The sequence below is a fragment of the Gadus chalcogrammus genome, chromosome 19 (genome assembly GCF_026213295.1).
Source record: "Gadus chalcogrammus isolate NIFS_2021 chromosome 19, NIFS_Gcha_1.0, whole genome shotgun sequence".
Lineage (NCBI taxonomy): Eukaryota > Metazoa > Chordata > Actinopteri > Gadiformes > Gadidae > Gadus > Gadus chalcogrammus.
In genome coordinates this window covers 18,721,133-18,863,518 of record NC_079430.1, presented here as the reverse complement: position 1 = coordinate 18,863,518, position 142,386 = coordinate 18,721,133, and the positions used below count along the sequence as shown (strand labels likewise).

The following is a 142,386-nucleotide window of genomic DNA, read 5'->3' as shown; positions in this document are numbered from 1 at the left end:
TCTGCATAACGGATCACAGTATCCTGCCAAATGACTCAATGTTTATTTGTTTGGTGAATGCTCCGTTTTAACCTCTGATCAGCTGATCCATTCTTTACCGAGGAGATTTACACAATCGAACAACCCTTTCCTTCTTTTCCTCCTCGTGCGCTCTCAGACCGAAAAGGACATCTTGCTTCGGCCGGAGCTGGAGGAGATCCAGGCCAACCACCCCGACCGCTTCAAGCTGTGGTTCACCCTGGACCAGCCCCCCGCTGGTAAGCTCCTCCCCCTGACCCCTGAAGCTCCTCCCCCTGAAGCTCCTCCCCTTGAACCATAAAGCTCCTCCCCACTGACCCATAAACCTCCTGACTCCTAAAGCCCCTCCCCACAACCCCTTAGGCCCCTCCCCACCAACCCCTGAAGCCCCTCCCCCCTGAAGCCCCTCCCCACCAACCCCTGAAGCCCCTCCCCACCGACCCCTAAAGCCCCTCACCAGCGAACCCTAAAGCCCCTCCCCACCGACCCCTAAAGCCCCTCCCCCCTGAACCTCCTCCCCTCTGACCCCTGAAGCCCCTCCCCACTCATCCCACTTTAGCGATCGCTGAGGGCCGAGTTCTCGGCCTCTTTAGCGCTCCATTGGCCCTGTTCTCGTTGATCTGGAGGTGTTTCGTAACTGTCTGCGTCAACATTGCAGTTTTCTCTGTGTAAATACAGAGGTGTAACTGTTTTAACCTCTTGTATTAGGTACAGAGGTGTAACTGTTTTAACCTCTTGTATTAAGTACAGAGGTGTAACTGTTTTAACCTCTTGTATTAGGTACAGAGGTGTAACTGTTTTAACCTCTTGTATTAAGTACAGAGGTGTAACTGTTTTAACCTTTTGTATTAGGTACAGAGGTGTAACTGTTTTAACCTCTTGTATTAGGTACAGAGGTGTAACTGTTTTAACCTTTTGTATTAGGTACAGAGGTGTAACTGTTTTAACCTCTTGTATTAAGTACAGAGGTGTAACTGTTTTAACCTCTTGTATTAAGTACAGAGGTGTAACTGTTTTAACCTCTTGTATTAGGTACAGAGGTGTAACTGTTTTAACCTCTTGTATTAAGTACAGAGGTGTAACTGTTTTAACCTCTTGTATTAAGTACAGAGGTGTAACTGTTTTAACCTCTTGTATTAAGTACAGAGGTGTAACTGTTTTAACCTCTTGTATTAAGTACAGAGGTGTAACTGTTTTAACCTCTTGTATTAGGTACAGAGGTGTAACTGTTTTAACCTCTTCTATTAAGTACAGAGGTGTAACTGTTTTAACCTCTTATATTAAGTACAGAGGTGTAACTGTTTTAACCTCTTGTATTAAGTACAGAGGTGTAACTGTTTTAACCGCTTGTATTAAGTACAGAGGTGTAACTGTTTTAACCTCTTGTATTAAGTACAGAGGTGTAACTGTTTTAACCTCCTGTATTAAGTACAGAGGTGTAACTGTTTTAACCTCTTGTATTAAGTACAGAGGTGTAACTGTTTTAACCTCTTGTATTAAGTACAAAGGTGTAACTGTTTGTAATAAATACACAGGTACACCTGCACTAACCTCTTGTAATGAGTAGAGTTGTAACGGTTGTAACCTCTTGTATGATTGAGTACAGAGTTGTGACAGTTGTAACCTCTTGTATTCCAGACTGGGACTACAGTGAAGGCTTCATCAGTGAGGACATGGTCCGAGACCACCTTCCCGGCCCCAGTGAGGACGCCCTGATCCTGATGTGCGGACCCCCACCCATGGTGCAGTTCGCCTGCAACCCAAACCTGGACAAAGTGGGCCATTCCAGCAGCCAAAGGTTTATCTTCTAGAGATCCGGCCGACGACCCACTAGGGGGCGCCTATTCCCCCCTCTGTGTGTGGCTCGCTGTTGGTTATTGCAACCCCCAAAGCATTCAAAGCACTCATGCAGCTGCAGAGTTAAATATTGCACTGTGTATTTAAGTGATGATGTGAATCGTCATAGTTTGATATATATATGTTGAATACGTGTGGATTATTACGCTGTCAAATTGGTGGGGGCAAGTGATTCTGAAAATGTGGGGTGGTTCTGAGGATGGTCAATGAACGTTTATGCAGAAAAATTGCAAATTGAACCTGCCCTCAGGGTTTGACTGAGAGGTGGTTTGAGATATTAAATGTAGTTGGTAAGGGAGCGTGGACGAAAGGCATGTTTTGATGGAAGTGGGAGGTGTTTCTACATTTGTTTATTATTTTTTTTACACCCTTTCCCCGAGTGCCTTAAGAAAGCTTTGGTTCGGTAACACAACTAGATATTTTACATATAACGATCACGCATAGTATTTTATTGGGGCTCTCAAGAATGTTTGCTGAAATGTTGTACTGATTCGTTTTATACATTGAGTGGTTTGCTTCCTCCATTATCGATATTCTTTTTGATTGTTGTATCGATGTGCCTCTTGGCTTCGTCTTATAATTTGATGATTGTGTTTTGGCTATGCAAGATGCCATGAATAATAAAAGCAAATATCTTACACACTACAATTGATTGATTCTAAATCGGTTGTCACTTTCCCCTGAAATATGTAATTGAGTCTAACTCATACCTCACTCTTTGTTGTTCATACTAAATTAAGTGTAACCTGTCGCCAATGAGTAATTTTCTAGCTATTTTACCCCAAAGGTAAGAGCTTGAGTTACGTAACAATTAAATCTCAGATGGTATAAATTCAAACAGTTAATATTCGGCTAAAGCAATGGTGAGCAGAATGGTGACAGTTAACACGGTCTTTATCTATCCGTCATTTAAAAACCTAAGGGGCAACACTCTTTTTTTTATCGTTTATCTGTCGTTTTGAAGAAAGCGTAAGGTATAACATAAGGGTCATTTTTGGAAAAACTGCCGTTACGAAAAGAAACGTAAGGGGGAACACTGTCGTTTTTTATGTAATTTTGAAAAAACGTAAGGGGTAGCACAGTTTTTTATCTATAGCTTTGAAAAAAAACGTAAGGGGTAACACTGTCGTTTTAAGGGATCACACTGTCGTTTTGAAAAAACGTAAGGGGTAACACTGTCGTTTTTTACTGGCAGTTTTGAAAAAAACGTAAGGGGTAATACTGTCGTTTTGAAAAAAATGAGGGGTAACACTGTTGTTTTATATGAAATGAAAGTTAAGGGTCGGCTTAGCTCAGGAGGTAGAGCAGTTGTCTTGTAAAACACTGTCGTTTTTGAAAAAAAACGTAAGGGGTAACACGGTCGCTTTGAAAAAAACGTAAAGGGTAACACTGTCGTTTTTTCTGGCATTTTTTAAAAAAACGTAAGGGGTAACACTGTCGTTTTTGAAAAAAACGTAAGGGGTAACACTAGTTTTTTTCTGGCATTTTTGAAAAAAACGTAAGGGGTAACACTGTCGTTTTGAAAAAAACGTAAGGGGTAACACTGTCGTTTTTTTCTGACCCTTTCTATACAATTTCTATACAATGCCGTTTTGAAAAAAACATAAAAAAAACACTGTCGTAACACTGTCAGAAAAACATAAGGGGTAACACTGTCGTTTTTTTCTGGCCGTTTTGAAAAAAACATAAGGGGTAACACTGTCCTTTTTTTCTGGCCGTTTTGAAAAAAACATAAGGGGTAACACTGTCGTTTTTTTCTGGCCGTTTTGAAAAAAACATAAGGGGTAACACTGTCGTTTTTTCCTGGCCGTTTTGAAAAAAACATAAGGGGTAACACTGTCGTTTTTTTCTGGCCGTTTTGAAAAAAACATAAGGGGTAACACTGTCCTTTTTTTCTGGCCGTTTTGAAAAAAACATAAGGGGTAACACTGTCGTTTTTTTCTGGCCGTTTTGAAAAAAACATAAGGGGTAACACTGTCGTTTTTTCCTGGCCGTTTTGAAAAAAACATAAGGGGTAACACTGTCGTTTTTTCCGTTTTGAAAAACATAAGGGGTAACACTGTCGTTTTTTTCTGGCCGTTTTGAAAAAAATATAAGGGGTTACACTGTCGTTTTTTTCTGGCCGTTTTGAAAAAAACATAAGGGGTAACACTGTCGTTTTTTTCTGGCCGTTTTGAAAAAAACATAAGGGGTAACACTGTCGTTTTTTTCTGGCCGTTTTGAAAAAAACATAGGGGTAACACTGTCGTTTTTTTCTGGCCGTTTTGGAAAAAACATAAGGGGTAACACTGTCGTTTTTTCTGGCCGTTTTGAAAAAAACATAAGGGGTAACACAGTCGTTTTTTTCTGGCCGTTTTGAAAAAAACATAAGGGGTAACACTGTCGTTTTTTTCTGGCCGTTTTGAAAAAAACATAAGGGGTAACACTGTCGTTTTTTTCTGGCCGTTTTGAAAAAAACATAAGGGGTAACACTGTCGTTTTTTCCTGGCCGTTTTGAAAAAAACATAAGGGGGTAACACTGTCGTTTTTTTCTGGCCGTTTTGAAAAAAACATAAGGGGTAACACTGTCGTTTTTTTTTCTGGCCGTTTTGAAAAAAACATAAGGGGTAACACTGTCGTTTTTTTCTGGCCGTTTTGAAAAAAACATAAGGGGCAACACTGTTGTTTTTTTCTGGTCGTTTTGAAAAAAACATAAGGGGTAACACTGTCGTTTTTTTCTGGCCGTTTTTAAAAAAAAATAAGGGGTAACACTCGTTTTTTTCTGGCCGTTATGAAAAAACATAAGGGGTAACACTGTCGTTTTTTTCTGGCCGTTTTGAAAAAAACATAAGGGGTAACACTGTCGTTTTTTTCTGGCCGTTTTGAAAAAAACATAAGGGGTAACACTGTCGTTTTTTTCTGACCCTTTCTATACAATTTCTATACAATGCCGTTTTGAAAAAAACATAAGGGGTAACGCTGTCGTAACACTGTCAGAAAAACATAAGGGGTAACACTGTCGTTTTTTTCTGGCCGTTTTGTCGTTTTTTTCTGGTCGTTTTGAAAAAAACATAAGGGGTAACACTGTAGTTTTTTTCTGGCCGTTTTGAAAAAAACAAAAGGGGTAACACTGTCGTTTTTTGAAAAAAACATAAGGGGTAACACTGTCGTTTTTTTCTGGCCGTTTTGAAAAAAACATAAGGCGTAACACTGTCCTTTTTTTCTGGCCGTTTTGAAAAAAACATATGGGGTAACACTGTCGTTTTTTTCTGGCCGTTTTGAAAAAAACATAAGGGGTAACACTGTCGTTTTTTTCTGGCCGTTTTGAAAAAAACATAAGGGGTAACACTGTCGTTTTTTTCTGGCCGTTTTGAAAAAAACATAAGGGGTAACACTGTCGTTTTTTTCTGGCCGTTTTGAAAAAAACATAAGGGGTAACACTGTCGTTTTTTTCTGGCCGTTTTGAAAAAAACATAAGGGGTAACACTGTCGTTTTTTTTTCTGGCCGTTTTGAAAAAAACATAAGGGGTAACACTCGTTTTTTTCTGACCCTTTCTATACAATTTCTATACAATGCCGTTTTGAAAAAAACATAAGGGGTAACACTGTCGTAACACTGTCAGAAAAACATGAGGGGTAACACTGTCGTTTTTTTCTGGCCGTTTTGAAAAAAACATAAGGGGTAACACTGTCGTTTTTTTCTGGCCGTTTTGAAAAAAACATAAGGGGTAACACTGTCGTTTTTTTCTGGCCGTTATGAAAAAAACATAAGGGGTAACACTGTCGTTTTTTTCTGGCCGTTTTGAAAAAAACATAAGGGGTAACACTGTCGTTTTTTTCTGGCCGTTTTCAAAAAAACATAAGGGGTAACACTGTCGTTTTTTTCTGACCCTTTCTATACAATTTCTATACAATGCCGTTTTGAAAAAAACATAAGGGGTAACACTGTCGTAACACTGTCAGAAAAACATAAGGGGTAACACTGTCGTTTTTTTCTGGCCGTTTTGAAAAAAACATAAGGGGTAACACTCGTTTTTTTCTGGCCGTTTTGAAAAAAACATAAGGGGTAACACTGTCGTTTTTTTCTGGCCGTTATGAAAAAAACATAAGGGGTAACACTGTAGTTTTTTTCTGGCCGTTTTGAAAAAAACATAAGGGGTAACACTGTAGTTTTTTTCTGGCCGTTTTGAAAAAAACATAAGGGGTAACACTGTCGTTTTTTTCTGGCCGTTTTGAAAAAAACATAAGGGGTAACACTGTCGTTTTTTTCTGGCCGTTTTGAAAAAAACATTAGGGGTAACACTGTCGTTTTTTTCTGACCCTTTCTATACAATTTCTATACAGTGCCGTTTTGAAAAAAACATAAGGGGTAACACTGTCGTAACACTGTCAGAAAAACATAAGGGGTAACACTGTCGTTTTTTTCTGGCCGTTTTGTAGTTTTTTTCTGGTCGTTTTGAAAAAAACATAAGGGGTAACACTGTAGTTTTTTTCTGGCCGTTTTGAAAAAAACATAAGGGGTAACACTGTCGTTTTTTGAAAAAAACATAAGGGGTAACACTGTCGTTTTTTTCTGGCCGTTTTGAAAAAAACATAAGGGGTAACACTGTCGTTTTTTTCTGGCCGTTTTGAAAAAAACATATGGGGTAACACTGTCGTTTTTTTCTGGCCGTTTTGAAAAAAACATAAGGGGTAACACTGTCGTTATTTTCTGGCCGTTTTGAAAAAAACATAAGGGGTAACACTGTCGTTTTTTTCTGGCCGTTTTGAAAAAAACATAAGGGGTAACACTGTCGTTTTTTTCTGGCCGTTTTGAAAAAAACATAAGGGGTAACACTGTTGTTGTTTTTTGGCCGTTTTGAAAAAAACATAAGGGGTAACACTGTAGTTTTTTTCTGGCCGTTTTGAAAAAAACATAAGGGGTAACACTGTCGTTTTTTTCTGGCCGTTTTGAAAAAAACATAAGGGGTAACACTGTAGTTTTTTTCTGGCCGTTTTGAAAAAAACATAAGGGGTAACACTGTCGTTTTTTTCTGGCCGTTTTGAAAAAAACATAAGGGGTAACACTGTCGTTTTTTTCTGACCCTTTCTATACAATTTCTATACAATGCCGTTTTGAAAAAAACATAAGGGGTAACACTGTCGTAACACTGTCAGAAAAACATAAGGGGTAACACTGTCGTTTTTTTCTGGCCGTTTTGAAAAAAACATAAGGGGTAACACTGTCGTTTTTTTCTGGCCGTTTTGAAAAAAACATAAGGGGTAACACTGTCGTTTTTTTCTGGCCGTTATGAAAAAACATAAGGGGTAACACTGTCGTTTTTTTCTGGCCGTTTTGAAAAAACATAAGGGGTAACACTGTATTTTTTTTCTGGCCGTTTTGAAAAAAACATAAGGGGTAACACTGTCGTTTTTTTCTGGCCGTTTTGAAAAAAAACATAAGGGGTAACACTGTCGTTTTTTTCTGGCCGTTTTGAAAAAAACATAAGGGGTAACACTGTCGTTTTTTTCTGACCCTTTCTATACAATTTCTATACAGTGCCGTTTTGAAAAAAACATAAGGGGTAACACTGTCGTAACACTGTCAGAAAAACATAAGGGGTAACACTGTCGTTTTTTTCTGGCCGTTTTGTAGTTTTTTTCTGGTCGTTTTGAAAAAAACATAAGGGGTAACACTGTAGTTTTTTTCTGGCCGTTTTGAAAAAAACATAAGGGGTAACTGTCGTTTTTTGAAAAAAACATAAGGGGTAACACTGTCGTTTTTTTCTGGCCGTTTTGAAAAAAACATAAGGGGTAACACTGTCGTTTTTTTCTGGCCGTTTTGAAAAAAACATAAGGGGTAACACTGTCGTTTTTTTCTGGCCGTTTTGAAAAAAACCTAAGGGGTAACACTGTCGTTATTTTCTGGCCGTTTTGAAAAAAACATAAGGGGTAACACTGTCGTTTTTTTCTGGCCGTTTTGAAAAAAACATAAGGGGTAACACTGTCGTTTTTTTCTGGCCGTTTTGAAAAAAACATAAGGGGTAACACTGTTGTTGTTTTTTGGCCGTTTTGAAAAAAACATAAGGGGTAACACTGTAGTTTTTTTCTGGCCGTTTTGAAAAAAACATAAGGGGTAACACTCGTTTTTTTCTGGCCGTTTTGAAAAAAACATAAGGGGTAACACTGTAGTTTTTTTCTGGCCGTTTTGAAAAAAACATAAGGGGTAACACGGTCGTTTTTTTCTGGCCGTTTTGAAAAAAACATAAGGGGTAACACTCGTTTTTTTCTGACCCTTTCTATACAATTTCTATACAATGCCGTTTTGAAAAAAACATAAGGGGTAACACTGTCGTAACACTGTCAGAAAAACATAAGGGGTAACACTGTCGTTTTTTTCTGGCCGTTTTGAAAAAAACATAAGGGGTAACACTGTCGTTTTTTTCTGGCCGTTTTGAAAAAAACATAAGGGGTAACACTGTCGTTTTTTTCTGGCCGTTATGAAAAAAACATAAGGGGCCAGAAAAAAACTGTCGTTTTTTTCTGGCCATTTTGAAAAAAACATAAGGGGTAACACTGTCGTTTTTTTCTGGCCGTTTTGAAAAAAACATAAGGGGTAACACTGTCGTTTTTTTCTGGCCGTTTTGAAAAAAAACATAAGGGGTAACACTGTCGTTTTTTTCTGGCCGCTTTGAAAAAAACATAAGGGGTAACACTGTCGTTTTTTTCTGGCCGTTTTGAAAAAAACATAAGGGGTAACACTGTCGTTTTTTTCTGACCCTTTCTATACAATTTCTATACAGTGCCGTTTTGAAAAAAACATAAGGGGTAACACTGTCGTAACACTGTCAGAAAAACATAAGGGGTAACACTGTCGTTTTTTTCTGGCCGTTTTGTAGTTTTTTTCTGGTCGTTTTGAAAAAAACATAAGGGGTAACACTGTAGTTTTTTTCTGGCCGTTTTGAAAAAAACATAAGGGGTAACACTGTCGTTTTTTGAAAAAAACATAAGGGGTAACACTGTCGTTTTTTTCTGGCCGTTTTGAAAAAAACATAAGGGGTAACACTGTAGTTTTTTTCTGGCCGTTTTGAAAAAAACATAAGGGGTAACACTGTCGTTTTTTTCTGGCCGTTTTGAAAAAAACATAAGGGGTAACACTGTCGTTTTTTTCTGGCCGTTTTGAAAAAAACATAAGGGGTAACACTGTCGTTTTTTTCTGGCCGTTTTGAAAAAAACATAAGGGGTAACACTGTCGTTTTTTTCTGGCCGTTTTGAAAAAAACATAAGGGGTAACACTGTCGTTTTTTTCTGGCCGTTTTGAAAAAAACATAAGGGGTAACACTCGTTTTTTTCTGGCCGTTTTGAAAAAAACATAAGGGGTAACACTGTCGTTTTTTTCTGGCCGTTTTGAAAAAAACATAAGGGGTAACAATGTCGTTTTTTTCTGGCCGTTTTGAAAAAAACATGAGGGGTAACACTGTCGTTTTTTTCTGGCCGTTTTGAAAAAAACGTAAGGGGTAACTCTGTCGTTTTTTTCTGGCATTTTTGAAAAAAACGTAAGGGGTAACACTGGCGTTTAAAAAAAAAAGTGGGGTAACACTGTCGATTTATATGTCAATTTGAATTGTCTAGAAAGGGTCGGCTTAGCTCAGGAGGTAGAGCAGTTCTCTTGTAAACGATAGGTTGCATGTTCAATCCCCAGGGGTAGCACTGTCGTTTTGAAAAAAACGTAAGGGGTAACACTGCCGCTTTAAAAAGAATGTGGGATAACACTGTCGATTAATATGTCAATTTGAAATGAATTTTAAGGGTCGGCTTAGCTTAGGAGGTAGAGCAGTTGTCTTGTAAGCGACAGGTTGCGTGTTCAATCCCTAGGGTTAGCACTGTCGATATGAAAAGAACGTAAGGGGTGACACTGCTGCTTTAAAAAAAAAAGTGGGGTAACTCTGTCGATTTATATGTCAATTTGAATTGTCTAGTAAGGGTTGGCTTAGCTCAGGAGGTAGAGCAGTTCTCTTGTAAGCGGCAGGTTGCGTGTTCAATCCCCAGGGGTAGCACTGTCGTTTGGAAAAAAACGTAAGGGATAACACTGCCGCTTTAAAAAAAAGTGGGGTATCACTTTCAATTAATATGTAAATTTGAAATGAATAGCAAGGGTCGGCTTAGCTCCGGAGGTAGAGCAGTTGTCTTGTAAGCAGCAGGTTGCGTGTTCAATCCCCAGGGGTAGCACTGTCGCTTTGAAAAAAACATAACGACACTGTTTTTTTTTCTGGCCGTTTTGAAAAAAACATAAGGGGTTACACTGTCGTTTTTTTCTGGCCGTTTTGAAAAAAACATAAGGGGTAACCCTGTCGTTTTTTCCTGGCCGTTTTGAAAAAAACATAAGGGGTAACACTGTCGTTTTTTTCTGGCCGTTTTGAAAAAAACATAAGGGGTAACACTGTCGTTTTTTTCTGGCCGTTTTGAAAAAAACATAAGGGGTAACACTGTTGTTTTTTTCTGGCCGTTTTGAAAAAAACATAAGGGGTAACACTGTCGTTTTTTTCTGGCCGTTTTGAAAAAAACATAAGGGGTAACACTGCCGCTTTAAAAAAAATGTGGGGTAACACTTTCCATTAATATGTAAATTTGAAATGAATAGCAAGGGTCGGCTTAGCTCCGGAGGTAGAGCAGTTGTCTTGTAAGCAGCAGGTTGCGTGTTCAATCCCCAGGGGTAGCACTGTCGCTTTGAAAAAAACATAACGACACTGTTGTTTTTTCTGGCCGTTTTGAAAAAAACATAAGGGGTTACACTGTCGTTTTTTCCAGCCGTTGTGAAAAAAACATAAGGGGTAACACTGTTGTTTTTTCCTGGCCGTTTTGAAAAAAACATAAGGGGTAACACTGTCGTTTTTTTCTGGCCGTTTTGAAAAAAACATAAGGGGTAACACTGTCGTTTTTTTCTGGCCGTTTTATAAAAAACGTAAGGGGTAACACTGTCGTTTTTTTCTGGCATTTTTTAAAAAAACGTAAGGGGTAACACTGTCGTTTTTTTCTGGCATTTTTTTAAAAAACGTAAGGGGTAACACTGGCGTTTAAAAAAAAAAGTGGGGTAACACTCGTTTTTTTCTGGCCGTTTTGAAAAAAACATAAGGGGTAACACTGTCGTTTTTTTCTGGCCGTTTTGAAAAAAACATGAGGGGTAACACTGTCGTTTTTTTCTGGCCGTTTTGAAAAAAACCTAAGGGGTAACACTGTCGTTTTTTTCTGGCCGTTTTGAAAAAAACATAAGGGGTAACACTGTCGTTTTTTTCTGGCCGTTTTGAAAAAAACATAAGGGGTAACACTGTCGTAATACTGTCAGAAAAACATAACACTGTCGTTTTTTTCTGGCCGTTTTGTAAAAAACATAAGGGGTAACACTGTTGTTTTTTCTGGCCGTTTTGAAAAAACATAAGGGGTAACACTGTCGTTTTTTTCTGGCATTTTTGAAAAAAACGTAAGGGGTAACACTCTCGTGTTTTTCTGGCATTTTTAAAAAAAAAACGTAAGGGGTAACACTGGCGTTTAAAAAAAAAAGTGGGGTAACACTGTCGTTTTTTTCTGGCCGTTTTGAAAAAAACATAAGGGGTAACACTGTCGTTTTTTTCTGGCCGTTTTGAAAAAAACATAAGGGGTAACATTGTCGTTTTTTTCTGGCCGTTTTGAAAAAAACATAAGGGGTAACACTGTCGTTTTTTTCTGGCCGTTATGAAAAAACATAAGGGGTAACACTGTCGTTTTTTTCTGGCCGTTTTGAAAAAAACATAAGGGGTAACACTGTCGTTTTTTTCTGGCCGTTTTGAAAAAACATAAGGGGTAACACTGTCGTTTTTTTCTGGCCGTTTTTAAAAAAAAATAAGGGGTAACACTGTCGTTTTTTTCTTGAAAAAAACATAAGGGGTAACACTGTCGTTTTTTTCTTGCCGTTTTGAAAAAAACATAAGGGGTAACACTGTCGTTTTTTTCTGGCCGTTTTATAAAAAACGTAAGGGGTAACACTGTCGTTTTTTTCTGGCATTTTTGAAAAAAACGTAAAGGGTAACACTGTCGTTTTTTTCTGGCATTTTTTTAAAAAACGTAAGGGGTAACACTGGCGTTTAAAAAAAAAAGTGGGGTAACACTGTCGTTTTTTTCTGGCCGTTTTGAAAAAAACATAAGGGGTAACACTGTCGTTTTTTTTGGCCGTTTTGAAAAAAACATAAGGGGTAACACTGTAGTTTTTTTCTGGCCGTTTTGAAAAAAACATAAGGGGTAACACTGTCGTTTTTTTCTGGCCGTTTTGAAAAAAACATGAGGGGTAACACTGTCGTTTTTTTCTGGCCGTTTTGAAAAAAACCTAAGGGGTAACACTGTCGTTTTTTTCTGGCCGTTTTGAAAAAAACATAAGGGGTAACACTGTCGTTTTTTTCTGGCCGTTTTGAAAAAAACATAAGGGGTAACACTGTCGTAATACTGTCAGAAAAACATAACACTGTCGTTTTTTTCTGGCCGTTTTGTAAAAAACATAAGGGGTAACACTGTTGTTTTTTCTGGCCGTTTTGAAAAAAACATAAGGGGTAACACTGTCGTTTTTTTCTTGCCGTTTTGAAAAAAAACATAAGGGGTAACACTGTCGTTTTTTTCTTGAAAAAAACATAAGGGGTAACACTGTCGTTTTTTTCTTGCCGTTTTGAAAAAAACATAAGGGGTAACACTGTCGTTTTTTTCTGGCCGTTTTGAAAAAAACATAAGGGGTAACACTCGTTTTTTTCTGGCCGTTTTGAAAAAAACATAAGGGGTAACACTGTCGTTTTTTTCTGGCCGTTTTGAAAAAAACATAAGGGGTAACAATGTCGTTTTTTTCTGGCCGTTTTGAAAAAAACATGAGGGGTAACACTGTCGTTTTTTTCTGGCCGTTTTGAAAAAAACGTAAGGGGTAACTCTGTCGTTTTTTTCTGGCATTTTTGAAAAAAACGTAAGGGGTAACACTGGCGTTTAAAAAAAAAAGTGGGGTAACACTGTCGATTTATATGTCAATTTGAATTGTCTAGAAAGGGTCGGCTTAGCTCAGGAGGTAGAGCAGTTCTCTTGTAAACGATAGGTTGCATGTTCAATCCCCAGGGGTAGCACTGTCGTTTTGAAAAAAACGTAAGGGGTAACACTGCCGCTTTAAAAAGAATGTGGGATAACACTGTCGATTAATATGTCAATTTGAAATGAATTTTAAGGGTCGGCTTAGCTTAGGAGGTAGAGCAGTTGTCTTGTAAGCGACAGGTTGCGTGTTCAATCCCTAGGGTTAGCACTGTCGATATGAAAAGAACGTAAGGGGTGACACTGCTGCTTTAAAAAAAAAAGTGGGGTAACTCTGTCGATTTATATGTCAATTTGAATTGTCTAGTAAGGGTTGGCTTAGCTCAGGAGGTAGAGCAGTTCTCTTGTAAGCGGCAGGTTGCGTGTTCAATCCCCAGGGGTAGCACTGTCGTTTGGAAAAAAACGTAAGGGATAACACTGCCGCTTTAAAAAAAAGTGGGGTATCACTTTCAATTAATATGTAAATTTGAAATGAATAGCAAGGGTCGGCTTAGCTCCGGAGGTAGAGCAGTTGTCTTGTAAGCAGCAGGTTGCGTGTTCAATCCCCAGGGGTAGCACTGTCGCTTTGAAAAAAACATAACGACACTGTTTTTTTTTCTGGCCGTTTTGAAAAAAACATAAGGGGTTACACTGTCGTTTTTTTCTGGCCGTTTTGAAAAAAACATAAGGGGTAACCCTGTCGTTTTTCCTGGCCGTTTTGAAAAAACATAAGGGGTAACACTGTCGTTTTTTTCTGGCCGTTTTGAAAAAAACATAAGGGGTAACACTGTCGTTTTTTTCTGGCCGTTTTGAAAAAAACATAAGGGGTAACACTGTTGTTTTTTTCTGGCCGTTTTGAAAAAAACATAAGGGGTAACACTGTCGTTTTTTTCTGGCCGTTTTGAAAAAAACATAAGGGGTAACACTGCCGCTTTAAAAAAAATGTGGGGTAACACTTTCCATTAATATGTAAATTTGAAATGAATAGCAAGGGTCGGGTTAGCTCCGGAGGTAGAGCAGTTGTCTTGTAAGCAGCAGGTTGCGTGTTCAATCCCCAGGGGTAGCACTGTCGCTTTGAAAAAAACATAACGACACTGTTGTTTTTTCTGGCCGTTTTGAAAAAAACATAAGGGGTTACACTGTCGTTTTTTCCAGCCGTTGTGAAAAAAACATAAGGGGTAACACTGTTGTTTTTTCCTGGCCGTTTTGAAAAAAACATAAGGGGTAACACTGTCGTTTTTTTCTGGCCGTTTTGAAAAAAACATAAGGGGTAACACTGTCGTTTTTTTCTGGCCGTTTTATAAAAAACGTAAGGGGTAACACTGTCGTTTTTTTCTGGCATTTTTTAAAAAAACGTAAGGGGTAACACTGTCGTTTTTTTCTGGCATTTTTTTAAAAAACGTAAGGGGTAACACTGGCGTTTAAAAAAAAAAGTGGGGTAACACTCGTTTTTTTCTGGCCGTTTTGAAAAAAACATAAGGGGTAACACTGTCGTTTTTTTCTGGCCGTTTTGAAAAAAACATGAGGGGTAACACTGTCGTTTTTTTCTGGCCGTTTTGAAAAAAACCTAAGGGGTAACACTGTCGTTTTTTTCTGGCGTTTTGAAAAAAACATAAGGGGTAACACTGTCGTTTTTTTCTGGCCGTTTTGAAAAAAACATAAGGGGTAACACTGTCGTAATACTGTCAGAAAAACATAACACTGTCGTTTTTTTCTGGCCGTTTTGTAAAAAACATAAGGGGTAACACTGTTGTTTTTTCTGGCCGTTTTGAAAAAACATAAGGGGTAACACTGTCGTTTTTTTCTGGCATTTTTGAAAAAAACGTAAGGGGTAACACTCTCGTGTTTTTCTGGCATTTTTAAAAAAAAAACGTAAGGGGTAACACTGGCGTTTAAAAAAAAAAGTGGGGTAACACTGTCGTTTTTTTCTGGCCGTTTTGAAAAAAACATAAGGGGTAACACTGTCGTTTTTTTCTGGCCGTTTTGAAAAAAACATAAGGGGTAACATTGTCGTTTTTTTCTGGCCGTTTTGAAAAAAACATAAGGGGTAACACTGTCGTTTTTTTCTGGCCGTTATGAAAAAAACATAAGGGGTAACACTGTCGTTTTTTTCTGGCCGTTTTGAAAAAAACATAAGGGGTAACACTGTCGTTTTTTTCTGGCCGTTATGAAAAAAACATAAGGGGTAACACTGTCGTTTTTTTCTGGCCGTTTTGAAAAAAAACATAAGGGGTAACACTGTCGTTTTTTTCTTGAAAAAAAACATAAGGGGTAACACTGTCGTTTTTTTCTTGCCGTTTTGAAAAAAACATAAGGGGTAACACTGTCGTTTTTTTCTGGCCGTTTTATAAAAAACGTAAGGGGTAACACTGTCGTTTTTTTCTGGCATTTTTGAAAAAAACGTAAAGGGTAACACTGTCGTTTTTTTCTGGCATTTTTTTAAAAAACGTAAGGGGTAACACTGGCGTTTAAAAAAAAAAGTGGGGTAACACTGTCGTTTTTTTCTGGCCGTTTTGAAAAAAACATAAGGGGTAACACTGTCGTTTTTTTTGGCCGTTTTGAAAAAAACATAAGGGGTAACACTGTAGTTTTTTTCTGGCCGTTTTGAAAAAAACATAAGGGGTAACACTGTCGTTTTTTTCTGGCCGTTTTGAAAAAAACATGAGGGGTAACACTGTCGTTTTTTTCTGGCCGTTTTGAAAAAAACCTAAGGGGTAACACTGTCGTTTTTTTCTGGCCGTTTTGAAAAAAACATAAGGGGTAACACTGTCGTTTTTTTCTGGCCGTTTTGAAAAAAAACATAAGGGGTAACACTGTCGTAATACTGTCAGAAAAACATAACACTGTCGTTTTTTTCTGGCCGTTTTGTAAAAAACATAAGGGGTAACACTGTCGTTTTTTTCTGGCCGTTTTGAAAAAAACATAAGGGGTTACACTGTCGTTATTTTCTGGCCGTTTTGAAAAAAACATAAGGGGTAACACTGTCGTTTTTTTCTGGCCGTTTTGAAAAAAACATAAGGGGTAACCCTGTCGTTTTTTCCTGGCCGTTTTGAAAAAAACATAAGGGGTAACACTGTCGTTTTTTTCTGGCCGTTTTGAAAAAAACATAAGGGGTAACACTGTCGTTTTTTCCAGCCGTTGTGAAAAAAACATAAGGGGTAACACTGTTGTTTTTTCCTGGCCGTTTTGAAAAAAACATAAGGGGTAACACTGTCGTTTTTTTCTGGCCGTTTTGAAAAAAACATAAGGGGTAACACTGTCGTTTTTTTCTGGCCGTTTTATAAAAAACGTAAGGGGTAACACTGTCGTTTTTTTCTGGCATTTTTAAAAAAAACGTAAGGGGTAACACTGTCGTTTTTTTCTGGCATTTTTTTAAAAAACGTAAGGGGTAACAATGGCGTTTAAAAAAAAAAGTGGGGTAACACTCGTTTTTTTCTGGCCGTTTTGAAAAAAACATAAGGGGTAACACTGTCGTTTTTTTCTGGCCGTTTTGAAAAAAACATGAGGGGTAACACTGTCGTTTTTTTCTGGCCGTTTTGAAAAAAACCTAAGGGGTAACACTGTCGTTTTTTTCTGGCCGTTTTGAAAAAAACATAAGGGGTAACACTGTCGTTTTTTTCTGGCCGTTTTGAAAAAAACATAAGGGGTAACACTGTCGTAATACTGTCAGAAAAACATAACACTGTCGTTTTTTTCTGGCCGTTTTGTAAAAAACATAAGGGGTAACACTGTTGTTTTTTCTGGCCGTTTTGAAAAAAACATAAGGGGTAACACTGTCGTTTTTTTCTGGCATTTTTGAAAAAAACGTAAGGGGTAACACTCTCGTGTTTTTCTGGCATTTTTAAAAAAAAAACGTAAGGGGTAACACTGGCGTTTAAAAAAAAAAGTGGGGTAACACTGTCGTTTTTTTCTGGCCGTTTTGAAAAAAACATAAGGGGTAACACTGTCGTTTTTTTCTGGCCGTTTTGAAAAAAACATAAGGGGTAACATTGTCGTTTTTTTCTGGCCGTTTTGAAAAAAACATAAGGGGTAACACTGTCGTTTTTTTCTGGCCGTTATGAAAAAAACATAAGGGGTAACACTGTCGTTTTTTTCTGGCCGTTTTGAAAAAAACATAAGGGGTAACACTGTCGTTTTTTCTGGCCGTTATGAAAAAAACATAAGGGGTAACACTGTCGTTTTTTTCTGGCCGTTTTGAAAAAAAACATAAGGGGTAACACTGTCGTTTTTTTCTTGAAAAAAACATAAGGGGTAACACTGTCGTTTTTTTCTTGCCGTTTTGAAAAAAACATAAGGGGTAACACTGTCGTTTTTTTCTGGCCGTTTTATAAAAAACGTAAGGGGTAACACTGTCGTTTTTTTCTGGCATTTTTGAAAAAAACGTAAAGGGTAACACTGTCGTTTTTTTCTGGCATTTTTTTAAAAAACGTAAGGGGTAACACTGGCGTTTAAAAAAAAAAGTGGGGTAACACTGTCGTTTTTTTCTGGCCGTTTTGAAAAAAACATAAGGGGTAACACTGTCGTTTTTTTTGGCCGTTTTGAAAAAAACATAAGGGGTAACACTGTAGTTTTTTTCTGGCCGTTTTGAAAAAAACATAAGGGGTAACACTGTCGTTTTTTTCTGGCCGTTTTGAAAAAAACATGAGGGGTAACACTGTCGTTTTTTTCTGGCCGTTTTGAAAAAAACCTAAGGGGTAACACTGTCGTTTTTTTCTGGCCGTTTTGAAAAAAACATAAGGGGTAACACTGTCGTTTTTTTCTGGCCGTTTTGAAAAAAACATAAGGGGTAACACTGTCGTAATACTGTCAGAAAAACATAACACTGTCGTTTTTTTCTGGCCGTTTTGTAAAAAACATAAGGGGTAACACTGTTGTTTTTTCTGGCCGTTTTGAAAAAAACATAAGGGGTAACACTGTCGTTTTTTTCTGGCCGTTTTGAAAAAAAACATAAGGGGTAACACTGTCGTTTTTTTCTTGAAAAAAACATAAGGGGTAACACTGTCGTTTTTTTCTTGCCGTTTTGAAAAAAACATAAGGGGTAACACTGTCGTTTTTTTCTGGCATTTTTTAAAAAAACGTAAAGGGTAACACTGTCGTTTTTTTCTGGCATTTTTTTAAAAAACGTAAGGGGTAACACTGGCGTTTAAAAAAAAAAGTGGGGTAACACTGTCGTTTTTTTCTGGCCGTTTTGAAAAAAACATAAGGGGTAACACTGTTGTTTTTTTTGGCCGTTTTGAAAAAAACATAAGGGGTTACACTGTCGTTATTTTCTGGCCGTTTTGAAAAAAACATAAGGGGTAACACTGTCGTTTTTTTCTGGCCGTTTTGAAAAAAACATAAGGGGTAACCCTGTCGTTTTTTCCTGGCCGTTTTGAAAAAAACATAAGGGGTAACACTGTCGTTTTTTTCTGGCCGTTTTGAAAAAAACATAAGGGGTAACACTGTCGTTTTTTTCTGGCCGTTTTGAAAAAAACATAAGGGGTAACACTGTCGTTTTTTCCAGCCGTTGTGAAAAAAACATAAGGGGTAACACTGTTGTTTTTTCCTGGCCGTTTTGAAAAAAACATAAGGGGTAACACTGTCGTTTTTTTATGGCCGTTTTGAAAAAAACATAAGGGGTAACACTGTCGTTTTTTTCTGGCCGTTTTATAAAAAACGTAAGGGGTAACACTGTCGTTTTTTTCTGGCATTTTTTAAAAAAAACGTAAGGGGTAACACTGTCGTTTTTTTCTGGCATTTTTTAAAAAAACGTAAGGGGTAACACTGGCGTTTAAAAAAAAAAGTGGGGTAACACTGTCGTTTTTTTCTGGCCGTTTTGAAAAAAACATAAGGGGTAACACTGTCGTTTTTTTCTGGCCGTTTTGAAAAAAACATGAGGGGTAACACTGTCGTTTTTTTCTGGCCGTTTTGAAAAAAACCTAAGGGGTAACACTGTCGTTTTTTTCTGGCCGTTTTGAAAAAAACATAAGGGGTAACACTGTCGTTTTTTTCTGGCCGTTTTGAAAAAAACATAAGGGGTAACACTGTCGTAATACTATCAGAAAAACATAACACTGTCGTTTTTTTCTGGCCGTTTTGTAAAAAACATAAGGGGTAACACTGTTGTTTTTTCTGGCCGTTTTGAAAAAAACATAAGGGGTAACACTGTCGTTTTTTTCTGGCATTTTTGAAAAAAACGTAAGGGGTAACACTGTCGTGTTTTTCTGGCATTTTTAAAAAAAAAACGTAAGGGGTAACACTGGCGTTTAAAAAAAAAAGTGGGGCAACACTGTCGTTTTTTTCTGGCCGTTTTGAAAAAAACATAAGGGGTAACACTGTCGTTTTTTTCTGGCCGTTATGAAAAAAACATAAGGGGTAACACTGTCGTTTTTTTCTGGCCGTTTTGAAAAAAACATAAGGGGTAACACTGTCGTTTTTTTCTTGAAAAAAACATAAGGGGTAACACTGTCGTTTTTTTCTTGCCGTTTTGAAAAAAACATAAGGGGTAACACTGTCGTTTTTTTCTGGCCGTTTTATAAAAAACGTAAGGGGTAACACTGTCGTTTTTTTCTGGCCGTTTTGAAAAAAACATAAGGGGTAACACTGTCGTAATACTGTCAGAAAAACATAACACTGTCGTTTTTTTCTGGCCGTTTTGTAAAAAACATAAGGGGTAACACTGTTGTTTTTTCTGGCCGTTTTGAAAAAAACATAAGGGGTAACACTGTCGTTTTTTTCTGGCCGTTTTGAAAAAAAACATAAGGGGTAACACTGTCGTTTTTTTCTTGAAAAAAACATAAGGGGTAACACTGTCGTTTTTTTCTTGCCGTTTTGAAAAAAACATAAGGGGTAACACTGTCGTTTTTTTCTGGCATTTTTTAAAAAAACGTAAAGGGTAACACTGTCGTTTTTTTCTGGCATTTTTTTAAAAAACGTAAGGGGTAACACTGGCGTTTAAAAAAAAAAGTGGGGTAACACTGTCGTTTTTTTCTGGCCGTTTTGAAAAAAACATAAGGGGTTACACTGTCGTTATTTTCTGGCCGTTTTGAAAAAAACATAAGGGGTAACACTGTCGTTTTTTTCTGGCCGTTTTGAAAAAAACATAAGGGGTAACCCTGTCGTTTTTTCCTGGCCGTTTTGAAAAAAACATAAGGGGTAACACTGTCGTTTTTTTCTGGCCGTTTTGAAAAAAACATAAGGGGTAACACTGTCGTTTTTTCCAGCCGTTGTGAAAAAAACATAAGGGGTAACACTGTTGTTTTTTCCTGGCCGTTTTGAAAAAAACATAAGGGGTAACACTGTCGTTTTTTTCTGGCCGTTTTGAAAAAAACATAAGGGGTAACACTGTCGTTTTTTTCTGGCCGTTTTATAAAAAACGTAAGGGGTAACACTGTCGTTTTTTTCTGGCATTTTTAAAAAAAACGTAAGGGGTAACACTGTCGTAATACTATCAGAAAAACATAACACTGTCGTTTTTTTCTGGCCGTTTTGTAAAAAACATAAGGGGTAACACTGTTGTTTTTTCTGGCCGTTTTGAAAAAAACATAAGGGGTAACACTGTCGTTTTTTTCTGGCATTTTTGAAAAAAACGTAAGGGGTAACACTGTCGTGTTTTTCTGGCATTTTTAAAAAAAAAACGTAAGGGGTAACACTGGCGTTTAAAAAAAAAAGTGGGGCAACACTGTCGTTTTTTTCTGGCCGTTTTGAAAAAAACATAAGGGGTAACACTGTCGTTTTTTTCTGGCCGTTATGAAAAAAACATAAGGGGTAACACTGTCGTTTTTTTCTGGCCGTTTTGAAAAAAACATAAGGGGTAACACTGTCGTTTTTTTCTTGAAAAAAACATAAGGGGTAACACTGTCGTTTTTTTCTTGCCGTTTTGAAAAAAACATAAGGGGTAACACTGTCGTTTTTTTCTGGCCGTTTTATAAAAAACGTAAGGGGTAACACTGTCGTTTTTTTCTGGCATTTTTGAAAAAAACGTAAAGGGTAACACTGTCGTTTTTTTCTGGCATTTTTTTAAAAAACGTAAGGGGTAACACTGGCGTTTAAAAAAAAAAGTGGGGTAACACTGTCGTTTTTTTCTGGCCGTTTTGAAAAAAACATAAGGGGTAACACTGTCGGTTTTTTTGGCCGTTTTGAAAAAAACATAAGGGGTAACACTGTAGTTTTTTTCTGGCCGTTTTGAAAAAAACATAAGGGGTAACACTGTCGTTTTTTTCTGGCCGTTTTGAAAAAAACATGAGGGGTAACACTGTCGTTTTTTTCTGGCCGTTTTGAAAAAAACCTATGGGGTAACACTGTCGTTTTTTTCTGGCCGTTTTGAAAAAAACATAAGGGGTAACACTGTCGTTTTTTTCTGGCCGTTTTGAAAAAAACATAAGGGGTAACACTGTCGTAATACTGTCAGAAAAACATAACACTGTCGTTTTTTTCTGGCCGTTTTGTAAAAAACATAAGGGGTAACACTGTTGTTTTTTCTGGCCGTTTTGAAAAAAACATAAGGGGTAACACTGTCGTTTTTTTCTGGCCGTTTTGAAAAAAAACATAAGGGGTAACACTGTCGTTTTTTTCTTGAAAAAAACATAAGGGGTAACACTGTCGTTTTTTTCTTGCCGTTTTGAAAAAAACATAAGGGGTAACACTGTCGTTTTTTTCTGGCCGTTTTATAAAAAACGTAAGGGGTAACACTGTCGTTTTTTTCTGGCATTTTTGAAAAAAACGTAAAGGGTAACACTCGTTTTTTTCTGGCATTTTTTTAAAAAACGTAAGGGGTAACACTGGCGTTTAAAAAAAAAAGTGGGGTAACACTGTCGTTTTTTTCTGGCCGTTTTGAAAAAAACATAAGGGGTAACACTGTCGTTTTTTTTGGCCGTTTTGAAAAAAACATAAGGGGTAACACTGTAGTTTTTTTCTGGCCGTTTTGAAAAAAACATAAGGGGTAACACTGTCGTTTTTTTCTGGCCGTTTTGAAAAAAACATGAGGGGTAACACTGTCGTTTTTTTCTGGCCGTTTTGAAAAAAACCTAAGGGGTAACACTGTCGTTTTTTTCTGGCCGTTTTGAAAAAAACATAAGGGGTAACACTGTCGTTTTTTTCTGGCCGTTTTGAAAAAAACATAAGGGGTAACACTGTCGTAATACTGTCAGAAAAACATAACACTGTCGTTTTTTTCTGGCCGTTTTGTAAAAAACATAAGGGGTAACACTGTTGTTTTTTCTGGCCGTTTTGAAAAAAACATAAGGGGTAACACTGTCGTTTTTTTCTGGCATTTTTGAAAAAAACGTAAGGGGTAACACTGGCGTTTAAAAAAAAAAGTGGGGTAACACTGTCGTTTTTTTCTGGCCGTTTTGAAAAAAACATAAGGGGTAACACTGTCGTTTTTTTCTGGCCGTTTTGAAAAAAACATAAGGGGTAACACTGTCGTAATACTGTCAGAAAAACATAACACTGTCGTTTTTTTCTGGCCGTTTTGTAAAAAACATAAGGGGTAACACTGTTGTTTTTTCTGGCCGTTTTGAAAAAAACATATGGGGTAACACTGTCGTTTTTTTCTGGCATTTTTGAAAAAAACGTAAGGGGTAACACTGGCGTTCAAAAAAAAAAGTGGGGTAACACTGTCGTTTTTTTCTGGCCGTTTTGAAAAAAACATAAGGGGTAACACTGTCGTTTTTTTTGGCCGTTTTGAAAAAAACATAAGGGGTAACCCTGTCGTTTTTTTCTGGCCGTTTTGAAAAAAACATAAGGGGTAACACTGTCGTTTTTTTCTGGCCGTTTTGAAAAAAACCTAAGGGGTAACACTGTCGTTTTTTTCTGGCCGTTTTGAAAAAAACATAAGGGGTAACACTGTCGTTTTTTTCTGGCCGTTTTGAAAAAAACATAAGGGGTAACACTGTCGTAACACTGTCAGAAAAACATAAGGGGTAACACTGTCGTTTTTTTCTGGCCGTTTTGAAAAAAACATAAGGGGTAACACTGTCGTTTTTTTCTGGCCGTTTTGAAAAAAACATAAGGGGTAACACTGTCGTTTTGAAAAAAACCTAAGGGGAAACACTGCCGTTTTGAAAAAAACATAAGGGGTAACACTGTCGTTTTTTTCTGGCCGTTTTGAAAAAAACATAAGGGGTAACACTGTCGTTTTTTTCTGGCCGTTTTGAAAAAAACATAAGGGGTAACACTGTCGTTTTTTCTGGCCGTTTTGAAAAAAACATAAGGGGTAACACTGTCGTTTTTTTCTGGCCGTTTTGAAAAAAACATAACATTCAAAATACAATAAATCTTTCTCTTTTTTTTCAAATGGGAGACGTAGCTGTGTTGTTTTTCTAACGGTCACTTCTGTTCTGCTACACCGCTACGTCTCCCAAGAGCGATTTCTTCATTTGTCCTTTCATGACAATGGCATCTTCACTTAAAAGTCGGGTGTGGGATAGTTTCATGAAGATTGATGACAGAACAGTTCAGTGTAAATTATGTCTCATGAAGTTTGCGTACCATTCGTCCACAACCGTTATGTTGAATCACCTGGCAAGGAGGCATCCCAAGCCTTCCAGCCAGCAAGGCAGCATTGAAAACTTTACGGTGAGATCCTGTGATAGCCGCCGGGCTGAAAGAATCAGCGGGTTGCTAGCTAAGATGATAGCCGGAGATATGCTGCCCATGAGCGTAGTAGAGGGGACTGGGTTACGCAATCTGATTTCATTTCTCGGGCCAACCTACACAGTGTCGCCAAAACGATGACTGTGAGGCTGGAGAAAATGTACCGCGAAGCAGCAGAGTGCGATCCTCCAGACCCGCTCAATGTCAGAGAGGCACACAAAACATGAATTTTCGTTTGCAAATATTTATTTAAAAACGCAAATATCTGTTTTAGTGGGTGTAGCCTGTTAAATTAAATGGTTTTATGTCCGACTTAAACAATTTCGTTGCAAAGAGGAGGCGCGCATCATCAACTGCCGTCCCTAATTAAAACAACGCCGACACATTTTGCCTATTGGGAATTTACAGGTTCATAATCCTGCTCTTTGATATTTTGTTCATCATCATTTTTATATCAACTTAACTTCATAAAAAAAAATGCATTATTGGTGTGCTCCTGATAGCCACCTTTGAAATAGGACGGGTGGGCCAACTGGGCCGCTGTCTTCTTTGAGCTCTGCAACTGCTGCAGCCGCGGGCCGAAAAAAAGAAGAAATCGATCGATTTTTCGATTTATGCCTCCTACAAGTCGACTCACAGAAAACGAGTCGTTTAACATCCCTAGGTGTAACATTGTCGTTTTTTATCGGTTGTTATGAAAAAAACCGTCAGGGGTAACTATCGTTTTCTATTGGTAGTCATTAAAAATACATGGTATAAAGCCTAAGAATAACAATAGTTGAGCGCTGCTTGAAGTGCGCGCAGCCAAATTAATATTTTTTTTACTCATTGTTTTACTTTGATAGGAGATACAAAAGAAACAAACAGGCATATTGAGCATTTTATTACAAAGCATATTAGAATATTTAGAAGTCCATACAATAATTTTAATGGAGATCCTTCAGTTATCTGTCTTTTGGTGGATTCTTCTTTATACGTCTCGTGCGATACCTGCAAAAAAACAAAACATTACTTTTCAGACATAAGGGGTACTCATGTTATTTTACAAAGCTCTCGAATAAAATATTAGGCACTACACTGCTTCACATTGATGCAATTAAATTCATACAAACTTGCATTTGGACCTTTATTTTTACCCTTACTATTAATTGATTTACATGAATTCAGATACAGGTCATTAAGGAGCAGGTAAGGAACGTCTTGCTCAAGGATTTCTACAGATTAGGCTATAAACATTGGGGGATAGAACCTACAAGTGCCTTCTGGCTGGGAGTTGACCACACTAGCTACAGTACACCATTCCCCCCCAGTAAACAGTTCCCTATTGTTCCTTGGTCTTCCATGTGTGTACTCACTGGCCCTTGGGATACCAGTCGTGCTTGGTGGTGAAGAACATCTTGCTCAGCTCCTCGATGGTGGGGCCCTGCTTGCCCTTGACCACCTCCATGCTGAGGTGGGCCTTGATCACCTGGTCGTGGGTCTCTGCTGCGTTGCTCAGAGGCCCCGGCCGTTCGATTGGCTGAAAATCAAAAGGGGCGTTAATCCCGGAATAACAGATTTCATTTTGGATGAGTGACATTTTTGGGGGTTTATTCTGACGTAGTCTTCTTATAAAAAAAGAATTTTAAGGACTAAAATACTAACACTGATAACAGGCGGGACTGAAACATAAGAGATTCAATGTTCAAAATATGGCATTCAAAGCTTGACATCAACTAAATATTAGCATTTTTTTAAGCAATTTTCAATTGGTTAAGGCCGTAAACTGTCACACTACGGCTAAAATAAACAATCAAAATAATGATCCACTCTGGGGTGACATCATCATTTGAGCGCTATATAACTCACCTGGGTTAGTTCATAGGGAACGTCAACGGAGGGATGGTAGCACACAATGGTGCTTCCATCGGAAGTCACACCAATCTCCACTTTGCTGTAATGGAAAGATATGAATGAAGAAAAAAATCCTCAGCACAGATCCAAAGAAGCATGTCGAAAACACTAATCAAATCGACCAACCATTTCTGCAAATCAATACCAATTTTCTCTGTAACTGGTATAACTTAACAGAATGATTGAGAATTGACATTGCTCTGGGTGTCTTTCTTACCAATTGGCGTCATTGAATTGATGGCCAGCCACGTTTGATTGATGACAGGTTGGCACTAAACATGCTGAAATAGATCAACAAGAAATGAGTTGCATACCAAACGTATAGTTAAGGGTTACATGTATTCTCATAACAATGAACATTAAAAAGCCATCATCATCAAAGCCTAGAGGGCAGTTTGAATTGGATGAAGAATGTGTCTCGATCGATGCATGTCTTTTTTTCTACACTTAAACGAGAAGATAGCATTTAAAACAAGAATCTCTGCACATGAGCATACAATGACATCTATCTTGAACAACTTATGAAGGACAAATGAGCTGACATGTTACTGATGGTTTTGATACTTTCTTAGCACAAGCTTTGTCGGGGTGACGATAGTTCTCACTGCATTCCTCATATTAAACGAAATTAATTATACACGTATTTTTCACAGGCACGATGGATAACTTACTTTGTCCAAGCCTCAGGTTTGTGGAATTATAAAGTCTTGAGAGGGACCTTAACCTGCACAGATGACCCGACGCCATGATCAGAACCTCAGCATTGGTGTACGACACAATAATAGGTCCGCTGGAACAGCGGGACACATATTGGTTCCGCTTTACTCTACAGACTATAGAGCTATGATGGTAACATACAGTCGTTTGGAAGCACTAATATATATATATATATATATATATATATATATATATATATATATATATATATATATATATATATATATATATATATATATATATATATATATATATATATATATTTGCTTTTTGTGAAAACTTACATTCGGATTTTTACTTTAATAATTTTTTCAAAGTAGGCATCAACTACATTAAACAAGTATGCCCATGTACCGGTCTGATGGCAAGATTACAGACAAATTAATCAGTTTGCAGCAGTTTCATTGCATCAAATATTTAATAGCAGTTGTTTACAAGAGAGACGGATATATACAAGTTATTTAACTTTTGATATTATTAAGCTATTTCAATGTCTATGATTTTGACATTTAACACGGCCAAGATCCACATTTTCCACACAGACGATTAACCAATTCTAATTCTTTTTGAGAGAATTTTGAGTGTCAATAATTTTGCAATTCCTCTTCCTACTAACGTGAGTTTTCAAAGTCTTCCCATTTCCTTCTTGGCCCTAACTTAACAAAGTCCTCAACACATATTCCAAGAAGAACGCCGTCCACGAATCCCATTAAAAACGAACAAGCAAATGTATTGCCAATATTCCATTGCCAAACGATCCAAGCAATCGTTCAATTTATTTCTCCTGGTATCGATCCAGCGTGTGTTGCTAGGAGACCTCCATCTCAGCTGTAGCGACGCTGGTCCCCTCAGCTGCCCCCGCCGTGTTCACCACCAGCCGCTCTCTGCTGCCGAACACTTGGCCCACTAGGGGGAGACAAACACAACCGAAATCGTAACACTGGCTCAATCTAGTACAAGGCAACGCAAGGGGATGTCTGTTTCACAAACAGCAGGACATCCACAATGCTTTACAAAGGAAGAAATCATTAAAAAGCACAATCATTAAAAGGTCATATACATAGCAATATACAACAAAATAATAGCAATATATGTCAGTGAATTGCAGATATACATCATTAAGGGGCCGGTAGGGTTACAGAATCTTGCTCAAGCACGCCTACAGGTAGAATGCAGACCCTGGAGATCGAACCTGGTACCTTTCAGCTGGGAGTCGGACACATGTGCCATTATATCGCCTTACATACTAGATGCAGAGCTATAGTGAGTGAGTGAGTGAGCGAGTGTGAATGAGTAAGCGAGTGAAAGAGTGCGTTTACCTGCGGCGACGTCGCTGATGTCCCACACGCGCATGCCGTCCTTCTGTCCCCCGAAGGCGTAGACGAAGGGCAAGTCGGGGCAGCAGGCGGCGCAGAACACCACCCCCTGGACGGGCCAAACATTAAGAGTTTACCTCCGAACCGGGACATCTGGTCCCTGTAGTCTACAGCTCCTTCACTGAGGGCTCAACGCTTCCTCTGTACTCTACTGACCATATTCTGTATGCTTTCCCCTCCCTTTGGGCTGGTTCTCAATAGTACTTGATTTGCTACTTTGTTTTGTCTTCAATTACGATATGCATCTTAAATGACATATTTGGCAAAGTGAAATTGAACATTTCATTCACTTAAAGAATGGCAAAGTAAAAGAAAAAAGTAATGATTATGATTATTATTATACATTATTATAGTACAATTATTATTAACATTATTATTATTTATTATCACTCAATTTTTAAATATGGTTAATATCCAAGAAAATATTATGCTTGATATTGTCCATCTTCAAAGTAAAATCCAGATGCATATTGCAACCGGATGCTTTGGGATTACATGCACGCATCTTTCACATGTGGTGATGAAGTGCACATAAAACAGTTTAATTTTCGTTTTTAGTTCCCGGATCAATTTGTGGCCACCAGGTCACCCAAGTATCCCAGCCCAGCAGCAGGTCCCACTCACCATCTTCATGTCCCTGGAGTGCACCAGACTGGGCTTGTCGCCCAATATGTCCCAGATCTTGACACTTTTGTCCTCAGACGATGTGACCAGGCACCCTTTGATCTGGCTGCTGAGCTCCAGTCCTGTAGGGGGCGATGAGATGAGATGGTTCAGATTGAAACACTCATTCATCAAGCATGTGTTTTTATAATCTCATATCTTTGCAGACACTTGGTCTAAGGACGTTGGTGTCTGGACAGGAAATGTACACGTCTTCCGATCGCATACTGGAAAGGTGTAGCTAAATCCCACCTTGGCATTGTCTCTTTCATCAACATTAAATCGCCCCGTTAAATATTCTTAAGCGAGAGAGTAGTCTGGTTCCACGTCTACTGGCTACTTTTTGTTTTTGGAAAGTTGTTTCTCTTGTGTCTGATCGGTGAGGTATCCTACCGGTCACTTCTCCGTCGTGGGCCTTCAGGGTGAACACGGGTTTATCCGAGCGGGCGTCCAGACAGTACACAAAACCATCTTCTGTACTCGCCTGAAACAAAGCAATCCAGAAACTGATTTCACAGCGAGGCCAACAAACAACCAATACTCAAAAGACTCTCCCCTTAGTGTTTTTGGTATTGATGTCTAAAAAGACTGCTTCCGTTATAACAATAAAGGTTGACACCAACACCCTGAAATATAGAAAATAATCAAAAATATAAGGAAAGGGAAATTAAAATAATAGAGGGTAGTTACGCAATTATGCTATTTTCAAACGTAACCAGGATTGGAAGCTGATTACTTCAGGGTAGGTAGACTAGACTATTCGCACGCACACAAACACACGGACACACGGACACACACACACACACACACACCAGGAAGTTGCAGGCGGAGAAGTGGTTCCAGACGACGCGCTCCACCGTGCCGCTGAACCTCCAGGTGCGGGTGTTGGCCGGACTCCGGCAGTCGTACAGGATCGCCGTTCTTCACCGGGAGAAAAAGGGTTTTCCTTAGCAACACTGTACATGAGACTGAGGGATCTAACCAAGATCATCCATCATTTATCTCAGTTTGTTCGTGTCTCACTCTCAATGCTGAACTGAGTATTGAGACAGACTAAAGGGCCTAATGCATACGCCGTTTGCATCCGATTCCTTTGTTTTTATTTATTATTTTCTGGTGATTAAATACATAGTATCTATACAAAATTAGTAGCATATACTTCTGTGTGAATTCAGTACTTCATAAAGTGTCAATATTCTCCATACTTTCCATTGGCCAAGAAAGCAAGTGTGAAATGAACGTAGCAGCTTCAAGTTAAGCTTGAGAGAAAAAATATAGGCCTCTCCTACAATATGGAATGGTAAAATATCCAAAGGTAAACATAAGCAAACAGCTGGAGTCCACCTACTTATCGTATGATCCTGACAGCAGCGTCTGAGCCTCAAAGGGGTGGAACGCCAGCGCCTGGACCTGGGAGAGAACCGAAGGTTTGGATCCAGCCACCGACCTCGCGCTACAGCAAGCACGCACACACCAGCGAGACTACTCTAAAACGTGTTCTCCTCTCAGTACCTTGTCAGTGTGTTTCCTCAGCGTGGAAGCCGGTTTTCCCTGGGCCATGTCCCACAGGATGACCGTCTCATCTGCAGACGCGCTCGCCAACACGTTCCTGGGGGAGGAGATGGGAGGAACCGCAGCCACTGGTCAGCGCTCAGCTGGTCTGGTTTGAACTGGGTAGATTTAAACTGGTCTGGTTTCAACTGGGCAGGTATAAACTGGGCCATCAGGTGCACCTGATAATAGACTTTTGTTTTCTGAATTCTTATTATTTGTATTTTTTCAATCTTTGACATGGAAATAATAGTTCCTTCAAGGCCCAAGACAGCTTCTCGAGTGGTGCATTGTGGGTGACGTAGGAAGTTATAACTCACATCTTGGAAATACACATGCTCATGGTATTAAAAGACACAGCATCAACCAAATTGAATCATTCTATTCTCGTTGATATACATATTATATTATATAAATGTTATTAATACTCATACTTTCTAGTTTTTTCTGAATCTACAATTAACTACTCATAAACAGAATGGGAGCCGGGCTGTAGAGAGTTGACCTCTGACCTCACTAGCTTGTTCCAGGATAAGTCCAGCACTGCATCCGTGTGTCCATCGACCAGCTCCGCCGCAGCCTGGCAACAAACAAACAAACAAGCTATCAGAACAGCAGGAGGGAAACGATAGAAAAGCTTCCACAGAAAACCGAATGCACTGAACTAATACTATTAAGCATTGGAGGAGACACTTTAATCCAAATAAAGTGACCTCGGATACATGCATCGAGTCGTTGATTTGCTCAATAATGCCTACAGGCAGGATTCTGACATTGGGGATTGAACCCATAACCAATAATAGAGCTCATAATAATTCAAATCGCATCTGACCATTTAAACAAAAATATGTGTATTATTTTTTTCTTTTTTAAAAAAGACAAATACCTATTATATTGTATATTATTATTTTGATTTTTTTTTTGTTGAACCTGGGTCGCTACAAGGCGTGGTGCGGCTAGCACCCTCGCAGCTCCATCCCCTGAGCCAGCGCTCACCTTCTTGCCCTTCTTCTTGGTCTTCTTCTTGTCTGTCTTCTTGCTTCCCAGGGAGAAGGCGGGCTCCAGGCAGTCCACCACGTCCAGGTCCCACACGTCGATCTGGGGGGTCATGTTGCCCACCGCCGCGTAGTTCCCTGCAAACCATCCGACCAATGAACACACAGGAAACGACAGAGCTCACGGGCACAATGGGTGGTTTCGGGTCTTTTTTCCAAACTGGCGTTTTCCGATCAATCCACTTTGGAAATGGTCAGCTTGAGTGTGGAGGAAAGGCCAAAACCACTACTGAGTTGGTGTCGCTTGCATGGTCCAAAGAATTTCACAGCCCAGAACAACCCTGGGTTGAATTGTACATTTGACAAATAAAGATTCAGACTTTGAATAAAAAGATGCTTTGACACATTTATCAAGCATGGCGTAGAGCTATTCATGGCCATTTCTGTGGGCTGAATTCGGTCCATTTACCTTTTCCCTCGGCAGGGTCAAAGTTCAGCCACTCTACACAGAGTGGGTAGGCTGGCAGCAGAATGTCGTGATGGACGTACAGGGAGTCCTCATCAGAGTTATACACTGGAAGACATAGGAGGACATCACACGTCACTTATTTGTGAATCGTCACACACACACACACACACACACACACACACACACACACACACACACACACACACACACACACACACACACACACACACACACACACACACACACACACACACACACACACACACACACAGAATAACAACCAAGTCCAGGCAGGTGAGATGGAGGATAATGTTAAACATTAGGGTATGCATGTCCATGTTTAAAAACGTTTACAATAAGTGTGATGAAACAATACGCATTGCTTCTATACAGACCAATGTTCTTTAAATTCTAAGGCCATAAAACTTATCATCAGTATGAAGAAAGACAAAATTGTATTCAGATGATGACAATTATATTCAGATGATTTGCATAAACTGTCACTAGTACAGACGACTGACCGTAGACCTCCAGGTTGCAGCAGTCCTTCTCCGCCCTGCCAGCCAGAACCAGGTTGTCGTTGGGTTTGATCTGAAAGTCCTCCCTCTCGTACTGGTCCTTAAGGGGACAGAAGCACAGGTCCCATCAGCGTGAACGCCCAGTGATAGCCTCCGCACACAAACAACCAATTGGTTATTTAGTTATTCGTCCGACGCCTCATCCAAAGAAACATTTTAGACCCTTTTCATTAGGCACTGCACGGGCACGAGGGATTGAACACAAATCCTTCTGGCTAGGAGTTGAACCCTCTAACCTTCTAGACAAGGCCTAAAAAAAAAAAAGTTTGGTTCCTGTTGGTTGTCAGTTGAGGTCATGGGTAGGTAGGGAATTTATTTTAATTTATTTTTTCCAGGGGCACCGAATGATAGGTAGGTTGTTTTAATTTTTTTTTTTTAAAGCTCATAAAATAATTTGGGTCGCACATATATTGACAGGGTCGTTTGGAAACCGGAACCAAACAAAACAATTTTTTAGGCCCAATCCTGCACCCGACCGACGCTACATTACCCTGATTTAGAAAGGACTACGATGTCATACAAATACGCACCCCTGCAACAGTAGCAGAAGCAGAAACAGTAACACAAGCCTGGTTTTTAAATCCAGTATAGTTCCTACAAATGCCCGATATGAGACAGTAAAAAGGGGGGGGGGGGGCACTCACTGTGTCTTTGATTGTGATATAAGGATCCTGTTCATTGGAGCTGAAAACAGTCAGCCCGGCCAGACTGTCACCAAGGTTGCTGGCCACTGCGAGGCAGAAGGGAAACCAGAGGGTGATTAGTTAAAAAATAGAAAGGCCATGACATGAATGAATGAATGAATGAATGAATGAATGAATGAATGAATGAATGAATGAATGAATGATTTATTTCAAATATGCAACAACAAAACAACAATAATAATGCATCAACAGGAGTCAGCCCTAGTGACTCCTGCACTGATAATGCCGCCAAGCACTCTATATATAAAAAGATGCTACAACATATTTGAAAAGGGGTGGGAAGAAGTAAAAACTTGTTCAATCCCACCCCACTTCTTTAAACAATATTAACAGGTCAGAAATCAAAATCAAAACTCAAACTCAAAACTACCCGTTTCCTTCAGACTCATTTCTCATGTTCATGATAACAAATCTATGTATAGATTTGTTATGAGTAGACATGTATGACATGACATGTAGTTGGGATGTAAGAAAAGAGGGCGTTCTGTAATTTGTCATCTCTACGAATACAGTTTGGTATTCCGAGTTAGAGTGAGTGTGTGTGTGTGTATGTGTGTGTCGTTACGACAACTGCATGACTTCCTCGGAGATGTGTACGCAAGTATGTGGATGTTGTCATCGTTATGAGATCAACCTCTTCCTCACCCGTGTCCTCGTCGTCGTACTGGTCCAGGCCGTACTGCGCCATCTCGTCTTTCTGTTCCTCCTTGTCGGCTTTGTTCTCATCTTCCTCTGCCTCGCCCTGCCCTCCTTCCTCCTCCTCCTCCTCTCCTCCTCCAACCGGCTCCTGGTCAGCAGGCATCCCGGCGTCTCCATCAGCTTCCTCCTCCTCCTCCTCCACTTCCCTGTAGATGGAAAAACAACAAAAGGTGAGTAGCTTTTACAATAATCAATAAAAAAGCAATTATTTGTTGATTAATCAAGGTTATGTTTAAACATGTGATCATTAGCAATAGGGTACACATGATATATAATTAGACCAACACAACAAAATGTGTTTTTAGGGAAATTATGTTATGACCGCATAGTGTGTGAATGTGTGCGTGTCATTTTACCCTAATTCTACTTTTGCTTCAGCAATGATGCGCTGCAGTTCCTCTTTGCTCAGTTCAACCTGATAGAAACCACATAGAAAGTTTACAGTAAGCGAAACAGGCAAAATAACATTCAACAGATGGAGACAATCATTGCAAAGGTATGGACATGAACTTCCATAATGACACAACATGGATTTTAAAGTCAACAACCTAATAGAAAATAGCAGAAATCAGAGCAGAAATAGAGACAGGAGTGTATGCATTTTACATCATGATTATTTTGATGTGGAGTGAGTAAAAGGTAACTGTCGCAGACTAGACCAGAGAGAACCAAACCCAAGGTTTAAATTAGGTAACAACCACAACTCACTTTGTCTGGTGTTTCCTTGGAAACACCCCGCATCACCCACCCCACGCACGTCATCTGGGAACTCATGTTTGAAACGCGTTTGTCTGATTAAAAGTAACACAGCAAAGGGCAACTATCACTGAAAGTGTCAGATTAGCCTTTAAACGTGTATCGCCTGTGAGCGCCGGCGCGGTGAACATGTGAGTCTATTTGGTAGTGAGGCAACGTCGCTCATCGATGACGTGCGTGAACAATAAAATGGGCCGCCCGCAATAAAAATGGACCATTATGTCTAACGTTTTATATTTTAATATCACCCATGGTTTAAAAAGGGCTGCATAAGAATATACAGCAGCAGAGAAAGGCCATATCCATACCATGTTGGCCAAAAAAAAAAACGAAAACAGAAATGGGTTAGGGTAGGTAAAAATGCGATCCTATTACTCCCTAGTGGAAATACACGGAACTGCAGTATCAAGTGTGGTTAGAATAAAGTTAAAGGAATCAAGAAGATTTTTATTTAATTACAGTGACAATGTTTTGTAATCAAAATGGACTTAGAACATATAATCATGACCATTTTAGATAACCATTTTTATTTTACAACCACTTTATTTATGAAGATAATTTAATATAATGTGACAGAACATAGTGCATGACAGAACATTGAGTGGCGCCTCCTCAGAGATGACATACATGTTAAATATAGTTTTGTATTCCTCTGGTTGATAAGATATGTAGAAGCAGCAAGTCAACAACACGCAACATTTTCTTCTTTCTTTTTCTCATGAGACGTTTACAGATTTGATGTTGACTCAAATTCTTCCATACTAGACTCTGTTGGGTTCTGTTCTTCATCCACAACCAAGTGGGTCCTGCGGTCTTGATTAATCATACAGCACACGCACATTTAATTTAACGCACAGCCACACACACACACAGGATCTAGGAGTTGGCTCCAGTACGAGGACCTCTCCAGATTTGGACCTTTGCTTCTTTGTCGATGTCATCCATTATTTTCTCCTGCTTGACAGAGAGGATGGTGTAGCCGACTGATAGGAGTTAAGGACCAAAAGACAACAGTGCACATATGGGTTAAATTCATTCATACATAAAGAACAGTAATAGGCCTACATCTTCTCAAAATAATGCCCTCTGCATCAGAGCCTAACAAAGGATCTGTAATAAATACCTATAACTCATGACCTCCGAGTTGAGCGTAGGTGGAATTTATGTTTGAACACCCATAACAGATAAGATAAACTAAAATAAAACTGGATCAAACTAAAACAGGCGGGACATGGTTGTTTCTATGAACTAGAACTCTTAAGTGAATGATAACTTCTCTGGGGATTAATTTTAGGGAAAATGTTTACTCCATAAAAACTTCTCAGAATTGGAGATAATGAACTCGTTAATTGAGAAAAACAAGAGCAGAATTTATTTGCTCAAGTGAATGCATAACGCATACAATGGAGCTTGTATACAAGCTCCAAAACTCACTATTTCAGAGTAACACAATCCATGTATAACCCTAGCCATACAACGGTCATCATTTATAAAATAGCAGTTCTTAGATGTACACTTTAAATCCTGGTTTCCTGGGTGTCCCAGGGTCACTGGCTCTCACAAGGATACACATGCCGACCACAAACGCGCCGATGGCGAGCCCCGTCAGCCGGTTCCGCCCGCGGATCCGCTCGGCGTTCTTCTTCCAGTAGTCGAGCTCATTCCTCCGGTTCAGAAGTAGTCTCTCATTATGCATTTTGACATTTTCTGCATCTTTCTCCGCCATGGTTCTGTATTGTATCCTTTAGAGTCTCTTGTTATGACTCTTGTTACGTTACGTGCACACCGCCCCCTGGTTTCCTGGAGTGTACCAACTATACTAGGGGTGCACAACATTATATACTGAAGAGTTATTGTTATGTATGCGACCTCGTTGTCCCTACAATATGGTCTGTTCCATAATAATGTCATAATGCAAATATGTATACATTTCCAGAAATGTGAACAAAACAAACACAATAACTGTTTTATAACAGAAAATACTGTTTAATTTTAAATGTATAAAAACAGACAAGACTGGAGATATGTGCATCACAACAATTACATTTCTGTCCAGAAGTTAGATTACATACCTTCTATTAAAAACACAAGAATAAGCGATTGTACAATGTGGCAGTATTTGTTAATATTGTTATCTTACAGAGAAAAATAATAAAAAGTAAACCTTTGTGTATTACAACATAAAAAAGTCAGTCATCTTTAATCTGCTTTATATTGGATATCAGCAAGAAGTAGGACTAGTTCAATTGTTGAAAGCCGATTCACAGAGTATACAGGTCATTGTATATCACTGATGTATATTACAATAATTTAAGATTTGTTTTGTTACCTTGTCAAATGACTGAAATGTACTATGTGGCCATGACCTTATTTGAAATTTGAGCAAACATTGTAAAAAAAAAACTCAACACTGATATGAGTAATATATTTCTTGGCACACTGAACACTCAAAGTGCTTCTATTTACAAAGTAAATACATCAACTGCTCTGTGTTCAGGTGTTTGTAACAGTGGGAGATACAGGTCATCTACACAGAGGGGATGACCTGTGCAGAATTCAATTCCATGGTTAGACATGGCTTTCATAATACTGCCGTTAAAAAAATGGCACATGACAAAAAAACAAGCATTCAACAGTGTTTAAGTGAGATGAAAACTGTTTTAAAAAGACCACACTTAGAGTGTCTGGGTCAATACAATATATAATACAACACAATCATCGCACAACTCGCATGCACCATCGGTACTGTAACTCTTTGTTTTTGTGTTGCATATAATAAGTGGTTATGGGATGGTCAACAAGCATTTCATATCGTCTCCTTCAATCCTGTGACACGGTAATAACCTCAACATATAAGAGATCTTCCAGAGTGCAAGATGAGACCAGAACCAGGTCCGAACAGATTGTTCCTATTTTGGGGTTTAACTGACACATTCTTCTTTTGATTCAGATACACGCCATTAGTGCACAGGAAGGGCTAAGGGGAATGCTGCTTGGAACATTGAGGACATATGGGTTTTAAACCAGTCCCTTCCAGATGCGAGGTGAACCCCCTAGCCACTACAACAACCTCCCCTGCTCTTTCGACAAAAAACCTCAATGGAACGTTTCAGCGCGACATTTTCTCCACCGACGTACGTTACTTTTATTTGGATTCATAGAGGTACGTTCTGGTGTAGCCGTCAGTGATTATGTTTAAGGCAACCTATACAATGGCACACATGTGGAAAAACATTATTATTCGGCAGGTTTTGTTTTTCCTACGAGTGGTTTGTCCTAAAACAAGTCATATTTGATCTTTACGCCTATTTGGGATTGGCCAATTATGCATAATTATGCATAAGCATAATAATCTACCGTCTTTGGTTCGGGGGGGAGGAGGAGGAGGAGGAGGAGGAGAAGGAGGAGGAGGAAGAGATGCATTCAAGCCAAGTCCTTTTCATCGCAAAATACTTTTGTCATTTGTGGTGACTTTTGTAAAATGTCTTTTAACCTTTGAAGTGAAGACAGTAAACTACTTCCACTTTCATTTTCACTTTCTGTAGGCCTATATCATGTTTCTCTCCGTCTCCATTCAGGATCGGGATCCTTGCTTACGATGTCACCCGAATCGTGTTTCTACAGTCTTCAGAAATCCAGCTCCAGCTCCAGCTTTTCCTCCTTGCCCTTCGGGTGCTGGGGTTTCTCCTCATCGTCCTCGGGCGGTTTCAACCGCTTGGTCACCAGCTTGAGGTTGGCCTCGTGGATGATGACCTGGGTCAGGTAGCGCTCCCGCTTGATCTGCTCCCTGACATGGACCGGCACGTCGGGGATTATGTAGGAGAGCACGAACTTGGTGAAGTAGACGATGTGCTGGAGGAGGAGGAGGAGGAGGAGGAGGAGGAGGAGGAGCAGGAGGAGGAGGAGATGTATTCAAGCCAAGTCCTTTTCACAACCAATTATATTCTTTTAACCTTTTAAGTGAAGAGGGTAAACTACTTTCACCTACATTTTCACTTTCAGTATATCATGTATCTTTCTGTATCGATCTTATTCCATATTCTATTTATTTAACCATTGCGTGTCTTGTAATAGATTCAATCTTTCAAATGCCTTTCATTGGTAAATGCATTTGTTTGGCTAGAAGAGCCTGTAGAGTATTGAGCTTTCATTTTTTTTAGATGGTGCACTTTGTCAAATGGATTTTACAAGGTCAATATTAATAGATTATTCATGCCGGCTTCGAGAAGCATGCCTTTAAGAGCTTGTACATACCTCAACAACGATTATGAAAGCCATCTTGGCAGCGATCACATGCCAGTACTGCATATTGTACTGGTATTCTTTGTGATGGCCCGGGGGATTCCGGAAATCCCGATAGCTGAAAGGCCGAGATAAACATCTGTTAGTTTCCACCCACACAAAACCACCTGGAAAAACACATACGCCTGTAATTTCCACTGAAGCCCATTCATTCAAATAAAGTTCAAGTACAATTCTATCACATCAAATTAAAACAGACTTCCATATTTAATTTATTTAAACATATTTTGAAATGAACCCTAAAATCGACTTTTATTTTGAAAGGGTAATCTGTTGAGTCGGTAAGTATACCGGCAGGTGGAGCTGTTCTTGAACCAGTAGGGTGTGTTGTGGGGCCTGCTGAAGTTGGAGAAGTCATCGATGTTGAAGATGGACAGGGTGTTGTTGATGTAGCCACTCATGGTGCTCTCGGCATGGTCGCCGTAGGGGAAAACCGAGAAGGACCAGTAGTACACCAAGCGGGGGATCATGTCTGAGCTAAAGGCGATGATCATAGCCTGGGGAAAGACACATGGAGGGGGAAGGCAGAGTCAATGCAACACAGAATAACACAACCAAGGCTTTGGTCAAAGTTAAGACAGAGTGAATATACCTTATGAGAGTCATTACGGGACTGCTAGGGGTTAGACATTCAACGTGACGTTTTAAAACGAATACAGAATATTTTACAACAGTAATCTTTACCTATGATGAACTGCTATACAAATAAAGTTGAATTGAATTGTTTGTTTTTTAAATAAAATCAACTCTCTCATCTGGTTCGGGGCTGATAATGGATGTACTTGTGTAAAACCTTCAAATATAAACCTGATAACTTTCATTCCGATTACTGTTATCTAACTAACAAACGCCACATTTTGTACCGAAAAGGAAGTAACACTCTAATAAAAAAAACGTCTTCCATAATTTCCCACATTAAATCATAATAACAAAATCCAATGCCGAAAAACAAAGAGTAGATTCACATCATGACATGGGACGACTCCTGTCCTGTCACATGACACAGGCTGGGGGTTTGTGGGGGTCAGTGGGTCACATGACCACACCAGCCACTCACGTTGGTGACCACGGCCAGGATGGCCACGCCCTGAAGGATGGGCTGCCAGGCGCCGATGTCCTGGGCCTTCTCGGGCACCATGCGGCGGAACTGCGTGGTGATCTTCCAGGCGTCCACGCGGATCTCAAACAGGTTGTTGACCAGCGCCAGGACCGGAGCCAGGGGGAAGGAGGCCACGAACAGGGTGACGAAGCCGAACTGGATCACTGGAGCAGAGCGCAAGACGGGTGAGGTACAGAATAAGACTTCTAAATCCTCACGCCTTTGATCAAACAAAGACATGCAAATAAGAATACCTTTAAGAATAAGAATAAGATTGAACTGCAGCTATATGCATAACCTAAGTTAGTACCTACTGCATTAAATACACAATAAGTGCACTAAGATTCACAAAAAAATAATATAATAAACTAATATATAATACATACATAATATATAATAAAATACATCAACATGCAGGATGCCAATGTGAAGGTATATATTAATAAATACAACACAAACACTAAGGAATAGTTGTCTGTGTCTTTACGGCGCAGGATCTACCAGATAGATGGCAGTACTTGGAATCCCAAGACTCTTCCTAGAGTCTAGGAATTCTTTAAATACCTGCCCTGTGTAACCAAGGGTGTACAATGTGTTGCCTAACGTAAACACACAGGCTGAAACATGCATATGCTTTGCCTTGGGGACGCAAAACACACATCGTGCAGTACATGTGTCATGTGACCCAAACTTCGATCTGATTACTAGCTTCATCCAACACCAATTCCTCAAATGAAGAAACAGAGAAGGAGAGAATTTAAGGAATTAAAAAATTAAGAAATTAAGAAACAAAAATGTGTGCAAAAAATGTTGACACAAAAAGAAGAAATTATGAAAATGAAGACTTAAAAAAAAAAAAAGAAAAAAAAAAAAAGATTAAAGAACCAGCAACAAATAAAAAATATATGGGAATAAATGAAATAAGCACAGGGTGCCTACCCATCTCAAGGTATTCGTAGAACAGCCCCAGCTTGCCGATGGGCTGCAGCTGGTAGTCCTGCTCCCAGCGCGGGATCACCTTCTCCGAGCCGACCTGCGTGCAGTGGCGGAAGATCAGGTTCTTCACCCACCTGCAGCGCCGGGGAGCCAAGGGGGGTTAGGGGGTTACGCTCAGAGCCCAAAGGTACTCGGTTCGAGTCCCCAGCCTCCTAAGACGCTCCTATCCCCTACCTGCTCCTTAATGACACGCGTTTGAATTAAGGGGGAGTTGCATTGAGTGAAAGCGTCTACTGAATGACTAAAGAGCAAACGTTTCTTATCTGCCACTTTTTCTTTAGTTTGAGTTCTACTGGTGGTAAAAATCCACAATGGTGTTGATTCTTACTCCCGGGATTTATTTTTAATTAAAGCAGTATGTTTACTCGATGGATGTCTGTTGGTTTAATAATACTGCTTTGCCTCTGGGCATTGGCGTTTTCATGCATCTCTTAATAGCTTGAATATGTTTACACATGTCACTCCTTGCAGTTGTAACACTGTGTGCTACACAAGGGTCTGAAAACGTGGAAGGCCTCAGGGTTAGGCCTGTGGACTTTGGGGGAATGTAACGCAGTTCCCTTCCGCCGGTGCATTATCTTGCCCCTTAACAATGATATAAAGGGGAAAGATAATATTGATAATAATATGGTAATAATAATTGATAATAATATGCATAATGATGCGATCGTGAATCATAGGAGTGATTCTTCACATGGTCCACGTACGGGAGCAGGACCTCCTGGATGTTGTTCCAGATGGCTTTGCCCCCCATGATGACGGTCAGCTGGGTGGTCAACTCCATCAGACACCCGCCCGGGTCGCACTACGGCAAGCACAAAGAGTCAAAGTTCAGAACTCAGAGGGAGTGAATCAGATGAACACATAAGGTGAATAGATAACATAATCATATAAACTGACTAGATAAAGAGGTAGTAGATTAAATAGTAAGGCACCTCACTGATACATGGTTACACAGACTGTACGGAAAGCGAGATAATTATTAAAACCACAACAATATAAAGTGCATAAATACTTCTGCCACCAAGGGTAGGCCAGGACCTAGATAACAGTTAGAACAGATTTATTTTCAGCTTTAAAGACAACATTACCCAATCAAAGGGAATTTATCCGACCTCGTTAACTCTTTCCCAATTGGATTATTTCCCAATCGTATTCCAACAAATTTATCTTTCCCTTCCCCCTGTAATGTGACATCAACATGTCAGAGCGGGCAGGCTGCACTGTCTCCCTCCCACTCGTATACAGGTAAGCCTGCAATAGTCTAGCACAGTATTTTTCAACCTGTGGATACTGCAGGTGTGGGATTGCATTCTTGAAATAGACACATTTACAATAATGCAAAAAGAGTGTTCCATTGTAATGTTTTCCATTTATGTTTTGTGATAAATTGTGTTTGCTAATTAAACACACTGGGAGCGTAAACAACATTGCTGAATTTCTCTTTCCACTGTTTCCAACTGTGGCCTTGACTGGTTAAGATACAACTGGCTAGCAAAGGGAGGACATGGTGAAATCCACTTCCCGCTACAATTCCTCCCACCCTAATATCCTGTTTCTCACCGAAAACATCCCGTTGAACTAATCAAATCCCTGTCTTTAATCTGAAGGGTTATGAAAAGATTTGAAATACCGGTTTGAGACTCAAGTCCCAATTCATTCACCTCCTCATTGCGGTACTTTCCCAGCAGGTACACCGGCTCTTTGGGATATCCCACGACCTTGCCCTTAGCGAAGGCGATGTAAAAACAGGAAGAGTAATAGTTGACGAACTGAAAGAGGAACATCTTGAGGGTGAGGCTGTTCTCATACTCAGTCTTGGTGCGAGGAAGCTCTGTTGGAGGGTGAATGGAGAAGAGAGAGAGGGATGTTGCTACTGACAAAGCACTAGAACTCAATTAACTGGAGGCTAAAATAGTATGAAACTACTACGGCTACATCTACAACTACTGCCATTACTACTACTACTACTACTACTACTACTACTACTAGGAAAGAGGAGGATAAGAAGAATAAACAAATCATTCATTTCATTCATCATGTCTTTGAAAAATGATGGTTCAGTAAATGAACAAAACAGCCCTTCTAATAAATACAATATAGTATTTCAGGTGAAAGAGCATATTTTCTAAGAAAAGCCACATACATTTACAACATTTTGAGACATTTATTAAACTATTTATTAAACATTTAGTAAACCGGAACATACAAAACAATACTAAGGAGCCGTAAGGAGGGGGGGTCACTCGTTCTCCCCAAGGACGCCTCCAGGCCGAGGGCCGCATCCATTGCGGGGGATCGAACCCGGAACCCCTTGAACGACGCGACCCCACTCACCAAAGTCGGTGATCCAGATGGCCACTCGCTCGTACAGGATGTTGAGGATCATGATGACCACGAAGCTGATGATGGAGGCGGAGACGGTGGTGGCCATCTGGGGCGTGACATACTCCCTGAAGGGCTCCAGCTCCTTCAGGTCCTGGGCCCGCAGCTTGGCGGAGAAGGCGAAGAACACGGCCAGGCGGTACACGATGATGGCCACCACCGACGCCAGGATGAGCAGGATCTGAGGAGAGGACATATCCAAGATATATATATATACATATCCATGATATATATCGCATTATTATTATTATACCCAGCTCCACTCATAATCATCGATGGATTCCCAGTACCCTTCTCCTCCAAAGTCAAGAGCCTCGGCGTCATCCTGGACAACACCCTCTCATTCGCACCCCATATTCACAACATCACCCGGACTGCATTCTTCCACCTCCGCAACATCGCCAGACTCCGCCCATCAGTGACCCAATCCAGCACTGAAATCCTAGTTCACTCATTTGTCACATCACGCATAGACTACTGCAACGCCCTCCTCACCGGACTCCCCACCAAACTCATCAACAGACTGCAGATCATTCAGAACTCAGCCGCCCGGATCATCACCCGCACCAAATCATCTGACCACATCACCCCTGTCCTCATTCAACTTCACTGGCTCCCAGTACACTACCGCATCCAATACAAAACCCTACTCCTCACCTACAAAGCTCTCCACAACCTAGCCCCCAGTTACCTCTGCGACCTCCTCCAAGAATACACTCCCTCCCGCTCCCTCCGCTCAACCTCTGCTGGACTACTATGTATCCCAACATCACGACTCACTACAATGGGTGCCCGGTCATTCAGCTGTTCAGCACCCAGGCTCTGGAACTCCCTCCCCCCACACATAAAACAGTCAGACACCATTACAACCTTCAAGTCACAACTCAAGACTCACCTGTTCAAACTCGCACACAACGTCTAACTGATCACTGTTTTGATTGTTTCTTTGTTTTGTTTTGTCTTGTTTTTGTTTTATTTATTTCTTATTTATTATGTTTATTTATGTATTTATTTATTTATAACTATATATAACTATATGCTCTGTAAGGTGACCTTGGGTGTCTTGAAAGGCGCCTCTAAATTAAATATATTATTATTATTATTATTATATTATATACATATCCATGATATATATATATATATATACATATCCATGATATATATACATATCCATGATATATATATATATATACACATATCCATGAGATATATATATATGTAGATAAAAACAAAAAATATATATCTATATAGATTGAAAAAATATATATCTATATAGATTGAAAAAATATATATATATAAATATATACATAAATTATTAAAAAAAACAATATATATAGCCCTAATATTTTTTTATCTATAGATATATATATTAATTATTCACATAAAAAAATATATAAATGTGTTACATAAATAATATAATTGGACCAGCTGCATCTGAGTGTGACATTTATGATAGTATTTTTTGTTTCAGATACAATATCATAGGATTTATAATAATCACAAAAAAATATATAATATAATATATAGGGCTGTCAGTTAAACGCGTTATTAACGGCGTTAACGCAAACCAATTTTAATGGCGTTAATTTTTTTATCGCACGATTAACGCAAATTCATATTTAAAAAAGATATACGTTTTTGTTTTTTTTTATCTTTGGGTCAAAACAAAGAAGCAGTAGCCTGACTGCTATGTTCAGGGAAGTATGTTTGTATGTTCATCGTTTAATTGCACTATAGACTTTTTTTTGTATCTTCCTGTTTTGATCAGCATATGCCAATGTTGTTATCAATAAAAAAACATTTGCACAAGGCAAGCCGATGCACTTCTCCATGTTGATAAGAGCATTAAAATGAGAACAATTAATGGGACAAAGAAATCAAGGGATATTTAGCATCGAAAAAAGATTTCAGATTAATCGCGATTAATCGCGAGTTAACTATGGCAATGATGCGATTAAATATTTTAATCGCTTGACAGCCCTAATAATAAGATAATAAAATAATAAATATATTTTTTTGTTTAGCCTATATAGAAAATAATCAACACTTTTATCCAAAGCATCTTACAACACTGTCTGAGATCATTCAAGTCTTGGCCTGGCCAACCCCAATAATACTTCATACTAATATTAACCAATCAAGCAGGCTTTTACCCAGAAGAGGACCGTCCCGATTCCCAAGGACAACCGGATACACCGTCCACACGCAGTGTACGGCACCTTCTCTTTGGCCTGCAGAAGAACGAAACCAGACCATAGGATCATTCCATACCTTACCTTCAAAAAATACTCAGTACGAAGGCCAGTACAAGCACTCATTGACACACATTTGTCTCTTATTACTTTGACTTTATCAAGACTGTTAATTAAAATTCCATGAATGACTTTTGCTTGTAAATGTGATAAAATAGTGGATTTGATCAATGGTTCGCATGACCGCCAGGACTACAAAGATGGCTGCCACGGTCAGGACTACACCAGAGCTCGTACCCTGGTGATGGGGTTGATCCTCTCGTGGGAACACTTTGCCTCGTACTCTGGCCTCGGCTGCTCCTCCTGCTCCAGGAACTCCACCGTGTCCCACTCGTACTCCAGCTCCGCCTGGTACCGCTTCCAGAACTCCAGGAACAGAGTCACTAGGAGGAGGAGGAGGAGGAGGAGGAGCAGGAGGAGGAGAAGGAGAAGAAGAAGAAGAAGAAGAAGAAGAAGAAGAAGAAGAAGAAGAAGAAGAAGAAGAAGAAGGAGGAGGAAGAAATATGTTTGTTTTTGATTTCATGATATAAATACTATGACATTAATGTCATAGTTAACTATGATTAATCGCGATTAATCACAAATTATTTTCTATGCTATATATCCCTTGATTTTTTTGTCCCATAATTCTTGCACTTAAACATGGTGAAGTGCATCGGCTTGCCTTGGGCAAATGATTTTTTATTGATAACAACATTGGCATATACTGATCAAAACAGGACGATACAAAAAAAAGAGCCATTAAACGACTGCTTTGAACAAATGTCATTTGAACATAGCAGTCAGGCTACTGCTTCTTTGTTTAGAAAAAAGAAAAAAAGAAAAAATTAAAAAATTAAAAAAAAAAAAAAAAATTGCGTTAATCGCGCGATAAAAAAATTAACGCCGTTAAATTTGGTTTGCGTTAACGGCGTTAATAACGCGTTTAACTGACAGCTCTAGTAATTAAGTAATTTTGTGTTCTTAGTGTTATGCGTTATTTCAAGTTATTATCAATAAAAAAATGTTGCTTCCCAAAATGTACAGCATTCTTGAATTTCTGCAAAGGAGATATGATATGAGACAGACAATGACTTCATTATTAAAACAAAACTCACCCCAGACTGACATGAAGACAGCAAACACCAGCGTGCCAAAGTTATCGAATATACAAAGTTTCTAAGAAGAAAATGAAAGGAAAACACAACACATATATAACCACACAACACACAGTTATATAATGTCTATAGATGAATCACCACCGAAAGAGCATTACAAATTAAAAAAAGATCAACGTACTTTGGATGATTCACACGTGCTGTTGAGCCTCCAGTAGGTGCACTCGAGGTCACACTGCGGACACATTATTATAGCGCCGCCTATGTTGGGGTCACACACCTCCTTGCTGAAAGATCACCCCGACAGGAGACAGAGGTTAGACATGCTTATTTACCTATATTAAAAAGTAACGGCAGAACAAACTGGTATTAGAAACTGGAATAGCATGAATACTAATGTAAATATAATATTTATACTGATCAAAACTATTATTCAGCAGGTTAAAAGTATCATTCTTAAGATTTTGGCCATATGCAGCCCTATTCAAGCACTACAAATCGTTGTTTCTTATAACATGCCAGCTTTCATGAGTTGGGGCATCCACTCCAAGCCATGAGGTTCTGGGTTTGATACCAAACGGCAAAAAGACTAACCGCTATCTGCTACTTAAAGCACATGTATCTTAGTTCACTATAAACCGCCTTGGATTGAAGAATGAAATTGAAGAATGAAAGATGGTAAAAGGAGAAATAAGAAAACAAGAAAGAAAGACAGTTAGAGGGCAGGAAAACTAAACAAGGCCGAAAGAAAGAGAAAAAGAAAAGGAGAGAAAGAGAAAAAAGCAAGAAAGGAGGAAAAGACAAAAAGGACGACATACAAACCGACAGACTGACAGAATGAAAGAAAGACCAACCAAACCAGAACAGGACACACAGACCGTTGCCCAGTAGCAGTACCTCCATGTGCTGGTCTCCTGGGTGTGGTAGCCGTATATGAAGCAGCCCAGGCCCACGGCCGCCGCCAGTGCCAGCATCAAGGTGTAGAAACCCAGCCAGGCAAAATAAATACCAATCTTCTCGCCGTAATACTTTCTGTGGACGACCATAATAATAATTGTGAGGAAGACTTCACACATAGTTGTTTTCGATCCATACCATAACATACAGTACCATACAGCGCAATACCAAACTAAACACGATTCCTGCAACTGCTTTTTTTGCTGCGCCATTTTGTGGCAGCCGCCATTTTTTTCGGTGCAAGTCTTATCGAATGAGTGTCTGCTGCTGACAGTGAAATTGACGGCGGCAGTTGGGTTTGTATGGATGTGGATGATGTTAGGCAATGGCCCCCAGTTAGTGAGTTCCTTGTATGGACGGCAATCTTAACATTATTAAGACGTTTAAAAACACGTTAATGTGTTTGTTGGAGCATCTGAGAGCTGCACAGCTTTCCCGAACTCCTAGACATCGTCGATATATGTAACGAGTAAAGTTAAAAGTAGAATAATATACACTTCTTACGACAGCGTGTGTTCAATGGCGCCTTGTATGCTACTGGTATTTTCCCAGATTCCTGTGTACCATAGCATATGGTTACACACTGTACTATACCCCAACACACCACACCATAGGCTCACTACCCCATAATTACCTGATTAGGTCGAGCGGTTGCATTTTGTAGAAGCTCTTGGGATGGGCCCATTCTTCGTAGAGCAGCAGTCTCTCGTTGGGGCTGCCCAGTTCCGTTGACCTGACGTTAAACCTGCACTGAAGAGCACAGGTAACAGGTAAGAGAGTTTGCAGAGCGTTTGCACAAACAACCATTTTGTTACTGATTGGTACAGCAGCAGAGAAAACATGGAGAAATGTGTTTGCATCAAGTGTAGTGTTAGAACATTATTGGGGTCGGGATTTTGGGGTCCAAAATAAATTTAAATTTTGAAGTAAAAAAAAAGTAGTAAATAGTTCTTGGATCAATAAATAATGTAATAACTAAAAATTAAAGATTATCTAACACACATTAATAACAAAAAAATAACTATTTATTCTATAAAAAATAAATAATAATGCTTTTCTGACTCACATCGTGGAGAGGGTAGGCTGCCTTGTAGACTCCACTGTCCAGCAGCTTAGTGATGCCAAACTTCTTGATGTTGCCTCTGATTTCATACGGCGCGCGGTTCAGGATGTAGTACGCCTGTAAAACACAGCAAAAAACATTTGTTAATAGGACTGTAAAGGAAGGGTTTTAATGTTCTTTTCAGTTTAACGTTGATTAGCATCAGTGCAGTTAGCATCGGTAAAGTTATAATTGATATACTAAATAGCATCAGAGAATATTTTCATGGTTACTAAGTGCCATTCTTCCAAATGCAAAAAAATATTAAATACATTTTACTTAAAAAAAGATATTAAAATATACTACACTAACAAAAATGTCACTTCAACACTAGGCAGCTAGCTCAACGTTGGCCTCAAGTCCGACCGTGGACATCGGGCGGTTCTAGGGGGGGGTGCTAGCAGGGGCCAGTGACCCCTCCAAACGTTTTTTCTTTTTCTTTTAACCACCGTCCGGACGCGGGTTCGGGGCCCCATTCTGGCCCCCCCATGAAGATTGGTCTAGAAGCGACCTCTGTCGGGGTCAGAGCATGGACAGGGTCAGAGACCACCTAACTGCCGATGTCCGAATCAACCAGATGCATCATGGGGGATAAACCACTCGCCATGCGGCTCCTCATGGAGGGGGTGAAGAAGTTGTCCTGGTCCTTGACGTAGAAGTACTCCAGGCGGTCCTTCTCGAAGGGCGCGGTGTAGAAATCGGCCTCCGTGCCGATCTTGTCCTCGCTGGGGTAGAAGTGCTTGGTGACGCAGGAGAAGAATCGCCACGGCGACGGGCGCGACGCCAGGTCGTTGGGCTGGATGGGCAGCTTGATGTGCAGCACTTCGGCGTAGGTGCACAGCACGTCCCAGGGCATGTGCACCTTCACGAAAATCAGCTTGTCGTCCACCACCTTGAGGGGGGGGGAGAAGTAATTTGGCGATCCGTTGCTTAAAACGCTTTTCCTGAGTGCTACATTTACATTTAGGGCAATTAGCAGACACTTTTATCCAAAGCGACTTACAATAAGTACATTTGTCAGAAGAAAGAGAAACAATATATTGCTGACGGACGGTACAGTAAGGATGTTGTTCATAGAACCAAGTGCCGAGTACTAACAATCGCGAGGTTAACCCCTTCCCTGTATACAACAAAGACAGCTAGGATAAGATGCTATGCCAAGTACTGTTCTTTGAGTGCAAGGACGTACACCATACACTAGGTGCGTGCATTAAGTGCTTACAAGAGGGTTCGTTTTGTAGTGTGTGTGATTAAAGACATTTTAAATCGTACACATATCGATCATGTTAACATAATAATGATCCGCAAGGGATCAGGCGAAGGCATTGCCTTTTAAATAACCAATCTAAATCTTTCTAACCAACCCGCTATTCATTACGTCAATAGAATAGAATATAATCTTTATTTGTCATTGGGTTAAATACAGTGTATTTACACAACGAAATTAAGGTGCACATCTTGTTCAGTTCTTTTAAAAAAATAAAATATTTAAAGAATAAATAGAATACAGTACGAAATATTAATAAATACATAACAACAATAACCCCAATAACCCTTCCCCCCAATAACCCCTCCAAGGCACATTTAAGTGTCCGACACCCTCCCCACCCTCCCAGACAACAACCCTCCCGCCCACATATGTCTAAATAGCAGCAGGTCCAGGAAGGTAAGCATAATAAGGAATGTCCAGAGGTAGTGGGGATCGTTCATGTGGTTGTCTATGTATTGCACAGGGGTTATTGTTTGTTTAGCGTACGTATGGCCCAGGGGAAGAAGCTGTTGGTTAGTCTGGTGGTGCGGGATTTCATTGACCTGTATCGCCTGCCAGAGTGAAGCAGATCGAACAGGTGGTGAGCAGGGTGCGCAGCGTCTTTTAGAATGGATCTGGTCCTGTTTCAGCAGCGGGAGCTGTGAGCTGTGCCTATGACCCTCTGATGAGCTCACCGTACATTTGCTACACTAAACATAATAAAAAGCACCGAACGAGAGAGCTCAGAGCCGCTGCATGGCAACGAATAACCCCAATAACCCCAATGATAGGCCATACATACGTGGAGATTCAGCAGCTCTAGACAGATTGAAATGTATAGTCCCTCAATGCCCACTTTGTGTTGAACGTCCACCAATAACCCCCCAGCACCACCCCCCCCCCCCCCCACCCATCCCCAGGGCCCACTTACTGATCGGGTAGCCTCCAGCGCCATACCCATCTTCATCAGACTGGCCTCCAGATACTCCCGCCGTCGCTATGGGAACAGAGGAACAGGAAATGGAATGAGATTTGTTTGTTGACAAAGAAGCCCATCAGTGTACTGTGAGGGACGCACAATCATAGTTCGATGACGCTCTGGGGTTGGCCGTTTGCCAAATTTGCAGACTGACTTTCTTTCTCGGAGGACTGTGGTTTGGTTCGAAGTGACTTTTTAAGATAAAAGAGCGCCTTTATTGTACCATTCATATGGTTTCCATTATTAAGCTATGTGAAATGGAATGGTACCTCTGGGAAACTTGAATTTCCTTTGGGATCAATGAGGTACTTGTTTAGCTATTCAAGTTTGGTTGGCCATTGCTGGGTTGATTCTGCAAGGGTTCTAGGTTAGCAGACACTTTTATCAAAGCAAAGTGCAAGTGAGGCATTCCTTGCATTATCACCATTTTCCCAGAATTGTATCCAATTACTTCTAGAACTACTTAGTTACGCCCCGTGCCCACTACCTCCGTCAGTTGTCCGTTGCCCATTGACTTTGAATGGGGACGGTCGCGCAATGCATTGTGGATCCGTCCGTTGACTTGGAGCGTTCGCCACCGTCAAAAAGTTGAAAAATGTTCAACTTTTTCGGCAGCGACGGTTCCGTCATCCAATCAGATCGCGTATGCAAATTTAAGCACTGTGACGCGACTCGGGCTCTGACGATACTGGAAAGCGGGAAAGCGGGTCTTCTTGCCTCGCAACAAGCAGGAAGAAGCGGGAAGAACCCGGCGAAGCGATTTGATTGGCTGACGGTTGCCTCTGCAAAGACTACTCCCCCATCCGTCAGCCACGCCTTCCCACGTCCGTTGACTGACGGTGCAGTGGGCACGAGGCGTTAGACAGGCTTAGACTGTCAAAGACCAAAATGAACTGAATTGCTACCCAGGAATTTTTCTAAAAACATTTTAACAGCCGATTGAGCCATGGCTGTTGCTCAACAACTATAACACATGGCTAGACAATACTCAGTTATTATGATCCTTCTAACATCAGTAGACAGAGAACAACAGTACAAAAGGAGGGGGTGGAGAGTGCTGTGGCTAGGGTGTGACTCCCCACCACAATGTTCAGGGTTACATATCCCAATGTCTGCCTGTCTACCTGTAGCCATTCTTGAGCAAAAGTCCTAACAACCTTGCTACTCCTCATTCATTTAAATATATACTGAAAGACACTTTGGATAAAAGGATAAATGGATACAAATAAAAAGCTAATACGAAATAGTACTGCATGGGGATTCGGCCTGCTTAATTATGTACTAGCAGGTGTGTGTGTTAATATTTACGACAAGATGAAAACTTTTATTGTAATATATAGCAAATATTTAACACGATCATGGTCAACATTTGTTTAAATATGAAGAATTGTGCTACACAAACAATTCAGTATCCGTTCATAAGAATGACATAGAGTTGACATACAGCAAAGCGAAAGGCATAGATTGCAACTGATTTTGTTGAATCATTCCCTCAAAGTAATTAACGCCCCGACAATCAGAGCACGGTGAAAGAATTATACCGTTGATTTAGCTACAGTGTACTTTAGCTAATTTCATACAAATCTTTCTCGGCTGTAGTTCCTGACACAGAATAATATTGCTGACGCAGAGTGAGGTAAAGCTCTTTGCAGTCATCTTTTACAAAGACATTTTAAAATTGGTTTTAATCTATGGTTTGAACCTTGAACGCAGTCAAACAGAAGTCTCCAGATAAAGGGAGGTAGGGAAAAAGGTAAGCATTTTCAAAAATAGAATAAAAGGAAGTTCATTTAAATTGAGTCAAATTAATAGCTGAGACTAGGCCATGTCAGAGTGAGATGACAGTTTGACTTTATAGGAAATGAGATCCTCATCCAGCTATGCATTGTTCTGCAAAAACAACAGCAAATCAAAAGACTCTGTTGCATCATGGGAGAATAGATATTCTGGGCATGGGATTAGAGTGTAAGATTGCCTTGGTGTCTGTGGTTCTTAAGGTTAATTAGCGGTTAAAGTCAGCCTTTAAAGTCAGATTTCCAAACCCCATAGTGGGGAAATAGCTCAATCCAGGTTGTAGGTCCAAACTACAATATGTCATATTTATAGATATGGTCCATTTCCATTCCATTCCCCTTTTCTCTTCTATTGCAGAACCAGAACCATTGCAGAACCAAATAACTGATAATATACTTATCCCGGGGGATTTGTTTCTGCATAAAAATAGACTGACTGAAATAGTAAAAATATGTGCAAAAGTACAAATGTATAACAAGGCAATACTAAAATAGAGAAAAAGTATACATCAAATATACGTTACTACAAAGTAAACAGACTAGCAGTGTCTATGCTTTTAAAATCATATTTATTTTTTAAGTATTTGAGGATTACGGTTGTGGTTCAGCTCATTCTAGGTAAAGTGGCTCTAAATTGCGTAGTTGCATGGTTGTGAAAGACCAAGCCTACACACCTGGCACCGTAGATACATAGCTAGAAATATGCTCACACACACACACACACACACACACACACACACACACACACACACACACACACACACACACACACACACACACACACACACACACACACACACACACACACACACACACACACACACACAACGTGTGACTCTAACGTGAAAAACTTGAAAAAGAATGGCAGGCAGACCAGTTCTCTTTTCTGTTCAGTCAAGGGTATAATTAACTGTATTTAGGGTATACGAGTACATTCAGTTACGGAAGGCAAATATCATAGAGCACGCTTATAGCAACCCTCAAAAAGGTACAATGATTAAGGCTTGTTTTGCATGGGTATGCAAAACAAATTTGCATACAAATGAATGAATGTCAAGCTAGGCCTAAATATGTATTCCACAGCGGTAAATCATGGTTGGAACAAATGTTTGGTACAATAGCAGGTTAAAGTAAAGAGATATGTCTCTCTATAAAGTTAATTCAGAGGCCAGATACCATTCTTACACGGTAACTCACTCCCTTGACAAATACTCAAAAGTAAATATTAAAAGCTGCCACTGTGTGTGTGTAACGAGAAGGATACAATGTAGTATGTTCAAACATATACAGGACATGAAGTCAATCCAATATTGACTATTGTTAATGTTCATAGCCAACTCTCCTCACAACACAGAGCAAATTGATGAAAAGTGTAAAACAAAAAACATGAATTACACAGATGATTGAGTTGGTGTTGCACAGAGCCTAAAACAATGTCAAAAATGAACGTCTGATGAAGAACTTGGTACCTACTGTTTAACCAATTCATGATCCTTTCATGAGAACACAACAGAATTTATGCAGCAATGATGGTGAATATGTTACTCATTTTGAGTAACACCATAACAACAAAGACCAAAACATGCCTTTCCGCCACAACCTCAAACCATACTTGGCTCATACCAAGAAATCACTACGTTTACTACATTCATCATTGTTATGTCAGGTTTTACTTTACATGCTCATCTAGCATTCGATAAAACCATTTGAAATAGGTTTCGGGATGGGTACTGTGTGTCACTCACTGGCTTCTATTGTGTCCGTCTTTGAACGTGTCCGTCTTTGGACTAATTTGTGTCCGTCTTTGAACGTGTCCGTCTTTGGACTAATTTCTTAAAAAGGTACCGCACAAGTTTATTATTACGACTTCAATTTAAGTTTTCGCAGAAGCTTTTATCCCAGGAGCACCTGACCCCCATCGATCTCACTGAGAACCACGTGTGGAAACGAAAAGGCGGGGGGGGAACCAACGGTTTCGTGTGACTCACCTTCTTGCGCTGAAACGTGTGCCTCTTGTCGAAATCCTTCTTGTCCTCGTCCTCGTACACCAGGACGAAGTCGATGCGCCGCACGCCGTCGTTGAAGAACAGCGAGTCGTGCTTCCCGTTGAAGTCGGCCTGCGGGGAGAAGCACGGGGCGCTAGACAACTCCACAACGCGGTACTCAAACAGCTCTTCCTCCATCAGGTCATACATGACGTCCGTCGAGAGGAGACCCCGGGGATCTCTGAAGAGACCACGATCCTACGACTGAGCTGATACCACTGCGAGATATGTCCCCTTTCTTAGTGGCACGATATGCACGTTAAACACACACCGCACAAGGGCTGAACGAGTCAACAGAGCATCTCAACCCTTCACTCTTTTCTGATGAATGCAATGTTTGCCACTCTTGGTGGGGTGGATTGCAAAATGACAAAGGCTTATTTGACTTTGGGGAGTGATGCATGTTTTCCTCACCTGCTCTGCCCTTTTCATGGACGCACCTTCCTGTATGGCCTCATACGTCGGGAGGAACTCCTGCGGGTAAACTGGAAGAAGAAGAAGAGAAGATCCGTGTTTTTGGGATGATGAGGAACAAACTAACAATGTGCCTGAGCAAAAGAAACATCAATTAATAATGTTATTATAATAGCATTACCATTTCGTCGTTTAGGGTTGTCTAAGGCCACGCAAAGTGAAATCCATGAGATACATGTTAAAACAGGCATTCTGCTCAAGGTTCCCTATAGAAAGGCTGTTGACATATGGGATCAACCCCAGTACTTTAGTACCTACCAAGCCATTACACTGTCCTCCTAACCCCAATAAACGATTTGATATAATACACCCCAATGTCCCCAGTATAGCTGCAGGCCTACTTCTAGTCCTGTATGACATATATCTGAATTCACTCTAAGTCATCAGATAAAAGTGAATGCTTAATGACCGAAAGTTACAATTAGCAGTTATAATTAAATGGGTGACATCTACCATAAGAGCACACACATCTTTGTAAACATTACAGAACAAAGTATTTGTGTCCAGTCAATGGATTATGTTAAGCCCTTAATCACAGTAACAGTAAGGGATTCACGCACCATATTTAACACGCCCTTGCCAAAGGGCAAAGAAATCACCAGGCATGGTTAGGAAGGCAATGGAAAGACATAATGGTATTATTACAAGCTAAACCGTTGAACCTGCTTCTGACCAGCACTGGTTTTCACGTTAGCAATCAGCAATACAAGCTGACTGCCACAAACCTCAGTTTCTGTTCTGCTGTTATCATGAGCACCGCAGCTGTGTCATTTAATAACTCATGCCCTCCCCTAACATGGGGGAGGGCATCTTGCGGCTATTATGTGACTCATTTCCGTTCATCTTTTAGCAACTAAAGCAAGCTAACTCTTCTCTGGTTTTCATTGCATGGATGTAGGCGCGCGCACACACACACACGCACACACACACACACACACACACACACACACACACACACACACACACACACACACACACACACACACACACACACACACACACACACACACACACACACACACACACACACACACACACACGTTTCCCCTTCAGGCACTCTACCAAACCCACTTATTCATTACCCTGACTGACTTAACAATGCCAAAGCAACACATTAAAAACCCTGTACAAAACTTTATTAACAAAACTGTAGGGGCGGGAAATGGAATGTACTTGTAACACAAATCCTGTTCTATATGGTCCGGGTGACCACAATGAGATACTGAACTAACCAACCGCAGATGTTGTTTTTCCAAAATAAAAGTTGTCACTTAGTAACACATTGGCACAGGGATCGTGATGTTCACTGCTCGAGTCTTCACAGAAATCCCCCGACGTCAAGCCATCGAATTGCAGTAGAAAGAACTATTTTCCACCCAATGACAGTATGTTGGGTGGGTGTGTCTGTCCCCACAAGTCAGGATGGAGAATGCAGACTTACAGCTCACTGAATGAATAGATTGAAAGAACTTGCCCTGTTGACTTGAAATGACAGGGCATGATAGTGTAGTGGTATGAGGCACCACTGCTACTTAGACACAGGCTTCTGTTTTACCACGCTCTCTCCGTCGTTGTTAATTTAATTTCCATTTGGGAAGAAGGGGAACTTCTCAATCTGAGCCCTTGTTTATTTTTGCATAAAACATGTTATGGTTACTTGTTGAGTTGACATCTCTGGCCAGGGACTCTTTAATTGACTTTTCTTTCATTTTGATTGATTTTTGGTTACTACAAATTAATACTCTTTAGTTTATTGATTGATTTTTCATCAGTTGGTTTGTTATGTGATATTGTTTGTGTGTCAGTTGCGAGCCCTCCTAGCTGTGCCTCTTTCTCGTAGAGCTGAAGGCCGACGGTGGTGGCGGTGGTCCTCCTGGGTGGTGGTGGTGATCCCTTGTGTGCGTGTGCTTCGATTAAGATTTTATTCGTGTGTACTTCACGTTTTTGCTGTGTGTGTGTTTGTGGTGCTCGTTTCTTTTGGATATCACTTTCCCCTGTCGACCACTCCTCCAGCCGGTAAGCATCAGCTTGTACCCATTTCCTTCCCCAGTTAGGCTTACTTTTCTTTTTTATCTTTTTGTGCCAAACCGTGTTCATTATAATAAAGTGTTTTATGTTATTCTTGAACTCCGTCTCCCGCCCTCCCTGATTGAACTAACCTGAGTGTCTTATTGTCAGAGGTGTCAATCATAATCACATAATCACAATAATAGTGTACAGGTCCTTGGGCCCTAACCCAAGGTGGCGTTGTCGGTAACAAAGAGAAGATACTCTGATATAAATTAGTAAATCCTCCTCGTGTCGCCACAATAGGGTTGATTAAAGGTGGATGTTTAGTATAAGGCCTAGTTTTGGGCAAGAGAGTGTAGTGGTTATGGCTAATGTTACTTCCAGCTGAAAGGTACTACATTCAATCCTTGATGTCCACAGTCCACCTGAAGCCATCCTTCCCTTATGGGGCTAGATGCTCCCTGCCCCATGATGACCTGTCAAAATGACCATGCTTTCGATAAAACGGTCTAAAATAATGCTGCACTTCACTTTTGCTCATCTACCAAACAAATGTCCATCTTTGATGGACCAGGGGGATATAAAACTCAATACCAATTTCGTAAACATAAATACTTTGTGCAATGTATAAAAACGCACCTCTCTAAAATAACAACAGCAAGAGCAGTCAATCTTGTTTGAAAAAATACACATATGTGTGTGTCCTGCCCCATGGTCAGTACCACACCACCCCATGGACAGAATGTACCACATCCAATGACCAGTACGCCAACTACCCGAAGGACACTATCACACCTCCCCATGGACAGACAGTACCACAGTACCCCATGGGCAGTACCACACTACCCCATCGACAGACATCAACACACTAGCCCATGGATAGACAGTACCACACCTCCTCATGGACAGTACCACACTACCCCATGGACAGACAGTACCACACCTCCCCATGGACAGTACCACACTACCCCATGGACAGACATTACCACACCTCCCCATGGGCAGTACCACACCTCCCCATGGACAGACATCAATACACTAGCCCATGGATAGACAGTAGTACCACACCACCCCATTGACAGTACCACCCGGCAGTCAGCCGCGCATCGCCAGTCGGACCCTAACCGCGCCCTGCGCGCAGTCTGGAGAGAAAAGGCGTAAAGCTCACCCATGTCTTCGTCTATCATCCCCAACTCTGCCTCTTCCTCCAAAAAGTCCAGCGTTTCGTCCATCTCAAGTATTTCGTTATCGTTCATCTTGGAAGTCTACGGCGGAGGTTTGCTCCTGCAATACTTTAAACAAAGAGTCAGATGAGTTAAGAAAGTGAATGAGAGGGGTCCATCACAAATCCATCCTATTTTTTCAACTTCAGTTGATCCGCAAGGGTCTCCGACCCGAAAACGGTGTAGGGAAGTTTTTACTTCACACAACAGAGACGGGTGGGGTCCGGGTATGGGGAGGGTTTAAAGTCGGCCAGACGGATCGCACAGCTCGGTCTTGATCCGCCCCTTCTTGTTGATTCCTCAGTTTCTGCGACCCGCATCTCTGCAACATGATTCACTTAAGTTTCCTTTTCGAAAGGGAAATGCTCTCTAGATAGAATCAACAGTAGCTGGCACCACTACCACTTGAACATTTACAATTACACTTTACACTACACGTTACACTGGACCTATCTTCATCTTTATCTTGTATTGTTGCTGCTATGTGGCTGTGGAGGAACGAAGCGTAAGAATCGTGCTTGGGTGACCTTGGGTGCCTTGAAAGGCGCCTCCAAATTAAATGTATTATTATTATTATTTTCTAGGCCTACTTGTACAATAACTAAGATACCGTAATAAAAGTAATTCTGATTCTGATTCTCTCTGTGTAGGTCAATGAATGTCATAGTGAAACCTGGTAAAGTGCTTGATGAAATAAGACTAAACATAATGGAATACAGTAGACCAAAACGTACAATAGAATCAAATCAAATATATAATAAATAGATAAAAAATATATATTAATTTGCAATCTACTCAACAACTTATTTTATCATCTCATCAAATATATATTTATCAAACACTTATTTTTGCTTCAAGAAATACAACCCAAAAACAAAAGTTCTTCTTTAAATTAACTTAGGCAGAGGTTTGGTTCTTTGAGCTGCGCCGGAACCTTCAGCAGCGAGGCGCCCCTGGCTCAGTGCCTCCGTCGGACCACTAGTAACGTAACCCCGCACCGTTAAGCAGTTCCGCTAATAACAAACCATCCTAGCTCCTTTTAAATAGTTTATTTTTCCGTGACCACTGTATCCCTTCGAAGTTGCATTGGGTGTAAACGATACCAGCCGTATACAACCAAAATGTGACCCGTGTAGATGGTGTTCTTGTATAGGTATTACGGTAGGAATTGTGTTTTTATAGGTATTACGGTAGAGCAGACGGAGCTGGGCACTACCAGCTAACGTGGTCGTAACACATCCACGACATGTTCGCCTTCGGGTAATCCTAGTTAATAAAAATGCTATAAACGTATTATTTCCAGTTAGGTCACTCGTCTATTAGGTAGTTGGGCCACACCGTTTAGCTGGTTAGGTTTATCTGTAACCCCTGGCCGGGTTTAGCTGGTCTTCAGAGGGAGAGGCCCGCGGTCTGTCACAATCACAAGGTAAACCTGGCTTTATGCTTCATGTTGATCTATTATAAACACTACTCTGTGGTGATGTAGGAATAATTTGACCCTTAACATAAGGTTCATCCCGTTTTTTTGTTTTTTTTGTTATTTATTTTAAATTCTTAACCCTCAGTTCTCATCTTTGATAAACAAAGTACATCTTATCTGCATGACACATTTTTGCATGCATTGATTTTCTCAATCAAAATGCATACTAAGAGTTAGATAAGGGAGTGTGATGGTTGAAGGCGAAGGTACCAGTCAAGCACAACAGAAAAGTGTGTGCTTATGTTTCGTCCATGTACCTTAATGCCACTCTTCCTCCTTCTATGTACTCTAGTCTACCCAACCCCAAACCCAGACCCTTCCACCATGAAGATGTTCTCTGTGGCCCACAAGACGGCCTTCGTGGTGGACCACTGCCCTTACATGGCCGAGTCCAGCCGGCAGCAGGTGGAGTGTGACGTGCTGACCAAGAGCCGTGCCCAGGGAGTCATACCCCTGGCCCCCGTGTCCAAGTCGCTGTGGACCTGCGCGGTCGAGTGTTCAATGGAGTACTGCCGGATCCTCTACGACGTGTACCCCCTAAACAAGCTGGTCAGTGTCCATTCGTCAGTCGTGTGTGTGTGTGTGTGTGTGTGTGTGTGTGTGTGTGTGTGTGTGTGTGTGTGTGTGTGTGTGTGTGTGTGTGTGTGTGTGTGTGTGTGTGTGTGTGTGTGTGTGTGTGTGTGTGTGTCTTGTCTCTGTGTGCCTCGTCTCTGTGTGCCTCGTCTTTAGGTCTTGTGTTACTCGTCTCATATGTTTATGTTACATAAACCCTGGAGGCCATTTGTTACATAGGATCAGTTGGCTTTGTTGTCTAATAACAGAAAGAGTGCACTTGTCTTTTTTTCTTCACAGATTAATTACATTGTGAGTGACTCCGAGTTCCACATCCTGAACACCTGGAGACAGGAAGACCAGAGCACCCACGAGGTAATTCAAGGCACCCTTCGATACGCAAAAACAACTCGTCACGGACCAAGTGGACGAAAACCTCAACGCAACGGCCCAAGCCGCCCTAACCGTAGCGCTCTCTACATCATCATCTCGTGACAAAAAGGGTTTAGGTGAAGTGGTGATTGCGGGGAAGGCTGGGCCCCTCCTACTTCCTGTTTCTCTTCTCACTTCCTCCCGTCTGTGGTCGTAGCTCATGTCGGCGCTGGCGGCGGTGGGGCCGCCCAACCCCCGCGAGGACCCCGAGTGCTGCAGCGTCCTGCACGGCCTGGTGGCGGCGGTGGAGTCGCTGTGCAAGCTGACGGAGCTGCAGCACGAGCAGCGCACGGTGCTCATGGACACGGCCGAGCGCGTGGCCAACCGCGGCCGCATCATCTGCCTCACCAACGCCAAGAGGTGGGTGGCCACCCACTGGAGCTCCGCCCCGAATCCACAAGGGAGGGCAGGGACGTACACTCTGTTCAAACCCAACGGGCAACATCACTGCGTTTCCTTTATTAATTGTTCATTCATAATCTGTGCATGACACAAATATGCATCAATGAATTGTGCATGTACACCAACATATTTTTTGCTATGTATGCCCTAATCTACATTTGTGTTCTTATATTTTTATGATATCTTTTAATATATCATTTCTAAAGCAATTATAACCTACATTTTCTCCTTGGATGAATTAAGTAACCTGAATGCCTGTATAATTGTGGTTTGTCACCAACAGCCATAATAATAACCTGTTATGAGTCCCAATATATTTCGGTGTGTCTTCGCAGTGACACACACGTGCGCATGTTAGAAGACTGCATCCAGGAGACGCTCATGGATCAAAACAAGTTGGCCGCGGGCTCGGACAGGTACGTACCGAGCAAGAGCGGGTCAGGCTCGCACGGATGACGGCCTCTGAAAAGGCCCCTTTGCTAAAAACCTCCCTTTGGGCACTATGTGTGAGTCTGCGTCTACCTGATTGGCTGGAGGGAAGTGACCGTGTTCTCCTCCAGGCTGATGGCCATCCAGCAGTGTGAGCTGGTGTTGGTGCACATCTTCCCCATGGGAGAGGACGCACTGGTGTCCGACCGACCAAAGAAAGAGGTGTGCTCACTGAAACATTTGTACATAATGTAAAAACCTTCCCCACAAGTACCATGTATAAAGACAAATGATGATACATTGCATCAGATGCACCAGGAAAAAGTCGTTAAATATTGCCAATCAATTAAGCATTTCACAGTGTTGACTTATAGAATTATTGCTTTTGATAACTGGATTCTAAGGAACAGATTTTTCAGGGGAATTGGGGTTATGATATGCATACACCTGCCGCAGGCATTTTGGACTAGCAAAATAATTAAAACGAATAAAAAAGTCCTGTGTGTACGAACATACCGCCTCATGACTAAAGGGCTGATAATGGTTCCACGTCGACACAACGCAAGGGGGTTTACGGACCGATTACGTCCTTCCGTAATCGGTAATCGCAAGGGCCTCCCAAAAATTGTAAACTTGCGTCGAGGCGACACAGCAGTAAGGGCTGTGATTGGTCCGCTCACTAAAACCCGACGCAGAACCAACCCAGATTCACGACTGCGTCGAAGCGTCTGCGGGCTCCTTTTGTTGTGTCGACGTGGAATCATAACCAGCGCTTAACAGCCACACGCCAACGACGAACGTGGTGCGATAAGCACTCGCCCACTTTCAAAGAGTGGACGGGGGTTGAGGAAATGTGTTTTGACACCCGGGGGCCGCCTGGCCCGGCCAGATCTCCCCCTTACTCACCAGTGAGGTGCACAGCGTGCGGGCGGGCCGACACCTGGCCACCAAGCTCAACATCCTGGTGCAGCAGCACTTCGACCTGGCCTCCACCACCATCACCAACATCCCCATGAAGGTAAGGCAGCGGCTCTGTGGCCCTCAGCCTGTACAGCTGCACCTCCACTCCCTACAACACTAGACTCGTACAAGGGGGTTCTGGATGATCTGTTTTATTGATCCCCCGATGGGAAATGTGGGTGTCACAGAAGTACAGGACAGTCATAAGAATGGATAGTTATAAAATAAGTCATTTTTATGAATGTGCAAAAAGATAAATGTAAGAAACGAAAATGAACTGATTTAAAAGACAAAAGAAACGGCTACCTATACTCACTTTACTTTATCTTTGTCTGTTTGAGTGTGCTTCTACCCATCCTTCATGGCTGATTCTTTTTATTTTGTTCCTCATCTGCATGGTTTGGAAATATCTCATCTGCATGTTGATCTTGACCTTTGAACCTGCTGCTGGTTTCATGCTGTATTTTCTGTTTTGCTAGCCCACATTAAATGTTTGCGAACAGGTTAGTATTCGCTCACACACGCATGAAAAACCTGAGGGGAGTTTGGCGTTTTTTTTAGCTAGCCCACACACACCTCTTAAAGCCTCAATGAGGAGTTTATGTTTAGTTTTTTAGGAAAAGCACTTTAGATTAATTAAAATGGATTCAGAAGATCGATCCTGTGAGCTCTTCGCAAAATACCTTCATGGTGGCCCATCAATTAAATTAAGAAATACGTGTTTTCATTTCCTGTTGACGACAGAATAGAAAAAAGTTATTTGCCAGATCTTAATTTGACTGAATTCCGGCTCTCACAGGCTAGAATATTTTTTGAAGATTAAAAAATAGCAACAATTCTTAATAACAGTTATTGCATTGAGCGCAACAGTCTATTTTGCCATTGTTCAGAGCTTTTATCATAGAGTGCTGACTCCTCATAGCTGCTTTTACTTCTGGTAGTGCAAGGCTAACAATTTCAATTTCAGCTTTTTTTTCCCCCTCCTCCCACCCTTCCGATTGGACGATTGTGTTGTATACGATTTGATGTATTTAGGTCATAGTAAAGGAGAGGCAATTTTGGTCTCAGTGGATGAAGGAAATTAATAAAAGCCCTTGCACTAGTTAATCGAAGTATAAAGCTTAAACGTACAAACCCCCAAAAAAGATACAAAACCGCCTATTCAGTCACTTGTACGCTATGGACATGCGTACAAACCGTGGACTGTCTCTGTCCTGCGGGACATTTTTAGTTTAATGTCAAGTCTTCTGTGACCAGTATGCCTCTCCTTGACTTTCCCAAGAGTTTGGTGTCCGTCTCTAGCAAATCTGCAGTCTAGCCCATAGCGATCCAGACATAGTGGTCCCATCTATGTGAACCCCCCCACCTCTACTGCATCTCCTTTGTCGTGTCTCCGTGTGCCCGTTTGTGCTATCACTACATGAACACAAGTAGTGTTGTTTTTAAACTGTGGCCATCTAGACCTCCACTTCGCTGTATCCAACTGTTGATAGTATTCCATTCACCACAACAGATGTTTGTTAAAAGGAAGGTGTTCTGTACGTTTTAGATTTGTCCATAAATGGTAATTGACATCAGCCTATGTATTATCTGAAGGAAGTCCCAACCAACATGAAAAGGCTGATGGACGTAATTAAACATATTAAAAGATTAGCAAACTGAACCTTCGGCCTCTCACCAGTACCCTCCCCATCCTGAACCATGAAATCAGCAGTGTTCACCCATCTCTGTGCATGTGTGTCTGTACGTACGTGCGTGCGTGTACACGGCCACACCGAACTGTGTACCACTGCTCAACGTTGTCCGTACTCGCGTAGGAAGAGCAGCACGCCAACACGTCTGCCAACTACGACGTGGAGCTCCTGCACCACCGAGACGCGCACCTGGAGTTCTTCAAGAGCGGTGGGTTGAGAAGCTAATTAAAACCAAAAGCGTAAACGTATGACGAGGGGTCCCAATGACACTGATCCCTAACCCTAACCCTGGTCCGAAGAACTACCTAGCTTCTTTAGCCGACCAAAGAGCCACATAGCTCTTACACTGTTGGTTACAGTGTGAGAGTGTTAATTTGTAGTCACAATTCTATGCAACAATACTAAGTTAAACGGCTGATATTAAGCCACCAGGTGTGAGGGTGGTCAGCCATTACAAGTTGTTTGAAATCTGCCCTTTTCTGTGTTTTAGTGACATCACAAGTGGGTGTGTCCTAATCACACCCAAACCTGGTGGCATAACATAATCCCTTGAAATAACTGATGCTACTTCACAGAATAAATGCTTAGATACCATTGATGCTGGCCGCCATAACATCAACGCCTGACTGTTGCTGTGTCGCCCCCTGCAGGCGACCTGCACATGGCGGGCAGCACCAGCAGAGACAGCGGCCTGAAGGAGACGGTCACGCTGAAGTGGTGCACGCCGCGGACCAACAGCGTCGGTAGGCTGAGCGACGACACCCTTAACCGGGGACGGCGCAGGGGGGGGTTTCGGTCCCTCAAGCCAGCAGGCATGAGGAGGGAGGGTTAGCTTAACACTGTGCTGTGATCAGGGTGTGGTCGTTATGTGCATGCTCATTAAAAGATAGTGTGTCGCGGCCGGGATGCGATGCGTTCTAATGACAGTATTAAAAATTTATATATAGATACATCACCATATTGTGAATGTTATGTTATATTCTATTCCAACCATAATATATTTTTTCCCCCTTGGAATTAGGATGTATTCTGATTAGTTAGTGTAAATTACAGTGCATTAGTGAGTTTTCTGATGGTGAAAGACTCACGGTTTCCTGGGTTAGTTGTGATGTAAACCACAGGGATATGTCTCCCCTCCTGCAGAGCTGCACTACTGTACGGGCGCTTACCGCATCTCCCCTACGGACGTCAACAGCCGTCCTTCGTCCTGCCTGACCAACTTCCTCCTCAACGGTACGCAGGCACCTGGTAACAGTCCGACCACACAATCCACTCACTGATTAGAAGGGTTGATTAGATAAGGGAGATTTAGTAAAAAGGACAAGAGCTTTTTTTTTTTTTTTGCGACAGGCTATACGCTTGGCTAAATCGTGTTTTACCTTTCGTTAGCCTCATAGCATAATTGCCTAAGTCATATTTTAAGGTTCATCTTGTATTTAGCGTCAAAAATGCCCGAGTCAAATAGATAACTCGATATTAACTGATTTCATTTGACCCACCTGTGTTGATCAGGCCGATCGGTGCTGCTGGAGCAGCCCCGGAAGTCGGGGTCGAAGGTCATCAGCCACATGCTGAGCAGCCACGGCGGGGAGATCTTCCTGCACGTGCTCAACAGCACCCGCTCCACCCTGGAGGACCCGCCCTCCATCAGCGAGGGCTGCGGCGGGCGCGTCACCGACTACCGCATCACCGTAGGGCTGCTCCACTGTGGAATTAATCATAATCACTATTATTTTGGTCAATATTGAAATCACGATTATTCAAACGAATAATCAAACTATTTGAGTTTGATAACATGTTGCATTTTTTCTGTATTTCTCTCCAAAAAACTATTTGAAAATAGAAAATGTTCAGATCGAAAATAACTTACAAATATCGTATCCAGCTGTTCAATTTCTGTGCAATTTCTATAAGACATTCAATGAATAAATTAAATATACTTTATAAAATTTGGTCAATCGCACAGCCCTACATCAGTGAGTCCCTCGCTCTCTCACCAAAGAATCGACACATAGTCCAGACTGTCTTATCCCGGCTACCTCTGTTGTATACAAAGAATAGGTTAAAGGTGACACATTAGACCACCAGGTGTGAGTGTGATTAGCCGTCACAAGCAGTTGGTTGATCATGAAGGGATGATTCCTCAGGACTTTGGGGAGTTCATGAGGGAGAACCGGCTGACTCCGGTCGCAGAGACGGCGCCCAACCCCGGGGGGCGGTTCCCCGCCGACCGGGCCAAGGCCCAGCTGGAGCGCTACACCCGCTACTGGCCCATGATCATCTCCCAGACCACCATCTTCAACATGCAGGCGGTACGGGGACACCACACACACACACACACACACACACACACACACACACACACACACACACACACACACACACACACACACACACACACACACACACACACACACACACACACACACTTAATAATTCATATCAACGATCGGCTCCCATCTTCATTATTCACTGCCCACAGACCATACATACATACATACCAACATAATCATTAACTTCATAAATACTGTCAATATATCAACATCCAGAGTTGCACACATATAGTTATTGGCCAACTGTCCATACATCATCAATATTGGTCAGACATCTTTCATATCTGCTATCTAATGGATGAGGCATTTACAGTGTTTAACTTCCGATCAATAAAAACAAAGTTACCTTTGAGGGACTTGGCAGCTGTCAGTTGATGGTCCACAAAGAACGGGTTGCAAGAGCCTGTAATGACAAACAAATTAAAAAAAGAATTGAAACTCCAATCAATTCTCTTCGGCAATATCTCTTGCACTCATTCACTGTCTCACTCTTTCATACCCTCTCTCTCCCTTTCTCCATCTCTCACTCTCTTACTCTCCCTCCCTCTCTCTCTCCGTCTCCTCCTCCGTGGCCATGTCTCTCGCCCAGGTGGTCCCCCTGGCCAACCTGATCGTGAAGGAGGCGCTGAGCGAGGAGGACGTCCTGACGTGTCAGAAGACCGTCTACAACCTGGTGGACATGGAGAGGAAGAACGACCCCCTGCCCATCTCCACCGTGGGCTCCCGGGGCAAGGGCCCCAAGAGGTGAGGCTCGTTGTTAGTGCTACAGCGCCAATGTTTAAATCCAGAAACATCCCAGAGTGGCTACTGTTATCCTCAAGGGCCCCAAGAGGTGAGGGCCGATGTTAGTGCTACGGCACCAGCGTTTAAAACCAGTAATGGAGAATGGACTCCCCGTTTTAGTGCCGTGATGGACATGGCAGGGACTAGAGAGTTGAGAGGGTTGAAAAAGAAAGGGAATTAAATGTTTAGCGTAGGTCAGGACCACAGTTGGGAATCGAACCTGTGTCGCTACGAGGCGTATCACCTATATGGTTATGCTATGGAATGCTTGAAAAGCGTTTTCCTACGGGGATTTCGACCAATCAAATCAAGTCAAATCGATTGTTCGTACGGTGTCGCTCGTTGTCATGGAGACACGCGCGTCGGTACTAACCACGAGACCTCTGGTTCCCGCCCCCCCCCCCCCCCCCCCCCCCCAGGGACGAGCAGTACCGCATCATGTGGAACGAGCTGGAGACGCTGGTGAAGACGCACGCGGCGGGCTCGGAGCGCCACCAGCGCGTGCTGGACTGCATCGTGGCGTGCCGCAGCAAGCCCCCCGAGGAGGAGGAGCGGAAGAAGAGGGGCCGCAAGCGGGAGGACCGCGAGGAGCGGCCCGACAAGAACGGCACCAAGGAGCCGGAGGACCGGGCCTGGCAGGACTCGGAGAGGTAGGGGCGGAGGATGAACAGGGGGGGTACACACAGTCCGACCGACCCAGTGCTGAGCTGGCCGGGCTCAGAGGGGGACTGTTTTATTTTTTTATTTTTTCACAATGTCTTGTTTTTTTTTTAAACGATTTATGATGACTATATGCTCTGTAAGGTGACCTTGGGTGTCTTGAAAGGCGCCTCTAAATTAAATGTATTATTATTATCAGAGAGGTCTTTTATTTATTAGTGGGCGGGAGTGTGTCACGGCTGACTGGGGCTGACTTCCAGGCGATCAGGTACTGGGGTCCATTGACCATAGCCTAACCCTTAGGTCGTCCTAAGCCCCCCCCCCCCCCCCCCCAACTGCTCCATCTGTATCTGAATTCACTTGTTAGTCAGTCTTTGATTAAAGTGTATCCTAAATGCGGAAAATCTATGATATATTATCCCAAAAAGGTTGAAGATTTGTAACTTTTCTATCAATAGCATGTCCCCTTAAGTTTTAAGAATTCTTAAGGGGTTAAAGAACTCTTAAGGGGAAACTCTTTGTGTGTTGTTAATTTTTAACCCATCAGTTAAAGTTTTGAGAGTTTCGTCCCTCCCTCCTACATGTAGTCATTCTTGTCTTGTTACATCCCCCAGGCTGAAGGGGGCGCTGGAGAAAGAGGAGCAGGAGTCTGAGGTGATCAAGGACTCTCCCGACTCCCCGGAGCCACTGAACAAGAAGCCGCGCCTGGCCATAGAGGAGGTCCAGCCCTCGGAGAAGGCCAAAGGTAAGCCTGATGTGAAAGATACACTACAGCACTTGCCAGTGTGTTTGTAGGCATAGCATTTTGCCAACTCCTAGCATTTAGGAGTTGGCAGGTCTTTATCCAAGGAGCTTGTTTGAGTTGAATAAAAAAAAAAGGTGAAGCTAAAATATTATTGCAATTTGTTTCATTTGTACTTATTTTTTATCAGGATAATTTAATTTAATTTTACACTTTCTGGCCTGAACCATAATCTGAAAACTCGGGCCCAGGCCAATAACCGAATAATCAATGTATAACGGCATCAGCCAATGAAAACGCAGTACTCAGCTCCTCTCTCTCTGTCCGTCTTCCAGGCCCGGTCTCTCTCCTGGCGCTGTGGACCAATCGGATCACGGTGGCCAATTCCAGGAAGCACCAGGAGTTTGCGGGCAGGACGAGCTCCGTGAATAACAAGGCTGAACTCTACCAGCACCTTAAAGACGACAACGGGTGGGTGAAGGTCACATGTTAAGTTAACCCTTTCAATACGATCCTAGGTCCCTCAACCAGTGCCAGGGTTCAATTCCCTCTGGTGCCGCCCGTGCTTAGAACCGGTGCACCTTAAATCAATTTATTTATTGATTGATTGTATATATATTTAGCTATACGTGCAGTTACATTATTGTTAAGACTGTGCATTAAAGCATCCGCCAAATGACCGTACAAATCATTTCTTGTTACTTGTGTCATCTGTAAATACTTTATTACTTTTGCAGAGGGTTGAGTTTGACTTATGGTATAGACACACGTGTTTCTGTTCAAACAAACAGACATGGTCATTCTGCAGCTGCTTATGGCAGGTCAAGGGTCATCGATGTAGTATGTGGTACACACACCCTTTGCTAGTGATGGATCATTCAAAAAAAGCATGGGTTAAGTTTATTTTTAATTTGTTACCTTTTATCCCCTGGCCTCAGAATGGATGTCCATGAAAACGGAAAGGCCTCCAGATGATCTCAGCACACCCTCACAGCAGCAGCAGCCACCACCCTGGTTACCGTGGTAACCATTGGCCACGCCCTCCAAGGAGGCAGAGGACTCGGGGGGACTTCGGGACCGTTTTCCTCCCGACTTGGTTTTCCTACACGGGCACTTGGATACAAACAGACATTGAGCTCCGACCTCGCATCTTCTCAGTTTTTTTATATATTCTTTTGTTTTTCTATTCAAAGTTCTTTGTTTTGTAGATATGCCGATCACACGTTGTGTAAAGCAATAAAGTTGTCACAAGATGATGCGTTTTGTCGTCGGTTGAGAACTAATTGAAGCGATGTGGATTAAAGCTGGGGTAGGCAATTTATTTTAGAATAGTCTTTTGGCTATATTCTTTACATCCCAACAGCAATACATGAATCGAATGCTCAGAAACATTAACAAAAATGGGGTATCTTTGGATGTTCCAGGCCTATACTAAGCTTGTCCAATCAGTTCATTCCGGTTTCATTTCATTCCAAATGAAATGATTGGATGGCTTACTTGTCCGTCTACCTACCTGCTAGGTAGCCTGGTAACTACCTTTAACTCACGGGGATTCTTCTATTGAGGGGACATTCAATGGATAAAATGTTAGTATCAATTCATGATACTGGGAGTAACAAAATAAAAAGCGTGATACCAGGTTTGCTACAAGGCTGACACCAAAGTGGTCAGTAGCATACGCAGAGAACATGTGGTGGGCTAGTAAAAAATGGTGTGGGCCATTTTTCCCAGAAGAAGACAACTTACAAAAACCTGTACCCTATCACTCGTGCATTCATAACACCTCCCTCACAAATGGGCAGTCAGCTCTGCTGGGGAACTGTAACTTTATATTAGCCAAGGCATATGGCTCAAATGTGTATTTGAAAAATGTTGATCTGTATTTTGGTCTTTTCGGACAATCAACCTTACGTTTATTACCATAAGTGATGCACAAAAACGTACCACTTCCTTAAAAAACAGGATGTGTCTTACCGTACACAGTGCCTCTGCAAGCCCCTGTAGATTCTGGTTAAAGTACTTCCTGTTTGATCAAAGGAGGTGTGAAGACTTTGATATGCTGGCATTCAAAACGCACAGAAAGACCAGGCATGCATAGGGGTAGGACGATAAGGTAAACTCTGACAGTTTGGACCAGAATATGGCTGAGGTGATTTACGCCAGGCCCAACATGATGACCAAGGCCAGGTACACACAAGGAGATGGAGAGGAGAGTGGAGATCTACGCTACCATTGAGAGCCTCAGAGATCAACACCAGGACTACGTGGGGACAGAGGAGTCCTCCAATACTCTGGGAACAGTAAGAAGTCAGCAGCCGGACCCTGTGAGCCCTCCTCGGTGGCCGATCAGGGCTGTGGTGGTGCTTCTGGTCCTGCTGTCTGTTGCCCTGCTGGCTGGACTGCTTTGGTTTGCAGTGCAACACAAGACGAAGACTGTAAGCATGGACAGAGACGTGGAGCAACTTCTCCAAAGGCTTAAGAATGTGACTGAGCAGAGAGACGCACTGCTTTGCCCACAGGACTGTCCAGTTGGTTGGGATAAGTTTGGTTGTAAATGTTACCAGCTTTCCAATGAGCGGAGACCCTGGAATAAGAGCAGGAAGTTCTGTGTTTCCCACAGAGCAGATCTGGTGGTCGTGGACAGTAAAGAGGAGATGGACTTCATTAGCAGGTACAGCGAGTACTTCTGGCTCGGAGCGACAGATGAGGCCAGTGAAGGGATGTGGAGATGGGTTGATGGGACCGTCCTGTCAGCGGATAACCCCTCCTGGACTGGAGGGAAACCTGATGGTGACATGGATAAGAACTGCTTAAGGGTTAGAGAGAAGCCCAAATTTAAATGGTCAGATGAGAGCTGTAAAGCCAGAAACTATGGGCTTTGTGAAAATCATTTAATTAATTGATGTATGGAACATTTCTTTGTCTAACTGATTCTTTTCTTTGAATATTTCTTAAATCTTTGATCGATGTTTTGTTTCATACTTGTTAAGTTCTGCCATACGAAAAGAGCTTTGATTGGCTGCAAGCCGGTGTTATCTCCTTAAAAGGAGATGACATGAAGACTTCACTGGTCACTGCAGGAGCTGTACATAGATGCTGCTCTTGTTACATTATTTTTTTTAAATGTTTCCACAGTGGATCTTGGTGTTGGAGGCTGAGGTTAGGCGGTAAAGAGTCATGACAGCCATTGGCTGGTTTTCAGTTGCTGCAAATCACACTAGTTCTCTATCTAGGGCTGCATTTACTGCCTTTATCTTTGTCCCCTCAGCTAATTATTTGATTATTTTTCTGTTTAAATGTATCTTCACTTTGGTACCATGTAGTGTGATCACATCACAACAAAACACTGTTATTTGTTGGTTCTACGGTGTTCAGAGAGAACAGTAGACTTGTGTCCTGATGTCTGAATCGGCTTGTAGGTCTGCACATAGTTTTTCGTTGCTAAATGATCACTTTTGAAGGTACAAATGCATACATGCATTCACAAACATACAGTAATTTGTAAATTGTATTGAATCAGTAAATGTAGTGTCCATTCAACCGTGTTTGCTGTCGTGAATTTGACCTTTTATTAAAGAAACTCTTGATTAATGTTTTGCTGATATTTTATTAATTGGATTTAGTTTGGAATTGGTCCCTTTGAACAGACATTGTTCAAAGGGACAATGATATTGATTTTTAATTTACTTTTGGGACTCAATAAAAAATAGTTAGTCTTTTAATCCGATATTACATATTACAATGTTTCCACAGTTGCTCTCGGTGTTGGAGGCTGAGGTTAGGCGGTAAAGAGTCATGACAGTCATTGGCTGGTTTTCAGATGCTGCAAACCACACTAGTTCTCTATCTAGGGCTGCACTTGCCTTTGTCCCCTCGGCTAATTATTGAATCATTTTCTGTTTAAATGCATCTTGACTTTGTCACAATGTCGTGTGATCACAACAAAACACTTTTGTATTAATAATCTAGTGGTTCTACGTCTACGGTGTTCAGAGAAAACAGTAGACTTGTCTGAATCGGCTTGTATGTCTGCACTTAGTTTTGCGTTACTGATTGAAACTTTTTAAGGTACATATGCATATATGTATTCGCACACATATATTCATTTGTAAATTGCATTGAATCTGTAAATGCAGTGTCCATTCTGTTGTGCTCGCTGTAGTGAATTTTACCTTCTATGAAAGAAATTCTTGATTAATATGTTTTGCTGATATTTTAGTACTTGGATTTAGTTTGGACTTGGTCCCTTTAAACAGACATTGTTCAAAGGGACAATGATATTGATTTTTAATTTATTTTGAGGACTCAGTTCAAAATAGTTTAGTATTTTAATCCGATCCTGGTTACCGCAATTTATTTTAGAGGAATCTTTTGGCTATATTCTTTGAATCCCAACAGCAAAACATAAAACGAATGCTCAGACTAGATAAAAATGGGGCATCTTTGGATGTTGCAGGCCTATACTAAGCTCGTCCAATCATTTCATTCAGACCAAATTAAATCAGTCAGACAAAATTTCAGAAAATAATAAATTTGTAAAGTATTTTCTGAAGCGGTATTTTCTTCAATAGATGAATTGTTACTATCAATTCATGAAAGTAACAAAAAGAATTGTGATACTGGGTTGGCTACAAGTCTGACACTGAAGTGGTCAGTAGCGTAGGCAGAGACCATGGGGTGGGCCAGCACAAAATGGTGTGGGACATCTATTCCCAGAAGAAAATGACTTACAAAAACACGTACATGTACCTTATCCTTCATGCATTTATAACACCGCTCTCGCAAAACGGCGGTTCCGCTTGGGAACTGTAACTTTATTCAAGCCAAGACCTGTAAGGCTCAAATGTGTGTTAGATTAGAAGAATGCCACAGAGACGCACACCAGGAGTTCTTCAAGGGCGGTTGGTAGAATCTTTTTTCTTTTAAAACCAAACGTATAATGATGAGTCCCAATAACACCCATTACAAGCCGTTTGGAGTTCTGCCTTTTCTTGTGTTTTAGTGGAAGTCCACCTAGATGTACGATGGATAGATCAGTCTACCAGACACCCCATTGGATTGTAGAAAATGTTGCAGATCCATCCATCATACATGTAGGTGGAAACGCCCACTTGTGATAAAACAACGATTATCAAACGGCTTGTCACGGTTAATCACACTCACATCTGCTAATCACACATTTTATATAATTTTCTATTCCACCAACCATAATATATTCTTTCTTCCTTAGTATTAGGATCTATTCTGATAAGTTTGTGTCAATTACAGTGTATTAGTGAGTTTTCTGATGGTGAAAGACTCACGGTTTCCTGGGTTAGTTGTGATGTAAACTACAGGGATATGTCTCCCCTCCTGCAGAGCTGCACTACTGTACGGGCGCTTACCGCATCTCCCCCACGGACGTCAACAGCCGTCCTTCGTCCTGCCTGACCAACTTCCTCCTCAATGGTACGCAGGCACCTGGTAACAGTCTGACCACATATCAGACTCACTGATCAGAAGGGTTTGCTTTGGTTTTATAAGTTAAGTGAGACGTAGTGAAAAAATTAAGTTTTTGGGTTTTTGAGAAAGGGTATACATTTAAATAAAACATGTTTAAACCTTTCGTTAGACTCATAGCATTATTGCCTAAGACATATACCAAGGTTTATCTTGTATTTAGCGTCAAAAATGCCCAAGTTAAATAGATGACTTAGGCAGTGATTATGGAATTTAAAAAGCACCCTGATTGGCTTAGGATACAGCCAATGAGGCACAGTGAATCAGCAGCCTCAGGACAGTAGAGTTAGATTAGATATCATCATTCGGCCAAAATATGACTCGGGCAATTATGCTACGAAGCTAACGATTTATAAACCTTATTGAAACTCGATATTAATTGATTTAATTTGACTCACCTGTATTGATCAGGCCGATCGGTGCTGCTGGAGCAGCCCCGGAAGTCGGGGTCGAAGGTCATCAGCCACATGCTGAGCAGCCACGGCGGGGAGATCTTCCTGCACGTGCTCAACAGCACCCGCTCCACCCTGGAGGACCCGCCCTCCATCAGCGAGGGCTGCGGCGGGCGCGTCACCGTAGGGCTGCTCCGCTGTGGAATTAATCATAATAACCATTAATTTGGTCAATATTGAAATCAAGATTATTCAAACAAATTATCAAACTATTTTTTCAAACTTGAGTTTGAAAAACATGATGCATTTTTTCAGCATTTTTCTCAAAAAAACCTCTTTGAAACTGAGAACTTGGAAATGTTAAAAAAATACACAAAATGTTCAGAATACTACTACTTTATAAAATGTGTTTAATAGCACAGCCCTACATCAGTGAGTCCCTTATCCCAGGTATCTCTATACGGGGAATGGGTTAAAGGCGTCATAAAATACCACCAGGTGTGAGTGTGATTAGCTGTTACAAGCCGTTGATTGATCATGAAGGGATGAATCTGTGCCATCGGATTTTGAAAACAAAAAGCCATTGAATTATAAGCAAGGAATATTTATGCATTGAAATAACGTATCTGGATTTTTTTGCCTCTGAATAAAAGCTCTTTCTCTCAATCCTATTACTTTTGCAGAGGATTGAGTTCGCAGCCATCGCCACCAAAAGGCAAGGCAAGGCAATTTTATTTATGTAGCACTTTTCATACACGAGGCAGACTCAAAGTGCTTCACATATAAACATTGTCATGCAATAAAAAGGAAATAATAGATAAGTAAAATAATAAATTTGTAAAATCGATAGAAAATAAAGGCAAAGTTAAAAATGCATTTTAGAAAGTGCAATGTATTTAAGATCAGATCAACAGTCTCTCTGGTATACCCACATCGGGACTCCAACCCGACCTAAAAGGAACTTAAGTATTTTGGCCCTAAACCATGTAGGGATTTAGGTTAGCAAATCAATTCTCTGAAATACAGGAAGCCAATGTAACAATTTAAGAATTGCTGTAATACGTTCAAATTGTTTGGTCTTTGTTAGAACTCTAGCAGCAACATTCTGAACAAGCTGTGGTTGCCTTAGAGTTTTTTTTGGGAGACCTCATATTTGTTGATTCTTTACATCCAGAGCCAATAAATAAATCGAATGCGCCGACAAAAATAAAGAAAATCGTATATCTCTGGATGTTGCAGGCCGATACTAAGCGTGTACAATCGTTTATCTCAGGTCAAATTAATAATTGGACGGCCTACCTGTCTGTCTACCTACCTTGTAGACTGGGGGCAGATCTGCGTTGTAATTTAAGGGGGTGTCACGAACATGGAATTTCTTTCTGGAGTGGACATCAATAATATCACCAACGTCTATCAAAAGATCTTCTGTAACAGACACAGCCATTAATAGTTTAATTGCATATATACTATTAATGTGCAACACAAGACCATAAGCATGGGCAGAGACTTGGAGCAACTTCTCCAAAGGCTTAATAATGTGACATAGCAGAGAGATGCACTGCTTTGCCCACAGGAGTGTCCACATGATTGGGATAAGTTTGGTTGTAAATGTTACCGCCTCTCCAAAGTTTGGGGATCCTGGAATGAGTGCAGGCGGTTCTGTGTTTCCCATGGAGCAGATCTTGTGGTCGTGACAGTAAAGAGGAGATGGACTTCATTAGCAGGTATGGCGGGTGCATCATGGTCGGAGCGACAGATGAGGCCAGTGAAGGGTTGTGGAGATGGGTTGATGGGACCGTCCTGTCAGTGGATAACCCCTCCTGGAGAAAAGGGAAACCTGATGGTGGCAAGGACAAGAACTGCTTAAGAGAGGTCCGGGAGAAGACCAACTGTGAATGGACAGATGAGCGCTGTGAAGCCAGAGACTGGGGGCTTTGTGAACTTAATTTACGAAAATGATGGATGAAAACATTGCTTTGTGACTATTTTTTATACCTTAATGCCAACAGACGTTGATTGTTTTGTTTCACACTTGTCGAGTTCTGCCATTCGATAAGAGCCGTGATTGGCTGCAAGGTTTTTATCTCCTTAAAAGGAGATATGAAGACTTCACTGGTCACTGCAGGAGCTGTACATATGCTGCGTTTTAATATCCATCCGTCTCGGAGGTCCGAGGACATTGCCTAGCGACACGCACAAACACGCCCCTTTTCCTCGGACGGCGAACTCGCCATCTCGGTTGAACTCAGTGGTGACCGAGCAAAATTGTGACTTGAAGTATGAACTGTTTTCATTGTGCTTGGACCACTTTGGTGGTTTAAATGGCAATTTCAATCACTCGTATTACTGCAATACCTTACTGCGTCCGTATCTCTGCCTATGGCCTATAGCCTACTTATTTTGGAGCACCTGGTCCTCTGCCAATGCTACCGCGACCACAGCTTTCCGGGTGGCGTCCATGTTTTCCTCCAACGACCGAGCGAAATAATAAAACGCTTGAAGTGTGGGCGTGGCGTCAGATCCGAGATCCGAGTCGTTTCGCAGAGAATACTCGAACGCTGCAATAGATGCTGCTCTTGTTACATTATTTTTTTCAATGTTTCCATAGTTGCTGTGTTGGAGGCTGAGGTTAGGCAGTTAAGAGTCATGACAGTCATTGGCTTGTTTTCAGTTGCTGCAAACCACACTAGTTCTCTATCTAGGACTGCATTTGCTTCCTTTGCCCCCTCTGATAATTATTTAATTATTTTAAATATTACCATATTTTAAATGTAACTTGACTTTGTCACAATGTTGTGTGATCACAACAAAACAGAAATTGATGAAATGATCTAGTGGTTCTCCAGCGTTCAGAGCAACAGTAGACTTCTGTCCTGGTGTCTGAATCGGCTTGTAGGTCTGCACTTAGTTTTGCCTTACTGAATGAACACTTTTGAACGTACATGTTCATATATGCATTCGCACACATACATTAATTTGTAAAATGTACTGAATCTGTAAATGCAGTGTCCATTCAGCTGTGTTTGCTCTAGTGAATTTGACATTTCATTAAATCAGCTCTTGATTAATATTTTTTGATGATATTTTATTCATTGGATTTAGTTTGGACTTGGTCCATTTAAACAGACATTGTTCAAAGGGACAATGATATTGATTTCTAATTTACTTTCGAGACTCAATAAAAAATAGTTTAGTCTTTTAATCCGATCCTAGGTCGCTCAACAAGTGCTTGGGTTAAAATCCTTCTGGGGCCGCCCGTGCTTAGAACAGTTTCCTCTTAAATCGAATGTTTCAGTCACTCATGAATCTGTAATTATTGCAGTTACATTATTATTAAGGCGCTTTGGGTAAAGCATCTGCCTAATGATCGTACACATAATTTTCGGTTACTTGTGCAATCTGTTCTCTATATATTCTTTATTACTTTTGAGTTTGACCTTGGTGTAGAAACATTATTTTCTGTTCAATGTCAAATTGAAAAATTCAATTCTGCAGCTGCTTATGGAAGTTCAAGGTTCATCGATGTAGTATGCAGTCCACCCATTACTAGTGATAATATATACAAAAAAAGTGAACTTTCCCCTTGCATGGGTTAAGTTTATTTTTAATTTGTCACCTTTTCTCTTCCGGCCTTCAGAATGGACGTCCTCAAAAACGGAAAGGCCTCCAGATGATCACAGCACACCCTCATAGTAGCAGTAGCAGCCGCCATGGTTACCATGGTAACCATGGACCACGCCATCCACGGATACGGAGGACTTGGGGGATGTCTTGAGCGTTCTCCTCCCGACATTGTTTTCCCATGCGGACACTTGGATACAAACACAACAGACTTTGAGCTTAGACGTTGGATCTTCTCTGTTTTTTTTTACTTTAGTTTTTCTCTTTAAAGTTCTTTGTTCTGTACATATGCCGATTACACGTCGTTTTAAAGCAATAAAGTTGTCATAAGATGATGCATCTTGGTTGTCGGTAGAAGAATAATTGAAGCGATGGTGTGTTAAAGCTGGGGTAGGCAATTTATTTTAGAAGCATTTTTTTGTCATATTCGTTGATTCTTTACATCTTGACCAATTAAAAAAATGGAATGCAAAAAATAAATAAATCTTTGGATGTTGGAGGCCTATAATAAGCCTGTCCAATTACTTAATTCGGGCACACCAATTGGTCAGTAGCGTGGGCAGAGATCAAGGGGTGGGCCAGTAAAAAATGGTGTGGGACATCTCTTCCCGGAAGACTACAATTTACAAAACATGTACACGTACCTTATCCTTCATGCATTCATGACCCCTCTCGTGCAAATGGACAGTCAGCTCTGTTGGGGGACTTTTACTTTTAGCCAAGACCTAAAGCTCAAATGTGTATTTGAAGAATGTTTTGATGTGTATTTTGGTCCTTTTGATGTTGATCGAATCAACTTTACGTTAATGACTATAATTGATGCACCGCATGTTAGGGATGGGAATCGAGAACCGGTTCTTGTTCAGAACCGGTTCCGAATCAACCGATTCCTTGGATTCATTAACAAGCCTGCTTAACGATTCCGCTTATTGGTTCCGGTCGCGGCAAATGCGTCGTGACGTCACACACACGCTGCTTTGATTTGGTTCAGAACGCAGCAAACATGTCGCCGCCGAGGAAGAATCGCATTGTGCGTTCACACCAAACGCGACGGGGCGACAAGATCCCATACAAAGTGAACGTAGAGACGCGTATAAGGGCGAATTTCTCGCGGGAGAAAACCGGCGACAAGTTTTTGTCGTGATGACAGCCAATCAGCGTTCAGCCGTCAAACTCAGTGCAGTGCAGTCCGGGTGAACTGCGGCATGGAGGAGAAAGTGATTGTTGCAGTTTGCGACTCCCGGACTCTATATATATATAATAGTATATAATATATTATAATTGTATATATAATATCACGGCCAACAGCTCTGTCGCCTCCGGATGGCCGTAGCGCGGGGAGCTCTCATAGGGATTGGGCTTCTCGGGGTTTGTTTACCTGGCTGCATTGCTATGGTTTCCGGTCTTGTGTGTTCCAACGGTTTATTAGGTAGGCCCATCTAATAAATCTCTGTCTAATCAATGCTTCATTTTGTTTATGTCAGTTGAATTTTGTTACAAGTTGAATGCAAATGAGCACTGTTAGCATTCCAAAAGGCACAAGCTCTTACTTGGCTGTTTTCAGTCTGTGTTTTTAGTTTTATGGCACATAATGATGGCATTTGGGCTTAAAAAGCCAAACATATATTTTTTCGTCTAGACCAATTGATTTTGAAAATGTACAATTTCCTAATACTACTAGAAGCACTTCTGATCAGATATTAAAGAGATTTAATGCAAACAAACACATTTATACTTTCTCACCCAATGAGAATCGATAAGAGAATCGATAAGGAATCGGATCGATAAGCAGAATCGGAATCGGGAAATTCTTATCAATTCCCATCCCTACCGCATGTACCACTTACTAAGAAAACAGGATGTGTCTTATCATACACATTGACTCTGCAAGCCCATGTAAAGTGGCATCTGGTTAAAATACTTCCTGTTTGATGAAAGTAGGTAAGACTTTGAGATGCTGTGATTCCAAACGCACAGAAAGACCAAACACGCATAGGTGTAGGACGATTAGATAAACTCTGAAACCAGTTTGGACCAGAATATGGCTGAGGTGATTCACGCCAGGCCCAACATGATGTTCAGGGCAGGGAACACACAAGTAGATGGAGAGGAGGGTATACAGGACATCTACGATAGCATTGAGAGCCTCGGAGATCAACACCAGGACTATGTGGGGACAGAGGAGTCCTCCAATACTCTGGGAACAGTAAGAAGTCAGCAGCAGGACCCTGTGAGCCCTCCTCAGTGGCCGATCAGGGCTGTGGTGGTGCTTCTGGTCCTGCTGTCTGTTGCCCTGCTGGCTGGACTGCTTCGGTTGGCAGTGCAACACAAGACTCTAGGCATGGGCAGAGACGTGGAGCAACTTCTCCAAAGGCTGAAGAATGTGACAGAGCAGAGAGACTCACTGCTTATTAAACAGGACTGTCCACGTGGTTGGGATGACTTTGGTTATAAATGTTACTTGCTTTCCAAAGTACTGGGATCCTGGAATAAGAGCAGGAAGTTCTGTGTTTCCAATGGAGCAGATCTGGTGGTCGTGGACAGTAAAGAGGAGCTGGACTTCATTAGCAGGTACGGCGGGTACTTCTGGCTCGGAGCGACAGATGAGGCCAGTGAAGGGTTGTGGAGATGGGTTGATGGGACCGTCCTGTCAGTGGATAACCCTTCCTGGAGCACAGGGAAACCTGATGGTAACAAGGACAAGAACTGCTTAAGGACGGTCGGGAAGGCGAGTAACCTAAAATGGAAAGATAAGAGCTGTGAAAGCAAGATAAGGGGGCTTTGTGAACAAAATCTAATAAAATGACGGATGATAAAAAAAGAAAGAAAAAAAAGGATGTTCGTTGTTTTGTTTCGCGCTTGTTGGGTTCTGCCATTCTGCCAAGAGCTTTGATTGGCTGCAAGTTGTTATCTCCTTAAAATTACTTAATGAACACTTTTGAAGGTACATATGCATATATGCATTCGCACACATACAGTAATTTGTATACAGCTGTGTTTGCTGTTGTGAATTTGACCTTTTATTAAAGCAACTCTTGATTCATATGTTTTGCTGATATTTTATTCATTGGATTAGTTTGGTATTGGTCCCTTTGAACAGACATTGTTCAAAGGGACAATGATATTGATATTTAATTTATTTTTAGGATTCAATAAAAAATAGTTTAGTCTTTTAATCCGATCCTGGGTCGCTCAACTAGTGACCAGGTTCAAATACTTCTGGTGCCGCCCGTGCTTAGAACTGGTAAATCTTAAGTCTAATGTTTCAGTCACTCATGTATCTGTAATTATTGCAGTAACATTACTGTTAAGGCGCTTTGGCATTTTTCTCAAAAAAACCTCTGGAACTGAGAACTTGGAAATGTCCCCCTTAAAAAAATACACAAAATATTCAAATTGAAAATGTTTACAAAATAAGGTACTAATATTTATCCAGCTGTTCTGCAAAAGACATTTAATGAATAAAATAAATAAACTTTATAAAATGTGTTTAATCGCACAGCCCTACATCAGTGAGTCCCTCGCTCTCTCACCAAAGAATCAACACATCGTCCAGACAGTCTTATCCTGTCTACCTCTGTTGTATACGGGGAATGGGTTATAGGCGTAATATAATACCACTAGGTGTGAGTGTGATTAGCTGTTACAAGCCGTTAATTGATCATGAAGGGATGATTCCTCAGGACTTTGGGGAGTTCATGAGGGAGAACTATGGAAGTAAATCTGTGTAATCAGAATTTGAAAACAAAAAAGCCATTGAATCTAAGCAAGGAATATTTATGCATTGAAATAACGCATCTGGATTTTTTGCCTCTGAATATAACTCTTTCAATTATCAACAAATAATTGTAAAAAATTCTAAATCAAATATTCAACGTTTAAAAATTCAACTTAAATATCTTCAACGGCCCCAAATTCAACATGCCAAAGTCACCTGCAAAATTCAATGTATGAAGTTCAGTGTTAACATCCGGCCACCTAAGGAAGAGCAATCAATCCTAGATTCTAGATTGCGGTCAAGCACGGAGAGCGGGAATAAGAGCGTCCCTCGCTGGTACTTTCTTTCATGATACAAACGTTAATTCTAAACAGCATTTTACACAGTTGCCCATAATAAGAAATGCAGAAAGGTATATCAACGTCATTAAACACTGACTGTAGCTTTTTATGGGGAGAGAAGCAACGGTGGTGGACCTTACTAAACGCCCTATTCATTGTATCGGTCGGTAAAATGCTAATAAATTAAAATAAAATGTATTGAATAACAAAGTAAAAAGGACATAGATTTACTTCCATACTAATGTGTGTTAGAAGTACCACTTAATAAGAAAACAGGATGTGTCTTGCCACACAGTGACTCTGCAAGCACATGTAGCAAGTAACCTCTGGTTAATATACTTCCTGTTTGATCAAAGTAGCTGTTAAGATTGACATGCTGGCATTCAAAACGCTCAGAAAGACCAAGCACTCGTAGGGGTAGGACGATAAGATAAACTCTGAAAACAGTTTAGACCAGAATATGGCTGAGGTGATTTACACCATGCCCAACATGATGACCAAGGCCAGGAACACACAAGGAGAGAGAGAGGAGAGGATAGTGGAGATCTACGTTACCAGTGAGAGCCTCAGAGAACATGTGGGGACAGAGGAGTCCTCCAATACTCTGGGAACAGTAAGAGGTCAGCAGCCGGACCCTGTGAGCCCTCCTCGGTGTCCGATCAGGGCTGTGGTGGAGCTTCTGGTCCTGCTGTCTGTTGTCCTGCTGGCTGGACTGGTTGGGTTGGCAGTGCAACACAAAACCGTCATGGACAGAGACGTGGAGCAACTTCTCCAAAGGCTGAAGAATGTGACAGAGCAGAGAGACACACTGCTTTGTAAACAGGAATGTCCAGGTGGTTGGGATAGGTTTGGTTGTAAATGTTATGGTCTCTCCAAAGAGCGGGAATCCTGGAATAAGAGTAGGGAGTTTTGTGTAAGCCAAGGAGCAGATCTGTTGGTCGTGGACAGTGAAGAGGAGATGGACTTCATTTACGGCAAAGACTTGAACGGCTGGCTTGGAGCGACAGATGAGGCCAGTGAAGGGATGTGGAGATGGGTTGATGGGACCGTCCTGTCAGTGGTTAACCCCGCCTGGTTCAGCGGGAAACCTGATGTTGGCAAGGAGAAGAACTGCTTAAGGAGGTTCCGGGGGACGACCAACTTTAAATGGACAGATGAGAGCTGTGAGGCCAACAATTATGGGCTTTGTGAACTTGATTTAAGAAAATGATGAATGAAAACATTTCTTTGTGAATATTTTTTAAATCTAAATGCCAACAGTCGTTGATTATTTTGTTTCATGCTTGTTGAGTTCTTCCATTCGATAAGAGCTGCGATTGGCTGCAAGGTGTTGACTCCTTCAAAGGATTACAATACATTATTTCTTTCAATGTTTCCACAGTTGCTCTCGGTGTTGGAGGCTTTTTTTTTATTTATTATACAGGAAAGTATTAGAAGTAACAAAGTTACAATATAAAACGGGCCTGTTTCAGTAAAATAACTGATTTCCAGCAGTTTCCTGAAACTGTGAGGCTGAGGTTAGGCGGTAAAGAGTCATGACAGTCATTGGCTGGTTTTCAGTTGCTGCAAACCACACTAGCTCTCTGTTTAGGGCTGCATATGCTGCCTTTGCCTTTGTCCCCTCAGCTAATTATTAAATTATTTGTCTGTTTAAATGTATCTTGACTTTGTCACAATGTAGTGTTATCACTACAAAACACTTGTGTATAAATTAACTGTTGGTTTTACAGTGTTCAGAGGAACACTAGACTTGTGTCTGAATCAGCTTGTAGGGCTGCACTTAGTTTTGCGTTACTGAATGAACACTGTATGAACAACATATGCATTCGCACACATAGTCATTTGTAAATTGCATTGAATCTGTAAATGCTGTGTCCATTCAGCTGTGTTGCTGTAGTGAATTTGACCTTTTATTAAAGCTACTCTTGATTAATATGTTTTGCTGATATTTTATTAATTGGATTTAGTTTGGACTTGGTCCCCTTAAAGAGAAATTGTTCAAAGGGACAATGATATTGATATTTCATTTACTTTTAGGATCCAATAAAAAATGGTTTAGTCTTTTAATCTGATCCTGGGTCGCTCAACTAGTGCCAGGGTTCAATTCCCTCCGGTGCCGCCACTGCTTAGAACAGTTACATCTTAAATCTAATGTTTCAGTCACTCATGTATCAGTAATTATTGCAGTTATATAATTGTTAAGGCACTTTGGATAAAGCATCCCTAAAATGATTGTACAAATATTTTCCTGTTACTGGGGCCATCTGTTCACTATGTACACACTTTATCACTTTTGCAGAGGGCTGAGTTTGACTTTGGTATGGACGCATCTGTTTCTGTTCAATGTCAAAGTGAAACATTACAAAATGTGCAGTAGAAACATGGTCCTTCTACAGCTGCTTATGGCAGATCATCAATTTAGTATGCAGTACACCTTTTAGTATAGTCTAGTATAGAATAATTTCAGGCTGGCTCTGACAATAAAATAATATCGTATCGTAGTTAACACAAAAAAAGTAAACTTTCTCCTTGCATGGGGTAATTTTCTTATTCAGTTGTTACCTTTTTGCTTCCGGCCTTCAGAATGGATGTCGACGAAAACGGAAAGGCCTCCAGATGATCTCAGCACACCCTCACAGCAGCAGCAGCCGCCACCATGGTTACCGTGGTAACCATTGGCCACGCCCTCCAAGGAGGCAGAGGACTCGGGGGGACTTCGGGACCGTATTCCTCCCGACTTGGTTTTCCTACACGGGCACTTGGATACAAACAGACATTGAGCTCCGACCTCGCATCTTCTCAGTTTTTTTATTTATTCTTTAGTTTTTCTATTCAAAGTTCTTTGTTTTGTAGATATGCCGATCACACGTTGTGTGAAGCAATAAAGTTGTCACACGATGAAGCGTTTTATCGTCGGTTCAGAACTAATTGAAGCGATGTGGATTAAAGCTGGGGTAGGCAATTTATTTTAAAATAGTCTTTTGGCTATATTCTTTACATCCCAACAGCAATACATGAATCGAATGCTCAGAAAAATTAACAAAAATGGGGCATCTTTGGATGTTGCAGGCCTATACTAAGCTTGTCCAATCAGTTCATTCCGGTTTCATTTCATTCCAAATGAAATGATTGGATGGCTTACTTGTCCGTCTACCTACCTGGTAGGTAGCCTGGTAACTACCTTTAACTCACGGGGATTCTTCTATTGAGGGGACATTCAATGGATAAAATGTTAGTATCAATTCATGATACTGGGAGTAATAAAATAAAAAGCGTGATACCAGGTTTGCTACAAGGCTGACACCAAAGTGGTCAGTAGCATACGCAGAGAACGTGGTGGGCTAGTAAAAAATGGTGTGGGCCATTTTTCCCAGAAGACCACTTACACATTTTTTTACTGTATATGTACCCTATCACTCGTGCATTCATAACACCTCCCTCACAAATGGGCAGTCAGCTCTGCTGGGGAACTGTAACTTTATTTTAGCCAAGGCATATGGCTCAAATGTGTATTTGAAGAATGTTGATCTGTATTTTGGTCTTTTCGGACAATCAACCTTACGTTTATTACCATAAGTGATGCACAAAAACGTACCACTTCCTTAAAAAACAGGATGCGTCTTACCATACACAGTGCCTCTGCAAGCCTCTGTAGATTCTGGTTAAAGTACTTCCTGTTTGATCAAAGGAGGTGTGAAGACTTTGATATGATGGCATTCAAAACGCACAGAAAGACCAGGCATGCATAGGGGTAGGACGATAAGGTAAACTGACAGTTTGGACCAGAATATGGCTGAGGTGATTTACGCCAGGCCCAACATGATGACCAAGGCCAGGTACACACAAGGAGATGGAGAGGAGAGGAGAGTGGAGATCTACGCTACCATTGAGAGCCTCAGAGATCAACACCAGGACTACGTGGGGACAGAGGAGTCCTCCAATACTCTGGGAACAGTAAGAAGTCAGCAGCTGGACCCTGTGAGCCCTCCTCGGTGTCTGATCAGGGCTGTGGTGATGCTTCTGGTCCTGCTGGCTGTTGCCCTGCTGGCTGGACTGCTATGGTTTGCAGTGCAACACAAGACGAAGACTGTAAGCATGGACAGAGACGTGGAGCAACTTCTCCAAAGGCTGAAGAACGTGACAGAGCAGAGAGACTCACTTCTTGGTAAACAGGACTGTCCAGGTGGTTGGGATAAGTTTGGTTGTAAATGTTACCGGCTTTCCAATGTGCGGGGACCCTGGAATAAGAGCAGGAAGTTCTGTGTTTCCCACGGAGCAGATCTTGTGGTTGTGGACAGTAAAGAGGAGATGGACTTCATTAGCAGGTACAGCGGGAACAACTGGCTCGGAGCGACAGATGAGGCCAGTGAAGGGATGTGGAGATGGGTTGATGGCACCGTCCTGTCAGCGGATAACCCCTCCTGGAGAAGAGGGAAACCTGATGGTGACATGGTTAAGAACTGCTTAAGGGTTAGAGAGAAGCCCAACTTTAAATGGACAGATGAGAGCTGTGAAGCCAGAAACTATGGGCTTTGTGAAAATCATTTAATTAATTGATGTATGGAACATTTCTTTGTCTGACTGATTTGTTTCTTTGACTATTTCTTAAATCTTTGATCGATGTTTTGTTTCATACTTGTTAAGTTCTTCCATACGAAAAGAGCTTTGATTTGCTGCAAGGTTTTATCTCCTTAAAAGGAGATGACATGAAGACTTCCGTGGTCACTGCAGGAGCTGTACATAGATGCTTCTCTTGTTACTTTATTTATTCAATGTTTCCACAGTTGCTCTTGATGTTGGAGGCTGAGGTTAGGAGGTAAAGAGTCATGACAGCCATTGGCTGGTTTTCAGTTGCTGCAAATCAAACTAGTTCTCTATTTAGGGCTGCTTCAGCTGCCTTGGCCTTTGTCCCCTCAGCTAATTATTTGATTATTTTTCTGTTTAAATGTATCTTCACTTTGGTACCATGTAGTGTGATCACAACAAAACACTGTTATTTGTTGGTTCTACGGTGTTCAGAGAGAACAGTAGACTTGTGTCCTGATGTCTGAATCTGCTTGTAGGTCTGCACTTAGTTTTTCGTTGCTAAATGATCACTTTTGAAGGTACAAATGCATACATGCATTCACAAACATACAGTAATTTGTAAATTGTATTGAATCAGTACCTTTTATTAAAGAAACTCTTGATTAATGTTTTGCTGATATTTTATTAATTGGATTTAGTTTGGAATTGGTCCCTTTGAACAGACATTGTTCAAAGGGACAATGATATTGATTTTTAATTTACTTTTTGGACTCAATAAAAAATAGTTAGTCTTTTAATCCGATCCTGGATCTGAGTACTAGTGCCAGGGTTAAATTCCCTCTGGTGCCGCCCCTGCTTAGAATAACTGCATCTTAAATCTAATGTTCTATGTCGTATAGGCTTCGCCTTTTAAGGCTATCGCTATTGGGTTATCCCTAGGCGTGAGCCGTAGCCCTGTAAAATTTGTAATCCCCGCCCACCAACAGCGTGGGCCTCAATTACGTCTGCGGGCCTCAACGATGTCCGCAGTTCGCAGATATAGGCGGGCGCCGGCGGACGTTCTGCTCCCCCGTTTTCTTCAGCGTTCCTAGCATACTGAAAGATACGAACATGGGCTCCAGGACGGTCAGCATCTGCAAGCAATGTAACACGGGTTACATCTTGCCTCATGACGGCCATGAAGTGTGCGAGGGCTGCCTGGGGCATGAACATGCCCTCTTGGCGCTCTCGCCGCTCTGCCTGTGTCGGCATTGTAAGACGCTGTCGATGGAATGCCGACAGCGCAGGGCCGACACTGCTGCCGCCATCGTTGAAGGTGCCGACGACTTCACCGTCCCGCTCGACGATGCCCTCTCCCTCCTCGTGGGCCTCGTGAGTAGTCGGACGACTCCCTCCGCGGCGAGGAGGGGGCGTCTCCCCCGGCTTCCCCTCTCCGGATGGAGGGGTCGGAGCCCGGGGCAGCAGCATTGCCCGTCTCTCGTCCGGGCATTATCGCCAGGGCAGCCGCAAACCCCCGACGCCCGGACCAGCTGCATGGACTCTGGGGGCTCGAGGCCGCGACACGCCCCGCCTGTCTACACCCGATCCGGCCGATGTTTCCCGCCATCAGCCCATACTTCAGTGGGGCTGCGGCGGAGCTCGGGGGGCCGACCCTCATTGTCTGGCCGAACGGGCAGTCGACGTGGCGAAAGCCGCCGGCAGAGTCATCCTCTGCCTCTGCTCCACCGGTGCGGTGACGGCGGCCCGGACGGCGGCGTGACAGCACCTCATCCAGAGGAACCTGTGGTTAATGCAGACCCCAGGCATCCCTGAGCCAATGAGGCGGCAGCTAATGGAGTGTCCCATCAGCCCGGACGGGCTGTTCGGCCCCCGCCTGTCGTCCATGGTGGACGAGATTCAGGCTGCGTCCGAGGAGGCGGAGAAGTTCCGGAGACACGTCTCCCACCCTCCGCCTCCACCCCGGCAACAGCGCTCCGCCCCGGGTTCCCGTCGCCGCCATAGGCCGTCAGCCACGGCCACTGGCCCCCCGGCTTACGAGCCTCGCCCGGCTTACAAGCCCCACCCGCCTCCGTCTCAGGATGCGGCGAGCGGCCAGCAAGGGCCCCGGGCAACGGGCTCATGGGGCAATGCCCCACACCACGAGCGCCAGCGAAGGCTATGATGGTGCGAGGGAGAAGCGTGTGACGGCGAGGAAACAACGGCTCTTTTAAGAGCCACCCACCACTTTATTAAAGACGGCTGTTTCCTCCACACACCCCAGTTAACGCCGGAGCCTATCGGCTCGGCCATAACTGTTTCACACGCGTCTCCCGCTACATATGGACAGGCCGTCTATAAACCTTGTATTATCGATCGAGCCTTTCATTGCTTTTTAAAAGGCAACCTCGCCCGGCTTACCGCCAGCAATGGCCTCGGGCAATGGGCTTTTGGGGCGGTGCGTGACGGCGAGACACACCTCTTTATCTCTTTGTTTACTTTGAGAAGATCGACTGTGACAGAAGAAACGTCCAGTGCGGTTCCAGCTGGTTTTCCAGCATCAGTGTTGAAGAAATGGATGAAAAGATATTGATCGTTGACTGCAAAAGTAGGGTGTAGTTCAGGGGTGGTGTACATCCAACTCCATTCAACCTCTCCTTCCCACAAAGGTTCCGCACAGAGCCGGTTTGGGCTCGAGACTCAGTAGTGTGGAAGTGGAGGCGATGGTGTTCTGTATTTGAACAGCAGAGGGTGATATAGGATCAGATTCCCTGCTGACTACTGTGAAACCTCACAGCTCAGGGCCATAATGGACTCTGGTAGGGTCAGGGCAAAGGTTTGAGTCACCCTGGCAGAATGTGGACCAGTTTTCTCCGTGCTTAAGAACTCCATTGTTGAGTGCAAGCTGGACTCTATTCCTGGAGATAGCATGGGGGTCTTGAGGACTGTTGTGGACGGTCTGAGATCCTCGCTCTGTTGCAGAAGAGGGCTGAATCTGTACATTTCCCCAATGGTGTCATTGCTTAAGGCCGGCATGAAAGTTTGGGATGTTTCACAGGAGTGTGATCATCCGTCACGTTTTCCACGTCCGTTAACAGGACTGGCACAACCTGTGAATCTGTGAAACTCTCTCTGTTTGGAATCAGGGATGGGTACGTTATTGACCTGAAGTTATCTTGGACAAGAGAGTTTTGTGCCAGATAGGGAATGTTTCCAATCCATTTGCGATAAATACTCCGTTAATCCCCCGACATCGGTCAACAGCGGCGTCATCCATGTTTGAAAACCGTGACCTTGGAAACGACGACATCATCATGATTGGGGTTGATTCTCCGGGCAACCACAAAGGCCTCCTGCTGTGGCTGCCTGTCTCTCTGCTAAAGTTAAACTGTTCAGAGGTCAAAAGTCGCGGGGGCGCGCATATAGGCATCGAAGTCCGCCCCATGAATGACATCAGAAACGGCGACGAAGGCGGCGGAACGATATCTCGCTATGATCTCGCACCCGAGGGCACCGATGATGTCATTTCCTGTGTGAGTCCATCTCAGGGTGTCGCCTGCGAGTGTCGGCCTTTGAGCGTCTGAGTCAGGGAGGAATCTCGGCTTGGCGGCGACTGGGGGAACTTGGCAGTGTATTTGGTATCCTCCAAGGGACCTGAAAGACACAAACCGAGTTAATACAACACCTTAATAATTGAATCCCATTAAGAGGCCGGTACCAAACAGACCAGCTTTAGAATCTATACCCCCTCCTCTTTTTTGACCATTGACCCCCTCCCACATCCATCCCCCCCACAAGATTAAAGACTTTGGGAACTCCCCATTCATGCAGATGTGCAATGCAATTCAAACTCATTTACCTATTCTTTCAATGAAAATGTTCAATGTCAAAGTGAAACATTGTCAAATGTGCGGTATAAAAAATGGTCATTCTGCAGCTGCTTATGGCAGGTCAAGGGTCATCGATGTAGTATGCGGTGTACCCGTTAGTAGTGATCATACATACAAAAAAAGCGAACTTTCTCCCTGTATGGGTTAAGTTCCTTGTTCATTTGTTACCTTTGCTCTTCCGGCCTTCAGAATGGGTGTCCACGCAAACGCCAAGGCCTCCAGACGATCACAGCAAACCCTCACAGCAGCATCTGCCGCCGCCACCATGGTTAGCACGGTAACCATTGACCACGCCCTCCACGGAGAGAGAGGACTCTGGGGACGCCGGGAGCGTTCTCATCCCAACTTTGTTTCCCACACGGGCACTTGGATACAATCACAACAGACATTGAGCACCGACGTCTACTTTTGTTTTTCCATTTAAAGTTCTTTGTTTTGTAGATAAGTCGATCCCATGTTGTGTAAAGCAATAAAGTTGTCACATGATGTTTAATTTCGTTGATGGAATAATAATCGAAGCGATGCAGTGTTAAAAAAAATTTATATCGAATACACTAAAGTAATAAAAGAGAAAAAATAAAATAATGGAGGAATATTGCAGGCCTATCATTTCATTCGGGCCAAACTAAATGATTGGATGGCTTACCTGTCTAACTACCTGGTAGGCCAGGGGCAGATCTGCTTTGTAACTTGGGGGGAGTATTTTCTGAATGCAATGTACCTTGTGGTTATTGACTACTTCTCAGGCTACATTGAAGAAGCTAACCTCACCTCAACTACCACAGAGATGTTCATATCACACGCCATGGTTTCCCGGAGACTGTCGTCACCGACAACGGCCCCCTATTCTCTGCAACTGAGTTTCCCGACTTCACCAGAGAATACGACTCCAGCCATGTGACCAGCAGCCCTCGTTATCCGCAGAGATACAGGGAAGCTGAAGGAGCTGTGCGGACGGTTAGATCTCTCCTGGGTAAGGGAGAGGATCCACACAAGGCACTCATGGCTTTCAGGGCTAGCCCGTTGTCACATGTCAGCTATTGAGGGGGTCGGCATATCAGAACACCTTTGCCGTTAGCCAGGAGAAACTACAGCCTAAGTGGCCTGAACTCCAGGCTTTCAAAAGGAAGGATCAAGACATGAAGGAGGAACAAACTTCCTGGTTTAATAAGCTCCAACACAAAGATCTTAAAACGTTGACCTGCCCTCGGGAGTCTACGGAGAGACAGACTCCACATCAGGGTCATTCCAGAGACCCCTACCATGACAAGATCAGGGCGCGTCATAAGAAACCCAGCTAGGATAGACTTGTAATCACCAGTCTTATACAGTTAGGGAGCGTGGTTTAACAGAGCAGGATAATCCCTGCCAGTGGAGGAACAATTTAACAAAGGGCCCTCGGGCAGAAATGTGTCAATCCCCCCCCCCCCCCCCCCCCCACCCTTCGCACACACACACACACACACACACACACACACACACACACACACACACACACACACACACACACACACACACACACACACACACACACACACACACACACACACACACACACACCCTGTCTGCGCAACACTGTAGGCCAAGATTAAACTCATCAGCATTCTGGGTTGCAAGGTTTTATTTCCTAAAAGGAGATGACATGAAGACTTCACTGGTCATTGCAGGAGCTGTACATAGATGCTGTTCTTGTTAAATTATTTTTTCAATGTTTCCACAGTTGCTCTCGGTGTTGGAGGCTGAGGTTAGGCGGTAAAGAGTCATGACAGTCATTGGCTGGTTTTCAGATGCTGCAAACCACACTAGTTCTCTATCTAGGGCTGCACTTGCCTTTGTCCCCTTAACTAATTATTGAATCATTTTCTGTTTAAATGCATCTTGACTTTGTCACAATGTCATGTGATCACAACAAAACACTTTTGTATTAATAATCTAGTGGTTCTACGTCTACGGTGTTCAGAGAGAACAGTAGACTTGTGTCTGAATCGGCTTGTAGGTCTGCACTTAGTTTTGCGTTACTGATTGAAACTTTTTAAGGTACATATGCATAGACAGTATGTATTCGCACACATATATTCATTTGTAAATTGCATTGAATCTGTAAATGCAGTGTCCATTCTGTTGTGCTCGCTGTAGTGAATTTTACCTTCTATAAAATAAATTCTTGATTAATATGTTTTGCTGATATTTTAGTATTTGGATTTAGTTTGGACTTGGTCCCTTTAAACAGATATTGTTCAAAGGGACAATGATATTGATTTTTAATTTACTTTGAGGACTCAGTTCAAAATAGTTTAGTATTTTAATCCGATCCTGGTTACCGTAGTAACCATGGACCATAACCTCCACGGAGGCGGAGGACTCGGGGGATGCTGGAAGCGTTCTCCTGGATGATGCGTTTTGTCGTTGGTTGAGAACTAATTGAAACGATGCAGTGTTAAAGCTGCGGTAGGCAATTTATTTTAGGGGAATCTTTTGGCTATATTCTTTGAATCCCAACAGCAAAACATAAAACGAATGCTCAGACTAGATAAAAATGGGGCATCTTTGGATGTTGCAGCCCTATACTAAGCTCGTCCAATCATTTCATTCAGACCAAATTAAATCAGTCAGACAAAATTTCAGACAAAATACAATTTTTAATTTAGGGGGAGTATTTTCTGAAGCGGTATTTTCTTCAATAGATGAATTGTTACCATCAATTCATGAAAGTAACAAAAATAATTGTGATACTGGGTTGGCTACCAGTCTGACACTGAAGTGGTCAGTAGCGTAGGCAGAGATCATGGGGTGGGCCAGCACAAAACGGTGTGGGACATCTATTCCCAGAAGAAAATGACTTACAAAAACACGTACATGTACCTTATCCTTCATGCATTTATAACACCGCTCTCGCAAAACGGCGGTTCCACTTGGGAACTGTAACTTTATTCAATCCAAGACCGGTAAGGCTCAAATGTGTGTAAGATTAGAAGAATGCCACAGAGACGCACACCAGGAGTTCTTCAAGGGCAGTTGGTGGAATCTTTTTTCTTTTAAAACCAAACGTATAATGATGAGTCCCAATAACACAGATCCTCATCATTCTCCGATTGTAAAGCGCATGGCTTTTGGTCTGAAGAACTACCTCGCTTCTTTAGCGACTAAAGAGGCACATAGCTCTCACACTACTTCCACTGCTTATATTGGTAGTAACAATTATATGCAACAATACATAGCAACAATACTATGTTAAACGGGTGATATTATGCCTTTATTATGCCACCAGGTGTGAGGGCGATCAGCCATTACAAGCTTCTTTTTCTTGTGTTTTAGTGGAAGTCCACCTAGATGTACGATGGATAGATCAGTCTACCAGACTCCCCATTGGATTGTAGAAAATGTTGCAGATCCATCCATCATACATCTAGGTGGAAACGCCCACTTGTGATAAAACACAGATTATCAAACGGCTTGTCACGGTTAATCACACTCACATCTGCTAATCACACATTTTATATAATTTTCTATTCCACCAACCATAATATATTCTTTCTTCCTTGGTATTAGGATATATTCTGATAAGTTAGTGTCAATTACAGTGTGTTAGTGAGTTTTCTGATGGTGATAGACTCATGGTTTCCTGGGTTAGTTGTGATTTAAACTATAGGGATATTTCTCCCCTCTTGCAGAGCTGCACTACTGTACGGGCGCTTACCCCCACGGACGTCAACAGCCGTCCTTCGTCCTGCCTCACCAACTTCCTCCTCTACGGTACGCAGGCACCTGGTAACAGTCTGACCACATATCAGACTCACTGATTAGAAGGGTTTGCTTTGGTTTTATAAGTTAAGTGAGACGTAGTGAAAAAATTAAGTTTTGGGGTTTTTGAGAAAGGGTATACATTTAAATAAAACATGTTTAAACCTTTCGTTAGACTCAGAGCATTATTGCCTAAGACATATACCAAGGTTTATCTTGTATTTAGCGTCAAAAATGCCCAAGTCAAATAGATGACTTAGGCAGTGATTATGGAATTTAAAAAGCACCCTGATTGGCTTAGGATACAGCCAATGAGGCACAGTGAATCAGCAGCCTCAGGACAGTAGATTTAGATTAGATATCATCATTCGGCCAAAATATGACGCGGGCAATTATGCTACGAAGCTAACGATTTATAAACCTTATTGAAACTCGATATTAACTGATTTAATTTGACCCACCTGTGTTGATCAGGCCGATCGCTGCTGCTGGAGCAGCCCCGGAAGTCGGGGTCAAAGGTCATCAGCCACATGCTGAGCAGCCACGGCGGGGAGATCTTCCTGCACGTGCTCAACAGCACCCGCTCCACCTTGGAGGACCCGCCCTCCATCAGCGAGGGCTGCGGCGGGCGGGTCAACGACATGGTTTACATAGGAATGAATAGGCGCCATTTTGGAATCCGTTGTCCATTTTATAATATGTCCATGGTCACCGACTACCACATCACCGTAGGGCTGTGGAATAAATCATAATCACTATTATTTTGGTCAATATTAAAATCACGATTATTCAAACTAATTATCAAACCATTTTTCCAAACTTGAGTTTGAAAACATGATGCATTTTTCTCAAAAAAAACCTCTTTGGAACTGAGACCTTGGAAATGTTAAAAAAATACACAAAATGTTCAAACACAAAATGTTTAGAAAATAATGCACTAATATGTATCCAGCTGTTCTGCAATTTCTATAAGACATTTAATGAATAAACTAAATGCACTTTATACAATTTGTTTAATCGCATAGCCCTACATCAGTGAGTCCCTCGCTCTCTCACCAAAGAATCAACACATCGTCCAGACGGTCTTATCCTGGCTACTTCTGTTGTATACAGGAAATGGGTTATAAGCGTAATATAATACCACCAGGTGTGAGTGTGATGAGCTGTTACAAGCCGTTGATTGGTCATGAAGGGATGATTCCTCAGGACTTTGGGGAGTTCATGAGGGAGAACTATGGAAGTAAATCTGTGCCATCAGAATTTGAAAAAAAAAAGCCATTGAATTATAAGTAAGGAATTTTATGCATTGAAATAACGTATCTGGATTTTTTTGCCTCTGAATATAACTCTTTCTATTTTCAACAAATCATTTTCACCTGTCTTTTTCAATGTTAAAAAATTCAAAATCAAGTATTCAACGTGAGAAAGTACAACTTAAATATTTTCAACGGCCCCAAATTCAACATGCCAAAATCACCTGGAAAATGCAATGTTGTTCAGTGTTAACATCAAGGAAGAGCAATCAATCCTAGATTCTAGATTGCGGTTAAGCAAGGAGAGCGGGAATAAGAGGGTCTCTCGCTGGTACTTTCAGTCTTGATACAAACGTTAATTCTAAACATCATTTTACACAGTAGCCTATAATAGGAAATGCTCAAAGGTAAATCAACGTCATTAAACACTGACTATTGCTTTCTATCGGTCGGTAAAATGCTAATCAAATCAAATAAAATGTATTGAATAACAAAGTAACAAGGACATAGATTTACTTCCATACTAATGTGTGTTAGAAGTACCACTTACTAAGAAAACAGGATGTGTCTCAACACACAGTGACTCTGCAAGCCAATGAAGCAAGTAGCCTCTGGTTAATATACTTCCTGTTTGATCAAAGTAGCTGTTAAGATTGACATTCTGGCATTCAAAACGCTCAGAAAGACCAAGCGCTCATAGGGGTAGGACGATAAGATAAACTCTGAAAACAGTTTGGACTAGAATATGGCTGAGGTGATTTACGCCACGCCCAACATGATGACCAAGGCCAGAAACACACAAGGAGAGAGAGAGGAGAGGATAGTGGAGATCTACGCTACCAGTGAGAGCCTCAGAGATCAACACCAGGACTATGTGGGGACAGAGGAGACCTCCAATACTCTGGGAACAGTAAGGAGTCAGCAGCCGGACCCTGTGAGCCCTCCTAGGCGTCCGATCAGGGCTGTGGTGGTGCTTCTGGGCCTGCTGTCTGTTGCCCTGCTGGCTGGACTGGTTGGTTTGGCAGTGCAGCACAAGATAGTCATGGACATGGGCAGAGACGTGGAGCAACTTGTCCAAAGGCTGAAGAATATGACCGAGCAGAGAGACTCACTACTTCGTAAACAGGACTGTCAAAGTGGTTGGGATGACTTTGGTTATAAATGTTACCTGCTTTCCAAAGTGCTTGGATCCTGGAATAAGAGCAGGAAGAACTGTGTTTCCCATGGAGCAGATCTGGTGGTCGTGGACAGTAAAGAGGAGATGGACTTCATTAGCAGGTACGGCGGGTACTTCTGGCTCGGAGCGACAGATGAGGCCAGTGAAGGGTTGTGGAGATGGGTTGATGGGACCGTCCTGTCAGTGGATAACCCTTCCTGGAGCACAGGGAAACCTGATGGTAACAAGGACAAGAACTGCTTAAGGACGGTCGGGAAGGCGAGTAACCTAAAATGGAAAGATAAGAGCTGTGAAAGCAAGATAAGGGGGCTTTGTGAACAAAATCTAATAAAATGACGGATGATAAAAAAAGAAAGAAAAAAAAGGATGTTCGTTGTTTTGTTTCGCGCTTGTTGGGTTCTGCCATTCTGCCAAGAGCTTTGATTGGCTGCAAGGTGTTATCTCCTTAAAATTACTTAATGAACACTTTTGAAGGTACATATGCATATATGCATTCGCACACATACAGTAATTTGTATACAGCTGTGTTTGCTGTTGTGAATTTGACCTTTTATTAAAGCAACTCTTGATTCATATGTTTTGCTGATATTTTATTCATTGGATTAGTTTGGTATTGGTCCCTTTGAACAGACATTGTTCAAAGGGACAATGATATTGATATTTAATTTATTTTTAGGATTCAATAAAAAATAGTTTAGTCTTTTAATCCGATCCTGGGTCGCTCAACTAGTGACCAGGTTCAAATACTTCTGGTGCCGCCCGTGCTTAGAACTGGTAAATCTTAAGTCTAATGTTTCAGTCACTCATGTATCTGTAATTATTGCAGTTACATTACTGTTAAGGCGCTTTGGCATTTTTCTCAAAAAAACCTCTGGAACTGAGAACTTGGAAATGTCCCCCTTAAAAAAATACACAAAATATTCAAATTGAAAATGTTTACAAAATAAGGTACTAATATTTATCCAGCTGTTCTGCAAAAGACATTTAATGAATAAAATAAATAAACTTTATAAAATGTGTTTAATCGCACAGCCCTACATCAGTGAGTCCCTCGCTCTCTCACCAAAGAATCAACACATCGTCCAGACAGTCTTATCCTGGCTACCTCTGTTGTATACGGGGAATGGGTTATAGGCGTAATATAATACCACTAGGTGTGAGTGTGATTAGCTGTTACAAGCCGTTAATTGATCATGAAGGGATGATTCCTCAGGACTTTGGGGAGTTCATGAGGGAGAACTATGGAAGTAAATCTGTGTAATCAGAATTTGAAAACAAAAAAGCCATTGAATCTAAGCAAGGAATATTTATGCATTGAAATAACGCATCTGGATTTTTTGCCTCTGAATATAACTCTTTCAATTATCAACAAATAATTGTAAAAAATTCTAAATCAAATATTCAACGTTTAAAAATTCAACTTAAATATCTTCAACGGCCCCAAATTCAACATGCCAAAGTCACCTGCAAAATTCAATGTATGAAGTTCAGTGTTAACATCCGGGGACCTAAGGAAGAGCAATCAATCCTAGATTCTAGATTGCGGTCACGCAAGGAGAGCGGGAATAAGAGCGTCCCTCGCTGGTACTTTCTTTCTTGATACAAACGTTAATTCTAAACAGCATTTTACACAGTTGCCTATAATAAGAAATGCAGAAAGGTATATCAACGTCATTAAACACTGACTGTAGCTTTTTATGGGGAGAGAAGCAACGGTGGTGGACCTTACTAAACGCCCTATTCATTGTATCGGTCGGTAAAATGCTAATAAAATAAAATAAAATGTATTGAATAACAAAGTAAAAAGGACATAGATTTACTTCCATACTAATGTGTGTTAGAAGTACCACTTAATAAGAAAACAGGATGTGTCTTGCCACACAGTGACTCTGCAAGCACATGTAGCAAGTAACCTCTGGTTAATATACTTCCTGTTTGATCAAAGTAGCTGTTAAGATTGACATGCTGGCATTCAAAACGCTCAGAAAGACCAAGCACTCGTAGGGGTAGGACGATAAGATAAACTCTGAAAACAGTTTAGACCAGAATATGGCTGAGGTGATTTACGCCAGGCCCAACATGATGACCAAGGCCAGGAACACACAAGGAGAGAGAGAGGAGAGGATAGTGGAGATCTACGTTACCAGTGAGAGCCTCAGAGAACATGTGGGGACAGAGGAGTCCTCCAATACTCTGGGAACAGTAAGAGGTCAGCAGCCGGACCCTGTGAGCCCTCCTCGGTGTCCGATCAGGGCTGCGGTGGTGCTTCTGGTCCTGCTGTCTGTTGCCCTGCTGGCTGGACTGCTTGGGTTGGCAGTGCAACACAAAACCGTCTTGGACAGAGACGTGGAGCAACTTCTCCAAAGGCTGAAGAATGTGACAGAGCAGAGAGACACACTGCTTTGTAAACAGGAATGTCCAGGTGGTTGGGATAGGTTTGGTTGTAAATGTTATGGTCTCTCCAAAGAGCGGGAATCCTGGAATAAGAGTAGGGAGTTTTGTGTAAGCCAAGGAGCAGATCTGTTGGTCGTGGACAGTGAAGAGGAGATGGACTTCATTTACGGCAAAGACTTGAACGGCTGGCTTGGAGCGACAGATGAGGCCAGTGAAGGGATGTGGAGATGGGTTGATGGGACCGTCCTGTCAGTGGTTAACCCCGCCTGGTTCAGCGGGAAACCTGATGTTGGCAAGGAGAAGAACTGCTTAAGGAGGTTCCGGGGGACGACCAACTTTAAATGGACAGATGAGAGCTGTGAGGCCAACAATTATGGGCTTTGTGAACTTGATTTAAGAAAATGATGAATGAAAACATTTCTTTGTGAATATTTTTTAAATCTAAATGCCAACAGTCGTTGATTGTTTTGTTTCATGCTTGTTGAGTTCTTCCATTCGATAAGAGCTGCGATTGGCTGCAAGGTGTTGACTCCTTCAAAGGATTACAATACATTATTTCTTTCAATGTTTCCACAGTTGCTCTCGGTGTTGGAGGCTTTTTTTTTTTATTTATTTTTTATTTATTATACAGGAAAGTATTAGAAGTAACAAAGTTACAATATAAAACGGGCCTGTTTCAGTAAAATAACTGATTTCCAGCAGGTTCCTGAAACTGTGAGGCTGAGGTTAGGCGGTAAAGAGTCATGACAGTCATTGGCTGGTTTTCAGTTGCTGCAAACCACACTAGTTCTCTATTTAGGGCTGCATTTGCTGCCTTTGCCTTTGTCCCCTCAGCTAATTATTAAATTATTTGTCTGTTTAAATGTATCTTGACTTTGTCACAATGTAGTGTTATCACTACAAAACACTTGTGTATAAATTAACTGTTGGTTTTACAGTGTTCAGAGGAACACTAGACTTGTGTCTGAATCAGCTTGTAGGGCTGCACTTAGTTTTGCGTTACTGAATGAACACTGTATGAACAACATATGCATTCGCACACATAGTCATTTGTAAATTGCATTGAATCTGTAAATGCTGTGTCCATTCAGCTGTGTTGCTGTAGTGAATTTGACCTTTTATTAAAGCTACTCTTGATTAATATGTTTTGCTGATATTTTATTAATTGGATTTAGTTTGGACTTGGTCCCCTTAAAGAGAAATTGTTCAAAGGGACAATGATATTGATATTTCATTTACTTTTAGGATCCAATAAAAAATGGTTTAGTTTATGGTTAATGGTTTAGCTTAGTCTTTTAATCTGATCCTGGGTCGCTCAACTAGTGCCAAGGTTCAATTCCCTCCGGTGCCGCCACTGCTTAGAACAGTTACATCTTAAATCTAATGTTTCAGTCACTCATGTATCAGTAATTATTGCAGTTATATAATTGTTAAGGCACTTTGGATAAAGCATCCCTAAAATGATTGTACAAATATTTTCCTGTTACTGGGGCCATCTGTTCACTATGTACACACTTTATCACTTTTGCAGAGGGCTGAGTTTGACTTTGGTATGGACGCATCTGTTTCTGTTCAATGTCAAAGTGAAACATTACAAAATGTGCAGTAGAAACATGGTCCTTCTACAGCTGCTTATGGCAGATCATCAATTTAGTATGCAGTACACCTTTTAGTATAGTCTAGTATAGAATAATTTCAGGCTGGCTCTGACAATAAAATAATATCGTAGTTAACACAAAAAAAGTAAACTTTCTCCTTGCATGGGGTAATTTTCTTATTCAGTTGTTACCTTTTTGCTTCCGGCCTTCAGAATGGATGTCGACGAAAACGGAAAGGCCTCCAGATGATCTCAGCACACCCTCACAGCAGCAGCAGCCGCCACCATGGTTACCGTGGTAACCATTGGCCACGCCCTCCAAGGAGGCAGAGGACTCGGGGGGACTTCGGGACCGTATTCCTCCCGACTTGTTTTTCCTACACGGGCACTTGGATACAAACAGACATTGAGCTCCGACCTCGCATCTTCTCAGTTTTTTTATTTATTCTTTAGTTTTTCTATTCAAAGTTCTTTGTTTTGTAGATATGCCGATCACACGTTGTGTGAAGCAATAAAGTTGTCACACGATGAAGCGTTTTGTCGTCGGTTCAGAACTAATTGAAGCGATGTGGATTAAAGCTGGGGTAGGCAATTTATTTTAAAATAGTCTTTTGGCTATATTCTTTACATCCCAACAGCAATACATGAATCGAATGCTCAGAAAAATTAACAAAAATGGGGCATCTTTGGATGTTGCAGGCCTATACTAAGCTTGTCCAATCAGTTCATTCCGATTTCATTTCATTCCAAATGAAATGATTGGATGGCTTACTTGTCCGTCTACCTACCTGGTAGGTAGCCTGGTAACTACGTTTAACTCACGGGGATTCTTCTATTGAGGGGACATTCAATAGATAAATTGTTAGTATCAATTCATGATACCGGGAGTAACAAAATAAAAAGCGTGATACCGGGTTGGCTACAAGGCTGACACCAAAGTGGTCAGTAGCATACGCAGAGAACATGTGGTGGGCTAGTAAAAGATGGTGTGGGCCATGTTTCCTAGAAGAAGACAACTTACAAAAACATGTACATGTACCCTATCAATCGAGCAATCATAACCCCTCCCTCACAAATGGGCAGTCAGCTCTGCTGGGGAACTGTAACTTTATTTTAGCCAAGGCATATTGCTCAAATGTGTATTTGAAGAATGTTGATCTGTATTTTGGTCTTTTCGGACAATCAACCTTACGTTTATTACCATAAGTGATGCACAAAAACGTACCACTTCCTTAAAAAACAGGATGTGTCTTACCATACACAGTGCCTCTGCAAGCCCCTGTAGATTCTGGTTAAAGTACTTCCTGTTTGATCAAAGGAGGTGTGAAGACTTTGATATGCTGGCATTCAAAACGCACGGAAAGACCAGGCATGCATAGGGGTAGGACGATAAGGTAAACTCTGACAGTTTGGACCAGAATATGGCTGAGGTGATTTACGCCAGGCCCAACATGATGACCAAGGCCAGGTACACACAAGGAGATGGAGAGGAGAGGAGAGTGGAGATCTACGCTACCATTGAGAGCCTCAGAGATCAATACCAGGACTACGTGGGAGCAGAGGAGTCCTCCAATACTCAGTAAGAAGTTAGCAGCCGGACCCTGTGAGCCCTCCTCGGTGTCCGATCAGGGCTGTGGTGGTGCTTCTGGTCCTGCTGGCTGTTGCCCTGCTGGCTGGACTGCTATGGTTTGCAGTGCAACACAAGACGAAGACTGTAAGCATGGACAGAGACATGGAGCAACTTCTCCCAAGGCTGAAGAACGTGACAGAGCAGAGAGACTCACTGCTTTGTAAACAGGACTGTCCAGGTGGTTGGGATAAGTTTGGTTGTAAATGTTACCAGGTTACCAGAGAGTGGGGATCCTGGAATAAGTGCAGGAAGCTCTGTGTTACCGACGGAGCAGATCTGGTTGTGGACAGTAAAGAGGAGATGGACTTCATTAGCAGGTACAGCAGGAACAACTGGCTCGGAGCGACAGATGAGGCCAGTGAAGGGATGTGGAGATGGGTTGATGGGACCGTCCTGTCAGCGGATAACCCCTCCTGGAGCAGAGGGAAACCTGATGGTAGCAAGGAAAAGAACTGCTTAAGGAGGGTCCGGGAGCAGCTCAACATTCAATGGACAGATGATAGGTGTAAAGCCAACGGCTATGGGCTTTGTGAATATAATTTAATGAAATGTGGATGAAAACATTTCTTCGTTGGACTGATTTGTTTCTTTGACTATTTTTTATATCTTAATGCCAACAGACATTGGTTGTTCTGTTTCAAACTTGTTGGGTTCTGCCATTCGATAAGAGCTTTGATTGGCTGTGAGGTGTTATCTCCTTAAAAGGAGATGACATGAAGACTTCCCTGGTCACTGCAGGAGCTGTACATAGATGCTGCGCTTGTTCTTTTTTTAAATGTTTCCACATTTGCTCTTGCAGGCTGAGGTTAGGAGGTAAAGCGTCATTGGCTGGTTTTCAGTTGCTGCAAACCACACTAGTTCTCTATATAGGACTGCATTTGCTGCCTTTGCCCCCTCAGCTAATTATTTAATATTTTGTTTAAATGTATCTCGACTTTGTCACAATATTGTCTGATCACAGCAAAACACTTTTGGTTAAATTAGCTTGTAGGTATGCACTTAGTTTTGCGTTACTGAATGAACACTTTTGAAGGTACATATGCATATAGGCATTCGCAGACATACAGTAATTTGTAAATTGTATTGAAACTGATCGTAGTGTCAATTCAACTGTGTTTGCTGCAGTGAATTTGACCTTTTATTAAAGCAGCTCTTGATTAACATGTTTTGCTGATATTTTATTAATTGGATTTAGTTTGGAATTGGTCCCTTTGAACAGACATTGTTCAAAGGGACAATGATATTTATTTTTAATTTACTTTTGGGACTCAATAAAAAATAGTTTAGTCTTTTAATCTGATCCTGGTTACCGGATGCGCACCCCCTCGACCACGCCCTGGAGGCGAGCGCCAGAGTGTTTTTATTTGAATCGTATTGTCATCTGATGAAAGCTAAATATGGAGAGGCAAAGAAGAAAGCTCTTGGGGTCACAACATAGAAAAAGAACGATTGGGAAGGAGAAAGAGTGCGCAGGGATTAAATTTGTGATCAAATTTGTGCCCAGATCAAAGAGGGAGTGGGGGGAGAGGGGGGGGCACCTGCTATGTGTCTGCATACCCCCCAAAAAGTAGGCAGTTACGCCCCCGACTTGGGGGATGATGGGAGCGTTCTCCTCCCGACATCGTTTTTCCCACACGGACACTTGGATACGAACACAACAGACTTTGAGCTCCGACGCCGGACCTTCTCAGTTTTTTATATATATATATATATATATATACAAATATATATATATACATATATATTCCCCATATATATATATATATATATATATACATATACACATATATACACATATATATATATATACATATACACATATATATATATATATATATATATACACATATATATATATATACACACACATATATATATATATACATACACATATATATATATATATATATATATATATATATACATATATATATATATATATATATATATATATACATATATATATATATATATACATATATATATATATATATATACATATATATATATACATATATATATACATATACACATATACATATATATATATACATATACATATACATATATATATATATATATATATATATATATATATCTATACATATACATATATATATATACATATACATATATATATACATATATATATATATATACACACACATGTATTTTGTTTTCTATTCAAAGTTCTTTGTTTTGTAGATATGCCGATCAAGCGTTGTGTAAAGCAATGAAAACTAATTGAAGCGATGCGGTGTTAAAGCTGGGGAAGGCAATTTATTTTAGAATAATCTTTTGGCGACATTCTTAACATCCCAAAAGCAATACATGAATCGAATGCTCAGACAAAATAAATGCGGCATCTTTGGATGTTGCAGGCCTATATTAAGCTCGCCCAATCATTTCATTCGGGACAAATGAAATCATTGGATGGCTTACATGTCTGTTCACCTACCTGGTAGGCAAGGGGGCAGATCTACTTTGTAACTTAGGGGGAATATTTTCTTGCGTGCACATTCAATAGATGAATTGTAACTATCAATTCATAATATCGGGATTAACGAAAAAAACGATGGTGTTCAGAGAGAACAGTAGACTTGTGTCCTGTTGTCTGAATAAGCTAGTAGGACTGCAGCACTTGAACTGTTTTAGCGGCTCCAAGAGGCTGATTTTACAAGCTGCATAAGTCTGACCCCCAGTGGTCAAACAAGACCTTGTCAATTCAAAATGCTAGAAGCTTTTGTTTGCGTTCCTGAAGGAACACTTATGGAGCTAGAGATGCATACATGCAGTCGCAAAGATACAGAGTAAATTGCATTTGGATTTAGTTTGGACTTGGTCTCTTTAAACAGACATTGTTCAATTGGACAATGATAATGATAATTCATTTTCTTTTAGGACCCAATAAAAAATGGTTTAGTCTTTTAGACGATCCTGGTTACCGTAGTAACCATGGACCATAACCTCCATGCGGATGCTGGAAGCGTTCTCCTGGATGATGCGTTTTTTCGTTGGTTGAGAACTAATTGAAGCGATGCAGTGTTAAAGCTGGGATAGACAATTTATTTTTGAAGAATCTTTTGGCTATATTCTTTGAATCCCAACAGCAAAACATAAATCGAATGCTCAGACTAAATAAAAATGTGGCATCTTTGGATGTTGCAGGCCTATACTAAGCTCGTCCAATCATTTAATTTAGGCCAAATTGTGATTGGGTGGCTTACTTGTCTGTCTACCTACCTGGTACGCCAGGGGCAGATCTGCTTTGTAACTTAGGGGGAGTATTTTCTGAAGCGAACATTCAATAGATGAATTGTTACTATCAATTCATGAAAGTAACAAAAAATATCGTGATACTGGGTTGGCTACAAGTCTGACACCAAAGTGGTCAGTAGCGTAGGCAGAGATCATGGGGTGGGCCAGTACAAAATAGTGTGGGACATCTACTCCCAGTATAAAAAACGACTTACAAAAACACGTACATGTACCTTATCCTTCATGCATATACACCTCTCTCGCAAAACGGCGGTTCCGCTTGGCAACTGTAACTTCATTTCAGCCAAGACCTATAAGGCTCAAATGTGTGTTATTTTAGAAGAATGCCACAGAGACGCACACCTGGAGTTCTTCAAGAGTGGTGGGTAGTTTTTTTAAACCAAACGTATCATGATGGGTCCCACTGATCCTCATATCTCAGATTATAAAACGCATGAATTGTGGTCAGAAGAACTACCTCGCTTCTTTAGCGATTAAAGAGGCACATAGCTCTCAAACTACTTCCACTACTTATATTGGTAGTAACAATACAATGCAACAATACATAGAAACAATACTATGTTAAACGGGTGATATGCCTTTATTATGCCACCAGGTGTGAGGGCGATCACGATCAGCCATTACAAGCCGTTTGGAAATCCGCCTTTTCTTGTGTTTTAGTGGAAGTGGGAGTGTCCTATCTACTGATAGATCAGTCTACCAGCCTCCCAATTGGATTGTAGCAAATGTTGCTGATCCATCCAGCATACATCTAGGTGGACACGCCCACTGGTGATAAAACACAGATTTTCAAACGGCTCGTCACGGCTAATCACACTCACATCTGGTGGCATAATACCCCTTCAAATAACAATGATGCTACTTTAGGTAGCATTGATGCTAGCCGTCATAACATCAACGCCTGACTGTTGTTGTGTCGCCCCCTGCAGGCGACCTGCACATGGCGGGCAGCACCAGCAGAGACAGCGGCCTGAAGGAGACGGTCACGCTGAAGTGGTGCACGCCGCGGACCAATAGCGTCGGTAGGCTTAATTTGACTCATCTGTATTGATCAGGCCGATCGGTGCTGCTGGAGCAGCTCCGGAAGTCGGGGTCGAAGGTCATCAGCCACATGCTGAGCAGCCACGGCGGGGAGATCTTCCTGCACGTGCTCAACAGCACCCGCTCCACCCTGGAGGACCCGCCCTCCATCAGCGAGGGCTGCGGCGGGCGCGTCACCGACTACCGCATCACCGTAGGGCTGCTCCGCTGTGGAATTAATCATAATCACCATTATTTTGGTCAATATTGAAATCACGATTATTGAAACTAATTAGAAAACCCTCTTTGGAACTGAGAACTTGGAAACATTAAAAAAATACACCAAATGTTTAGAAAATAATGTAGGCCTACTAATATGTATTCAGCTGTTTCTATAAGACATTTAATGAATAAACTAAATACACTTTATACAATTTGTTTAATCGCACAGCCCTACATCAGTGAGTCCCTCGCTCTCTCACCAAAGAATCAACACATCGTCCAGACAGTCTTATCCCGGCTACCTCTGTTGTATACGGGGAATGGGTTATAGGCGTAATATAATACCACCAGGTGTGAGTGTGACTAGCTGTCACAAGCCGTTGATTGATCATGAAGGGATGATTCCTCAGGACTTTGGGGAGTTCATGAGGGAGAACTATGGAAGTAAATCTGTGCCATCAGAATTTGAAAACAAAAAGCCATTGAATTATAAGCAAGGAATATTTATGCATTGAAATAACGTAGCTGGACTTTTTGCCTCTGATTATAACTCTTTCTATTTTCAACAAATCATTTTCACCTGTCTTTTTCAATGTTAAAAAATTCAAAATCAAGTATTCAACTTAGAAAGTTCAACTTAAATATTTTCAACGGCCCCAAATTCAACATGCCAAAGTCACCTGCAAAATTCAATGTATGAAGTTCAGTGTTAACATCAAGGAAGAGCAATCAATCCTAGATTCTAGATTGCGGCGAGCAAGGAGAGCGGGAATAAGAGCGTCCCTCGCTGGTACTTTCTTTCTTGATACAAACGTTAATTCTAAACAGCATTTTACACAGTAGCCTATAATAGGAAATGCTCAAAGGTAAATCAATGTCATTAAACACTGACTGTAGATTTTTTTGGGGAGAGAACCAACGGTGGTGGACCTTACTAAACGCCCTATCAATTGTATCGGTCTGTAAAATGCTAATCAAATCACAGGAAATGTATTCAATAACAAAGTAACAAGGACATAGATTTACTTCCATACTAATGTGTGTTAGAAGTACCACTTATTAAGAAAACAGGATGTGTCTCACCAGACAGTGACTCTGCAAGCACATGTAGCAAGTAACCTCTGGTTAATATACTTCCTGTTTGATCAAAATAGCTGTTAAGATTGACATGCAGGCATTCAAAACGCTCAGAAAGACCAAGCACTCTTAGGGGTAGGACTAAAAGAAACTCTGAAAACAGTTTGGACCAGAATATGGCTGAGGTGATTTACGCCAGGCCCAACATGATGACCAAGGCCAGGAACACACAAGGAGAGCGAGAGGAGAGGAGAGTGGTGATCTACGCTAGTATAGAGAGCATCAGAGAACAACACCAGGACTATGTGGGGACAGAGGAGTCCTCCAATACTCTGGGAACAGTCAGAAGTCAGCAGCCGGACCCTGTGAGCCCTCCTCGCTGTCCAATCAGGGCTGTGGTGGTGCTTCTGGTCCTGCTGTCTGTTGCCCTGCTGGCTGGACTCATTGGGTTTGTAGTGCAACACAACATAGTCATGGACATTGACAGATACATGGAGCAAATTCCCAAAAGGCTGAATAATTTGACAGAGCAGAGAGACACACTGCTTTGCCAACAGGACTGCACAGTTGGTTGGACTAAGTTAGGTTGTAAGTGTTACCGTCTTTCCGATGTGCTGGGATCCTGGAATAAGACCAGGGAGTTCTGTGTTTCCAACGGAGCAGATCTTGTGGTTGTGGACGATAAGGAGGAGATGGACTTCATTAGAAGGTACGGCGGGAACAACTGGCTCGGAGCGACAGATGAGGCCAGTGAAGGGTTGTGGAGATGGGTCGATGGGACCGTCCTGACAGTGGATAACCCCTCCTGGAGCAGAGGTAAACCTGATGGAGGCAAGGAGAAGAACTGCTTAAGGAGGATCGTGGAGGAGACCAACTTTAAATGGACGGATGAGAGCTGTGAAGCCACAAACTTGGGGATTTGCGGACTTAATTTAATGAAATGATTGATGAAAACATTCCTTTGTGACTATTTTTATATATCTTAATGCCAACAGACGTTGTTTGTTTTGATTCATACTTGTCGAGTTCTGACCATTCGATAAGAGCTGTGATTGGCTGCAAGGTGTTATCTCCTTAAAAGATGATGACATGAAGACTTCCCTGGTCACTGAAAGAGCTGTACATAGATGCTTTTCTTGTTGCATTATTTTTTTTCAATGTTCCCACAGTTGTGTTGGAGGCTGAGGTTAGGCGGTAAAGAGTCATGACAGACATTGGCTGGATTTCAGTTGCTGCAAACCACACTAGTTCTCTATTTAGGGCTGCCTTTGCCCCCTCAGCTTATTATTTTTCTGTTGTAATGTATCTTTACTTTGTCACAATGTAGTGTGATCACAACAAACCACTTGTGTATAAATTAACTGTTTGTTCTACGGTGTTCAGAGGAACAGTAGACTTCTGTCCTGGTGTCTGAATCGGCTTGTAGGTCTGCACTTAGTTTTGCGTTACTAACTGAACACGTTTGAAGGTACATATTCATAAATGCATTCGCACACAAACAGTGATTTGTAAATTGCATTGAATCTGTAAATGTAGTGTCCATTCAGCTGTGTTTGCTGCATTGAATTTGACCTTATGTTAAAGCATATTTTGATTGATGTGTTTTTCTGATTTTTAATTTTTTGGATTTAGTTTGGACTTGGTCTCTTTGAAAAGACATTGTTGGAAGGGGAAAATTATATTGATTTTTATTTACTATTCAGAGTCAAGAAAAAATAGTTAGTGGTGTTCTGGTGCCGCACCGGCTTAGAACAGATGCATCTTAAATCTAATGTTTCAGTCATTCACGTATCTGTAATTATTGCAGTTACATTATTATGGCACTTTGGATAAAGCATCCGCCAAATGATTGTACAAATCCTGTTACTTGGGGCCATCTGTTCACTATATATATACTATCACCTAGTTTGACTTTGGCGTAGACCTGTTTTTCTCTCCAATGTCAAAGTGAAACATTTTCAAATATGCAGTATACGGTCATTCTGCAGCTGCTTATGGCAGGTCAAGGGTCATCGATGTAGTATGCAGTCCACCCGTTATAGTTGTGATAATACATTAAAAAAATCGAATGGGTTTCTTTCTTGCTTTCTTTCTCCTTGCATGGGTTAAGTGTAAAGAGTCATTGGCTGGTTCCCAGTTGCTGCAAACCACACTCGTTCGTTATGGCTGCCTTTGCCTTTGTCCCCTCAGCTAATTATTTACTTGTATTTCTGTTAAAAAGTATCTTGACTTTGGTACCATGTAGTGTGTCCCACGTGTATCAAAGCCCTCGGGTGGGGGGAAAAACACCGGGCTCACCCCGCCGTCTGCGCCACTCATCTCCGCCCACACCAGGTGCCAGGCTGTTGTGGTATGGTTCTTCCACACACTACTGAGGCTCAAGTTTGTGAAATTAACAAATTGCCAATATGTCTTGTTTCTTCAAACTTCAATAATCCAATCCACCAAACGAGTCAATGGGAGAATAAGCTGTTTGGCAAAGGCAGAAAAGATTTTGCAAATTTTTCATGGGTGAAACCCACATACTCAGCGCTGCTGCTCATCCCACAAATGCATGTTCCTTACGATTGGGGCACCATTTGAAAGGGAACTAAACAGGCTTTCCAACGGTATAAGATTTATTGCCAAAAAGCATTGTTACCACAGAGAAATAATCTACCAAACACAAATGTCCTTACTTTTTGTGCTAAGTTTATATACCTCTATATCTGTATATTCTGAGAAACTCTCCAATCAAAAATGCATACATTTTGTTCTGTGCAGTACGAATAACGTCGGACAATCTGCTCTGAGACACGACACGATTCAATAGATTACTTTCAGTGAGCGTGAGAACAAATGTTTTTTGAGGAGGTCTGCTGTAAAAAACGGGGAAATCAAACTACATTTACCTTTTGATGCATTTGTTGTTTTTACACAAATAAGTAGAGGGTGCACTGTACTATCTGCGCACACCCCTGCTGAAGTCTCTCTCTCTCTCTCTCTCTCTCTCTCTCTCTCTACCAAATTCGGTGTTCTAGTGCGTGTATTTGCGTGTTGGTAGGGGTCTATGGCTGGTTTGTGTCGAGGGCCCGGGGTCACGTTAATCCGTCCATGCCAACGTCTATCAAATTACCTGCTGTAACAGACACAGCCATGAATAGTATATGGCATATACTATTCATGGCTGTGCTTTATGCAACGGTTCAGAACGGTTAGCCAAGAATTATGGCTCAAATGTGTATTTGACGAATGTCTTGATGTGTACTTTTGTCCTTCTGATGTGGATCGAACAATCATCCTTATTGTTATGACCATAAGTGATAGACTGCATCTACCTCTGTCGCGTTCTTGAAGAAAGTAGTCCAATCCGGATCGCTTTGAACTCACTTTATGTCACGGTCTCTCCCACCAGATCCTAGCTTCCGCTAGTTCACTCTGTGTTAGTCTTGTCTGTCCCCGTTTGTCTCTGTCTCAGTGTTTCATGTGCGGGGGCGTGGCCGCGCAGTTCCAGCTGTTCCAGGCACGCTGATCACCCGCACCCGACAGTCATTTCCAATCAGGACCCAGCATATCTACCCCAGCCTTCCAAACATTCTTCGCCGGATCGTCGGTTCTACTTACCCGGTTGAGTATCCTCTTGATTCTTCGAGCTCTGTATACCCGTTTACTCGTGTTCCAGTCTCCGTTCCTAATCCGTCCGTCCCCCTACCAGTCATCTCCACCACGTCCATTCTCCAATCCTGCTCTGCTGCCGGAGTTCCATCTGCACCGTGTCGTCGGGTGTGGTTGTCGGCTCGGCTGCCTGCTGACTCCTCCAACCCCGGTTCGGGCCTCCCGGCACGTGGACCGCCACCAGCTGCACCACCTTTAACCGTCCGTGTAGCAATAAACCAGTCAATTGCTATCGTCCTCGTCTGTGGTCATTTGTGCCATGCGTTTGGGTCCACCCTGTCTTGAGTCGTAACACTTTATTTGTTAAAGTATTTCGGTATGGTAACTATGAAGCAAAAGGGGGGGAATTGTATCTAACACACGTGGAGAAAAATACCGCAGAGCTACTACAAGACCCGGGGCTTAGCCACAGGTCTCTCAACGGGGCAGCTGTACGTTTCTGACCTCAAATCTGACTCCCGCTCTGGTGTGTATCAAGTGGGCGTGGCCTATGTGACGTAGGCGTGGCCTATGTGACGTATTGGCTCCGGCTTCCTCACCTGTCTAAAGGGGCTGCCATCTGTGGCTGGAGTAGTTATTGCAGCTTATATGTTCAATCCTCCTTCCTTGTGGCTATGTGGGGGTAATGCAGCTTATGTGTTCGATCCTGCTTCCTTGTGGCTATGTGGGGGCAGCTTATCTGCTTAAAATATACGTAACACCTCTTACTAAGAAAACAGGATGTGTCTAATCATTAACAGTGACTCTACAAGCCCATGTAAAGTGGCATCCGGTTAAAATACTTCCTGTTTGATCAACGTAGGTGTTAAGTCTTTGAGATGCTAGCATTCAAAACGCACAGAAAAAGACAAAGCACTCAAAGGGGTAGGACTCTGAAAACAATTTGGACCAGAATATGGCTGAGGTGATTTCCGCCAGGCCCAACATGATGACCAAGGCCAGGAACACACAAGGAGAGAGAGAGGAGAGGATAGTGGAGATCTACGCTACCAGTGAGAGCCTCAGAGATCAACACCAGGACTATGTTGGGACAGAGGAGTCCTCCAATACTCTGGGAACAGTAAGAAGTCAGCAGCCGGACCCTGTGAGCCCTCCTCGGTGGCCGATCAGGGCTGTGGTGGTGCTTCTGGTCCTGCTGTCTGTTGTCCTGCTGGCTGGACTGCTTGGGTTGGCAGTGCAACACAAGACAGACATTGACAGAGACAGGGAGCAACTTCTCCAAAAGCTGAAGAATGTGACAGAGCAGAGAGACTCACTGCTTTGTAAACAGGACTGTCCAGTTGGTTGGGATAAGTTTAGTTGTAAATGTTACTTTCTTTCCAATGAGCAGGAATCCTGGATTAAGAGCAGGGAGTTATGCGTTTCCCTAGGAGCAGATCTGGTGGTGTTGAACAATAAAGAGGAGATGGACTTCATTAGCAGGTATGGCGGGACCATCTGGCTGGGAGCGACAGATGAGGCCAGTGAAGGGTTGTGGAGATGGGTTGATGGGACCGTCCTGTCAGTGGACAACCCCTCCTGGTTCAGCGGGAAACCGGATGGTGGCATGGACATGAACTGCTTAATAAATGACTGGGAGGACACCAACTTTAAATGGATGGATGAGCGCTGTAAAGAAATAAACTATAGGCTTTGTGAATATAATTTAATAAAATGATCTATGAAAACATTTCTTTGAGACCAGTCTTTATACCTTAATGCAAAAATACGTGGTTGTTTTGTGTCATACTTGTTGAGTTCTGCCATTTAATAAGAGCTGTGATTGGCTGCGAGGTGTTATGTCCAGGGGCGGAGCAAGACTCTGTGTACATCCGGGGCTTAGCCCTGAGGGGGGTCAGGGGGTCCTCCCCAGAAAATGTTGAATTTCTAAGATGCGATTTCCTGCATTCTAGTCAATTTTAGGGTGACCTGCTGGACATTGGCAAATCCTAAATCCCTCCTAATTCATAGCCTGCATTTTCAGTTGCACGGCCTGCTCAAGACAATACTCTTTAATGGAAAGAAACAATAACCACTTAACTTGCTTCTAGAGATTTTTATGTAAACTACTAAACTGTTGGCTAAGCACAGTGGGCATACCACTTCTAAAATACAAAAAAGCAAACAAACAAACAAGTCTAGTCTCAAAAAAAAAAGTATAAGTCTCAATTTTGCCATTGTAGTTAACGTAAAAATATCTAGAAGTAATTAAAAAATCGTATGCACAAAATAACAATAAATCTGGGTTATCTTTGGATGTTGCAGGCCTATAATAAGCCCGTCCAATCAATTAATTTGGCAAAATGAAATGATTGCATGGCTTACCTGTCTACCTATGTTGTGTAAAGCAATAAAGTTGTCACAAGATTATGCGTTTTGGCGTCGGTTTTAAACTAATTGAAGCAATGTGAAATAAAGCTGGGGTATCTAATGCACAAAAGAAAGAAAAAAGACGGATGTTGCAGGCCTATCATTTCATTCGGGCCAAATTCAATTATTGGATGGCTTACCTGTCAAAGCCATCCAAGGGGGGGAGGGGTCATAAACTGGCATGGACGGAACTGAGAACTGAGCTCACCCGCTGTCCTAGCACAGCACTGCCCCAACAAAGACACAAAAGTTGCAGCAGATGCTTCCTCATTTGGGCTCGGACGGGTTTTGTCTCAGAAGCCACGTCAGGGGACTGGTGTCCAGTTGACTTCATCTCACGCAGCATGACAGAGGAGGAGCGTGTGTCTTGTCTTCTGTATTTTTGTAGTGTCCTTTTTTTTTTTACTGTGTATGCTTGTGTGTGTGAACGCCATTTTCTTGCCCTGCAAACCAAATTTACCCACGGGTATGCAACCTTGACCTTGACCTTGAGCCCAGATTGAAATAGAAGCGCTGGAGCAGACCTGGGAGTGTGTGAGCACTTTCAGTCTTATTTAGTAGCAATGGACTTTCTCATCCAGACAGACCACAAACCCCTCATCTCCCTCCTGAGCGGATCCGTTGACGATTTTGAACTCGGTTTGGGAGCTATTTGATCCAACAAAACAGGATTATCCTGATCTCTTTGGAAGGGTGGATTCAGTTGTGATTTTTCAACCAAATAAAATCAGGATTTTGATCACAAATGATCACAAAATCAATGTTTACTGATGATACATACATTTCTTACAAATCATTCATAAAGACAGTGACCATGGATATAAATAAAATATATGTCACATGTAATGAGAATGTGACATGAGATATGGTAAACCAAAAAATAAATATTAAATCTCAACGCTATCAGCTGTGGGTGCAAAGACATGATGTGTTTAAATGGTCTCACCCATTATCCAGCAACGAGCTGACTGGTTTGAGCCTAATTGAGCACAAGCCAAAGCAATCACGCTCAAGGCTTATAAGATCAGTATTGGCTACACCAAAGAGTTGGAACCATGGACTCAAAAGGGCCTAATTTCACTGTGGCAGAAACCTGTGCACTGCAGGAGGGTGTTCGGGGCAATTTTGCCTCAATAGTAGGAGGTTTCAGCTCTGCATAGGGTGGAGAAGTGACCGATAAAGGAGAAGACAACATTTAGGCCAGGAAAAAGATCAGGCCAGAAGGGGACTATAAAACAAGTTATGTTGCGATGGAAGACACTTAGGGCCAAGGCAACGAGAAACCTTACGGAAGCCAAAAAGAACCAAACAGGTAACAAGCCAAATAAGAGGGGTGAAATTCACTGAAATGGTCCTTGATATTATAGGAGGAGAAAAATCTGAGGCTCTGCATGGCATTGAAGGCATGAAGGAGATGGCGAGGCAACAATTACAGAGGCTACGACTTCAGAAGAATGTGACCAAAATGAGATCTGTGGATGTAAGGGAGAAAGTCCAAGACGTTCCTACTAGAAAACACAAACGTTCCTCAGCTACAAACCAGGATGGTGATAGCTACGAGTTGCTTCTGAAACGAATACCGAAAGAACAGAAGCACAAATTGAGCTGGGTTAATAAAAAATGTTGCTTACCCAACTGCAGCAGGCCAAAGTGCAGCTGGAGATACAATTCCTAAAGGCAGAGATGGAAAGATCTGGTATCTGTCCTGTCAATTATATTTGGACTATTTGATAATATTTTTTTGTTTTGTTATTTAACATTAGAACAAAATAAGGAATGTAAAATGTTTCTGTTAATTAAAAATTAAAACAAACAATGGCTATTTGTGGCCACCCATATTTTGCCCACCTGGTGTTCTTTGCTAAGCCAGTAGGCTACACTGTTGGTTCTGTTTAAGCCTCTGGTAAACAGGATTTGGTGATCCTGAAACTTGGTATTTGGATCAGAGTGATCCAATTCAATGTTTCTTAATCCGGATAAATTTGATCGAGATGAAAAAGAAAAAAGAATACTGGGCCGTGGCATGACAAAATGTATCGCCAGAGCACAGCAGTCTCTATTTCAGCCGGGTCAGACCAAACACAAAACAGAAAGTTGAAAACTGTGTGATATGTGCAAAGGAGGATTACAATGCACCAGAACCTCTGCTGACGAGGCCATTACCTGCCAGACCACGGCAGCGCTTTGCACCAGATCATTTTCAGAGGTAGAGTGCAATGTGCCTTGTGGTAATTGACTGCTTCTCACGCTACATTGAAGAAGCTAACCTCACCTCAACTACCACAGCCCATGTAAAGGGGAAGTTGAAGTCCAAATTCACACGCCATCGAGTCCCGGAGACTGTCGTCACCGACAACAGCCCCCGGTTCTCTGCAACTGAGTTTGCGGACTTCACCAGAAAAAACTACTCCAGCCATGTGACCAGCAGCCCCCGTTATCCACAGATCAACGGGGAAGCTGAAGGAGCTGTGCGGACGGTGAGATCTCTCCTGGGTAAGGGAGAGGATCCACACAAGGCACTCATGGCTTAGAGGGCTAGCCCGTTGTCACATGGATCATCCCCAGCACAGCTATTGATGGGATCGGCATATCAGAACACCTTTGCCCGTTAGCCAGGAGAAACTACAGCCTAAGTGGCCTGAACTCCAGGCTTTCAAAAGGAAGGATCAAGACATGAAGGAGGAACAAACTTCCTGGTTCAATAAGCTCCAACACCAAGATCTTAAAACGTTGACCTGCCCTCGGGAGTCTACGGAGAGATGGACTCCACATCAGGGTCATTCCAGAGACCCCTACCGTGACAAGATCAAGGCGGGTCATAAGAAACCCAGCTAGGATGGACTTGTAATAATCACCAGTCTTATACAGTTAGGGAGCATGGTTTAACAGAGCAGGATAATCAGGTAGTTCACCCTGACCCCTAGACAAAATGATAATAATTATGTAATGTGTGTTCTTGGTTTTGGTTAAAAGATGTAACACGCCACACAAGTTAGTTTGTCTCAGAGGTTTATGGGGTTGAAGATAAACATTATACTGGAGAGTATGTTTACTGTTGGTTATTAATATTCAAAGTAAACAAAGAAATAAGAAAAATATTCAAAGAAATGCTGGAGCTTCACTAAAAGGGGGAGACGTAGTGACATGCGCAGGAACCTGTAAGTAAGTATATGGGGGAAGGATCAGGGGTGAACACACTGTAATGTAAACAAGCTTGAAATAAAGTACCCGAGGCTACACCGGCAACACGAGTGTCCCCGTCTATTAAACCTGCAGAGCATATTAACAATACTGTTACACCATCAGCTCGAAAAAGCGTGATACTGGGTTGGCCGTACAAGTCGGACACCGAAGTGGTCGGTAGCGTAGGCAGAGATCATGGGCTAGGCCAGTACAAATGGTGTGGGCCATCTTTTCCCAGAAGACCGATGAAAACGACTTACAAAGACATGCACATCTACCTTATCCTTCATGCATTTTTAACACCTCTCTCACAAATGGGCAATCGGCTCCGCTGTGGAACTATAGCTTAATTTAAGCCAAGTCTTAAGGTTCAAAAGTGTATTTGAAGAATATCTTGATGTGTATTTTGGTCCTTTTGATGATGATTGAACAATCAACCTTACGTTTATAATGTATGTACTGCACGTACCACTTAGTAAGAAAAGAGGATGTGTCTAACCATATACAGTGACTCTGCAAGCACATGCAGATAGTAGCATCTGGTCACAATACTTCCTGTTTGTTCTAAGTAGGCGTTAAGACTGACGTGCTGGCATCCAAAACGCACAGAAAATCTGAGCACTCATAGGGGTAGGATGATAAAGAACTCTGAAACCAGTTTGCACCAGAATATGGGTGAGGTGATTTACAACACGCCCAACATGATGACCATGGCCAGGAACACACAAGGAGAGAGAGAGGAGAGGATAGTGGAGATCTACGCTACCAGTGAGAGCCTCAGAGACCAACACCAGGACTATGTGGGGACAGAGGAGTCCTCCAATACTCTGGGAACAGTAAGAAGTCAGCAGCCGGACCCTGTGAGCCGTCCTCGGTGTCCGATCAGGGCTGTGGTGGTGCTTCTGGTCCTGCTGTCTGTTGCCCTGCTGGCTGGACTGCTTGGGTTGGCAGTGCAACACAAGACCGTCATGGAGAAGACTGTAAGCATGGACAGAGACACTGAGCAACTTCTCCAAAGGCTGAAGAATGTGACAGAGCAGAGAGACTCACTGCTTTGTAAACAGGACTGTCCAGGTGGTTGGGATAAGTTTGGTTGTAAATGTTACCGGCTCTCCAATGAGTGGGAATCCTGGAATAAGAGCAGGGAGATATGTGTTTCCGTCGGGGCAGATCTGGTGGTTGTGGACAATGAAGGGGAGATGAACTTCATTAGCGGCAAGGGCTCCTGCTTCTGGCTCGGAGCGACAGATGAGGCCAGTGAAGGGTTGTGGAGATGGGTTGATGGGACCGTCCTGTCAGTGGATAACCCCTCATGGGTGAGGCGGAAACCTGGCGATGGCAAGGACAAGAACTGCTTAAGGAGGGACTGGGTGCAGACCAATTTTAAATGGGAAGATGAGAGCTGTGAAGCCAGAAACTATGGGCTTTGTGAATATAATTTAAGAAAATGAAGAATGAAAACATTTCTTTGTGACTATTTTTCTATATCTTAATGCTAACAACGTTGTTTGTTATGTTTCGTACTTGTTGAGTCCTGCCATTCGCTAAGAGATGTGATTGGCTGCAATGTGTTATCAAGGAGATGACATGAAGACTTCACTGGTCCCTGCAGGAGCTGTACATAGATGCAGCTGTTACATTGTCTTTTCAATGTTTCAACAATTGCTCTTGGTGTTGGAGGCTGAGGTTAGGCGGTAAAGAGTCATGACAGACATTGGCTGGTTTCCACTTGCTGCAAACCACACCAGTTTTCTATCTAGGGCTGCATTTGCTGACTTTGTCTTAGCCCCTCAGCTAATTATTTAATTATTTTTTTGTTGAAATGTATCTGGACTTGACTTTATCACAAAATGGTGTGATCACAGCAAAACACTTAATAAGCTTGAAGGTATGCACTTAGTTTTGCGTTACTAAATGAACACTTTTGAAGGTACATATGCCTATACGCATTTGCAAACATACAGTAATTTGTAAATTGCATTGAATATGTAAATGCAGTGTCCATACAGCTGCGTATGCTGTAGTGAATTTGACCTATTAAATAAACTCTTGAGTAATATGTTTTGCCGATATTGAAATAATTGGATTTAGTTTGGACTTGGTCCCTTTGAACAGACATTGTTCAAAGGGACAATGATATTGATTTTAATTTACTTTTGGGACTCAATTAAAAATTGTTTAGTCTTTAAATCTGATCCTAGGTCGCTCAACTAGTGCCAGGGTTCAATTCCCTCTGGTGCCGCCCCTGCTTAGAACAGGTGCGTCTTAAATCTAATGCTTCAGTCAATCATGGATCTGTAATTATTGCAGTTACATTATTGTTAAGGAGCTTTGGATAAAGCATCTACCAAATGATCGTACAAATCATTTCCTGTTACTTATTACGTCTGTTCAATATATATTCATTAATACTTTTGCAGAGGGTTGACATTGACTTTGGTATAGACACGTTTCTCTGTTCAATGTCTAAGGGAAACATTATCAAATGTGCAGCAGGTAATATGCTGCGCATTTAGTAGATTACTAAATGTGCAGTAGCACATTTAGTACTACACTTGTGTTATACATCCCCAGTAGCAATCTACAAAGGCTGCAGAATGACCACAAATGGTCATTCTGCAGCTTCTGATGGCAGGTCAAGGGTCATCGATGTAGTATGTGGTACACCCTTTAGTAGTGATAGTTTACAAAGAAAAAGTGAACTTTCTCCTTGCATGGGTTAAATTTCTTATTAATTTGTTAGCTTTTCTCTTCCGGCTTTCATAAACGGCAAGGACTCCAGATCATCACAGCATACCCTCACAGCAGCAGCCGCCGCCGCCGCCACCACCACCGCCGCCACCATGGTTACCGTGGTAACCATGGACCACGCCCTCCGCGGAGGACCCTGGGGAAGTCGGGAGCGTTCGCCTCCCGACTTGGTTTTCCCACGCGGGCACTTGGATACAAAGACAACAGACCGAGATTGAGGGCAGACGTTGTTGGATCTTTTCCGTTTTTTTATATCTACTTTTGTTTTTCTATTCAAAGTTCTTTCTTTTGTAGATATGCCGATCACACGTTGTGTAAAGCAATAAAGTTGTCACAAGATTATGCGTTTCTCGTAGCTTGGAAACTGATTGAAGCAATGTGGAATAAAGCTGTCGTATCAAATGCACAAAAGATTAAAAAAAAGATGGATGTCGCAGGCCTATCATTTCATTAGGGCCAAATTAAATGATTGGATGGCCTACCTGTCCGTCTACCTTGTAGGCCAGGGGCAGATCTGGATTTGTAACTTAGAGGGGGCCATGAACATGGACTTTCTTTCTGGAGGGGACATCAATAATAGCATTAACGTCCATCAAACTATCTTCTGAAACAGACACAGCCATTAATAGTATACGGCATATATACTGTTAATGGCTGTGCATATACTATATGCAACGGTTCAGAATGGTTAGCCAAGACCTATTGCTGAAATGTGTATTTGACGAATGTAATGATTAGTATTTTGGTCCATTTGATGTGGATCGAACAATCAACCTTATGGTTATGACCATAAGTGATGGACAGCATACACGACCTTACTAAGAAAACAGGATGTGTCTTATCATGCACAGTGACTCTGCAAGCACATGTAGCAAGTAGCCTCTGGTTAAAATACTTCCTGTTTGATCAAAGAAGGTGTTAAGACTGACATGCTGGAAATCAAAACGTACGGAAAGACCGTGCACTCATAGGGGTAGGACAATAAAATAAACTCTGAAAACATTTTGACCAGAATATGGCTGAAGTGATTCACGCCAGACCCAAAATGATTTTCAAGGCCTGGAAAACACAAGGAGATGGAGAGGAGGGTATAGAGGACGACTACGATAGCATGGAGAGCCTCAGAGATCAACACCAGGACTATGTGGAGATTGAGGAGTCCTCCAATACTCTGGGAACAGTAAGAAGTCAGCAGCCGGACCCTGTGAGCCCTCCTAAGTGGCCGATCAGGGCTGTGGTGGTGCTTCTGGTCCTGCTGTCTGTTGTCCTGCTGGCTGGACTGCTTAGGTTTGCAGTGCAACACAAGACCATCATGGAGAAGACTGTAAGCATGAACAGAGACTTGGAGCAACTTCTCCAAAGGCTGAAGAATGTGACTGAGCAGAGAGAATCATCGCTTTGTAAACTGGGCTGTCCAAATGGCTGGGATAATTTTGGTTGTAAATGTTACTGTCTGTCCAAAGTGTGGTGATTCTGTAATGAGTGCAGGGGTTCTGTGTTTCCAATGGAGCAGATCTGGTGGTTGTGGACAGCAGGGGCGGCCCCAGCACATTTGGCGCTCTAGGCGAGCTTCACTCCTGCGCTCCCCCCCCCCTTCGCAAAAAAAATAAATAAAAAAATAAAATAAGAAAAGTTTGTTAATTCCCCACGAAAACTGAATTGCAACCTTGAAAAACAGTTTTGCCCTGTAACTGCATTTCTTTCACATAAACACAACAACGATCGCAACGATGAACAAACATTAATTCAAGAATAAAATCCACGGAGGAAAAAATTGCGCCCCGGATGGCTTTTGCCTCTTCATTTTCTTGATTTCGTTCTTGATTCTCGATTCTTGAAAACACTCTAACCAAACGCCTTATAGTACTAGCATGTTCTGACGAAACCAAGGAGGTAGGTTCCCCTTCCGTTTTCGATTTTTGGCTCATTTTACCCAAATGTTAGATTTTTTTTTTTAATGTCAAAATATTGGTTGGAGATATAGAAGGGGCGCAAAAATATGCGCCAGGAGGGAAAAAATATATAATTGTGTTTTTTCTTTTTTTTCTTTTTTTCGGGCGCATTATTTTGCGCTCCCCCTCTAGATGGCGCTCTAGGCGGCCGCCTAACCCGCCTGTAGGGAAGGCCGCCCCTGGTGGACAGTAAAGAGGAGATGGACTTCATTAGCAGGTATGGCGGGTACTTGGAGCGACAGATAATGGAGCGACAGATAAGGCCAGTGCAGGGTTGTGGAGATGGGTCGATGGGACCGTCCTGTCAGTGGATAACCCCTCCTGGAGCAGAGGGAAACCTGATGGGGGCAAGGAGAAGAACTGCTTAAGAGAGGTCCGGGAGAAGACCAACTATGAATGGACAGATGAGCGCTGTGAAGCCAGAGACTAGGGGCTTTGAGAACTTAATTTACGAAAATGATGGATGAAAACATTTCTTTGTGACTATCTTTTATACCTTTTACACTCTTTAAAGTTCTTTGTTCTGTACATATGCCGATTACACGTTGTTTTAAAGCAATAAAGTTGTCATAAGATGATGCATCTTTGTTGTCGGTGGAAGAATAATTGAAGCGATGGTGTGTTAAAGCTGGGGTAGACAATTTCTTCTAGAAGCATTTTTTTGTCATATTCGTTGATTCTTTACATCCTGACCAATTAAAAAAATGGAATGCAAAAAATAAATAAATCTTTGGATGTTGGAGGCCTATAATAAGCCTGTCCAATTACTTAATTCGGGCACACCAATTGGTCGGTAGCGTGGGCAGAGATCAATGGGTGGGCCAGTAAAAAATGGTGTGGGACATCTCTTCCCGGAAGACTACAACTTACAAAACATGTACACGTACCTTATCCTTCATGGATTCATGACCCCTCTCGCGCAAATGGACAGTCAGCTCTGTTGGGGGACTTTTACTTTTAGCCAAGACCTAAAGCTCAAATGTGTATTTGAAGAATGTCTTGATGTGTATTTTGGTCCTTTGATGTTGATCGAATCAACTTTACGCTTATGACTATAATTGATGCACCACATGTACCACTTACTAAGAAAACAGGATGTGTCTTATCATACACATTGACTCTGCAAGCCCATGTAAAGTGGCATCCGGTTAAAATACTTCCTGTTTGATGAAAGTAGGTAAGACTTTGAGATGCTGTTATTCCAAACGCACAGAAAGACCGAACACGCATAGGTGTAGGACGATTAGATAAACTCTGAAACCAGTTTGGACCAGAATATGGCTGAGGTGATTCATGCCAGGCCCAACATGGCCAGGAACACACAAGTAGATGGAGAGGAGGGTATAGAGGACGACTACGATAGCATTGAGAGCCTCAGAGATCAACACCAGGACTATGTGGGGACAGAGGAGTCCTCCAATACTCTGGGAACAGTAAGAAGTCAGCAGCAGGACCCTGTGAGCCCTCCTCGGTGGCCGATCAGGGCTGTGGTGGTGCTTCTGGTCCTGCTGTCTGTTGCCCTGCTGGCTGGACTGCTTCGGTTGGCAGTGCAACACAAGACCGTCATTGAGAAGAATTTAAGCATGGACAGAGACGTGGAGCAACTTCTCCAAAGGCTGAAGAATGTGACAGAGCAGAGAGACTCACTGCTTTGTAAACAGGACTGTCAAAGTGGTTGGGATAAGTTTGGTTATAAATGTTACCTGCTTTCCAAAGTGCTGGGATCCTGGAATAAGAGCAGGAAGCTCTGTGTTTCCCATGGAGCAGATCTGGTGGTCGTGGACAGTAAAGAGGAGCTGGACTTCATTAGCAGGTACGGCGGGTACTTCTGGCTCGGAGCGACGGATGAGGCCAGTGAAGGGATGTGGAGATGGGCTGATGGGACCGTCCTGTCAGTGGATAACCCCTCCTGGAGAAGCCGGAAACCAGATGGTAACAAGGACAAGAACTGCTTAAGGAGGTCCGGGGACGCGAGTAACTTAAAATGGACAGATGAGAGCTGTGAAAGCAAGAGAAGGGGGCTTTGTGAACATAATCTAATAAATGACGGATGATAAAAAAAAGAAAGAAGAAAAAAAGGATGTTACGTTGTTTTGTTTCGCGCTTCTTGTTCTTGCATTCTGCCCAGAGCTTTGATTGGCTGCAAGGTGTATCTCCATTAAAATTACTGAATGAACACTTTTGAAGGTACATATGCATATATGCATTCGCACACATACAGTAATTTGTATACAGCTGTGTTTGCCTGTGTGAATTTGACCTTTTATTAAAGCAACTCTTGATTCATATGTTTTGCTGATATTGTATTCATTGGATTAGTTTGTTATGGTCCCTTTGAACAGACATTGATCAAAGGGACAATGATATTGATTTTTAATTTACTATTGGGACTCAATAAAAAATAGTTTAGTCTTTTAATCCGATCCTGGGTCGCTCATCTAGTGCCCGGGTTCAAATACTTCTGGTGCCGCCACTGCATAGAACAGGTAAATCTTAAATCTAATGTTTCAGTCATTCATGTATCTGTAATTATTGCAGTTACATTATTGTCATGGCGCTTTGGATAAAGCATCCGCCAAATGACCATAGAAATAATTTTCTGTTACTTGTGCAATCTGTTCTCTATAATTCTTTATTACTTTTGCAGAGGGCTGAGTTTGACTTTGGTATAGACACATCTGTTTCTGTTCAATGTCAAAGTGAACATTATCACATGTGCTGCAGAAACATGGTAATTCCGCAGCTGCTTATGGAATGTCAAGGGTCATCGATGTAGTAAGCAGTCCACCCGTTAGTAGTGAGGAGTCCTCTAATACTCTGGGAACAGTAAGAAGTCAGCAGCCGGACCCTGTGAGCCCTCCTCGGTGTCCAATCAGGGCTGGGGTGGTGCTTCTGGTCCTGCTGTCTGTTGCCCTGCTGGCTGGACTGCTTGGGTTGGCAGTGCAACACAAGACCGTCTTGGAGAAGAACGAAAGCATGGACAGAGACATGCAGAAACTTCTCCAAAGGCTGAAGAATGTGATAGAGCAACAAAAGACCGTATGCATGGACAAAGACGTGGAGCAACTTCTCCAAAGGCTGAAGAATGTTGACAGAGCAGAGAGACTCACTGCTTTGCCCACAGGACTGTCCAGGTGGTTGGGATAAGTTTGTGTGTACATGTTACCGGCTTACCAGAGAGTGGGAATCCTGGAATAAGTGCAGGAAGCTCTGCGTTTCCCACAGAGCAGATCTGGTGGTTGTGGTCAATAAAGGGGAGATTGACTTCATCAGCAGGTACGAGCGGGAACAACTGGCTTGGAGCGACAGATGGAGGCCAGTGAAGGGTTGTTGAGATGGGTTGAAGGGACCGTCCTGTCAGTGGTTAACCCCTCATGCAGCAGAAGAAAACCTGATGGTAACAAGGACAAGAACTGCTTAAAGAATTCAGGAGAAGACCAACTTAAATGGACAGATGAGATCTGTGAAGCCAACAACTATGGGCTTTGTGAATATAATTTTAATGAAATGATGGATGAAAACATTTCTTTGTCTGACTGATTTGTTTCTTTGACTATTTTTTATATATTAATGCCAACAGACATTTGTTGTTTTGTTTCAAACTTGATGGATTCTGCCATCCAATAAGAGCTGTGATTGGCTGTGAGGTGTTATCTCCTTAAAAGGAGTTGACATGAAGACTTCACTGGTCACCTGCAGGAGCTGTACATAGATGCTGCTCTTGTTACATTCTTTTTTTTAAATGTTTCCACATTTGCTCTTGGTGTTGGAGGCTGAGGTTGGGAGGTAAAGAGTCATTGGCTGGTTTTGCTGCAAACCACAGTAGTTCTCTATCTAGGACTGCATTTGCTGCCTTTGCGCCCTCAGCTAATTATTTAATATAATTAATATAATTTTCTTAACTTTTGTTAAATGTATCTTGAGTTTTTTCACAATATAGTCTGATCACAGCAAAACACTTGGGTTCAATTAGCTTGTAGGCATGCACTTAGTTTTTTTATCGTTACTGAATGAACACTTTTGAAAGGTACATATGCATAGCCTATAAGAATTTGCAGACGTACGTAATTTGTAAATTGTATTGAATCTGTGATTGTAGTGTAGATTCAGCTGTGTTTGTTGTAGTGAATTTGACCTTTTATTAAAGCAGCTCTTGATTAATATGTTTTCCTGACATTTTATTAATCGGATTTAGTTTGGAACTGATCCCTTTGAACAGACATTGTTCAAAAGGACAATGATATTGAAATTGTATTTACTTTTGGGACTCAATTCAAAATAGTTCAGTCGTTTAATCCAATCCAGGGTCGCTCAACTAGTGCCAGGGTTAAATTCCCTTTGGTGCCCGCCCGTGGTTAGAACAGGTGCACTCTAAAATCTAATGTTTCAGTCACTCATGCTTCGGCAATTATTGCAGTTACATTGTTGTTAAGGCGCTTTGGATAAAGCATCCACAGAATGATCGTAAAAATCATTTCCTGTTACTTGTTACGTCTGTTCACTATATATTCTTTATTACTTTTGCAGAGGGTTGACTTCAACTTTGGTACGGACACGTTTCTCTGTTCAATGTCTAAGGGAACATTATCAAATGTGCAGTAGGTAATCTACTGCGCATTTAGTAGATTACTAAATGTGCAGTAGCACATTTAGTACTACACTTGTGTTATACAGCCTCAGTAGTAATCTACTAAGGCTGCTGAATGACCACAAATGGTCATTCTGCAGCTTCTTATGGCAGGTCCAAGGGTCATCGATGTAGTATGTGGTACACCCTTTAGTAGTGATAGTTTACAAAGAAAAAGTGAACTTTCTCCTTGCATGGGTTAAATTTCTTATTAATTTGTTAGCTTTTCTCTTCCGGCTTTCATAAACGGCAAGGACTCCAGATCATACACAGCATACCCTCACAGCAGCAGCCGCCGCCGCCGCCACCACCACCCGCCGCCACCACCATGGACCACGCCCTCCGCGGAGGACCCTGGGGAAGTCGGGAGCGTTCGCCTCCCGACTTGGTTTTCCCCACGCGGGCACTTGGATACAAGACAACAGACCGAGATTGAGGGCAGACGTTGTTGGATCTTTTCCGTTTTTTTATATCTACTTTTGTTTTTCTATTCAAAGTTCTTTCTTTTGTAGATAGCCGATCACACGTTGTGTAAAGCAATAAAGTTGTCACAAGATTATGCGTTTCTCGTAGCTTGGAAACTAATTGAAGCAATGTGGAATAAGCTGTGGTATCAAATGCACAAAAGATTAAAAAAAAGATGGATGTCGCAGGCCTATCATTTCATTAGGGCCAAATTAAATGATTGGATGGCCTACCTGTCTGTCTACCTTGTAGGCCAGGGGCAGATCTGGATTTTTAACTTAGAGGGGGCCATGAACATGGACTTTCTTTCTGGAGGGGACATCAATAATAGCACTAACGTCCATCAAATTATCTTCTGAAACAGACACAGCCATTAATAGTATACGGCATATCTACTGTTAATGGCTGTGCATATACTATATGCACCGTTTCAGAATGGTTAGCCAAGACCTATTGCTGAAATGTGTATTTGACGAATGTATGAGTAGTATTTTGGTCCATTTGACGTGGATCGAACAATCAACCTTATGGTTATGACCATAAGTGATGGACAGCATACACGACCTTACTAAGAAAACAGGATGTGTCTTATCATGCACAGTGACTCTGCAAGCACATGTAGCAAGTAGCCTCTGGTTAAAATACTTCCTGTTTGATCAAAGAAGGTGTTAAGACTCTGACATGATGAAATCAAAACGTACAGAAAGACCGTGCACTCATAGGGGTAGGACAATAAAATAAACTCTGAAACTTTTTTGACCAGAATATGGCTGAAGTGATTCACGCCAGACCCAACATGATTTTCAAGGCCTGGAAAACACAAGGAGATGGAGAGGAGGGTATAGAGGACGACTACGATAGACATTGAGAGCCTCAGAGATCAACACCAGACTATGTGGAGATTGAGGAGTCCTCCAATATCTGGGAACAGTAAGAAGTCAGCAGCCGGACCCTGTGAGCCCTCCTAGGTGTCCGATCAGGGCTGTGGTGTGCTTCTGGTCATGCTATCTGTTACCCTGCTGGCTGGACTGCTTCGGTTTGTAGTGCAACACAAGAGGAAGACTGTAAGCATGGACAGAGACATGAAGCAACTTCTCCAAAGATGAAGAATGTGACGGATGAGCGCTGTGAAGGCAAGACTGGGGGCTTTGTGAACTTAATTTACAATAATGATGGATGCAAAACATTGTGACTATTTTTTATATCTTACAGACAACAGACGTTGGTTGTTTTGTTTCACACTTGTTAGGTTCTGCCATTCGATAAGATCTGTGATTGGCTGCAAGGTTTTTGTCTCCTTAAAAGGAGATGACATGAAGACTTCACCTGGTCACTGCAGGAGCTGTACATAGATGCTGCTCTTGTAACATACTTTTTCAATGTTTCCACAGTTTGTTGTGTTGGAGGCTGAGGTTAGGCGGTAAAGAGTTTTCAGTTGCTGCAACCACAATATGTTCTCTATCTAGGGCAGCATTTGCAACTTTTCCCCCTCACTAATTATTTAATTCTTTTCTGTTGAAAAGTATCTTGACTTTGTCTCCATGTTGTGTGATCGCAACAAAACCCTTGCGTACAAATTATCTAGTGGTTCTACGGTGTAGTAGTTCTACAGTGGACTTGTTGTCCTGGTGTCTGAATCGGCTTGTAGGTCTGCCTTAGTTTTGCGTTACTGAAGGAACACTTTTGAAGGTACATACATGCATTCACGCACATTCCAGTAATTTGTAAATTGTATTGAATCTGTAAATGTAGTGTCCATTCAGCTGCGTTTGCTGTAGTAATTTGACCTTTTATTAAAGCAACTCTTGATTAATATGTTTTGCTGATATTTATTAATTGGATTAGTTTGGACTTGGTCCCTTTGAACGGACATTGTTCAAAGGACAATGATATAGATTTTTTTATCTCAATTCTCAAACCTGAATAGCATAGTAACAATCCTGTTACACTTATCAGCTCGAAAAAGCGTGATACCGGGTTTGCTGTAACAGTCGGACACAAAGGTGTCCGGTGGCAAGGCAGAGATAATGGGGTGGGCCCAGTACAAAATGGTGTCGGACATCTTTTCCCAGAAGACAGATGAAAAGAGTTACAAAAACATACATGTACCTTATCCTTTATGCATTTATAACACCTCTCTCGCAAATGCGCAAGTGGCTCCGCTGGGAAACTATAACTTTATTTAGCCAAGACCTAAGGCTCAAATGTGTATTAGAAGACTGTCTTGATGGTGTATTTTGGTCCTTTGGATGTTGATGGAACAATCAACCTTGCGGTTATGACCATAATTGATGCACTGCATGTACCATTTAGACAACAGGATGTATTTAACCAAGTGAAAGGAGCCTCTGGTTAAAATACTTCCTGTTTTGAGCAAGTAGGTGTTAGACGGACATGCTGGCATTCAAAACGCACAGAAAGACCAAGCACTCAGAGGGCAGGAAGTAAGAAACTCTGAAAAAAAAAGTTTGGACCAGAAGATGGCTGAGGTGATTCACGTAACGCTCAACATGAAGATGATCAAGGCCAGGAACAAACAAGGAGATGGAGAGGAGAGTATAGAGGACGACTACGATAGCATTGAGAGCCTCAGAGATCAACACCAGGACTATGTGGGGACAGAGGAGTCCTCCAAGTCTCTGGGAACAGCAAGAGGTCAGCAGCCGGACCCTGTGAGCCCTCCTCAGTGGCCGATCAGGGCTGTGGTGGTGCTTCTGGTCCTGCTGTCTGTTGCCCTGCTGGGTGGACTGCTTCGGTTTGCGTTTCAAAACAAGACCGTATGCATGGACGGAGACGCGGAGCAACTTCTCCAAAGGCTGAAGATTGTGACAGAGCAACACAAGACCGTAAGCATGGAGGTGGAGGAACTTCTCCAATGGCTGAAGATTGTGACAGAGCAGAGACTCACTGCTTTGTAAACAGGAATGTTCAGGTAATTGGACTAAGTTTGGTTGCAAGTGTTATTTTTTTTCCAATGAGATGGAATCCTGGTATAAAGCAGGGAGCTCTGCGGTTCCGTCGGAGCAGATCTTGTGGTTGTAGACAGTGAAGAGGAGATGGACTTCATTAACATCAGGGCAAGTCCTACTGGTTCGGAGCAACATATGAGGCCAGTGAGGGGTTGTGGAGATGGGTTGATGGGACCGTCCTGTCAGCGGATAACCCCTACTGGTTCAGCGGGCATCATGATGGTGGCAAGGACATGAACTGCTTAATGAGGGTCTGGGGGAGACCACACATAAATGGACAGATGGGAGCTGTGAAGAAAGTAACCATGCGCTTTGTGAATACAGTATAATTTAATGAAATGATCAATGAAAACATTTGTGACTTTTATTTAATCTTACTGCCAACAAACGTTCAATGTTTTGTTTCGTAATTGTTAAGTTCTGCCATTCGATAAGAACTGTGATTGGCTGCAAGGTGTTATCTCATTACAATTAGAGGACATGAAGACTTCACTGGTCACTGCAGGAGCTGTACATAGATGCTGTTTTAGTTACTTTATTTTTTCAATGTTTCCACAATTTCTCTTGGTTTTGGAGGCTGAGGTTAGGAGGTAAAGAGCCGTAAGGTATTGGCTGGTTCCCAGTTGCTGTAAACCACACTAGCTCTCTATCTAGACTGCATTTTCTGCCTTTGTCTTAGCCCCTCAGCTAATCATTTTTCTGTTGAAATGTATCTTGACTTCGTCACCAAGTAGTGTGATCAAAACAAAAAACTTTTGTATAAATTAGTGGTTCCACGGTGTTCAGAGGAACAGTAGACTTGTTTCTGAATCAGCTTGTAGGTCTCCACTTAGTTTTGCGTTACTGTTTTGCATAACTTAATGAACACTTTTGAAGCTACATATGCATCTATGCATTCGCGCACATAAAGTCATTTGTAAATTGCTTTGAATCAGTAAATGTAGTCCATTCAGCTGTGTTTCCTGTCGTGAATTTGACCTTTATTAAAGAAACTCTTGATTCATATGTTTTGCTGATATTTTATTAATTGGATTTCGTTTGGACATGGTCCCTGTGAACAGACATTGTTCAAAGGGACAATGATATTGATATTTAACTTACTTTTAGGACCTAATAAAAAATTGTTTAGTCTTTTAATCCGATCCTGGGTCGCTCAACTAGTGCCAGGGTTCAAATCCTTCTGGTGCCGCCACTGCATAAACAGGGGCATCTTAAATCAAATTTTTCAGTCACTCATGTATCTGTAATTATTGTAGTTCCATTATTGTTAAGGCGCATTGGGCAAAGCTTCCGCGAAATTATCTACAAATCAATTCCTGTTAATTCTGCAATCTTTTCTCTATATACATGTAACTTATCTTTCATGCATTCATAACCGCTCCTCACAAATGGGCAGTCGGCTCCACCGGGGAAATGTTACTTTATTTTACCCATGAACTAAGGCTCAAATGTGAATTAGAAGAATGTCTTGATGTGTATTTTGGTCCTTGTGATGTTGATCAAACAATTAACCTTACAGTTATGACCATAAGTGATGCACTCTACATACCATTCAGACAACAGGATGTATCCAACCATACAAAGGGACTTTTACAAGCACATGTAGCAAGTAGCATCTCGTCAAAATTCTTCCTGTTGATCAAAGTAGAAATAAGACTTTGACATGCTGGCATTGAAAACGCACAGAAAGAACAAGCACTCATAGGGGTAGGACCGATAAGATAAACTCTGAAAACAGTTTGGACCAGAAAATGGTTGAGATGATTTATGCCACGCCCAACATGATAACCACTGCCAGGTATACACAAGAGAGAGAGAGGAGAGGATAGTGGAGATCTACTCTACCATTGAGAGCCTCGGAGATCAACACCAGGACTATGTAGGGGCAGAGGAGTCCTCCAATACTCTGGGAACAGTAAGAAGTCAGCAGCCGGACCCTGTGAGCTGAATAATTTGACAGAGCAGAAAGACTCACTGCTTTGTGACTATCCAAGTGGTTGGGATAAGTTTGGTTGTTAATGTTACCTTTTTCCCAATGTGCTGGAGTCATGGAATAAGAGAAGGGAGTTCTGTGTATCCCAAGGAGCAGATCTTTTGGTTGTGGAATGTGGACAGTAAAGAAGAGATGGACTTCTTTAGCAGGTACATCTGGCTCGGAGCGACAAATGAGGCCAGTGAAGGGTTGTGGAGATGGTTGATGGGACCGTCCTGTCAGCGGATAACCTGATGGTGGCAAGGGCAAGAACTGCTTAAGGAGTTACCAGTAGGAGGACACCAAACATAAATGGACAGATGCGAGCTGTGATGCCGGAAACCGGGGGCTTTGTGAACATAATGAGATAAAATGATGATGAAAATATTTCGTTGTGACTATTTTTTATATACCAACAGACATTGGTTGTTTTTTTCACTCTTGGGTTCTGCCATTCGATAAGAGCTGTGATTGACTGCAAGGTGTTATCTTCTTAAAAGGAGATGACATGAAGACTTCACTGGTCACTGCAGGAGCTGAACGTAGATGCTGTACTTGTTACTTTTTTTTCAATGTTTCCATAGTTGCTCTTGGTGTTGGAGGCTGAGGTTAGGCGGTAAAGAGTCATGTGGTTTGCCATTTGCTGCTAACCACACTAGCTCTCTTCTATCTAGGGCTGCCTTTGCCTTCGTCCTCTCAGCTTATTATTTCACTATTTTTTCTGTTGAAATGTATCTTGACTTTGGTACTATGTAGTGTGATCACTAAACTTGTGTAGCAATTATTACAAGTTGTGTAAAGCAATAAAGTTGTCAGAAGATTATACGTTTTGTCGTCCTAGAAAAAGTAATTTAAGCGATGCGGTGTGAAAGCTGCGGTAGGCAATTTATTTAGAAGCATCTTTGGGCTATATTCTTTAGAATGTTGAAGCCCTACACTAAGCTCATCCAATCATTTTATTCGGGCCAAATGAAATGATTGGATAGCTTACATGTCCGTTTACCTACCTTGTAGGAAGGGCGCAGATCTGCTTTGTAACTTAGGGGGAGTCGTTTCTGGAGGGGACAATAATATCAGCGACGTTTATCAAATGATCTGCTGTAACAGACACAGCAACTAATAGTATGCAAGGGTTCATACTACTGAACAGATTACATAGGGGGGGGGGGGGGGGGGGGGGGGGGGGGGGGGGGGGGGGTGGGGGGGGGGGGGGGGGGGGGGGGGGGGGGGGGGGGGGGGTCATGTTTGTGGGAACAATTTCAAAAGTGGAATAGAGTTCGATCCCCAATGTCCGCAGGCTAGCTTGACTTTTGATTAATCCATCTCTTATGGGGCCCTTATTTGACCACCAGGTGAGTGTGATCAGCCATTTCAAGCCGCTTCAAAATCGCCCCTACTCTGTGACAGTGACATCACAAGTGGGAGTGTCCACCTAGATGTTAAAAAAGATAAGCCTAACTATTGGTTAAGTCCACGAGTAGACCGCCCTATGAACTGATAGATTTTTAAACGGATTGTAATGCTAATACACTCACACCTGGTTGTAAAATAGGGCCCCTTTTATCGACCTAAACGTTCATTGAAATAAAGTTTATGTTCCAGTCCAAGTTCCTGTCACCATTTACATTTATCCATCCCACGTGTATCAAAGCCTCCTACGACAGGTCACACTAAATTGTACCGGGGCGAAATTTGTACCGGGCGCGTCATCATTACGTAATCCATTACAAACCTGCCCTGCAACAGATGATCGCGTCGTCCGTTGCCGGAAGTTTCAAGAAACATTCGCGCTCATGTTGCCAAAGACGAAATAACATAATACAGTTAACGGATCGCTAGATAATGTAATGTTTTGTTGGGTTCCTTAATAAACACGATGTATCTTGGAACAGACATCAACATTCAGCGCGCCAATCCAACTGCGCATGCTCCGTGTGACGGTCTAATAACTGATGTTGATATCATTACAGATAACACTTGTTTTTACTTTATATTTGTATTGTATTTAATTGTTGAATCAAATTTAGCAATAAACTGAGTGTTTCAAGCAGGTCAAGGACGAAATAGCACAATACAGATAACGGATCTCTAGATAGAAGGTTCGCGAATGTTCACGTCATTCGACGCGATCGTCCGTTGCCAGGCAATGGACGAAGCGATCATCTGTTGCCAGGCAGATTTGGAGTGGATTACGTATGGATGAGCGCCCGTCAATTTCGCCCCCGGTACAAATTTAGTGTGACCCGCTCTGTAACAAAAGCACCGCAGGCGAGAGGAGCGCGAGCACAAGGAGGCAGAACACCAGCAGGCGGTCGCCATGGCCGCCATCCAGTCACCGCCGCCGCCTTCGGCCCGTCGTGACGCAGTAGTCACGGCGACATCTGGTGAGGAGGTTTGCATCCAGGGGGGTGGGAGCGGGTGACGGAGGAGTTTGGGAGTGGTGCAGTCTGCGGGGGGGATGCTCCAAGAGCGGGGGTCGTGGGGGCGTCTGCAGCCCAAAAGTCGGGGTCTGCACCCAGCGGACCCCCCCGTAAAACGGCGGGCTAACCCCACCGTCCGCGCCGCTCATCTCCGCCCACATCTGCCGGATGCGGTCTCCGTGGCAACGCCCCCCCCGCGCTCCCCCACCGCTCCGTTGCCGGCGACAGCACAGACTGCGGTCGTACCACGACACCACGATCGACCCTGGGACCATGGCGACCACGGCGAGCGTTGCTCAGCAGGATCTCCACCAGGAGGCCGGCGGAGCCCCCAGGCCAGGTTGCGACGCACCATTGCGGTGAAGCGGTGGCAGGTTTGGCGTCCGGGCGGCGAAGGTCCACGCTGATGACCACCCGTCGCCGAGGCCCTCCCGTCGCGGGCCACCAGACCAGCAGCTGCGAGTCATCCTTCATGTACTCTACTGCGTGTCGTGCTCATCGGAGACAATGACACATGCACACTGGTTGTCTCTCTGAGGGTCTGTGCCTGCTTTGAGAAGATCGACTGACTAAGAGTGACAGTTGGAACTGTGCGGTTCCAGCCTGTTTTCCAGCATTAGTGTCGAGAAATGGATGAAAGATGCTTTTTGTTGACTGCAGAAGTAGGGTGTAGTACAGGGTGTACATCCACCTCCATTCACGCTCTCCTTCCCCAGAGAGGTTCCACACAAAGCCTGCAGGGCTTGAGACTCGTAGTGTGGAAGGGGAGGCGATGGTGTTTTGTGTTTGAACAGCAGAGGGTGATATAGGATCAAATTCACCGCTCACTACTGTTGAAACCTCAAAGTTCAGGGCCATATTGGACTGATAGGGTAGGAGCAAAGGTTTGAGTCACCCTGGCAGAATGTGGACCAGGTTTCTCTGTGGTTTAAGAAATCCATTGTTGAATGCAAGCTGAACTCTATTCCTGGGATAGCATGGGGGTGTTTGAGGTTGAGTACTGTTGAGGACGTCTAGATCTTCGCTCTCTTGCAGAATGGGCAGAATCTGGAAGTTTCACCGATGGTGTCATCACTGTCATGCACATGTTTTCAGGGATTCTGAAAACATGTGGTGCTTCAGGTTTTCCATGTTTGTTAACAGGACTGGCAAGACCTGTGATCTGTGGAAATCTCTCTGTTTTGTTTCAGGGACGGGTATGTTGTTGACGTGAAGGTATCTCAGGCTATCTCGAGAGTTCTGTGCCAGATAGGGAATGTTTCCAATACATTAGCGACAGACTCCGTTAATCCCCTGACATCGGTCAACAGAGCGTCATCCATGTTTGAAACCGTGACCGTGGCAACGACGACATCATCATGATTGGGCTCGATTCTCCGGTGACGATGAAGGCCTCCTGCTGTTGGCTGTCTAGCTCTGCTGAAGTAACCCTGTTCAGAGGTCAAAGGTTGCATGGGCCACTTATAGGCATCGACGTCTGAAACGGCGAGGAAGGCTGCGGATCAATATCTCGTGCGATGTTGCACCAGAGGGCACCGATGATGGCATTTTCCGGTGTGAGTCCATCTCGGGGTGTCGTCTGAGAGTGTCGGCCTGTGAGCGTCTGAGTCAGGGAGAAATCTCGACTCGTCGGCGACTGGGTGAACTTGGCAGCGTATGTGTATCCTCCAAGCTTCTGGGACCTGAAAGATACAACAAACAAGAGTTAATACAACCCCTCAATAATGTAATCCCATTATGATGCTGGTACCAAACAGACCACCTTTAGATCTATACCGCCCCCTCTTTTTTGACAATTGACCCCCCCACATCCATCCCCCCCAAGATTAAAGACTTTGAGACTCCCCATTCATGCATGTGCAATGCAATTCAAACTCATTTACATTTTCTTGCAGCCATGTCTTCTGATTTAGTTACAAATTGTGATATCTTACCTAACTCTACTCTCCTAAAGCTGCTGATTTACTGTGCCGCACTGGCTATGTCTTAAGCCAACCAAAGCTTTTACATTCCTTAATCACCATCTGCCTACTCATCTATTTGATTGGCATTTTCACGCTAAATAAAAGATTACCTTAAAATATGGCCCAGGCAATTATGCTATGAGGCCAACGACATACAAAAGCGAATGTAGAAAAGCTTCGCCTCGCATTTTTTGTCATTCGTTACCTTTTCTCTCCCAGCCTTAGAATGGACGTTCACGAAACGGAAAGGCCTCCAGATGATCTCAGCACACCCTCCACACCAGCAGCCACCGCCGCCATGTTACCGTGGTAACCCTGGACCACGCCCTCCACGGAGGCGGAGGACTCGGGGGATGTCGGGAGCGTTCTCCTCCCGACAACGTTTTCCCACAGGGCACTTGGATACAACAAACAAACTTTGAGCACCGACGTTGTTGGATCTTCTGTTTTTTTTTTAATATATATACACTTTGGGTTATATTCAAAGTTCTTTGCTTTGTAGATATGCCGATCACACGTTGTTTAAAGCAATAGAGTTGTCACAAGATGATGTGTTTTGTTGTCGGTGGAGAACTAATTGAAGCGATGCCGTGTTAAATTATCTTCTGTAACAGACACTGCAATTAATTGGTATATTGCACATACTATTAATGGCTGGGCATATACTATATGCAACGGTTCAGAACGGTTACCAATCGAACTTATGGTATGACCATAAGTAATAGACTGCATTTACACCATATAAGAATACAGGATGTGTCTTATACAGAGTGCTCTGCAGCACATGGTTTAAATACTTCCTGTTTGATCAAGTAGGGTTAAGATTTTGAGATGCTGGCATTCAAAACATCAGAAAGACCAAGCACTCGTCCTTTCCCCCAAGGAGAAGGATAAGAAACTCTGAAAACAGTTTGGACCAGAATATGGCTGAGGTGATTCACGCCAGGCCCAACATGATGACCAAGGCCAGAACACACAAGGAGAGAGAGAGGGGGTATAGAGGACTCTACGATAGCATTGAGAGCCTCAGAGATCAACACCATGACTATGTGGGACAGGAGTCCTCCAATACTCTGGGAACAGTAAGAGGTCAGCAGCCGGACCCTGTGAGCCCTCCTAGGTGTCAGATCAGAGGTGTGGTGGTGCTTCTGGTCCTGCTGTCTGTTGCCCTGCTGGCTGACTGCTTCGGTTTGCGGTGCAACACAAGACCGTCATGGAGAAGAATGTAAGCATGGACAAGACATGGAGCAACTTCTGCAAAGGCTGAAGAATAGACAGAGCAGAGATGAACTGCTTCGCCCCAGGAATGTCAAAGTGGTTGGGATAAGTTTTGGTTGCAAATGTTACCGGCTTTCCAATTTTCGGAATCCTGTAATGAGAGAGGGAGTTATGTGTTTTCCAAAGGAGCAGATCTGGTGGTTGTGGACAGTAAAGAGGAGATGGACTTCCTTAGCAGTACGGCGGGAACATCTGGCTCGGAGCAACAGATGAGGCCAGTGAAGGGTTGTGGAGATGGTTGATGGGACTGTCCTGTCAGTGGATAACCCCTCTGGTTCAGCGGAGACCTATGTGGCAAGGAGAAGAACTGATTAAGGAATTCGGGGAGGGGGACCAACTCAAAAAGGACAGATTAGAATTGTGAAAGCAAGAGAAAGTGGCTGTGTGAATATATCTAAAAAATTATTGATGAAACACATTTATTTGTGACTATATTTTAAATCTTAATGCCAACAGACGTTCAATGTTTTGTTTCATAATGTTAAGTTCTGCCATTCGATAAGAGCTGTGATTGGCTGCAAGGTGTGATCTCATTCAAATGTGATGACATGAAGACTTCACTGGTCACCTGCAGGAGCTGTACATAGATGCTGTTCTAATTACTTTATTTTTTTCAATTTTTCCACAATTGCTCTTGGTTTTGGAGGCTGAGGTTAGGAGGTAAAGATTCGTAAGGTATTGGTTGGTTTCCAGTTGCTGTAAACCACACTGGCTCTCTATCTAGGGCTTCATTTCCTGCCTTTGTCTTAGCCCCTCTGCTAATTATTGGTCTGTTGAAATGTATCTTGACTTTGTCACAACGTAGTGTGAACACAACAAAATACTTTTGTATAAATGATCTAGTGGTTCTACGCTGTTCAAAGGAACAGTAGACTTGTGTCCTGGTGTCTGAATCGGCTTGTAGGTCTGCACTTAGTTTTGCATTACTGAATGAACACTTTTGAAGGTACATATGAATAAATGCATTCGCACACATAGTCATTTGTAAATTGCATTGAATCTGTAAATGTAGTGTTCATTCAGCTGTGTTTCCTGTAGTGAATTTGACCTTTATTAAAGAAACTCTTGATTAATGTTTTGCTGATATTTTATTTGTTGGATTTAGTTTGGAGTTGGTCCCTTTGAACCGACATTTTTCAAATGGACAATGATACTGATATTTAATTTACTTTTAGGACCCAATAAAAAATGGTTTAGTCTTTTAATCCGATCCTGGGTTGTTCAACAAGTGCCAGGGTTCAAATCCTTCTGGTGCCGCCCCTGCTTAGAACAGTTACATCTTAAATCTAATGTTTCAGTCACTCATGTATCTGTAATTATTACAGTTACATTATTGTTAAGGAGCTTTGGATAAAGCATCCGCCAAATGATCGTACAAATCATTTCCTGTTACTTGTGCAATTTGTTCTCTATATATTCTTTACTACTTTGCAAAGGGTTGAGTTGGACTTCGGTGTAGACACATGTTTTGCTGTTCAATGTCAAAGTGAAACATTATCAAATGTGCAGCATTAACATGTGCATTCCGCAGCTGCTTATGGCAGGTCAAGGGTCGTCGATGTAATATGCAGTCCACCCGTTAGTAGCGCTAATATACATGCAAAAAAAGCAATTTTCCCCTGGAAAGTTTATTTTGAATTCGTTACCTTTTCTCTTCCGGCCTTCAGAATGGACTTCCTCGAAAACGGCAAGGCCTCCAGATGATCACAGCAAATCCTCACTGCAACAGCAGCAGCATGGTTACCGTAGTAACCACGCACCACGCCCTCCACGGATGCAGATGACTCAGATGTCGGAAGCGTTCCCCTCCCGATGTCGTTTTCCCACACGGGCACTTGGATACAAACCCAACAGACTGTTTTTTTATGTATACTATTGTATTTCAATTCAAAGTTCTTTATTTTGTAGATAGGCCGATCACACAAAGTGTGAGCAATGAAGTTGCCAGAAGTTGATGCGTTTTGTCATCGGGAGAACTAATTTAAGCGATGCCGTATTAAAGCAGGGGTAGGCAATTTATTTTCGAAGCATATTTTGGCTATATTCTTTACAACCCAACAGCAATACATAAATCGAATGCTCAGACAAAATAAATAAATAAAAATGGGGCATCTTTGGATGTTGCAGGCCTATACTAAGCTTATCCAATCATTTCATTCGGGAAAATTTAAATTATTGGATGCTTACTTGCCCGTCTCCCTACCTGGTAGGTAGCCTGGTAGCTAGAGATGGATTTATGGGACAACGCGCTTATAGGCATCGACGTCTGAAACGGCGAGGAAGGACGCGGATCAATATCTCGGTGTGATGTTGCACCAGAGGGCACCGATGATGTAATTTCCTGTGTGAGTCAATCTCGGTGTGTCGCCTGCGAGCGTCGGCCTGTGAGCGTCTGAGTCAAATCTCGAGTCGCTGGCGACTGGGCGAACTTGGCAGCGTTGGTGCCATCCCCCAAGCTCCTGGGACCTGAAAGACATAAACAGTGAAGAGTGAATACAACGCTCAATAATGTAATCCTATTATGATGCCTGTAACAAACAGACCAAATTCAGAAATGATACACCCCACCCCCCCTTTTTTGGCACTTGACCCCCCCCCCACATCGATCCCCCCCACAAGATGAAAGATTTTGAGAACTCCCCATTCATGCAGTAGGCAATGAAATTCAAACTAATTTACATCTTCTTGCAGCCGTGTCTTTCTGATCTAGCTGGAGTATTGAGAAAGCTATTATATTAATTATAATTTTAGAATCAAATAATTACAGTAATATCATTATTATATCTACTATCTTCTATATCAACTACTATTAATAATATTTGTATTATCCTCCTTGTGTCATAAATATTCTTATTACTGTATTATTGTTATAGTCTTGGTATTATTTTATCATAACCATCGGCTTTCGTATTTTCACAAATACATGAATAAAATTAGCAGAAACACACCAAAGCTAGCATGCGTTCAATGTAAGGACGGTATTGTCCACATCCTCCCACTCTGACTCCCATTCATCAAACAACATCACCCCTCCACACACAGACCACCACAGACCACCACACACTATGAATCACCTCTGGGTTTTCCCCAATCAGGGCTCGGTTGACCACACAGCTAGTTAGTTTGTCATACACAATCCTGTGGCACACAACGAGAGAAATCTTAATTATGCCATCGCACATACATCGCACGTGACTGATGTTGTTGCTGTACAAGTACTATTATCGTGTTGTTACTGTAGTATTAGTTTTTTTCAACATAGATGAGTAAAGGGACAGACAGCTAATGCTATGACTGATGGCCACATGGTCACTTTGTCACACAGAACCCTGTCACACACACCGAGAGAATCATTGTAATTATGCCATCGCACATACATGATGTTGTTGCTGTACGAGTATTCGTGTCGTGTCATTAGTTGCATTTTAACATATATAAATAAAGGTAAAGACAACTACATAGTGAGAATGTTAGTCACATGGTTAGATAGTCATACAGAACTTATATAGATTGAGTTCACATGACATGAACTCAATAATGCATTCATCTGACTCATGTCACCATTGGATTACATTACATCGTTCCTAAAGACCCTAAACAGCTCTCCCGTCAGTCGTCCATCCCTTCCGACCACCGTTACATAACCTCTATTATCACCCGCCTCTATTCATCCTTTACCATCCAGCTGCGGGGAAAACATCCATTCAGACGCCGCCACGCTCGAGTCACTCGGACATATGACTTCTTGGATGCACACAAAGCCGCCCCCCGCCCCTGCACGCAGCCCCCTGGAACAATCACCTATAGTCATATAGAGGGTCAGTCGAGTCACAAGACCTACCCAGTATGTGGGGGGGGCCGTCTGAGTCACCGAGCCCGGTGCTGTAGCCCGACCAGGGCAGGCTGGCCGGCGAGGGGGGCTCTTTTGAACAGCGGCGGCAAGTCAGGCCGCTAACAAGCGCTGCTCTGTCGCCACAGCCGCCGCCGCCGCTGCTGCCACCATGTGTCACTGCTGGAGCCGGGGACTGTTGTTGTTGTGGTTGAGAAAGGGAGGAGCGAGAGTCGCTGCTGGTCCGAGAGTTCTCGGAGAGCTCCGGGTGGAAGGTGGTCCGTGGCGTGGATGTGCTTTTGGACGGTGAAGTAGGGAAGGGTTCGGAGGCTGATGAGGAGGGGTTTGTAGAATCTGGCGCTGGGCTACGGTCGCTGACCCTGGCCGGTTCCAGGTGGAGAGAGGGCATTGGGGTCGTACTAATCAAGGGGGGTGATGAGGAGCTCAGGGTTGTATCCCAGGCTTGAGGGTTCAGTATTCGTGTTCTCTAAGGCCGTCTTTATGTTCCCGAGGCTTGGTTCCAGATCCACCACGGCAGATGCAGCTGATACGCTCACAGATTCATACGATACAGCGGACATTGAAAAGTCAAGCTCTGAAGAGCGGTTTGTTGGACTGTATGACATTTCCATGAAGACAGGGGCCTGCAAGGTTGAAGTTACTGTTATTTGCTGGTTGAGGAAGGTATCTGATTGCTTGTCAACGGGTGAAGAATCGTCTGTTTGATAGCGAAATGATAAACCGAGGTTTTGGTTGCGAGGGACGGACTGGAGCTCACTTTATTTTTTTTGATTCAATGGCAGAAAACGCCACAAACTTGTTAGTGGGGGGGTCAGGGATAAAGGGGTGACTGTCGAGGTGAGGACTCAACGAACGCTCAGGATACGTCAAACGGGACTGTGGCGATTGTGAGAACCCTTCGCTACTCTCATCCACATCCATCGAGGTCCTTCCTCCATGCAGCGGTAACCCTGGACTGTGAGGGGTCAAGGGGGTCGAGACAGCCAGGGGGGGGTGGAGGAGGGACAGCCAGGAGGGGTGGAGGAGAGACAGCCAGGGGGGTGGAGGCGAGACAGGTGTGGGCGTATATCTAGGCCCCGCCAACGCCCTCTTCACAGATCACCACCCTCCATCCCACAACGGGCGCGTCGACCATCTCCCCTACTAACCCCGTCTCGGTTCCATGTTCACGCTCCCTGGCCAAATCCGACCCCCCTTCCGCCCCTCCGGATCCCGCCCTCCAGAGAACGCAGAGGGCCGGTTCCACCACCCCCTGAGGTTCATCTTCAGTACCGAAGGACGAGCGGCGG

At 42.2% G+C, this 142,386-nt stretch overlaps 13 protein-coding genes across 14 annotated transcripts in view; 8 read left to right on the top strand and 5 right to left on the bottom strand.

Moving 5' to 3' along the window:
• Window positions 1-2,537, top strand: part of LOC130372161 (NADH-cytochrome b5 reductase 3-like) — a 6,121-nt gene extending 3,584 nt beyond the window's left edge. Inside the window, exons 8-9 of the mRNA XM_056577974.1 lie at window positions 158-257; window positions 1,657-2,537. Of these exons, the coding sequence (XP_056433949.1) occupies window positions 158-257; window positions 1,657-1,829 (273 nt within the window). The 3' untranslated portion in view covers window positions 1,830-2,537. The remainder of the gene's footprint in view (window positions 1-157; window positions 258-1,656) is intronic.
• Window positions 2,538-24,304: 21,767 nt separating this feature from the next.
• On the bottom strand, window positions 24,305-26,180 carry mrpl42 (mitochondrial ribosomal protein L42). Its single transcript, XM_056577975.1, has 5 exons — window positions 26,043-26,180; window positions 25,589-25,652; window positions 25,327-25,411; window positions 24,834-24,997; window positions 24,305-24,468 (listed from the first exon to the last, which is right to left on the bottom strand). The coding sequence occupies exons 1-5, from the start codon at window positions 26,116-26,118 to the stop codon at window positions 24,423-24,425; spliced, it is 435 nt and encodes a 144-aa protein (XP_056433950.1). The 5' UTR covers window positions 26,119-26,180; the 3' UTR covers window positions 24,305-24,422.
• Window positions 26,181-26,470: 290 nt separating this feature from the next.
• Window positions 26,471-34,035, bottom strand: pwp1 (PWP1 homolog, endonuclein). The gene is made up of 15 exons (XM_056577972.1): window positions 33,832-34,035; window positions 33,480-33,538; window positions 33,070-33,269; window positions 32,365-32,450; window positions 31,664-31,760; window positions 31,143-31,247; window positions 30,675-30,811; window positions 30,191-30,258; window positions 29,640-29,736; window positions 29,476-29,537; window positions 28,940-29,048; window positions 28,521-28,611; window positions 28,089-28,210; window positions 27,408-27,513; window positions 26,471-26,994 (listed from the first exon to the last, which is right to left on the bottom strand). The coding sequence occupies exons 1-15, from the start codon at window positions 33,895-33,897 to the stop codon at window positions 26,897-26,899; spliced, it is 1,503 nt and encodes a 500-aa protein (XP_056433947.1). The 5' UTR covers window positions 33,898-34,035; the 3' UTR covers window positions 26,471-26,896.
• A 352-nt stretch (window positions 34,036-34,387) lies between these two features.
• Window positions 34,388-35,676, bottom strand: LOC130372163 (cytochrome c oxidase assembly factor 3 homolog, mitochondrial-like). The gene is made up of 2 exons (XM_056577976.1): window positions 35,449-35,676; window positions 34,388-34,862 (listed from the first exon to the last, which is right to left on the bottom strand). The coding sequence occupies exons 1-2, from the start codon at window positions 35,603-35,605 to the stop codon at window positions 34,756-34,758; spliced, it is 264 nt and encodes an 87-aa protein (XP_056433951.1). The 5' UTR covers window positions 35,606-35,676; the 3' UTR covers window positions 34,388-34,755.
• Window positions 35,677-35,771: 95 nt separating this feature from the next.
• Window positions 35,772-58,100, bottom strand: ano6 (anoctamin 6). The gene is made up of 20 exons (XM_056577971.1): window positions 57,788-58,100; window positions 54,550-54,620; window positions 54,079-54,207; window positions 50,250-50,315; window positions 48,674-48,961; window positions 48,034-48,147; window positions 47,602-47,717; window positions 46,908-47,042; window positions 46,192-46,297; window positions 46,011-46,071; window positions 45,151-45,296; window positions 44,815-44,892; window positions 42,614-42,842; window positions 41,941-42,110; window positions 40,984-41,081; window positions 40,220-40,350; window positions 39,239-39,444; window positions 38,473-38,678; window positions 38,134-38,239; window positions 35,772-37,731 (listed from the first exon to the last, which is right to left on the bottom strand). The coding sequence occupies exons 1-20, from the start codon at window positions 57,873-57,875 to the stop codon at window positions 37,507-37,509; spliced, it is 2,769 nt and encodes a 922-aa protein (XP_056433946.1). The 5' UTR covers window positions 57,876-58,100; the 3' UTR covers window positions 35,772-37,506.
• A 693-nt stretch (window positions 58,101-58,793) lies between these two features.
• On the top strand, window positions 58,794-69,956 carry ints13 (integrator complex subunit 13). 2 transcript variants are annotated; one of them, XM_056578539.1, is made up of 17 exons: window positions 58,794-59,268; window positions 59,615-59,871; window positions 60,175-60,249; window positions 60,464-60,666; window positions 61,044-61,124; window positions 61,269-61,359; window positions 62,027-62,155; window positions 63,915-63,999; window positions 64,442-64,534; window positions 64,935-65,039; window positions 65,304-65,482; window positions 65,939-66,103; window positions 66,714-66,868; window positions 67,327-67,557; window positions 68,182-68,312; window positions 68,645-68,780; window positions 69,248-69,956. In XM_056578539.1, the coding sequence occupies exons 2-17, from the start codon at window positions 59,647-59,649 to the stop codon at window positions 69,282-69,284; spliced, it is 2,121 nt and encodes a 706-aa protein (XP_056434514.1). In that variant the 5' UTR covers window positions 58,794-59,268; window positions 59,615-59,646; the 3' UTR covers window positions 69,285-69,956. The 2 variants fall into 2 exon arrangements, with proteins under 2 accessions (XP_056434514.1, XP_056434515.1); XM_056578540.1 differs by having other exon boundaries at window positions 58,795-59,268; window positions 64,935-65,024; window positions 69,248-69,955.
• Window positions 69,957-70,215: 259 nt separating this feature from the next.
• Window positions 70,216-72,470, top strand: LOC130372498 (natural killer cells antigen CD94-like). Its single transcript, XM_056578543.1, has one exon. The coding sequence runs from the start codon at window positions 70,511-70,513 to the stop codon at window positions 71,210-71,212; it is 702 nt and encodes a 233-aa protein (XP_056434518.1). The 5' UTR covers window positions 70,216-70,510; the 3' UTR covers window positions 71,213-72,470.
• Window positions 72,471-85,462: 12,992 nt separating this feature from the next.
• Window positions 85,463-86,979, top strand: LOC130372497 (CD209 antigen-like protein E). Its single transcript, XM_056578542.1, has one exon. The coding sequence runs from the start codon at window positions 85,670-85,672 to the stop codon at window positions 86,435-86,437; it is 768 nt and encodes a 255-aa protein (XP_056434517.1). The 5' UTR covers window positions 85,463-85,669; the 3' UTR covers window positions 86,438-86,979.
• Window positions 86,980-95,943: 8,964 nt separating this feature from the next.
• Window positions 95,944-97,122, top strand: LOC130372671 (natural killer cells antigen CD94-like). The gene has a single exon (XM_056578798.1). It carries the CDS (start codon window positions 96,013-96,015, stop codon window positions 96,778-96,780), a length of 768 nt encoding a protein of 255 aa, XP_056434773.1. The 5' UTR covers window positions 95,944-96,012; the 3' UTR covers window positions 96,781-97,122.
• Window positions 97,123-98,493: 1,371 nt separating this feature from the next.
• On the top strand, window positions 98,494-99,243 carry LOC130372310 (natural killer cells antigen CD94-like). Its single transcript, XM_056578267.1, has one exon. The coding sequence runs from the start codon at window positions 98,494-98,496 to the stop codon at window positions 99,241-99,243; it is 750 nt and encodes a 249-aa protein (XP_056434242.1).
• Window positions 99,244-112,212: 12,969 nt separating this feature from the next.
• Window positions 112,213-112,974, top strand: LOC130372309 (C-type lectin domain family 4 member C-like). Its single transcript, XM_056578266.1, has one exon. It carries the CDS (start codon window positions 112,213-112,215, stop codon window positions 112,972-112,974), a length of 762 nt encoding a protein of 253 aa, XP_056434241.1.
• A 4,546-nt stretch (window positions 112,975-117,520) lies between these two features.
• Window positions 117,521-118,300, top strand: LOC130372308 (C-type lectin domain family 6 member A-like). Its single transcript, XM_056578265.1, has one exon. It carries the CDS (start codon window positions 117,521-117,523, stop codon window positions 118,298-118,300), a length of 780 nt encoding a protein of 259 aa, XP_056434240.1.
• Window positions 118,301-142,166: 23,866 nt separating this feature from the next.
• Window positions 142,167-142,386, bottom strand: part of LOC130372307 (zinc finger protein GLI4-like) — a 10,217-nt gene continuing 9,997 nt past the window's right edge. Inside the window, exon 5 of the mRNA XM_056578264.1 lies at window positions 142,167-142,386. This exon is cut by the window's right edge and continues 198 nt beyond it. Coding sequence (XP_056434239.1) covers window positions 142,167-142,386 — 220 coding nt within the window.

Bases quoted from the DNA above. Each gene is read 5' to 3' on its own strand.
- mrpl42 (XM_056577975.1), bottom strand. From the start codon at position 26,118: ATGGCGTCGGGTCATCTGTGCAGGTTAAGGTCCCTCTCAAGACTTTAT. The intron at 25,653-26,042 runs GTAAGTTATCCA...GATCTATTTCAG, and splicing joins AAACCTGAGGCTTGGACAAA to CATGTTTAGTGCCAACCTGT. The intron at 24,469-24,833 runs GTGAGTACACAC...GTTTTTTTGCAG, and splicing joins GACTGGTATCCCAAGGGCCA to GTATCGCACGAGACGTATAA.
- LOC130372498 (XM_056578543.1), top strand. From the start codon at position 70,511: ATGGAGAGGAGAGTGGAGATCTACGCTACCATTGAGAGCCTCAGAGAT.
- ints13 (XM_056578539.1), top strand. From the start codon at position 59,647: ATGAAGATGTTCTCTGTGGCCCACAAGACGGCCTTCGTGGTGGACCAC. The intron at 61,125-61,268 runs GTACGTACCGAG...GTTCTCCTCCAG, and splicing joins TTGGCCGCGGGCTCGGACAG to GCTGATGGCCATCCAGCAGT. The intron at 68,781-69,247 runs GTGGGTGAAGGT...CCCTGGCCTCAG, and splicing joins CACCTTAAAGACGACAACGG to AATGGATGTCCATGAAAACG.
- LOC130372309 (XM_056578266.1), top strand. From the start codon at position 112,213: ATGGCTGAGGTGATTTCCGCCAGGCCCAACATGATGACCAAGGCCAGG.
- LOC130372497 (XM_056578542.1), top strand. From the start codon at position 85,670: ATGGCTGAGGTGATTTACGCCAGGCCCAACATGATGACCAAGGCCAGG.
- LOC130372671 (XM_056578798.1), top strand. From the start codon at position 96,013: ATGGCTGAGGTGATTTACGCCACGCCCAACATGATGACCAAGGCCAGA.
- LOC130372310 (XM_056578267.1), top strand. From the start codon at position 98,494: ATGGCTGAGGTGATTTACGCCAGGCCCAACATGATGACCAAGGCCAGG.
- LOC130372163 (XM_056577976.1), bottom strand. From the start codon at position 35,605: ATGGCGGAGAAAGATGCAGAAAATGTCAAAATGCATAATGAGAGACTA. The intron at 34,863-35,448 runs GTATCCTTGTGA...AACTCCTATCAG, and splicing joins CGCGTTTGTGGTCGGCATGT to TCGGCTACACCATCCTCTCT.
- pwp1 (XM_056577972.1), bottom strand. From the start codon at position 33,897: ATGAGTTCCCAGATGACGTGCGTGGGGTGGGTGATGCGGGGTGTTTCC. The intron at 30,259-30,674 runs GTGAGCGCTGGC...GTTTGTTGCCAG, and splicing joins CCAAGAAGAAGGGCAAGAAG to GCTGCGGCGGAGCTGGTCGA. The intron at 29,737-30,190 runs GTCAGAGGTCAA...CTCCTCCCCCAG, and splicing joins TCCTGGAACAAGCTAGTGAG to GAACGTGTTGGCGAGCGCGT.
- LOC130372308 (XM_056578265.1), top strand. From the start codon at position 117,521: ATGGGTGAGGTGATTTACAACACGCCCAACATGATGACCATGGCCAGG.
- ano6 (XM_056577971.1), bottom strand. From the start codon at position 57,875: ATGAACGATAACGAAATACTTGAGATGGACGAAACGCTGGACTTTTTG. The intron at 48,148-48,673 runs GCGAGTGGTTTA...TGTGTTTTACAG, and splicing joins CCTCCATGAGGAGCCGCATG to GCGTACTACATCCTGAACCG. The intron at 41,082-41,940 runs GTGAATGAATTG...TGCTTGCCGTAG, and splicing joins GAAAGTACCGCAATGAGGAG to TGCGACCCGGGCGGGTGTCT.